Raw genomic sequence first — 144179 nt, forward strand, 5'->3', positions numbered from 1 at the left:
AAACCTCCAGGGAAACTATAAAAAGTAACCCTGATATTAATATCAATTTAAAGTTGGTATCGCTGCCAACATTTATTCCATATGAAGCCCAGCTGGCTGTATCATCTCGAGCGCAACATAGAGTGGCAGCATTGCAGCCTCCAAAAGGCTATGAAAAATGGTCCACACAGATTGGGGGAGGAGAAGCCCTCTTACCTGTGTAAATGCACTGCAACTGTCCCGCTTTTCCTTGTGAGCAGCAGAGGTGGCCTGGGATTTGGATGCAGAGCTTGTTCTCTGGGTAAAGCAGCTTCAGAGTCTCCAAGCTGTGTCATGACCCTTCCTCCTTCCATCAAGAAGTACAAGAATCCCAAGAAGTACATTCAGATGGCTGCCTCTCCTTTGCCACCCAGCTCACAGAGGTCCCTGGAAAGCCACACAGAATTACCATACGGTTACTTCCAGAGCATCTTGGGAAATCTAAAGTCCTCTGTCTTATTTCTCTCCTACTCACCACCATGGGATGGGGTTCAGGGGAACCAGAACAAGTCCAGAGTTCAGCTGAGTACTGGGTGGCTTTCCTTCATGTACCATTTTAAAAGGCACCCATTCCCAGGTGAAATGCCTGCTTCCAGGAAGAACCCTGCCAGGTGCCATGGAGGAAAGGAAGACCGGGATGCGAAAGAGTTGCATAAATTTTGACATGGAACTGAAACATGGACTCTGGGAAGCAAAGTCATAGAGGAAGGAAGATGGTTGGTTTGGGATAGTTGAAACCCCTGCATACCTGGCAAGAAAGTCACTGACATCAGGTGTGCAGGGAGAAGGCTGAACAAGCTTCCCCAGCAGGGAAGTAATGTCTTGTGTCCTCGGAGGACCCGCACTTGTGCATGGACCTGTTCCACGGCTCATCGCAAGGGAGCTCCCTCGGTAGCAGGTGTGGACTCTGACCATCCTCATGGCCTTACACTGAGACTTTTTATTCACATGACATACAGCACCTCACACAGTCTTCTGCTCTTTCTTCAATTTCACAAATGTTAGTTTAGCTTCTTCTATGCAGAGTGACTTATCCCAAACGTCCATTTCTACTGTGATAAACCTCTACACAGATCCTCCTCAACTTACTATGGGGTCACCTCCTGGTAAACCCTGGTAAATTGAAAATGTGGTATGTCAAAAATGCATTTAATATACCTAAGCTACCAACTGTGGCTTATCCCATCCTGCCTTAAATGTGCACAGAACACTTACATTAAAAGACAGCTGGAGGGATTCCCTGGTGGTGCAGTGGTTAAGAATCTGCCTGCCAATGCAGGGGACACGTGTTTGAGTCCTGGTCCTGGAAGATCCCACATGCGACGGAGCAAATAAGCCCATGCACCACAACTACTGAGTTCGCGCTCTAGAGCCTGACAGCCCCAACTACTGAGCCTGCATGCCACAACTATGGAGCCCACTTGCCTAGAGCCCATGCTCTGCAACAAGAGAAGCCACCACAGTGAGAAGCCTGCACACCACAACGAAGAGTAGCCCCCGCTCGCCAAAACTAGAGAAAGCCCGTGCACAGCAATGAAGACCCAACACAACCAAAAATAAATAAATAAATAAATAGACAAATAAAATTTAAAGATTGTTGGGAAAAACCATCTAACACAAAACCTATTTTATAATAAAGTATTGAATGTCTCACATAATTGATTGAATACTGTGCTGAAAGTCGTGTGGGCACAGGATGGTTGTCAAGGTATCAGTTGTCAACCCTCATGATTTTGGGGCTGACTGGGAGCTACAGCTCGCAACCGCTGCCCAGCATCATGAGAGAGTATTGTGATACATTTCACTAGTCCAGAAAGAGATCAAAGTTCAAAATTCAAAGTACGGCTTGTACTGAATGTAGAGACATTTTGTGCCATCATAAAGTCAAACAATCATAAGTCAATACTTCTTTCTCTGTCTGACTTACTTCACTCAGTATGACAAATTCTAGGTCCATCCATGTTGCTGCAAGTGGCATTATTTCATTCTTTTTAATGGCTGAGTAATATTCCATTGTATATATGTACCACATCTTCTTTATCCATTCTTCTGTCGATGGACATTTAGGTTGCTTCCATGTCTTGGCTATTGTAAACAGTGCTGCAATGAACATTGGGGTGCATGTATCCTTTCAGACCATGTTTTTCTCTGGATATATGTCCAGGAGTGGGATTACAGGATCATGCAGTAGCTCTATTTTTAGTTTTTTTAAGGAAACTCCATACTGTTCTCCATAATAGCTGTACCAATTTACATGCCCACCAACAGTGTAGGAGGGTTCCCTTCTCTCCACACCCTCAAAAGAAATGATACAAATGAACTTATTTACAAAACAGAAACAGACTCACAGACTTAGAGAATAAATTTATGGTTACCAGGAGGGAAGAGTGTGGGGAGGGATAGTTAGAGAGTTTGGGATTGACATGTACATGCTGCTATATTTAAAATGGATAATCAACAAGGACCTATTATATAGCAGAGGGAACTCTGCTCAATATTATGTAACAACCTAAATGGGAAAATAATTTGAAAAAGAATAGGTACATATATATGTATACTGAATCACTTTGCTATACACCTGAAGCTATCACAACATTGTTAATCACCTATACTCCAATATAATATAAAAACTTAAAGTGAAAAAAAAAATTGCATGTAGAACCATCGTAAATCAGGGACCATCTGTATATGTCAGTCTCGCCAAAAACAAAGGTGTCACGTTCTTTCTTGTTAAGTGAAATGAATAAGGACGTGGGGAAAGGTTGCAGGGCAAGCAAACATACTCTTGGGGTGTTACATCTCCTCCTAAGGTCTTCAGGTATTTATATTTACTCTCAGGATAGTCGGTAGGGTCAGCCCCACATTTCCACACTCAACTCTACCTGATGGCTCCTGTTCATGCTTGAAAAAGCTCAGAGTCATCAAGGGCAGGGCTTCTGCGCTAAGTCCTCAGCACCTATGCAAACATCTACCAGAACTAATTAGCTGGCATTTACCCACTTGTCCTCCCCCAGTAGACTCTGAATTTCTTTTCTTTTCTTTTTTTTTTTTTGAGGTCCGCGGGGCTCTCACTGTTGTGGCCTCTCCCGTTGCGGAGCACAGGCTCCGGACGCGCAGGCTCAGCGGCCATGGCTCACGGGCCCAACCGCTCCGCGGCATGTGGGATCTTCCTGGACTGGGGCACGAACCCGTGTCCCCTGCATCGGCAGGCGGACTCTCAATCACTGCGCCACCAGGGAAGCCCGACTCTGAATTTCTTGAAGAGGAATTCTCTTTCTCTTCTTACAAGAGCACTGATCCCATCATGGGGGCCCCACCTACGTGACCTCGTCTAAACATAGTCACCTCCTAAAGGGCCCACCTCCAAATACCATCACAGTGGGTGAGGACTTCAACGTATGAATTTGGGGAGACACTAGCCACATGTGACTATGGAGCCCTCAAACTGTGCATAGTGTGACTGAGGAACTGAATATTTAATTGTATTTTATGCTAATTAATTTAAATATATATTTCAATAGCCAGATACTGGGAGTGGCTCTCTCAGCTGTCTGCTGGGAGAAGCGGCCTGGCCAGAAGGAGAGGCAGAAGAGGGGGAGCCAATGGGCCATCCTGTCATTGGATCTGAGGACACGAGAGACCCAAAAACACTTCCAAGGGTGAGTTCTGCAGGGAGGGGGAGCTACCAACTGAGAAGGGAGAGGTTCCAGGGATGCTCAGGTCGGCTCGGGGAAGACATGTGTGCAATGCCTATGGGACCTCTACATGGGCATCTCAAGGATAAAACAAGCAGAGAAGAGCCTGTGATGACTGACTCCAGAGTCATCACACTGTTCTCTGAAATATGAAGTCTGTCAACAGGACAAGACACTGCATTGGAGGCGGTCCAGCAACGTGTCTGTTTTCTCTCTCAGAGAGGACCAGACAAGTCCTACAGGTCCTGGTCAGCCACTCAGCTCAGATACAAACAGCCTGTCATGGGGCTGGAACATTTATGTAGGGGCAAGGGGATGGCTGAAGCCCCTTAAATCACCCCCACGCTCTATTTCCCACATACCAAACTGTTAGATAAAGTTGTTGAGAAATCCTGGAAAGCCCCCCAGATTTCCTTAAACTTTATTTCTCACAGTGAACTCTCAGCAACAAGATAAATTTAGATCCCCCCGTTCAGCAAGCCCCGCACCCTGGTGATTGTACAAGATGATGTTTTCGATTACACGTTTATTATCTCGTGTTTCTCTTCCACCTGAGAATCCCACTTTCTCATCACTCTCCAGTTCCTCCTGATCTGTATTCCTTTCTCCTCCTCACAAGACCATCATGAAACTGCTTCAATCACCAGTATATGGTGGAAAGAATGAATGAGTTTGGCTTTAAACACTCCTAAGTAGACAGTTGGGAAGTGGTTGAAAATTAAAACCAGGCAGCTTAATGACATTAGTGAGGCCTGCTTGAGAAGATGAGCCTGACCTCCAGCCTCTGGGCTCATTGTACCGATGACATCAGAGCTCCGATCGGGTGGCTGAGGCCAGGAGCCCTGGAGCGAGGAAACCATGCAGTAGGGCTTGTATCTTCTGTCCCACAGGAGCCCAGCTTGTCTCACATTGAAGTAGGAAATCACAGCTTCCTCCCATCAAGGAGGGGAGCTGAGGGTTCCTGCAGAGAGGAGCTTGGCATGGAGGCAAAGGGAGGATAATCATTTAGCATCTCCCCAGGGTTCAGCCCTCTCCCCCCAACACTGGCTGAAAACGTGGAGCTGCAACCATCCAATTGCCGACCCCTGGGAGCCTGGTTGGACTAGATGTTTTTACTTGCTAGATTTCACTAAAAACTTTACAAATTGACTTTTACAAACTTGTGATCCAAAACTCAGAAAGGGAGATTAGGTGTAGCTTGGGGAAAACAACGGGTGGGAGCATGTGATGCTTTCCATATTAACAAGTCTCAGTTTGGGGGTTTGGGATGGGGGGTTTCTTTGGATGTATCATTGAGAGAAAACGAAACATGAATTGTCCTGGCACCCCATAAAGAACATCAGTGCCACGATTGTTAATTATCTAATTGTCTCAAATATATTGAGCATTTTATCAACCACAAGCAACAATGAAGCTTAAAATAGACTCTTATTAAAATATTCATTAAAAGGCAACCATGGAACCACCACACAGATTCTTTCAATCCCCAGTACAGCAAGCCAGGCAGCAGTGGGGAAAGTGATGTTGCCACAGACATGGAAAGAACTTTGCCAGGTTGTCAACGTCAACCTCTTGGGAGCCTCTCTGCATTTCCCATGCATTCTACTTCCCCTAACCAAGATCAAATCTCTTCTGACTCATTTTTATTTTCCCAATCACACAAGGAACATCTCAGTAGCGCAGAAAATATCTAAAGCCAGTGCAATCCTGGTGCCCCCAACAAAAAGACAGTGAGTGTGGAGGCAGTTCTAAGACAGCCCCCAGATTCCCACCATGGCCCCTCAACCCCATGGTGTACACACTGGCTCCCAGTCTCTCAATCAAACACTGATCTAGGTACCGCTGTCATGGGATCTTGTTGTTAGGATTAAGGTCCAAAATATTGAATACATTGACTTCAAGTTTGGGAGATTACCCTGGTTGAGCCTGACCTAATCAGGTGAGCCTACACACGGGATAAGACTCTTCCTGAAGAAAGAAATTGGAAGACTGAGAGTGAGTCAACATGAGGGGGTTCCTCTGTTGCTGACTTTGAAAATGGCGGGGGATGACTCACATGGTAAGGAATGTGGACGGCCTCTGGGACCTGGAGTCCTCAGTCTTACAAACATGGGGAAATGAATTCCAACAACAACATGCATGACTTTGGAAGCAGAATCTCTCCCTGAGCCTCTGGAAAGGAAGGAAGCCCAGCCAACCTCCCGTTTTCACCGTGTGGGACCCTGAGCAGAGAACCCAGCCTCACTGTGCCTGGCCTTCTGACCTGCAGAACTATGAGCTAATAAATGGCTGTCTGTTTACACTGTTAAGTTCTGTGACTTTACACAGCAAAGGAAAACTAACAAAATCTGCTGTGCAGTCAACAGATGCAGACTCTTGAGCAGAGTCCCCCATCGCACAGCCGCAGGACGTCAGTGTTCTCAGCAAAGAGGGCTGTCCTCCAGCCCTCATTGGGGAATGGGGAGGGCTGCCCAGAAAATGTACAGAAGAGTAGAAACTGACTCCAAGATAGCATGCATCCTGTTGTCTTATCAGTGCTCATCGTTAATTACACCTGTTTTCTTTTTCACTAAGAGAGATATTTTGTCTTTTTCACAATTTTGCTTGAAAAAGCATAGTATCAGGGAAATAGCATTTCCTGGGCTGCAGAGCTTAGAAAGCTGGTATTCACAGGGATACCACCAGGGAAGTCCTTGTTTTTAACTTTTTAAAAATGATACTTTGGGGCTTCCCTGGTGGTGCAGTGGTTAAGAATCTGCCTGCCGATGCAGCAGACACGGGTTCGATCCCTGGTCCGGGAAGATCCCACATGCCGCGGGACAACTAAGCCCGTGTGCCACAACTACTGAGCCTGCATGCTGCAACTACTGAAGCCCACACACCTAGAGCCCGTGCTCCACAACAAGAGAAGCCACCGCAGTGAGAAGCCTGAGCACCACAACGAAGAGTAGCCCCCGCTCACCGCAACCAGAGAAAAGCCCACGCACAACAACGAAAACCCAACACAGCCAAAAATAAAATAAAATAAAATAAATTTAAAAAAATTATACTTTGACAGAAATTTGGCAAAAGGATATTAAAGTTCTCAAATGGATGTTTCTTCTCTGCAGCAGTAATTTAGCATCAAGGAATTTACCCTCTGGATATAATTGGATAGATGTGGGAAGACAGCTACAAGGAAGTTTGGGCAACTTTGTTTAATGAGAGCCAAAAGAAAAAAAAAACAAAAAAACACAACATACATCACTGGTTCTCATCCCAGGGGGATTCTGCCTCCAAGAGATGCTTGGCCGTGTCTGAAGACAGTTTTAATTGTCATAGCTGAAAGGGGCTGCTACTGGCATCTAGTGGGCAGAGGCCAGAGAGGCTACTCAACATTCTGCCATGCCCAGGACACACCCACCACAGAAGATGACCCAGCCCAAAATGCCAAAAGTGCCAAGGCCAAGAAACCCTGACCAAAATGTACAACTGCAGAGATTAGGTTGAATCAGTTAAAGTGCAATGTTTTGCAAGCATAAGAAAAAACTATGGTATTGTAGGTCTAGATTCATATTTATGTTTAGAACTCATTGCTAAGTGAAAAAAATGATTATAAATTTATACTTGAAATTGTCATATGGCTGTAAAAAACATAATAAAAAACATTTATAGAATATTATACCTCATGTTTCCCATGGAGAGACTAATTATATGTGACTATAGAAAGGAGCATATGAGTGAAATATATATTATATATATACATATTATCATATGTATTCTTCTGTATCTTTTGTCAATTGATTTATATATCAATTTACTTCCTTTGTAGTGTGATGATGCCTGAGGTTCCTTCACTAAGGAGTCCTGTCTATAAGTGAAGACACAGTTAAAGCTGTTATAATGTGGCACATATATACAATGGAATATTACTCAGTCATAAAAAGGAACAAAACTGAGTTATCTGTAGTGAGGTGGATAGACCTAGAGACTGTCATACAGAGTGAAGTAAGTCAGAAAGAGAAAAACAAATACCGTATGCTAACACATATATATGGAATCCAAAAAGAAAAAACAAAAAAGATAAAAGAAAAAACAAATGGTCAGAAGAACCTCGGGGCAAGATGGGAATAAAGATGCAGAACTACTAGAGGGTGGACTTGAGGATACGGGGAGGGGGAAGGGTAAGCTGGGACAAAGTGAGAGACTGGCATGGACATATACACACTACCAAATGTAAAATAGATAGCTAGTGGGAAACAGCCGCATAGCACAGGGAGATCAGCACGGTCTCTAGGAGATCACCTAGAGGGGTGAGATAGGGAGGGTGGGAGGGAGGGAGATGCAAGAGGGAAGAGATATGGGGACATATGTATATGTATAACTGATTCACTTTGTTATAAAGCAGAAACTAACACACCATTGTAAAGCAATTATACTCCAATAAAGATGTTAAAAAAAAAAAAAGCTGTTATAATGCCTGTGCCTGGAGAGATAGCACATAGACCCCTTATGAACATATACCCTGCCTAGGAAGCTATTCATTAAATCGGGTGGCCTGCCTGTCACTCAGCTGAGGAACAGACAGCTTTGGTGCTGAGCTACAGGACTACTCCTAAGAAGGATGGAACTCTGAACAGCCCAGGAAAGGGATGCAGATGGGGTGGACACAGGTCCTGCCGCTTTCCCTTAGGCCAGCCCTATTCCTCCACTCATTGAGTCAGCCTGAGAGCAGCAAACCCAAAGAGATAAGAACACGCAGGACTGTCCATCCCAAACCTGGCCTCCCGCCCTGGCTCTGCCTATGACTCCAGGTTCCTCGTCTGTGAAGTGAGCGCGTTACCCAGCGGTCTCCAGGAGTTCTGCAGTACTCTGCTCCTCTGGATTCTCCATCATGTATCTCTCCCTGCGATTTTGCAATGAATGGTCTCCACAATGACCACTGATGTGCCTGTTGAAATCGTTCTCTTGGCCTGACAACTTTCTTCTGTTACTTTCAAATGATCACAGACTCCAGGGAGGAGTTTAAGTAAACCTCTTTCCAAGTTCTGGGCCCCAAAAGTCCCCCCCAAATTTCTTCCTACAAAACATTCTCAATCAGGGATGTGTAACCGTGGAAATCCAGAGGGTCAGCCAGCCCTGCTGCTCCCCTGGGAAGGAGGCTGGCCGTGTCCTACGTTTTCTAATTTTTGGTTGGTTCCAATCCTTCACTTGATAACATAATTTTCCCCTTTTTCCTTAAAGCCCAATAAATATCCCACTCTCCAGTGCTTTATTCTGGGAGTAATATTTCTGCCTGATCTGTGAGTGCATGTGAATATCTACTCAAGATTGTCATGTGATTTAAGGAGTGTTGAATTCTGTAGATGCTTTGAAACCAGGTGACTCTTGCTCCTTATTTCTATTGGGTTGAGCTGTGCGGTGTGATTGAGAGAGAAAGGAACAGCTTTGTGAATAAACAAAATCCCCACAGTACCCTCAGCTTCAGTATGCTGTGTGAGGATGAGCCCAGGGGTCCTCAGCCTGGGCGCTATTGATGTTTGAGGCTGGACAATCGGTGTGTGAGGGTCTGTCCTGTGTGTCGTAGGATGTGTCACAGCTTCCTAGGTTCCACCTACTGATGCCAGTAGCCCTCCCTCAATCCAGACAGTGTGACAATCAAGAATTCAAGAGTGTCACATCACAGGCCACATGGGGCTCCAGTGACCTCCACTGTTAGGTGGGGAAGGAGCTCCAGAAGCTTCTCTCTCTCCAGTGAGGAAGGAAGGCTGCTCTCTGTGCCCCACAGGAATGTGGTCAGTCCCAGACCACGTTTCTGAAGAGTCATCTGTCATGTGGAGCAGTCAAATACCATCAAAGTAAATCATGACTAAAGAAGCTGGGATGATACAAAACATTGGGTCCAACACATACATTTAAATGTTATAAGTGATCATCTCTTCACGGTAGAACTAATGATAATTAGGACCTATTTTATTTTATTTTTTGTACTTATTTATTTAACCTAGATTTTCCTTTTTTTAAATAATCATTAAATTATTCATTTATTTTTTTTATTATTTTTATATATATTTTGTCGAAGTATAGTTGATTTACAATGTGTTCATCACAGGTGTACAACAAAGTGATTCAGTTACACATATACTTATATTCATTCTTTTTTAGATTCCTTTCTCATACAGGTTATCACAGAATATTGAGTACAGTTCCCTGTGCTACATAGTAGGTCCTTGTTGCTTATCTATCTTATATATAGTAGTGTGTGTATGTTCATCCCAAGCTCCTGATTTATGTGCCCCCCTAATGTCTCCCCTTTGGTAACCACAAGTATGTTTTCAATATCTGTAAGTTTGTTTCTGTTTTGTAAATAGGTTTAATTGTATCATTTCTTAAAAATTAGATTCCACATATGAGAGATACCATGTGATATTTGTCTTTGTCTGACTTACTTCACTTAGTATGATAATCTCTATATGTATTCCTTTTGAATGCTTAGGAAATAGAAGAATGCATACAAATGTTTAATATACACTTAGGTGATGTAGTGGACACACCCTAAGTTGACTCCAACCCAGTGATTTATGTCCTATGTAATCCCATCCTCTTCAGTGTGAGTGGGCTTTGTGACTTACATTTGAATGACAGAATATGGCAAAGGTGATGGGTTGTCATGTCTATGGTTATATATCATGTAAGCCTCTGCCTTGGCAGGCTAGAGGAAGAGAGAATCTCCCTTGCTGACTTTGAAGAAGTGAGCTGCCATCTCTTGGGACCACCTGCAAGAGGGCCATGTGGCAGGGAAGCACAGGGCAGCCTATAGGTGCTGAGAGTGGTCCCCCACTGACAGTTGGCAACAAGGGGGAGACCTCAGCCCTACAACCTCAAGGAACTAGATTACGCCAATAATCTAAAGAACTTGGAAGCAGATCTTTCCCCACTTGAGCCTCTGATGAGCCCAATGCTCTACCTGACACTTGATTGCAGTCTGGTGAGACCCAAGGAAAGGACCCAGCCAGGCTGCGCCTGGACTTCTGACCTGCAGAGAGCATGGGACCACTGATATGTGCTGTTTGAGGTGAGTTGCTGGCCAGCAATAGATGACTAATACAGGCAGCTTCCTCTCCTTTGAGAACACATGAACAAAATAACCTCCATAAGAGGTTTATAATATCCATCAGAGATTTCATAAAATAAAAATAAAATTCAGAGCAACTTGTAGCCAGTTAAGTCATCTACCTGTCAGCGTTTACTGTCATCACTGATGTTAGGAATGAACTAATGGGCTAAAAAAGCGAAGCTAATGAACTTCAAAGTCTTCATATAGCAAAGAATCAGTCAATATACTATATTTATATAGTGTATATATTGTGCCTTTTATGTGGATATAACAATTACTGTATAGTATAACACAGGAAATTGTAGTGTGTATTTTGGCAAGGTTTGGCCATAAAAGGAGGAAGGGAAGAGGATTTTATCATGGCCATCACTTGCCCAAACATTCTGGTAATTTAGGAACATGCTATACTAAACAGAAACAGTGGGTGGGTTCTTAACCTTGGTTCCACCCATCATTTTCCAACTAAATTCTCTGAAATGGTGACAACAAACTGTACCTAAATCTTCAGGCAAGAGGGCCCTCTGTGACTGCTTTGGGCTGTTCACACATTCCAAGGATTCCCTGAGACCAGCCTGCCCCATAGCCTGTGCTTCTGGGCTGCAGTGGACACTCATCCTCCCCGCTGCCAGGTCTGTGCCACCTCTCAGCTGTCCAAACGTTGGTCAACCACCCCGATCCAGCTGCTCAAACTGTCCCCACTCCTTTCCTCCACTGCCGTGTATGCCAGTGACTGGTGACTCATGAGGTTTCCAGTTCTGGCTGCTTGCTGTGCCAAGCCTGGCCCGATCATTGTTCTGTGTCTCTGTTGCATGCAGTGTTTGGAGGAGGCTCAGAACTACTCATTGTCAGAAGAAAAAAAAGTTACACAGGGCAGGAGCCTGCCACACCTGGAAAGATGAGGACTGTATCCCTTCACAGAGGTGCATCTTTCCAGGTGGGTAGCCAACCAGGTCAGGGCTGCCTTTAGTGTTAAGGGAAGATGTTACCAATGATGACTCCAAACCACGTGTTCAGTAAAGATTTTAAAATGCTGGTTGTTCCTACAGTGATGGGAAGCTGCTCTCTTATTGAGGGGAAAGGAGATGGGTCTTTTTACAGCACCATGTGAAAACAGAATTCTGGAAACCTGATTTGGAGAATGTCTTTTTTAAATTAAATATTTTAAGTAATTAGGACAAAGTACTCTAGCCAGGAATAATTTTTTAACACCTTCATTGGAGTATAATTGCTTTACTATGGTGTGTTAGTTTCTGCTGTACAACAAAGTGAATCAGCTATACGTATACATATATCCCCATATCCCCTCCCTCTCGCATCTCCATCCCACCCTCCCTATCCCACCCCTCTAGGTGGAGACAAAGCACCGAGCTGATCTCCCTGTGCTATGCAGCTCCTTCCCACTATCTATTTTACATTTGGTAGTATATATATATATGTCCATGCCACTCTCACTTCATCCCAGCTTACCGTTCCCCTTCCCCATGTCCTCAAGTCCATTCTCTACATCTGTGTCTTTATTCCTGTCCTGCCCTTAGGTTCTTCAGAACCATTTTTTTTTAAGATTCCATGTATATGTGTTAGCATAGGTATTTCTTTTTCTCTTTCTGACTTACTTCACTTTGTATGACAGTCTCTAGGTCCATCCACCTCACTACAAATAACTCAGTTTCATTTATTTTTATGGCTGAGTAATATTCCATTGTATATATGTGCCACATCTTCTTTATCCATTCATCTGTTGATGGACACTTAGGTTGCTTCCATGTCCTTAGCCAGGAATAATTTAGATCTTCAGAAAATTTATCAGAATTTTCCAAAACTAAGGCAAAGGTATATGATCAAAAATCAGATTATATAGAAATGTCTCATTATAAAAGATTTGGTAAATAACTTTATAAAGAAAGAGAACATCTTGACAGAAAAAATATAGCAATAAAAGCCCATGATTCCATGCATCCTCAGCTATTATTTATAACCATTATCACGTTTGAGATACATTTGAGAAAACTGGTGTTACACTGAAGTTATATAAAGCACAGAAAATTTGAGCTGAACCATTGGGATTGACCAGTATAACCTTGCAAATGGCCATTGTCTTCATACTGATGGGCAACCAAGGCTAAGATCCCTATTTAGCGAACATCCTATGATCCTCATTCGTGTGTGGGGCAGAAGAAGTACACTGCCTTCAAAGCTGACTTCAGCAAGCCTAGCTGAATTCATTATGTGTGTATTCCTCTCTCTAACAAACCTCCCTCTGATAAGAATACCTGAGACTACATTTAGAGCCCTCCTGGATAATCAAGAAAAATCTTCTCACCCCAAGATGCTTAACCTAAACACATCTGCAAAGTCCCTTTTGCCATACAAAGTAACAGGGATGGGATGTGGATAAATTCAGCAGCCATTACTCAGCCCACCACACCAAAATGATACCAAGAGCCTGGGTGCTTGGCCAGGATGACAATGCAACCACCCTGCATGTGGTCCCTGATGGTCCTCAGAGACACACATCTTCAACACAGGACACAGAGCAGTGAGGTGACAGGAAGGACCTGGGCATTGAGACATCCATGCTGCTGAATGTCGGTTCCCTGAAAGTCCCACCCGTGCAGGTTGATGACAGACCAAAGCTGAGTTTGTTGCTCACTAAGGTACAGGCAAGCACTACCTTGATTATCTTAGATTTGTCTTGGAGGGGGTGGGGCAACGTTGGGATATTTATGAGATTTCTGGTGTCTGGTTTAAGGCTGGTCTTTCAAAGTGGAGTGGGGTGGGATTAGGATTGCTTAAAGTTCATGATATAATAGTTTAGGAGAGGCAGACTCAGCATGTCTTGAGGGCATATAATCACCCACCATTATCCATTGCAAATCGAGTAGCTTAATGTTCATTTAAATTAATATTGAGGAAGCTCCTGAAATTAGCAATAAAGTTATTTGCAAGTTTTATCCTCCTGGGCAAGAGTTATCTGGAAAGGTGAAGTCAGGTTGATTTAGACGGTGGAACGGTAAACCGATGTTAATGTAGACAGTCAGTTATGTGGGTAGACTTTTAGGTTCTCAACACTCAGCCCACCAAAAATTCCTAAAGGAATCAGATTCAGGCAGAGCGTGCTTCGAGGAGGTCCCCACTTGATAGAAAACCCAGAAGGCACCCATAGGAACTGAGACAGTCAAACCAATGGTGAGGGCAGGATGCCATGCCCTGGGTAATTTGCAAAGAGGCAGCTGTCAGAGAGGAACATTCTCTCCGCATGATTTCCAAAACCCACGCCCCGGATGACTTCCAAGGGTGTGTTCAAATGACAGAAAATGTGGACATGGAGATGGGAAGGAGGAAGAATGACTTAAGTGACAGCCGCATGTGTTGCAAGTGACCAGCACACAGCTGGATGCCCTAACCAACCACATGGGATGTGCTTCTGCTCCGAGGAGTGGGTGGGTCAGTGTCCCACACCGGGGTGAATTCTGGATGCCGGCAAAGTGTGAGCCTTTTCTTTTAAATTCAAATAAAACAACATGGTGTTAACCACATAGACCTGCTTCCAATGAGAGGTCACCTGTGGCAACGGAGAAGAAAGTTAACAAGCACTGAATTTATGAACACGAGTTGTCTCCATATTGTAACATCTGCCTCTTACTAAGCACCTACTGGTCGTTCAGATATTATACATGCAACTAACTCGACAAAGGAAAGTCTCATTGCCCCATCTTACAGATGTGAGAATAAAGACCCTCTCAGAGATCAAGTGTCCAGCCAAGGCTTCGCAGTGAGCGGCTATGTCCTAAGGCTGGATGTCTTTGCATGATCCCACACTGCCCCCTGGCATTTGTAGGAAGCTGCTGCTGCATTTGCTGTTGACTCAGCAGGGTTTGCACAATACATACGACTAATGTGCACACCTATACCTATATGGCTTAACATCAGTCATCCATAGTACTGTGTGTATTTTTATGTCTGTCCTTCAGAAAAGAGAAGAAATCCATCCGAGAAACTTGTCTTCCTTGGAGGTCCAGCTTGTTAGACAAAACCCTTCTCTTCTCTGACTTTCCACAAAATGCAGTGTCCTTGGGGCCCAAACTCCTTTTCTGGAGCTTAAAGACCACCCACAACCCACCTCTTTTTCAGTCTTCCCTCACTTTGCCCTACACAGCCTTCCTTCTGGCCACATGCCATTACTCACCTGCCCTCGGTAAGCCAGTACTTTTATGCCCAGTGACTTTGCCAAAGCTACTTCCTCCCCTGGGAATGTTCTGACCCTAATGGCTCTGTCCTTGGCAAAATCCTTTCTTAATGTGCAGCTCAGAATTCCAAGCTCATCTCCTCTGTGAAGGTCCCTGAATATCTAGTAAAATTCTTGCCACCCCACACACTGTACCTCTCTGCTCCTCTAGCATAGTCCTCGGGGCAGAGCATCACAGCACAGGAGGTGCTCACCTGGCCAGGTAGTGTCCCTCGGCCATCTCCACACCCAGAGCAGGGCCCAGCCTGGAGCAGACGCTCAGTCCACCTGTGATCAATAAACAAAAGTGGAACAAACGTGCTGATTTCTAACACGGACCCTCACTTTTCAGGGGAGACTTTAGATGAAGAAATAATGCATCCTACTCCTTTAACAAATGGGAGTTTCATCAAACCTAGTGCGAAAAAGAATTCCCCTTAAAAAAGAATAAGAGGGACTTTTTGGATAAGGGAATTAAAAACATATACTCTGGCAAGAGCAAGGTTTTTTTTTTTTTTTTTTTTTTTTTTTGCCTTTTTCTTTGCCAAATTAGTACTATTTGGTTCAAAGACAATCGATCATATTTGTCAAGTTTAAAATTTATTGGATTCCTTTTATTTTTCTCAAATTTCAGATCTATGACTTAAACGTACTTCATAAAGGAAATGACACCGTCCTCTTCTTGTTGCTATTTATCAATGAGAAACAAGGTGCTTTACACATTACACTGCACTTCACAGGATTCCTGTTAAGTGAGTCAATATACATACCCCCATTTTGGGGACAGAAAACTTAAAACACACATGAAAAAAATGTTCTAAGCACACAAGAAATGCATGCCCGTGTTGCTATTAGAACGTAAAGTATTTAACACCACCCTCCAAGGTTGATGGTAGGAGTTATACTTCCCCATCCATTATTCTCAAGTGTTCGTTTCAGTTGCATGATTATGGAGTAAAGCTTGCTTTATGAATGGATTTGTGATACACGTTGTGGAAGGTGGCAATAACACAAGTTTCTAAGCAGAGGCTCAGGCTTAAACAACAGCAACACAAAGCAGTGCGGGATTTAGTGCATAGCTAGGTTGTATTCTAAATCCTGTAGGAGTTCATAGGACAAAGCAATTATCCCGAGCTAGATAAATTAGGGGTTTGTTATGGAAAATGTGGGCTTGGGCAGGATATCAAAGGTGGCAACATTTGGGCGTCTGAAGTTATGGGCAGGCAGTTCTCTCCGTGAGGGAGATGCTTGGAATGCGGACACAAGGTGAGGTGACCCAAGGAGTGACTGGGAGACCCAGGGTGGATTAAATGTACTAATTGGTTATAAAGCTTCAGAGGTGCAGGGAACGTGGAGGGAGGGGTGAGGCAGGAGGATATTCACCCCATTCAATGGCATCTGGGCTTTTTCTTGTAGGTTACCTTAGTGACAGAGATTTTAGGGAAAGAGAATAACTTGCTTTTTTAAAAACTGATTTGATTTAAGAGAACAAATGTGTCGATGCTATTAAAGACAAGTGGAAGGAGATGTCTGAGGCTGCATGGGTCAGCAGCAGTCTGGGTGTAAACGGGCAGTGATGCAGCCAGCCTGAGCCAAGTGGGAGGGCGTAAGGATGGGGAGAAGAAGAGGGAGTAGGGTGGAAGCAAGTGAACTGTGAGCCGGTGGGGAGACTGAGGGGTCTTGGAGGGAAACAAGGGAGACGGGCAGAGGAACTAGCTTAGGGATCAAGAGTTCAGGTGTAGTTTGCATTCCTGCCTCCAAAGCCAATACGCGTGCTAACAAGCCAGACGCAGGCATCACTAAGTATTTTAAACAAAAAGAGATTTAGTGCAAGGGATTGTGTGCTTCCAGCAGGGTCAAAAGGAGGAGGGGTCTGTACACCCACTGGGCTCAGGGAATAATTCCGGAAGTGCTTTCTGGCTGTACTTCCTCTATAAACAGGAAGGTGGAGAATCATGGTGGAACCAGTGGCTTCAGGAACACACAGCCTTCGCTGTGTTCCAGGTACCAGAAAACTGTCCCTGGAGGTGCAGGAAGTGAGGGCCTAGACAGTGGAGCACGGTTACAGGAGCCCGACATCTTTGTTCTACGAATCAGCTGAAATGGCCAAGGTGGCAGCAAGGTAAGCACTGCTGCCCTTCTGTCTGGCAACTGTCCTGGGAGGGTATCTGCTTCTCAGGAGTTAATGCCCATCCAGACCAAAACTGGAAAGGAATAAGAGAAACACCGTCTCAACCTTGGCCCTCTGGGAAGACACATCAAGAGTTTGGAATGGACGTTGAGAGCTGCCACTCCAAATGTGCCACAGGAACACCCCACACTGAATCTTCCAAACCGCTAGAAGGGCAACCAAGCTCCTGTCCAACATAATAGGTTTATTCTTCATACAAATAAAAAGTAACTCCACCTTCTCCGCAAAAGGGGAGAGATCCCAAGTCTTGTCCATCAGTGTGTCCATCATTGGACCATTTCCTCTGAAGCCACAATATCACCTTCTGCAACCTAAAGACTAAATTAAGAAGCTAACCATGGCCAACAAACCGTGTGTAAAATAAAAAGAGAAAAGTAAAGAATGGAAAAAGGGACTTGGCTAAGCTATCTTTACAGAATAGGAAAGAAACCTTTGTAGTTACGTCCTCACTCCCACAAGTGGTCACAAAGCCATAGATATTATTTATATTTATGTAATTACTTACATATTACTTCCTTTTCTCCACTCAGAAAATACTTCGGCTATTTACCTGGTAAATTGAACCTTTATTCTTAGCAGACTTGAGCCCTTTAGGGTCCTGTCTCTGTTGGATGATTGAATCTTCCATTAGCCTTTGCCACTGGTTGGGAAGTTCTAAGAGTTATCCCTGAGGATAACCTGGGTTTCAGCATCTCTTACCTGGGAACTAAAGCCTTTAAACAAGTAAACCTCAAAGTTGAGGACATGGAGTAAATTTTGTGTGATGGTCACTAGGGGTAATACCAAAAGGAGCCAAACTTGCTTCCAAGGGTCTGGGGTCCAGGTATTTCAGCCACTGGGAAAATAGCACCAAATATTGGTCACCATTTCAAAGCATCTACTGCATTCTATAGGACATCACCCACCCTCACGTGATGTGTCCTGATGGATGTCTTGCCTGGGTACCCAATAGATCATTCCAATATTTTGAAACTCCAGCTGCCTCTGGAGGTTGCAGAAGAAAGAAAGACTGCAGAATCCAGAGGCGTATGTCTTTGCCATACCACTCTTTCCATAAAATGTGTACTTTGGTCAGAAGCAAGGGTAGATGTGCCACCATGATAGTAAATGGCACTCCTTCAATGGTAGTATAGGCAGAAGCTTTTCATACCCAAAGTATCTATTCCAGAGAGGACAAATCATGGTCCCTGTCAAAATGGAAGTGTCCGACGTAATTACCTTCCTCTGGGTGTTCGTCTGACACCTGTCGACTGTAAAAAGGAATGAACAATCTAAAAGTTGAGAGTTATGTTTTATTCGGTGGACATTCATAGGACTTCAAGCCTGGGAGACAGAATCTCAACTCTGAGAGACTGCTCCAAGGAGGTGAGAGGGGAGCTAGGATCTACAGAAGTTTTGCAACAAAGGGCAGGTAGTTGGAACATCAAAAGATTATTGTTAATTAAATAAAACCAGATATCTCAAGTTAAGGAATTTAGCGCTTTTCTATGTATGAGAAGATGCAAGAGTTTGGGCTCACTGAAATAATTCCTTTGTTATGCACCTCAGCTATCTGGGGCCAGTATCCTGTGCTTTCTCATCCTGAGTTTCCTCAAGCTGCACCGCTGGGGTGGCTGCAGTGTGATGATGGCTAGATGGCCGGCTGGCATTCCTTGTTTCCATCGTGAGTTCCCTCAGCCATATGGGGTGGCTGCAATCACCGATGGCTGTTACATCCTCTGTTTACTGATATGGCAGACAATATTTTCTCACTCCCCATGGAATGACACCATATCTGACACTTGGTACTGTTAGCTCTTGGCAGGCTGAGCCCATGGCAGGCTGACAGATCAGCTTCGTGAGGGAAAGCAGTGCTGTCGTCCCACCTTCATCTTCACCATGGCCATCTTGCTCGTGGAAAACCAAGGTGATGTGGGGAAAGGCTGACTGACTGTCACAGGTAGACCATCTGGTCCACCTGGTTGCTGCAAATGTCTCTGAGGTTGGTGCCCTTCGGAGAGCACCTGTAGGAAATAAATTCCCTTATACTCTGTGTCTGTGCCTCTGCTCCAGACCCCTTGTCACCAACCCTCCAACCTTATTCCTTCCAAGTCCCTAAGCAACCAAACTCCGTCAACTTCCCATGGATCAGTTAAGGTCTGCACCTCCGGCCATAGCTCCTTCCAATAAAGATGAGACATTACATGAACTGCTCGATTTCTGCCTCGGAGAGAAACTTCTTTCACTACTCAGCTACAAGGACAAACCCAAGAAGAGCTGTAATTCTGCAGAAATCTATCCTGGCCTGTTACCAGCATACCATGCAGGACCCTCTGTGAACTAGGCTTAATGTTTCCCTCCTTTGCCAGCTGGGCATAGGACCTTTCCATGAAGCCCGTCAGGAAAGGAGCAGTGAAGCGTTAGTGGGGACGCCAAGAGGGGGAGCCTCTTCTTTAAGCGATTTTAATTGACCTTCAAGACCTGCTGATGCTCAGGCTCACCTATGTCACTTCCCTTTGACCAGGTGTTATTATGGAAGCCACACTTCGTGACCCAGTCAGTTAGCTCATAAGGATACACAATGTCCCTTGGTTAGGCAATCTCTTCCAGGGCTCAGTAGAGGAGAGCCATTTTAGCAAAAAATAATAATAATAAAAGTTATACTTATTTCCATGAAAGGCATTACTTTTTGTGCCAAAAGTGTAAGGGCTTCACCAGTTCCCCTAGCAGGGCCTGCAGTAGGTTCCATGACACATCTGGTCAGTCCCTCTGCATCTGCTGGGAAGCCAGGTGTCAGAGCACCTTGCCTTCTCTTGCTTTGATTTCCTCTAAAGTTGGTTGTCTTTCAGGTTACTCAATAAATGGGTCAGGGCTGCACACACAAATGTGGTGCATTCTGCCTCAAAAAAAAAAAAAAAAGAAGAAGAAGAAGTCTGACGTCTGACGAAGCCTTGAGCTTCTTTCTCAGTGGTAGGGTCTCAAAGACCAATCAACTGTCCTCTCCCATGTTGGAATATATCTGGACCTGCAAAAAATTCACTGGTTGTGGTGGCCTATGAAACTTTTCATAGTTTTATCTTGCCTGCTCTTACACATGATAGGATATTTCTGGCTCACGAAGTTCAATAAGCATGATGCCATCAATAAATTGAACCAGTATGGTGCCCTGTAGAATGGTAAAATCAAATTCTCTATGAGTCCATTGTTATAGAGAATGAAAATACTGATGCAGATCGAAGCTTAAGAGTCTAGAATATCTGATACAGTTTGCCCAAACTAAAGTTATATTCCTTTTACTCTAGTTTATTTAGTGTGTTTCTAATCCATTCCAAAACGTATTACCCAGGCTTCTTCTCATGTAATTAAATACAGTCCTTCCTAGGTAACCAACGGGGATTGGCTCCAGGCCCCCTCTAAGGATACCAAAATCCATGGATGCTTAAGTCTCTTATGTAAAATGGTGTAGTACTTGCCGTATAACCTACAGACATCTTCCAGCAAACTTTAAATCATCTCTAGATTAATACCTAATACAATGCAAATACTATGTAAATGAATGTAAATACAATGTGAATTCTATGTAAATACAATGTAAATGCTATGTACATAGCTGCCAGTGAGTGGCAAATTCAAGTTTTGCTTTTTGGAACTTTCTGGGATTTTGTTTTTTTTCAAATATTTTTGATTCACAGTTGGTTGAATCTGTGCATGTGAAACCCATGGATACAGAGGGCTGACTGTATAAACAAATTATAATTATTTTGATGAGTATGTCTTCTCTTCGTGAGTCAGATTCTATACTTTGCTTCTAAGGCATGTGGGGATCTGATTCTAATTACAGGTCTAGGGGCGATGGGGGAGGTAGGAACCGGCTAGGAGAGAACTAGCATTCCTTTCAAGGAAACTCTGTCAGATGTAGATAAGACTGACCTCATCAGACAAAGAAGGAGGAAGTTCCATTAGCAAGGGAATCTCCCCACTACAATTCTCTTGTTCCAGCTCAACCAAACAGTCCCCTGTATTTCAAAAGAGGCCTGGACAGTCTTTGAATTCAGCTGACACTGCAACTCAGCGATGTGCGTGATCGGGTCCTATGATAATTTTGGCCACTTCGGCAGCTACTAGAGAGGAGCAACACATGTCAGACTTAGGAGCTCCTTGTGTGACTGTGCCTTAAGCAGAGTGTAAACCCTTGGGCTTGACACTTTCTTTGAAATCTTCAGTTTAGCCACAAGCTGCCAGCCCACCATCCCTCCTTACGTTTCTCATTCTCGCCATGAGGTTGTAGCAGCCACTCGCCCACCAGTGTCTTGCTTTAACAGGCTCTTTATTCCTGAAAGCTTCAGGTGACAATTTAGGCAGCTTTGTGAACACGAGTTCGTGCGCCCGATGCACAGTGAGGCCAAACAAACTGAAACGTTGGAGTTTGGAGCAGAGAAAGGTTTATTGCAAGGCTTTGCAAGGAGATGAGGTGTCTTATGCCCTAAAAAGCCTCGAGCTCCCCGAAGGGTTTCGGCAAAGTCTTTTTAAAAGCCAGTTGAAGGTGAGGGGGTCTCAGGGTAGGTGATCCGCTCGTGCACAATTCTCTGATGGGCTGATGGTGAGGGAACAGGGTGGTGTCACAGGGGTTCACATTATCAGTTCTTAGGCTCCAGGAGGCCTGGGGCTATGTGCTCAAGGTCATCAAGTTGCTAACATCTTCCATTTGGTGGGTGTTTTTCACATCTGCAAAACAACTCAGGAAATTTGCATCAATTACTATTATCTGGGTACTTCAGAGAGGAGCTAAAGCAGAGGATATGGGGGAAGGCCCGTCCTGGGAAGGCCCCTTAGGGTCCTGCTCGGTTACAGCTTCTCCTATTCTGTGCCATAAATGCCCAGTTTCTCATTTTCTCATGGTGATTGAATCCTTACTGCCCTCGAATTCCATCAAGACAGATAGATCATCTCACAGTCTCAGTCCTTGAGGGTCTGTTGCCTACAATTACTTTTGTTGCCAAATTCCATATGAGTTAAGAATGAAATTGCAAGAAATAAAAAACACTCCAACTACTTTAAGTATAAAGGGATTTAAAACAAAGTAACCATAGAATCGTTGGACACTGAGTTGGAAAAGTGACCCCAGGCTGTGCCTGCAGGAATGGCCCAGTGCTCTGCAGGCCAAAATGGATCAGGAATGTCTACCTGGGCCAAGTGGGGAAGGCCCATGGTCATGGAGTCAGTGTCAACCTGGTGTCTCCAGGGACCTCTTTTCCTAGCTGTGCAAAGCAGCTCCAGCCATCACTGCTGCAAAGGGCTCTCAACACCGAAGAAACTAGTGACGGCATCCTGGAATACTGCTGCAAAAAAAATCAAAAACAAACCTCACACAGTCACAGCAGCAGAAACATGACCTCCCCCTTGCTTAGTTCTTCCGAAATACTTGTGAGTGCATCTAATTGGCAGAAGCTAGTTCACATCCATCAGTCTAACTGCAAAGACATATGAGCACAGTCATGTTTTCTTTCTAGACCTTAAATCTGAAAAAGACACGCCAGAGAGACGGTAAAGGGATGTGGTTGCCAATCACCTCTCTCCACCACACGAAGTCATGTTTAAACGACGGCATAGTATCTACTTTAATTTTACACAATCCACTTCCTTGCTTTGAATTTGTTTACCGTATGTATACTTTTTCTTCCAAAGATAAAGGTTTGAAAATTCAGTACCACTGGAGAAGTTTGTTGTTTTCTTTTCTACAATCTATATTTTGTCTATAATTTGATTTAATTGCCATGATTTAAGTTTTGGTGTCCTGGTTTATAGCTACTTAATCTCAACAACTAATCATTGTTAAGCAGTTTACTAAAGAAGTGCTGAGCAAGCATTTTTGCTCATCCTTTTAAGATAATTGATTGTATAGGGCCAAGCCCTTGATTTTTATATGATATTGATATAAAGCTCTTTATTTATTTATTTTTGTTTATTATTATTATTTGGTTTGGGTTGTTTTTTTTTTTCTTTTATTTGCTACACGGCTTGTAGGATCTAAGTTTCCAAACCAGGGATTAAACCTGGGCCACGGCAGTGAAAGCCTGGGATGCTAACCATTAGGCCATCAGGGAACTCCCATAAAGCTCTTTTTTTTTTTTTTTTTTTGCGGTACGCGGGCCTCTCACTGTTGTGGCGTCTCCCGTTGCAGAGCACAGGCTCCGGATGCGCAGGCTCAGCGGCCATGGCTCACGGGCCCAGCCGCTCCGCGGCATGTGGGATCTTCCCGGACCGGGGCACGAACCCATGTCCCCTGCATCGGCAGGCGGACTCTCAACCACTGCGCCACCAGGGAAGCCCCCATAAAGCTCTTTAAATAAATATCCAGGTGTAACTCAATTTCCCAATGTTATTTGACCATTAAGTTCTTCCAGGGCTTCCTTCTTTTTCTTGCATGGTTTCAATGACAGGCACTCTTACCTCCTAACTCTCAGTTACTTGATCCAGAAGTGAGCTCCTGGGGGTGAGGTATTATGAGCTCGCATCTCCTCATCCCAGCACAGTGCACAGGCTCTGCCACGGAGGAGGGTGGTGGCCCATAAAATATGTCCAGTGAATGAACAAATGAAAAAAATCTGCTGTCATAATCACCGGCCCAAATCTGGTTTCCTCTTCCTGAGGTCATTGCTACTATTGGTCACCATAGGAATAAAGGGAGCCACTGGAAATGACAGCGGGCAGCGCAGTCACAGAGTCCCCTGGAATCGCCACTTGTGCTAGAGGGATGCCCAGCATCTAGTCTTCTATCTCGAGTAGAAGTGCCTGACTCCGTTTTGGTATCTGGCCCCGCCCGTACGTCATGGGGTGGGAGGCTGCCTGTGCTCTTGGCTGTCCAGCAGGACACGTGATCCAGACCTAAGCTTCTCCCAGCCCAGAGGCTGGTTTGGGTATGAGCAACTGACGTAAGTTAGCCAGGATTTTGTTTGTAGGAGCAGGTACTTCTCTCCTACTGGATGAGAACCCAGAGGACCCATCCTACCATGTGGCTGGGCAGGGAGGGCCTGTCTGATCCCTGAAACAGAGTTAAAAGGTCAGATTTGCTGACCCCTGGATGAGACTAGTTAACATGAATCAAAACACTCTTTTAAAACTCAAATGAGATTAAATTTCCTGTTTCTTACAACTGAATCATTTCTAAGTGATATGGCTACCCAGCTTTAGCAGAGTGTTGAATCACTTTGTCTACTTGAAATTCCCATGATTGTTTATACTTTTGCAAAGAAAAAGGAAGCGTCATTATCCTTTCCCCTTTCCTCTTTCCTTCCACATAAACTGGATGTCCTAGTTCTCGAGAACCAAGATGGACTTGACAGCCTGCAACTCCTACTTCCAGAGTTAAAAATGGGATGTGATCTGTTTTCACAACAGCACTTCTCAGATCCTACTTCTGAATTTTCAAGGAAATTTCAACCTATGCTTAAGCAGATATTTAATTTATTTTCCTCAGAAGCTGTAAGGTTCTTTACTTGATAGAAAAGTTATTTTTTTAACAGGAATTCAAAATATAATAGTGAATTCAATATGATATATCCAAGAGGCATTTGGGGTTCATACTTTCCTATTTTTTTAATGAAGAACATTAAGCTAAGATATATATTTTTCACTTTAGAATATGTTGAATGATTGTCTCCACACCACATATCTGGAATGTATTGTTAAATTTTAGCAGCATTTTTCTTTATGTCAGGGCTGGAGAATGAGGCCAAAAGAAAATTTATGGCCAAAGATGTTTGGTATCATTTTATCTAAAATTCAAACAATCGCTAGACATTTATTCTAAATGAAAGCCGTTTTGTTTTTTTTTCCTCCTTGGCAATCCTTTCCTGCCAGGATAATTTACAGAATGTGCTATATTCTCATGATTTTAGAATAAAACCATCCCAACTGACAGCCTGGACCTCCAATTTCAGAAACAAAGAAGTTTTGAGAATCATGGCTTCTTAAGGCCAGTAAGAAACTCAAAACATTATTTTTCAAAACCTTTTTGTCATTCAGGGGCCCAGATAATTCTATCGTGTGATCTTTCTTTGTGAAATCCATAAACAACTCTTTTTAAGTTATGCGCATCTTTGGAGAAACACATCCTTGATTTCCTGCCCAAAGCTGATGCTTTTACCCAACTCAGGTAAGACATCTGGTCTCCTAGTCTATTTCCATATGACAGCCAGAATGAGAAGTTTTTAATGGAAATCAGATCAGGCCATTCCATTTCTTAAAACATTTAATGACTGCCCATTGCACTTAAAATCGAAAGCATTTCTAGCCTGGCTTACAGGACCCTGTAGGATCTGGTCCGTGTCCCCCTCCTCACCTCAGTTAATTAACACCACTGGTCCCTTGCTCACACACTCCCGAGTCCCTGAGCTGATTTATGATGCTTTAACATGCCAAATTTCCTCCTGACTTGGAGACTTTTTATTGTTATTCCCACTGCCTACAACTTTGTGTTCTTTTTTTAAATTAGAATTTAATTTTTAGAACAGTTTTAGGTTCTCAGCAAAATAGAGTGGTAAGTACATATATAGTCCCTGTCCCCCCCACACACAGCCGGCCCCCGTTATCAATAGCCCCTTCCACATGGTACATTTGTTACAACTGATGAAGCTACACTGACACATCATAATCACCTAAAGTCCATAGTTTACGGTAGTGGTCACTCTTGGTGTTGAACATTCTATGGGTTTGGACATCTATCCATCATTAGCATATCACACAGAGTAATATTTTCTTTTTCTTTTTTTAACTTTTATTTATTTATTTATTTATTTTGCGGTACGCGGGCCTCTCACTATTGTGGCTTCCCCCGTTGCGGAGCACAGGCTCCGGACGCGCAGGCTCAGCGGCCATGGCTCACGGGCCCAGTCACTCCATTGCATGTGGGATCTTCCTGGACCAGGGCACAAAACCGTGTCCCCTGCATCGACAGGCAGACTCTCAACCACTGCAACACCAGGAAAGCCCTCTTTTTTTTTTTTTTAATAATTAATTAATTAATTTGGCTGTGCCAGGTCTTAGTTGCTGCAGGCGGGCTCCTTAGTTGTGGTATGTGAACTCTTAGTTGCAGCATGCATGTGGGATCTAGTTCCCTGACCAGGGATTGAACTCAGGCCCCCTGCATTGGGAGCGTGGAGCCTTAACCACTGCACCACCAGGGAAGTCCCCAGAGTAATGTTTTCACTGCTGTAAAAATCCTCTGTGCTTCACCTACACACCTCTCCCTCCCCCCAATCTCTGGCAACCACAATCTTTTTACTGTCGTCACAGTTTTGCCTTTTCCAGAAAGTCATAGAGTTGGCATCATACAGGATGTAGCTTTTTACATTGGCTTCTTCCACTTAGTGATGTGCAATTAAGGTTCCTCCATGTCTTTCATGGCTTGAGAGCTCATTTCTTTTTAGTGCTAAATAGTGTTCCATTGACTGGATGTACCAGTTTTTTTATCCATTCACCCACTGAAGATCATCTGAATTGCTTTCAGGTTTTGGCAATTATGAACAAAGCTGTTATAAACATCTGTGTGCAGGTTTTTGTGGAGACATGTTTTCAGCTCATTTGGGTGAGTATCAAGGTGCACGACTGTGGAGCTCTTGATTGCTAACCTCACTAAACTATATTTTTTATCCAGATATTCATTTATTAATTCACTCATCGATTCTTTCCACAATGAGATCTGTTGAATAACTGTCACGTGTGAGGTGCGGTCTAGGTACTGGGGACACAGAATGATAAAAAGTGCTTCTCCTCCTTGAAGCACCCATTCTAGCGGAGGGAAGCCATCAACAAACAGACAGATGATGCTGGGTGCTGATGAGAGCTCAGAAGAAGAGGAAGGAGGATGGACAACAAGGCTGCTCTGGACAGACTTGTCAGGCAGGCCCTCTGGTCAGGTGGCCCTGGAGCAGAGACGTGAACGAGGCGGGGGAGGGAGGCCAACAGATGTTGGGGGCGAAGGAAGAGCCTTGCGAAGGCCTTGGGGTCAGAGGTGTCTGCCGCCATGATGCAGCCTGAAGGCCAGGAGCCAGGTCGGGGTGAGTAGGGGAGAGAGAGCGGGCTTGAGAACACAGAGGCAGCGGAACTTCCAAGGACAGCTGTGACTTTGCTCTTTCCTGGTCCAAGAAGAATCTGATAGGACTTCTGTGTGAAAGCATCATTAGGATGAGTGTTCTGGGGACAGACGTGGGGGAGGGTGGTAGGTGTTATGGGAGCCTGGGAGCTTCACATGATTTGACTGCAGTCTGCCCAGCTGCCTGCGAGTTGGACGCGGGCTGACAGAGGAGAGGAGGGAAGGGTCCTCCTCAGCTTTGCGCCTGCAAGCGGGAGCACACATGGCAGTTAACCCAGGTGGAGACAGTCAGGATGTGGGGAGAGAGCACACAGGCGGGTGACATGCTCTTCTAGAGCTCAGGCCAGAGGCCCAGGCTGGACGGAGTCAGACGGTACTTAAAGCCAGGTGGCTGAACGCCGCTGTACAGGTAGTGAACCTGGAGGGAGGAGAGGAGGAGGACAGTAGTGGGGCCATCAGCACTGACACCCTGCGAGGTGAGCCAGTGGGCCCAGTAAGAGAGACTTAGCAGGAGCACACTCAGAGAGAGGGTACCAGGACCCCGCTGAAAACCCAGATGAAGGAGGAAAGGGTGACGGACAGCTGCGACAAATGATGCTGAAAGTTGTGCAAGATGAGGACTCCATGCTGAGATGTGCATCCCCCATCTTCAAAAAATCTCTCCCTCACCTCCCTATTTTCCCTTTCAGCCACCAAGAAAATTAAAGATGCAACTACCATGATGTAGAGCAGTGGTTCTCAAACACCATCCCCCCATCCCCTGGGACACTGAGCAAGGTCTAAAGAGAGTTTTGATTTTCACACTGGGGCTGGGGGGTGAGGGGTTACTAGCATCTGGTGTGCAGCCTGGAGGGGTGCTGTTTAATATCCTGATATGCGCAGGAAGGCTCCACAGTTATCCAAAATTATCCAGTCCCAGAGAGCAGCAGCATGAGGATGGGAAACACTGATGAGGAGTGAGAATTCGCAGTGTGGATGTGATGACCGGCACCCCTCAGAGACCCGCCTTCTGAGCAGCCACTACCTTCAACTCCTTCTAGCAGACTCCAGATGGGACTCTCACCTACAGCCAAGCTCACAGGTGCGTGAAAACATTTCCTGGGAGGGGGCTGAGGACACCGATGGGCAGTTTTGTGTCAAACCGTGAATGGGGTTCACCAGACCTCATATTTAATAACCATGAAAAGATGAGGGCGAAGTGCCGTTCAACACAAATGTCATTTTAGGGGACTTCCCTGGTGGTGCAGTGGTTAAGAATCTGCCTGCCAATGCAGGGGGCACGGGTTCGAGCCCTGGTTCGGGAAGATCCCACAGGCCGCGGAGCAGCTAAGCTCATGCACCACAACTACTGAGCCTGTGCTCTACAGCCCGCAAGCCACACCTACTAAGCCCATGAGCCACAACTACTGAAGCCCGTGCGCCTAGAGCCCATGCTCCCCAACAAGAGAAGCCACCACAATGAGAAGCCTGCACACCGCAACAAAGAGTAGCCTCCCTCACTGCAACTAGAGAAAGCCTGCGCGCAGCAACAAAGGTCCAACGCAGCCAAAAAAAAGAAAAAAGAAAAGTCAGTTTAGGAGATGTTCCTGTTAAATTAGCAAAGATAGTTCCCTTTAAATGATGACAAGAAGGGATGCTAAGAGCATGGGAATTACGGGTATCAGAGGCATCGTAGAAACAGATCATTTCCAGAGGTGGTCTTCTGAGAGCTCAAGGATACAGGATAAACCAGCAGAGACTGTGGGAACCAAACCTCAGCTCAGGGCACAGACTCTGAAGAGGGTGAGTGGGACGGGAGAGAAGGCAATGCCCAAGGGAAGGGACTAAAAGGAAGCAGAACAGTCACTGTCTCCAAAAAATAGTAGAAAAAAGAAGACTTGCATCCCAGAGAATATCATGGCTAGATGTGGGCAGAGGGTTTTAAGTACCTGCTGGATCTACCGAGGTGGCAGCAGGACTCCCTGGGTGAGGACTGAGCTAGCAGTGCAGGTGTGCAAGGGCTGGCGAGGGGTTTGGGTGGGAGGACCCAGGCAGGGTGTCCAACAGGCAGGACAGCTTCCCCCCGCCCTCCTGATGCTCCGTCTCCTCAGCAGCTTTGATTCCCATGAAGTGGAAAAAGTCAGCCTGTCTCAAAAGGAGCACCGCCATCCTTGGACAACGCCTGTTAGAGACCCTTCCTTCCAATCTGCCTGAACGGATCTGGGATCAGAAGACATCCATGGGTGGCCTCTGGTGGCACCTCTCCACCCCCTCTCACCTGCGGAATCCAGCCTTGCTGTCACCCTGGGCTGGGACCCACTCTCGGCCTTGAGGCGGTAGCAGCGAAGATTATTCTGATTTGGAAATGCCCTGGTGGGTTTTCTAAGAGCACAGAGCCCTCGGCAGGCCTTCACCCAGACTCCGGCTGAGCTGTGGCTCTGAGAATGAAAGAGGTCCTCAAGCCTCTCCTGGGAGAGAAATCTTTGCTTTATGTGATAACTGGAGGCGGTCCAGTGGGGCTGGGGGAGCAGAGCCACAGGCCAGCAGCTGCTGCCTGAGCTGCCAGTCCCTCGACAGGACTCCTCTGAACTGTCTTCTCACTGTGGGCCTGACTTCCGGGATTCTGGGTTCATCTATGCTTTGTGCAATTTTAGCTAGGGTCTTGCTAAGTCACTTGAACCAGAATCTTCCACCCTGGATATCGGATCTCCCAAGATTTCTAACACTGTTCCTCATCCTCCACCGACCCCACAGGAGGCCTGATCACCCGGCCTGCCCTCAGCAAGAATCCTGTTAGCATGGTTTAGCCAGAACTCCTGCCCTCCACCCTCTCATGCCTGATGTTTCCTTTTAGAAATGCTCCTTCCACTGCCCCCCCCATCCTGCTCCACGGCTATAAATTCCCACTCTTCCTGGTGGTATTTGGAGTTGAGCCCAAACTGCTACCTCGAAATCCCATTGCAGTGGTCCCTACAGCTATCATGATGGTGTTATGTAAGGCTTCCTAACTGTTCTTTGTCAAGTGTTGTGAATAGTTTTTTTATTCAACAGTTAGAAAATATTTTGTCTTTAGGAATGCCTCAGAATTTTCCTGGGGTCACACTGCAGTTATCCTAGGGCTCCCTGGAGTCTTATGACAACAAACATAGGAGAGAGGAGTGATATACAGCAGCGGTCCCCAACCTTTTTGGCACCTGTGACTGGTTTCGAGGAAGAGAGTTTTTCCATGGATGGGGCTGGGGTGGGCGGGGGATGATTCAGGCGGTGCCACGAAAGATGGGGAGCGATGGGGAGCGAGCGGGAACTATGGGGAGCGAGGGTGATCGATGCGGAGCGAGGGGGAGCAAGAGGGAGCAAGGGGGAGTGAGGGGGAGAGAAGAGCGAGGGGGAGCGATGGGGAAAGATGGGGAGTGATGCGGAGCAATGGGGAACGAGGGGGAGCAATGGGGAGACATGGGGAGTGATGGGGAGTGATGGGGAGAGGCGGGGAGTGACCGGGAGAGATGGGGAGAGATGTGGAGCGATAGGGAGCGTTGGGAAGAGATGGGGACAGATGGGGAGCAAGGGGGAGTGATGGGGAGTGATGGGGAGCGAGGGGTACCTTGGAGGAGCGACGGGGAGCAACGGGGAGAGATGGGGAGAGATGGGGAGCGGTGGGGAGTGGTAGGGATCGAGTGGGTTGAAGGGGAGAGTTGGGGAGTGATGGGGAGCAAGGGGGAGCGATGGTGAGCGGTGGTGAGCGGTGAGGAGCGGGGGGGTCGATGGAGAGCAATGGGGAGCGATGTGGAGCTAGGTGGAGTGATGGGGACCGTTGGGGAGCGAGGGGGAGCAATGGGTAGAGATGGGGAGTGATGGGAAGCAATGGGGAGTGATGGGGATTGATGTGGAGCGAGGAGGAGTGACGGGAAGCGACACGGAGTGATGGAGAGAGATGGGGAGAGATGGGGAGCGATGCAGAGAGATGCGGAGTGATGGGGAGAGATGGGGAGAGATGGGGAGTGACGGGGAGCGGTGAGGAGAGATGGGGAGTGATGCGGAGAGATGCAGAGAGATGGGGAGAGGTGGGGAGAGATAGGGAGAGATGGGGAGCGATGGGGAGTGATGGGGAGAGATGGGGAGAGAGGGAGAGCGATGGGGAGAGATGGGGAGAGTTGCAAAGAGATGGGGAGAGATGGGGAGCGATAGGGAGAGATGGGGAGCGATGGGGAGAGTTGTAAAGAGATGGGGAGAGATGGGGAGCGATAGGGAGAGATGGGGAGCGATGGGGAGTGACGGGGAGAGATGGGGACAGAGGGAGAGCGAGGGAGAGCGAGGGGGAGCGATGGGATGAGATGGGGAGCAATGGGGAGCAATGGAGAGAGATGGGGAGAGAGGGGGAGAGAGGGGGAGAGATGGGGAGCGACAGCGAGCGATTGGGATAGATGGGAGGTGATGGGGAGCGATGGGGACTGAGGGGGAGTGATAGGGAGAGATGGTGAGCATTGGGGAGCGATGGGGAGTGACGGGGAGAGATGCGGAGCAATTGGGAGTGATGGGGAGTGCTTGAGAGCAGTGGGGAGTGAGGAGGACCAATGGGGAGCAATGTGGAGGGATGGGGAGAGATGGGGAGCGAAGGGGAGCTATGGGGGGCGATAGGGAGCGGTGGGGAGCAATGGGGAGAGATGGGGAGTGATGGGGAGAGATGGGGAGCGATGTGGAGAGACAGGGAGAGATGGGGAACGATGGGGAGTGATGGGGAGCGAGGGGAGCGATGGGGAGTGATGGTTAGAGATGAGGAGGTATGGGGAGCGATGGGGAGCAATGGGAAGAGATGGGGAGTGATGGGAGTGATGGGGAGCGATGGGGAGCCAGGGAGAGGGGGAGGGAGAGATGGGGAGAGATGGGGACCAATTGGGAGAGATGGGGAACGAGGGGAAGGGAGGGGTAGTGATGGGAAGCGAGGGGCACTGATTGGGAGAGATGAGGAGTGATGGGAAGCAATGGGGAGAGATGGGGAGTGAGGGGGAGTGAGAGGGAGCGACGGGGAGCGAGGGGGAGCGATGGGGAGACATGGGGAGCTATGTGGAGTGACGGGCAGTGATGGGGAGCGATGGAGAGCCAGGAGGAGAAATGGGGATCGACAGGGAGTGATGGGGAGCGATGGGGAGCGGTGGGGAGCGATGGGGAGTGATGGAGAGCGATGGGGAGCGAGGGGGAGGGATGGGGAGTGATGAGTAGTGATGGGGAGAGATGGGGAGTGGTGCGGAGTGATGGGTAGAGATGGGGATTGATCGGGAGCGATCGGAGCGAGATGGAGAGAGGGGCATAGATGGGGAGTGATGGGGAGTGGTAGGGAGCGAGGGGGAGCGACGGGGACCGAGGGGGAGCAAGGGGGAGAGATGGGGAACGATTGGGAGCAATGGGGCGCGATGGGGAGCGATGGGGAGCGAGGGGGAGCGATGGGGAGCGGTTGGGAACGAGGTGGAACGAGGGGGAGCGATGGGGAGCGATGGGGAGCGAGGTGGAGTGAGGGGGAGGAATGGAGAACGTTGAGGATCGATCGGGATCATTGAGGAGCGATGGGGTGCGACGGGGAGTGATGGAGAGTGATGGGGAGCAGCAGATGAAGCTTCGCTCGCTCGCCCACTGGTTGCCTCCTGCTGTGCGGCCCAGCTGTCCGTGGCCCGGGGGTTGGGGACCCCTGATATACAGCACGGGAGGGTGAGGTCATGTGTAACCAGATTCATCAAGGGCCTAGACAGACAGACAGAGAGAGGAGGGGAGACCCAGGATAAGAGTTTGGTGAAGTGAGAAGTCAATCAGTGATACCTTTGGGTTGGCCAGATGCTGGTGTTTCTGAGGACAGGGAGTGGGGCGTTAGATGCGACCATGTGGCAGGCTGAATCTGAAAGTAGTGATGACACAGCCCTGTACCTCTGGTTTGGGAGGGGGTGGTACCACGCAGGGTGAGCAGGGCTGGGAGCAGGTCTGGTTAGAAGGAAGGTGGCTGGCGGGGCCACTTCCTCAGTGTTCTACTTGTTTTGTCAAAGAGTGATCCACACTCCCAAGGGCTCCGTGCTTGTTTGGTGCTTGGCCGTTGCATGTTAAGATTCTCCAGAAGTTTTGAACAAGGGGTCTGGCATTTTCGTCTTACACTTGGCCTCACAAACTGTATAGATGATCCTGGGGCTGTAATGCGCCAGTTACTGGGGCTGTAGTGTAGAAACTTTTAGGAAGCAAATCCCTGAGACCACAGGAACTGTCTCACGTGACAAGGAGCTACAGCTGCCAGATGTTCACAAAATACCCCACACTCCCCTGGAGAGGGCTCTAGCAACCAGGAAAGCCTTTTAAAATTGTGCTTCAGCGTTAACAATCGAATCAGTTTTGCATTCTATTCCAAATTATGCTTGTTTTCAAACAAAAATGGGTTCTTCTGGTTTCTGAGTGAACTCGATCTTCCAGGAAGAAGTAACATGCTTACCCCACCCCCCACCCCCGAACTTAAGAGTTGGGCTGTAAGCAAAGTCACAGGGCCTGCTCCCGATCCCTGGGGGAGGATCAAAACCCCACCATTGCCTAGGGTAGTAAGAAACACCAAGGCAAAGGCACGCTAGAACCAAACACAGTGGACACGACTGGGCAGACGGCAAGGTGGCTCCTACAAAATACCTCCACACAGGATGCCCCAGGAGACGGCATTTCTACTCCCGTAAGAAGGGTCTATATCATACATAAATACGGCTGGAAATTCCATTTGGGCCTAAACCACAGACAGGGAAAGACAGACATCTTGTGGGCTTATGTTAGCATTACATCACAGATGTGGAAACTAATATAACTCCATCAGATAACATCACTGAGTTGTAGAGTGCTAGAGTTGCAGCTACTCCATAAGACATCTTTCAGGGTTTTAAAAGAAAGAAGAAACATAGTTTATTTTTCTTATGGGTAAACGCAACAGATGAGAGTAGCTCTTCATAAAGCAAAATACAAGAACATTCAAACAACAAACAACTTTCCATTTTGAGTTCCTGTGACGAAAGCCTTGACTTCTAGACAATATCTACTAGACATTTCAGTGGAATCATATGTTAATAAATTAAATAATCAATTTAATTAACCTTTTAATTATGGTATACTCTAAAGCTTTAATTGTGAGAAGTTACCAAGTATCTGGGAGTATCTTGATGATGAGGGTGCAGGGCAAGAACTGAGACTTTTATAGTTATTTCTCCTCTAAATAACTAACTGGACTCTACAGGCAAGGGGTCCACCAAATCAGAGTCAGAATCTAGACATCCCTCCAGGTCTTAGAACAGTCTGACAGAAAAACACAGCTTTCCTTGGAATTTTGACCAAAAAAAAAGCTAAAACACCAAACAAAACCAATTTTTTTTTTTTTAATGAGTAGGCTGCGGATATTATTTCTCTATTTTCCAAAGTGGGTAACACCATCAATGAATTGCTAATACCTACCCTCTGTATAGAAGATCCTATGGACTTGGCCCTGTCCTTGTCATTTTACACTTAAATTATAGCTAATCCTCTGTAAGGAAATACCAGCTCAAATAGGTCCCTTGCTAGACTTTAAGGCTAGGCGTTTGGTTCCAAAGCCACTGCTCACCACTTTCTGCAGTGTAGACGTTTGCTTGCTTGTTTCCATCACAATGACAAAACAGGTGTGGCCCATCATGTGGGAAAGAGGAAAAATGTTTTCAGCATTCCTTAGCTAGTGGCCAACATCAGTTACCATCATGAACTACAATGACACTTGTTTCTGTACAGCCCGCCAGGTACACCTTTAGAAAGTTTTTCAAAAACAAAACAAATGACACAGATATGAAGTAGAGACCTGCATATTTATGGCCCCAAAAGCCTAAAATATTTTACCATGTGGCCCTTTATGGAAAGTTTGCCCACCCTACTTTACACAAACCAGACTTTTCTTTAAATATCTTATGAGAAAGGCAGAAGTTGAAACAAATGCACTTCCACTTAATGCAAGTGCTTATTCTCTTTCACCTTCAGCTAGCTGCAGCAAATTTGACTCACTGACATCCATGGAGCACCTACAGTGTACAGCACTTCGCAGCGTTTGAAAGGAAAAAGCACCTCTAAGACATAAAAAGCACCACAGTACAAGTCAAAATGTGGTGTTATAAAAAAAAAAAAATTGCTCAGTGCTAAGGGATAAAAAGGGACCTAGATATTACTTGCAGTTGTGGAGGTAAAACGTGGGGCCCGGAACAGAAGGACGACAGACTGTCAAGCTGGGGGAAAGACAAGGGCAGGGGCCCAAAGGCAGGAAGGTAGTAGTGAGGGTTCCCAGTTCCAGCAAGGGGAGGTGCGCTGTGTGCGTGGGTGCAGTGCAGAGGGAGATAACGCCGGAGGGTAAGCTGGTGTCTCCTCCACGAAGAGACTCTGGAAGAAACACTCATTTGGGAAACCTTAAATAAAAAGGAAGTTACTCTTAAGACCAGTTGTCTGGGATCGGAAACCAGAAATGGAAAGTCACCAGGACCGCAAGGGCCTCCTTTCCCCTTTCTCTTCCAAGGTACACCTGCTTCCCCGCTGTCCATCTGCTTACTTCTCCTTTCACTTTTAACCCTACTCTTGCTTTCTTCGCATCCCACAGCACCTCTTGAGACAAGTACAGGTGCGTCTTAAGTGCCCACGACAGGTAATCTAGGGATCTGCTGGATACCTTGCCCCTCCACCTCACAGCAAGCGTCAGCCACAGAGCGTGTAAGCAACGGCAGGGGTGCGATATTTGGAGAGGAACCCAGAATGCTTTCTTGGAAGGGGTGTTTCCAGTTGCAATTTCCATCCTGTACATTTAGGAAGGAGCGGGTAAGGTCTGGACGTCTCCTTAACACATACAAAGCTTGTACTGAATGCTAAGAAGTTGGACTTTCTAACCAGGCTTCCGAGCAAGGTACCGATGACAGAAAGCTGTGATTATCAAAGAGATTCTGGTGGTGGTGGGTATTGGCATACAGATGGGAAAAACTTCGGTTCAAACAAGAAGATGGGGACCTGAATGTATCCAGGAACTGCGGTCAGGTGAGGATTTCTTTTCTTTTTTCCCTTTCCAAGAGATTTAAAAAATAAGACTTGGTAGTAGCTAGCAATTGGTGGCAGACGGCCAGGCGCTGTGCTTGGCACCTAGTGGGTGGCGGCGCCCACAGCCGGCTTCAGGGACGCGGCGGGGATGGGTCTGGAATGCGGCCGAGGAGCGCCGGGTCGGACGGCAAGTGGACACAGCAGGCGCTGTCGGGAAGAAAGACGTTCCCGGAGAAAGGACTGGTCAGCGGCGACGACAAACAAGGCGAGGCGCCAAAGCGCACCGGGCGCGGCCGGAGGAACCATTCGGTGTCCGCCCGCCGCGCGGGGCGTTGGGAGCTGTAGTCCTGCCGTCTCCTCCTGGACCCGGCCGGACTCGGACAGCGTCCATTCCTCCACTTAAGAATCGCGCACTGACCCGTCCGGGTGCGGGGTCCTTCAAGACCATGAGGCGCCTGGAATGACGTCATTCTCAGGTCACCTCCCCCTCGTTGAAGGTTTTAGGTGTCTATGTGAAGTGTGCCACACAGCAAGCCGGCAATGAAAGAGTAAACGCTACACTGTGGAAGAAGGGCCCCTCCGATGTCTCTTCTCTCCTCGACGTTTCCTTCGCACCCGTCTTCTCAGTCGCATCGGCGCGGCTCCTCTCCCTATTTTGCTCAGGCAGCGCCTCAGGCAGCCCCGCGCCGCGGCGAGGGGCGGAGCGAGCCAGGGCGGGGCGGGGTCCTGGCCGGACTGCGTCGCGCTCGGGGGCCGCGCCGGGTATCGTTTCTTTCTAGTGCCCGAGGCAGCTCTGGCTCGGAGAGTGGTTTGTCAGCTCCACGGGGACCTCTGTGCACGGATGGACCCGCCCGGACCCGGCGGGAAGCGGCCTGGCAGGCGGCGGCCCCGGCGGCGTCAGCAGAGGCAGGACAGGGCCGAGGTCGCGGGTCCCTGAGGCGCGCGGGCTCACCGGGCCCGGCGGCGGCACCATGATGCCGGGCGAGACCCACTCGGCGGCGCCCGGGACGGCGGCGGACCTCTCACGCTGTCAGGGCTGCGCTTCCCTGCAGCAGGTACGGCGTCTCCCCCGGGCCGAGGGTGCGGAGGGGCTGGGCCGGCCGTTCAGGGCTCCGGCTGGGTTCGGGCCGCGCGCGTTAAGCTTCTGCGCGCTGCTCCCACTCCCGGGCGGAAGCCCCCCTCCCCCCTGCCGCCCTTTCCTTTAGTTGCTTTGGAAACGGCTTCCTTTGTGTTATTTAGGTTTAGGTTCCAGGATTCATTTACTGGGATGCAGTGGTTGGGGAGCGAGTTCTGGAGGGCCCCCTGCTGCCTTTATGCAGTCTCAGGGCTCCCCAGGGCTGACTTGTAGGTAGATGAGGGATGGTCAAAATGACAAGCGAAGCCACCTTTCCCAGGATAAGCTTTTTTTATTGTGTTGGTCCGTCCTTAAAATATTTCTTGCCTGGGGGCAGGTTCTTATGCGGCCTGCGTATTGGCCGAGAGGTCATTCATCGATTAAAGGCATGACGATACTGGAGGTTCCTAACTGTAGCGTGGTCTGTGCGCTACCGTGACAGAAGAGCTGCTAGTGTGTGGCCCCAGGTCTCACGGAGTCGTGGAAATAGTCCCAAGTAGTCGTTTCCAGTAGCCTCTCCCAGCTATCTGATATCAGGAATCTCTCTTCTGGCTATCAGTGTCTTTAATGGTAAAGCGAAACTGTCCACTACGGTATTGACATGTAACTAAATTATCACCTATTTTACTTAGTATTTTAGGCACCACGTACATAGTGGTGAGCAAAGGAGGTAAGATCTGCTGTCATAAATAAGATACATTTGTGCAAATAGGACTTTAGAAGGTTTTAAGTGTTAGGAAAATAAAGGAGGAGTTGGAGTGGTGGTTTTGTCTCTTGGCTAGGGTGGCAGCAGGCAGGGTGATTTTGAAGTGGTGGCATTCGGACACCTGAATGATGAGAAGAAGCAGACTGGCAGAGGTGTGAGAGGAGTTTTCTAGGTAGAGGGCTTAACGGGCGAGCGATTATTGACGTGAAAAGGAGCAAGGTGTCTTTGAGGAGCAGAACGAAGTCTGGTTGGTGTGAGTGTAGCGCAGAGGGGAGAGCACTGATGAAACCAGAAAGGAATGTAGGCTAGATAAGCTTAGGGTTTTGTTTTGTTTTGTTTTTATTTTAAACTGCATCATCTATGAACTGATCCCAAACATTTAAGGGCTGAGAGCAGGGGAGGGAGAAAAGGAAGTCATGTGCTGGCACTCTGAAACAGAGGGGCAGCTACTAGTAAAATAATTGTCTGAGCTGAGCTGCCACACGTAGGCATTTAGAACGTGCTTTTGTTTTTTTCCCTCAAAACCCAGGAACGTGAGTGAAGTTCTCTTGACTCTTTCACGAGTTATATTTATTCTTTGGGCCGGTTTATTTACTCAACAAATATTTATTGATCACCTGTTGTGTTTTAGGCAGTGCAGTTACACAGTGGGGGGAAAAGCGAATATTCTCCATCTCTTGGAGCTTCCATTCTAGGAGATGGGGGGAGGAGACAGATTAAACAAGTTATGTGAGAAGGTAATAAATGTGCTGGAGATAAAGTGAGCAGAGAAGGGGGGAGAACAAAAGGGTGAGGAAGGGGCCAGGGGCTAGTGGAATTTAAATAGGGCGTCCGCACAGAGGTTGTATTTGAGCAGAGGTGGTGAGAATAAGTCTGTTGATGTCTTTGAAGAAAAGCATCCCAGACAATAGAAACGTCAGGTGTGGTGGCCTGACGCAGGAGCTTGACTGGTGTGCCCGGGGAGAGCAGGGAGGCGCTGTGGGCATGGTGGAGTGCATGTTGGTGTCTTGTCTGCTTGGGGCTGCTCTAATGAAGTCCCATAACGTGCGTGGCTTGTCAGCGACAGGAATTTATTTCTTACAGTTATGGTGGCTGGGAAATCCAAGATCAAGGGACTGGCAGCTTTGGTATCTGGTGAGAGCAAGATGCCTGGTTCATGCCTTCTTGCTGTGTCCTCACATGGCAGAAGCGGGGAGAGAGCTCAGAGCTCTCTGGGGTCTCATTTATAAGTACACTAATTCCATCCATGGAGGCTTTGCCCTTACGACCTGTTCACCTAGCAAAGAACCAATCTCCAAATGGCTAGCATATTGGGGATTGTGTTTTAGCATATGAATTTTGTGGGGAACACAAACGACCTGTAGCAATCAGGGAGTTTAATGAAGTCAGAGAGAAGAGAGCTTGACTGTGGGAGCCCTTAGAGACCATTGTAAGGATTTGGGCTCTTACTCTGAAAGGATAGTGAGTCCTGAGAGGCTTTTGTGCAGCAGAACGACTGGTGTAAATTATCTTGTCCAGTTGTGGATCTGATTTTCCTTCAAAAACTTGGTCTACCCGTAGTAGTCCCCATCTTGGTTCAAAGTAGCAACTGTATCCTTCTGGTAGCTTAGGCCAGAAACTAGATGTCATCCTTGGTTCCTCACTTTTCTCTAATAACCTGCATCCAGTCCATCAACTGATTCTGTTGGCTTCTTTGTTAGCCACCCATTTCTCACCGTCCCCACTGTTTCCACTCTTGTGTGAACTGCTTTAATCTCTGGCCCCGGGGGTTTTTGCAGTAGCCTCCTGTCGCTGCCTTCCTTCCTCCCATGCCACATTCCTGCTACTGGTTCTCAAAACAGCAGTACGAGTTGTCCTGTGAAGTCCCTAAGTCCTGGGGTCTGCAGGCCTTTCTGTAAGGGGCAGCATCGTAAATATTTAGGTGTTGTGGTCTCGTTCACAGATACTCAGCTCTGCCTGCATAGTGTAAAGATGACCACAGATAACACTGAAGGAATGGGTGTGATTATGTTCCATGGAACCCTGATTTGCAAAAACAGGCCAAGGACCTTATTTGCAGACCTCTCTCCTAGATTGCAGTACTCCATTGCATTTGGGTTTTCTGTTGCCTGGAATGCATTTTTAGGGGAAGAGAATGGTTAGTTGTGAGTGGAGTCCATGGAACAAGTCTTTAATATTGCAAAGTAAGGCTGGAAAAGTAAGTTCCTGGCAGATTATGGAGGACCTTGAATGGTAACCACCTTAAAGTTTTGTGCTTAATTCCGTTTGCACCATGAAGAGTGAAGGGTTTTGTATGGTTACTACACAAGAGCAGTGTTTGTAGTAAAAATAACCGGTGGCGGTGTGCATGCTGGATTGAGGAGGTAAATGATTTCACTAATGCATGCTAGTGGTAATAAGAGGGTGGCTTAACTGAAGGGTCTTGGGATTGGGAATAGAGAAGAAGAAGGTTCTGAGTGTGAGAAACTGCAAAGAGTGGACAGATCTCGAGTCAGGAAAACAGAAGGTCCAGAGATTTAAATCCTGAGTGACTCTGAGAACTGTGGTAGAGGTAGGAAAAAGCAGACACCAAGATGGGAGAGACGTTGGAAATGTAGGAGCGAAGCTTTGGAATGACGTCAGCATAGTGGATTTTCAGCTGTTTTCACATTTGTTTGTAGTGCGAGGTGCTTCCAAGGTACTGTGATACACTTCCAGGGAAATAGTGAAGCAGCCAGGTCAGATGGGCACTGAGTTCATTGTAAGAATTTTATTTGGAGAGGGAGAGAGAATGGAGAAGTATGTTCTGTCTCTTAAAAGAAAACCAGCGGGCTCATGACTAAGGTGAGCATGGAATGGTGAAGCAAGGAGAAACAGAGTTAAACAGGAAGCATATGGAAATCAGGATGAGAAAGATGGAGGGCTGAGAACAGGCGATGGCATTTGCCAGGTAGAAGGTCCATGATCGGTCACCGGTAGAAAAGAAGTTTCTGCAGGTTTACATAGTGTCACAGCAAGTTCTGTATTTCAACTAAAATTGTACCAGGGAGAAACGGAAGAGGTTCTGTACATAGAGGAGGCATCCTGCTGTATAGCTCTAACACGCTGAGACTTGTGGATCTTGCAGGACATAGATGAGCACGTTACAAGCGTCTTGCCTGCAGGAGCCCTGGCATCAGTGCTGTGGCTTCATTCTGAACCTCCGTGGGAGGCTGGCTGTCTCTGTCCCCAGTGGAACAGTGCTGGGGTGCGCTGCAAGTCTTCCTTCCTGTCTCACTCCTCCCTGCCCTCTTTCTCTTTTTTTTTTGGCCGTGCCCACAGCTTGCGGGATCTTAATTCCGTGACCAGGGATTGAACCCGAGCCCTCAGCAGTGACAGTGCAGAGTCTTAACCACCGGACTGCCAGGGAGTTCCTTGCCCTGTTTTTCTTTAGTGGGTGCGGAGATACCCACTATTTTCTCTTTTTCTAGTCTCTCACATCACCGTATCTGTTTGCTCATCCTTATTGGTTATAATGGTTTATCACTGATCTGTAGCCCAGTGTGCATATGGGTTGCCGAGCTTTGGGAATCCTAAACCAAGGTAGATCCTTACTCTGGTGATATTATGTGCAATTAAACAAGTCTTGAGTGGTTTTAAGTCAAGCTGGCATAAGTCCCTTTAATTCTGGTGAAGGAGAGGCCCTTTTATTTTACCAGTTTCAGTCATTGCAGAGTGAAACAGGTTAACTCTCTTGGGAATCCAGGTGGGAGTTTGAAGCACATAGTTATACTGTTTAGCTCATGTAACTAGAATACAGTCAGAACAAATGGTGTTTGGTTGTCCTTGGAGCAGGTTTGAGCGAATTATTTATATAAACTTTTGTTGAACTCCTATTTGATAATCACCAGTGGTTTGAACTTCATCATTTGGAACTTGAAACATACTTGTCCCTAGACATAATGATTTGTAAGTGGTTATAAAGAATGCTTACAAAATTGTAATTCATTCATTTAGTGAACATTTTTTGAGCGTCACTGTGTCTGTGATGCCGTGGCATGTGTTGGAATACAACCATGAACAGAAGAGGCATGGAGCTTGTGTTGTGGCTAAAGTTACGGATGAGTGAAAAAGCAACCACCATATAACTGTAGTGTAATAAGTACGCATAGTTATTGAAAAGAATTTGAGGAAAAGTGGACCTGCATAGGTCAGATACATGTTGGTCAGGGGTCAACTGTACTATTTTAGGGGATGTTCAGGGTAGGTACCCTGGGAGCATCAAGGACGGATGGGTGAAGGCTTTGCAGCAGAAGGGAGTCTAGGCCTGAAGGTGGTTCCTGACTAAATAAGAGGCAAGAGATGGAGGGAGAGTATGGACAGAGGGCGCATCATGTCAAAGACGAGGAGGGGAGAATGGAGTCTGTGATAGAGTAAGCACAAAGCAGAAGGCGAGGAGAGGAAAACGAGGCCAGCGAGGCTGGAGCCTGCCTTCCCGGGCGCCAGAGCCTCTCAGCTCGTCCTGGTGGGTGCGCGCAGGTGAAAAGGGGTGGGCTGTTACCACTGTGCCAGAGGGCATCACCCGGGGTCCTGTCTAACCGTTCAGAGACACACTCAGCTCTGACGGAGCTCAACCTAGACTCTCAGTTTTAAGTAAGAGCAGTTAATAAGAAGTTAGCAAACAGGAGGAGGAAGTGTGGCTTATCAGAGAGGATTCAAGCTGACCATTTAGCAGATCGCCCACAGCAGAGCAATCAAGGAGATTAGTGTGGTTTTAAAAAATAATTTATTTTGAAATAATTGAGAACTCATAGGAAAGTTGCCAGAATAGTGCGAAGAACTCTGGTATTCTCTTCACCCCACTCACAGGTTGTCAAGATGGTTGCATTCACTCCATCATGGTGTGCACACACGCACACTTTCCCTCCCCTGCGCACTCCACGGAGTGTTTCCTGAGACCTGAGCACTTGTCAGCAGAATGAGCCACAGCTCTCCAGTCAGGATGTAAGCCTCGGTGCAGCACTTCCCTGCAGCCCATAGACCCATCCGATTGCGCTTATGGTTAGGCCCAGGTGTAGCTTTTCCCTTTCTGGTTCAAGGTCCTATAAGGAAGATGTGTTGTATGTCATTGTCACGTCTCTTCAGCCTTTTTCCTTTAGTCTTTCTCTGTCTTTCACGTTCAGGGAAGTTTGAGTACAGCCTTGTATCCTCTGCGGAACATTTGGCCAGATCTGGAGACATTTTTGGTGGTTACACTGTATTAGCGGTCCCAAGACCACACCAGATTCAGCGATTCCCTAGGGGGACTGCTCCAGGGTGTGGTATATTGTAGTGAAAGGATACAAAGGGCAGGCGAGTGGGGTGACGTGCAGAGGAAGCCAAGTGAGTGACTTGACTCATGAATTCCTCTAGCAGTGTGTTGTGACACGTGTGACGTATCGTCTACCAGGGACTCTCATTAGAGACTCAGAGCCCAAAGACTGCTAGGGGCTGGTCACGTGGGCACCCCCTGTCTAGCATGTACCAAAACTCCAGACTCCCAGAAGGAAAGCAGGTTTCAGCATCGGCCACACTGCGCAGTTGAGGTACAGGGGGCCACTCCTGTCAGTTTGGGGAATGGTGGGAACCCTCCAGAAATCCAAGTTCCCAGACGCCAGCGAAGGGCCCACGTCTCGAGCAGGCCTTTCTAAGGACAGCAGTCTCAGGCCGCCCTGTGAACTCTTGTCTGCACCACCCCTTGGGGATGAGGCAGTGCTCTGGACACATCGTGAGTAGAAGCTAGGGAAGCTGGCAGGCCTGTCCGTGCAAAGGGCAGCCCCACAGCTAAGAATCTCCCATCTCCAAATGTTAGTATAATTTGAGGTCGACTCAGGCAATTTAGTTATTCCATTATCATCTGTGTATTTCCTTGTTCGCTCTGTGTCTATGTATTTTACTTAGTGGTTTAGTAAAACCGCTTTCCTAACTATACTGCCGTCTCCTCTGTCCACTTCTCAGCCCCCAGGCCCACTGCGTGCTCCGTGCCAAGGCCCCCTCTCCTCACCCTGCGCGCTTAGCCACCATGTCGATCCCGCTTCCCCGAGAAGGGGAGGGGAGACGGGAAGCACAGAGTGCACTGCCTCTCTTTTCCTCAGTGCTCCGTCTCACGGTGACGTTCAGGAGGCTGTTGTATGGCTGAAATGCAGTGTGCTACGGCGGGGGGCGGGGGTATGGGGAGCGCGTCTGAGTGGCATGGGGGGCGGGGCGAGGGCTGCTCTGGGGGCTGTGTTAGGGAACACGTGAGCGGGTGAGCGTGATAGAGCTTGAGGAGCTTGGCCCGAAGGCAGAGGAAAACAGAAGGTGGGAGTTAGGACAGCAGAAAAGATAAATAAAGCTTTCCAGTAGATGTTATAATAGAAGTTCCAGGAGGAGAGGACAAGACTGCAGGGAGAGAAGCTGTAATCAAAGACGCCAGGCCACCTTCCCCTTGCCTGGAGAGGAAGAACAACACCCTGGACCCTGCGTCCTTCCCTAGAGGCTGGACAGCAGTAGGGAGGGCACACGGTGTGTGTACTCGTAAGTGACCCTGAGTCAGAAGGGCCCTACTGCCTTCCACCTAGACACAGCCCCCTCAGCATTCACAGTTCTGAGATCCATTAGAGACCTTGATTGCAATCAGCCTAAGTGACCTTTGAATCAGATTGGAGAAAAACCAAAGAATGTTTTATTAGGACACTGCAGTAACAGACCAGATTCAAGCTGCCACTCAGCCAGGCCATAGGAAAACAGTTAGGGACTGGAGTGCTGTAGGAAACTAAGACGTTGTCCTCACTCAGTTTGTGTTTTATTTTCCTGTGTAATGCTATGTTTTTTAAGTCTTTAAAATGAGAATTATACATGAGCATAGTTTAGAGAGACAGCTAGATGTACAGAATTTGTTAGCCCCCAGCCAGCCTGTCCCCGTTCCCTAGAGATACCACTTTTGTTTGCACTCTGTGTGTTTCATCTGGTTAAATAATAGATGTATATTGCTGCTGCTTGTTTTTCAGTTTTAGGCATATTGTTTGATTTCTGACTTCGGAAGGTGAGGATTGAGCTGTCATTCTGCCCTGTACCCCAGCACGCCTGAGCATTCCCTCCTGCCCCCCGCCCCCCCCAAAAAAGTCCTCTCAGTGTAGCTGTGAATTTCCCTTAGGTCACTATTTGGAGTTGACATCATTATGACCATTTGTTTTTCAGAGCCAAACTATGGAGTAACTTAGGATGATTTTTCCTTACCTGTGTGTTTTCTTGTTTCCCCGATTAATGCCTATTTCCTTAATTCAGTGTTTTCATCTTGAAAATGCTAATGAGTGTTCACTATGTGTCAGAGACTGTTAAACACTTTATATGGCTCGTTCTGCTTAACCCTGATAGCAAGCCAGTTAGGTAACCCCCTACCCCCGAAACACACACCCAAACCAGTTTCAGTCTCCTTATCTATAACATTGGAAATAGTACTGAGGCAGGGGTAAGTTAAGTCAGTTTGCCCAAGGCACCCTTCCAGGAAGTGGTGGAACAGGAATTTGAATCCAGCTGTGTCTTACCTCTAGAGCCTGAGGTTTCTGGAACGTCTCTGGCACAGTACTTGACATTACAGAATGGCATCTGGAAGCAAGCCTGGGAAGATGAGATTGACTAGCAGAGAACTCGAAAGAGAATGGGAAAAGAAGGAGGTTATTTAAAAAAGAATCCATTTAGGGCTTCCCTGGTGGCGCAGTGGTTGAGAGTCCGCCTGCACGGACCGGGTTCGTGCCCCGGTCCGGGAAGATCCCACAGGCCGCGGAGCGGCTGGGCCCCGTGAGCCGTGGCCTCTGAGCCTGCGCGTCCGGAGCCTGTGCTCCGCAACGGGAGAGGCCACAACAGTGAGAGGCCCGCGTACCGCAAAAAAAAAAAAAAAAAATCCATTTAAATGCGTGATGACGCTACGTGGCGCTTGCAGTTCTCTGCCAGTGAGGTAGAAATATCATCTTAATGCCTTCATTCCACCAGATAATTCTGTCGTTTTGTTCTTAAGGGAAAAAAATCCCCTTCTGGGCCTTTAGAGCTGCTCCAGTCTGGTGTGCAGCGGCCTTTCTGGATTCTCTTTACCTCTGTTCTGCGCCCACCTCGTCCTTTCTCAGTTTACTCCAGGATTTGGGTGGAGTGTGTCCACATCCTTTGGCACCTCCCTGAGCAAGGGTGTCTGGGAAGTGAGTTTGTGGAGACTCCAGGTTTGAGAATGTCTGTTTTGCCATCATGACTGGCTGATAGCTTGTGCAGAATTTTACCTTGGAATTCATTTTCTCTCAAAAGTTTGAAAGCTTGCTTTCTAGGTCTCTAGATGATAGTTGAAGTCTAAAGCCATTCTGATTCCAGGTTCTTTGTACATGACTTGTTTCATTTTGATTTTTTTCTGTCATGATTCTCATAGGATCTTTGTTTTGTCTCTGATGCTCTGAAATTTTGTGCTTATGTTTCATGGTTTGTATCCAGTTTGTATTGATGTGCTGGGCCCTTTCAATTTAGAAACTTCTGGCTTCAGTTCTTGGTTTTTTCTTCTTGAATATCAGTATTTCTTCAATGATCTCTCCATTTTTCCATTCTTCTCTTACTGGAACTCTTGTTGGGCATGTGAGACTTCTTGCACTGACAATCTGATTTTTATTTTTTCTTCATTTTTTCCTACATCTGTGTTTTGTTTGTTTGTGTTTAAATTTTGGAGGACATTTTTTCAGCTTTATCATCAAATCTTCTGAGTCTTTTATTTTGCTTCCCTGTTTTTAATTTAGTTATAACAGTTTTATTGAAGTGTAATTCACATACCATGAAGTTCATCCTTTTAATATGTATAGTTAGGTGGTTTTTAGCATATTCACAGTTACACAACCTGGTCGCCACTTGTAAAACATGTTTACCCTGCCCCGTGCCCCTGCCAAGAAACCTCTTAAGCATCAGCAGACATCCCCCTTCCCCAGCCTGCAAGTCCCTGGCTATCACTAGGCTACTTTCTGTCTCTCTGGATTTGCTTATTATGGACAATTCATATGAATGGAATCATACGGCGTATCGCCTTTTGTGACTGGCTTCTTTCACTGAGCAGGTTTTCAAGGTTCATCCACATTGTAGCATGTGCCATTCATTCCAGTTCATTGTCAGATATTCACATTGCATGGCTGTACCACATTTTATTTATTCATTCATCAGGTGATGGTTCATCCATTTATCAGTCGCATTTCCACTTTTTGGCTAGTGTGAATAAATGCTCCTTTAAATAAGAGTGTACAGATGTGGCATGGGCATGTTTTCAGTTCTCCTGGGCATATACCTAGGAATGGAATTGCTAAATCATCTAATTAACTGTTTAGCATTTTGAGGAGTGTCAAATTATTTCCACAGCAGCTGCACATTTCCTGTTCCACCAGCAATGCTATGAGGGCTCCAGTTGCTCTGAATCCTCACCAGCACTTGTTATTGTCTGTCATTTTGATTTCAGCCATCCTAGTGGGTGTTTGTTTTTAATTTTTAAAAACTTTTTGAAAAACTTCTAAGAACTCTGAGTATTCCTTTTAAAAATAGCTGCTTGTTCTTGTTTTATGAAAATAACATCATTTATCTCAGGTCATGTTAATTAGTACCTTTAAAGGTTTCTCAGTTTTTGTCTACTGCAAGTTGCTGTGGTTCATTTTGTTTTGGTCTCTCTTTCATATTACAGGTTCCTGTCTGATGTTTGGAAATCTTTGATTGTTCATAGTAAGAGCGGTAGCTAATAGAGCAGTGGCTGGCAATGCTGAGTGTTGCGGGGTTTGGACCCTGAGCTTCATTGCAGTAGGTCTGGGTGGGCCACTTCTTGACTGAAGAATATCTCATGTTGCTACTTTAGATCTTGTCTCCAGGCTGGTTAGATTTCCTCAGAGAAACGGCTTCTGGTCTCCTGCCTGGAGGGCAAAAGGATTGGCTGCCACTGTCTGGGAGCTTAATGGGGAGAAGCAGGCGGTCAGTATCAGCGCAGTGTGCTTAGATGTACCTGGTCCCTCTGTTTTTGGTGCATTCCACCTGCCCCAAGTGTTCACAGTGTTCTAGGCAGAGGCTTCTTCAAAAAGCAGACCTCCTCCTGCTGGCTGGGGGTGGGGCAGTTTCCTGGTAGCAGAGCAGAGTGGGGATTTGAGGGTTCATGCTTACCAGGAAGCTTGCAACTAGTTATCTTCTTAGTGACCCCCGTCCAACCTTCCTGAGGACCCTAGCCCCTCCGTGCTTGTTGAAGTTTTGTAGTGTAAACTGAGAATTGAGTGGTTTGCCCCCCACCCTCGCCCTGCCCGCCTCTCCTGGGTCTGCTAAATCTGTATTCTCAAGTCAGCTTTCCTGTGTTCCTTTGTCTTTTATCCTCGTCTCATCCTTGTGGGTTTGGCCTTTTGGGAAAAGAAATCCCTTGACTTCAGTTTTAGCTGGTTTTAGGGAGGGAGTAAAAGCAGATGCATTATTTACCCCCTCTGCCTAGAAATCTGCCATGTAGAATTTACTTTTTACATAATGAAAGATTTTTTTTAAATGTGGAAAGCCAAATACACTAAAGTTATTGAATAGTCCATTCATTGCCCTTTGATTTATAATGTTCAGAGTCTCTACTGTACCCGAGAATCAATTCTAGAATAAAGATAGAAATAGGAAGAAAGGGCATAAAAGTACTAGAAAAACATGTGGAAGACTCCTTATGATTTAGCATCTTAGGTGGGGTAGAGCCTTCTAAATATATTAGGAAACCAAAATTTAAGAAAAATGACAAATTCAACTAAGTGAATATTTGAAACTACTGTATTCATATATAGTTGTATTTTAATGATCAATTGAGAAACATACACATGTATATATTTGTAACTTTTGGACCGGATGTTACTGTTCCTCATATATTGCAGCTCATAAGAAAAGTGCAACCACACCAATGAGCAAATGATATAAGGGTCCGTTTTTCTCACTAAAAGAAAAATGATGAGGAGATAAGGAAGATTTCTCAGTATCACACATAAAGAAATATAAATGAAAAATATGTCTCTGAGATTATCAAAGCTCCTAGCTATCACTAATGCAGGGAACCTATTTGGACTTTATCCTAGGGAAAACTAGAAGTGTCTCCCAGAGAACTGGGCAAGGAAATACATTGCCTGTTGTTAGTAAAGACTGAAAAGGACCTAACTGGCTTTCAGTGGAGAATTGGTGAATTGAGTACATCCAGACGTATTTTAAATATATAGTGATAGTTCTGAAAGAATATATACAAAAAGTAACAGTGATTTTTGACAGGTGTTGTGATTATGAGATAACATATACATTTTACTTTATATATTTTAATGTGTAGATTTTTTTATTTTAGTAAATATGTTACATGTATGACGGCAAAGAAAATGCATATATTAGCATGAAGGAAAATAGTTCTGTAATTCTGAAAATTAGATTACCTAGATAGAAAAAGATGTTTTGGGGATAATTAATGAAAAATAAGTTCTTATTTCTGAAGTTTATCAGTGAAAAAAGGAGACATTAAAGGAAAAAGTCACTTAAAGAAAAGAAAATCTGTTCAGTTTTAAATTTTAGGAACATTTTGAACAGTGTAACTAATGTTTTTTTTCTGTCAAGTTGATAGCAGTAATTTAGAGCCACATTTGCAGTTTGTCCCTAAAGTGTAACATAGATCCTTATAAAAAGAAGTTTCACTTAATCTTGACCCCATTTTAATATTCCTATGTGCTTTTCCCATGTTATTTTTATTTTTTTGCTGTTTTTAATAATTTACGTGTATTTTTGGATTAAGTCCTTTCGGAAATAATGTGAAGTGTAGACTGATGGTCAGTAGTAATCAGTGAACTAAAGTAATGAATATTTATTGAGTTCTCGCAGTGAAAAAGCACACGTAGTCAGAGCATCAGTACAACTGCCTTGCTGTTAGAGTGACGTCATTCAGGTAAAGAAAGAGATTCAGAGAAATGCAGCATGGGCTCAAGGTCACACAGAATCTCTGTGGGTTTATACTCAACATAAATAATAGATTTACATATTTCCATGTTTATCTAATATAGTGAACAGTATGTTTATATTTTATAATGTTACAGAAAAAATAATAAAGTAGTTTATATTATACAAGCAAATAGCTAACTGTAGCTTTTTTTCTTTCAGAATTTAAATGAATATGTTGAAGCATTAATTACCCTGAAGCAAAAAATTATTAATACAGAGTGAGTATGTTTTCCTCTGTTTGGCCGAACTTCGTGAGCCTGACATACAAGCTGGAGCAGATGGTGGTGGTGTTAGACCCCCTCGGGCTGAGAGTGGAACTGGGGTTGCTCACCCGGTGCCTGTGTGGTGTGGGTTACAATGGAACTCCTCAGGGCCTGCCCCAGGCCCTCGGCAGCCAGAGCGCAGAGTCCTAACCACTGGCCCGCTGGGGAGTTACCAGTGCTCAGACCTTTACAGCAAGGCTCAGCGGTTAGAACATGATTTTTGCTAAACTGGAAATTTTTTTTAAAGCTGTTTTCTATCTTTAAAGCCTTCTTAGCTTTAGGACTGGACATCGGATTTCTTTGTAGTAAATTTCCTGGTGTGATTGTTTTTTTAATCCTGTGAAAGTTACAAGAGTTTGTAGGCAAAGGTATTATTTAGATCATAGGAATTTTAACTTAAAAACTCATGTATCATTGCAGTGCTTTTAAGGAATTTAAGGTGATATGTATGTGCATATGTTTAATTAATTAAACATAAATTTGTTGCAGGAAACCTAGGAAGAAAGGTGCCTTGTACATTTGGAGACATGATTTTAACATAGTGTGTTTTCTAGATTGAAAAAGTAACGTAACTCTTTTCTTTGTTACAGTAATTTGTTGACAGAATATCAGAAGAAATGTGATGATATCCTTTTACTGGCTTTTTCGTTGGAATTTTTAAGAATGTAAAGGAATGTGAGAAATTTCATAGTTACTCTTTGGAAAGCGGTGCTTCCAGGCTCCAAGTAGGAAGTGCCCCTGACAAGCGCAGTTGAGCAGCTGTCTTCTACTCATAACACACATTTAATGGTCAAGGCTGCTGGCCTCCTTGTTATAGAATGTGTTTTGTTTTTGTCATTGATTTTCTTAAGGTTTCGTAAGCTTTTTAAAGAGTAGGTCTTTTTCATTTATACTGAGGACGTGACCTGTGCTCTTTAGGTTTAGGAATAATGTGAAGCTGAATGTGATGCTATGAGAATATTGGGGGTTTCTATAAGGACTGCGCTGTAGGAATGTTCAGAATGCAGGAAAGGTAACGTTTGTTGATTAGTTTTGTGACTTGTAGAGAATTAATGAATACATCCCAAATCATAGTGTAAGTTTGTATCCCCAGGACAGCCCTTGGTCTCTGTGTCACCGTTTTGTCCAGTAGCCGTTTAGAGCACCTGCAGGCCTCTGTATTTTCTTGGCAGGGCGGAAGTAGTGTGCACAATCATTCCTCCCACATCTTTTGGTGATACTTACCTGAATTAAGTGTCTCCTGTGACAGTAAACACACATACGTGTGACCCGCAGCCTTAACTTCAGTATTGGAGCAAATAACTGCTATTCAACTCTGGCAGTAACCTGAGGCCTGTTTCAATATTATTTCTGGCATTCCTAAACTTATATGTAATCACCAGTTATTTGTTTGTGTTGGTACCATTGTATCTAATTTGTGTGATTAGAGGAATAAAATCAAGGCACAGCATTTCGATTTATTTTTAGTATCTCAAGTTTTACATTCAAAAAAATAGGTCTTTGAAAATCTCCTCTTGTGCTTTATTGAAATTATCAGTCTGTTTAACTATAAATGTATGTTATTGCAAGAGTAATATCTTTGATTTTGAAAGCTGTACAGAAACAGTTACTATAAACACTTATAATTAGCTAAATAGGGAAATAGGCAGTTAATTCCAGTATTAGGAAAATATGTGTTCATTGTATCCTTTTTGGAGAAAATGGTATGAACTTTTTGAGGTAATTACAAATGTAAGCTAGCAGGGAAATTATTGATTTACTTTTCTAAAATTTATAAAATTTAAAAAATCAAAATTGTTAGGGTAATTTATTAAAAATTGATAAAACTTTTTGATTATTCTTGAATTTCCCTTCTGCAGTGTGCTAATCTGCTTCAGCCTCAACTATAGGTAAATACAGATTTTTTTTTTTTAAACACATCTGACTTTTGCTCACAATATGTATTCATTGTACCTCAAGTATGCAGTTGTTTGCTCTACAACCTGAGGTGCCAACGTTATAGGTTTAATATGGCTTCTTGTGTGACTCGATTCTTTACTCTTTTGTGTAATTCTGACTGTTTTGTTGTTTATTAGTTCCTCTTTGTACAGGGCAGAGAGTATATTTTATTTCATCACATATTTTTTTAATTTTTCTTTCTTGCAAAGACTGCAGTAATTTAGGGTGAAACTCCTTAATCTTCAGAAGTTTACATTCTAATAGAGGAGGGTACAGATGTGTTGTGACCAACAGACATTTCTATATTGTGATATGAGAGTAGGATTTGACAGGTGGTGAAACTTAAAGGAATGACTTTTCGCTGTCTTAGAACATTTTACTGGCAGCATGATGGGAAATGAAGTTACCAAATTGCGCAGACTGAAAAAGTGAAAGGTTTTCCAGATTTTATGTTCTCCCTGTATTTCTTTTCTCATTGCTCGTTAAATACATACACATATATATATTTAATTCATTCAGTATTTATATTCATTAAATATATACATACACACATATATACGTGGTTTTAGTAAGTATGTAACTCTTATTTGCTGGAGTTGAGCTCTGGACTCTGAGAAAAGAAGGACAGGATGTTTGGGTATTCTGATACATACAGGATTCAAGGTAGTTTTCGTTAGTTGCTTATTGCATTGTCTTTATTCTTGGAATTTAATATTAATCGTATAGTTAATCAAGAATCTTTTTTAATTTATAGAAGTACATATTTTGACTTATGGCACACGTTATGATTAATAGGAGTAACTCAGTAAAAAGCTTTATCATATGTTGTAGATGGAACTTTGTTGTTTTTTAAGAATTATGGTTTTGCCTGTATGTATACTGAACACAGATTATTGGAGTTTTAAGGTGAGTTTTATCTTCAGACAAGATGAAATTGTTTTATTGTCAGTAGATAAAATTGTCACAGTTTTCTTTAACAAGTTTTACAGCTGCAGTTTGCAAGAAGGTAAGCTAGCTACCTGTTTTCCTAGTCTATTTGGGGTAGACACTTATCGGACTAGATTTTTACACAGATTCAACAAAGTGCCACATAGAATTGACCCATTATGTAGACTGTTTCTTTGATGCTTATAATAAAAGAAGATTCACATTTTCCTTACTATTAAATTGTCCAAATGAATTTCTTACCGAGGTCTTAAATTACAGCCCAGTGTTTGATTTTTCAGTAAATTTTACAGATCTTGTGGCCACTGAGATGAAGTTTATTGCTATCAGTTATTGTTGTCTCTGTGAATTGGATAATTTAAAGTGGTTGTTTATCCTGTATATTTTGATCAATTTAAAGTAGTCTTACTTAGAATTTAGTAATGTTTTATACTCTGATTACATTTGTCAATTAGAAGAAGGCAAAATATGGTTATAAAATGACCACACAGTTGCCTATCATTGAATTGAAATCAGTGGTGATGAACTCAGGATTGAAGAGCCAGATCACCTGGCAGATCATCCAAGTGTTCTTGTATTCTCCAGCAGAGTGAGAGCCTATTGCGCTTGCTTCTCATATGGTTTTGGATGTACTTTTATTAGAAATAGACTCATGTCAGAAATAAAAAGTGATACATAATCATTTTGGTACAAATAGAATGCATTTAAAAAGAGAGATTCTTTGTTTTTAGGTAGAAATAAAATTGAAACCAGTAGATACATTTAATAATTCACTGTAGATACTTTTGCATAATAACGTTAATGCATTGTCCATTTTTAGAGAGAATATTACTCTGCATCACCAAGTGGAACAGATGCTTCAAAAAATTTCTCCTCTGCAGAAGTGTCAGGAAGAACTGGGATCTTTAAAAGCAGAGTTAGAAGAGAAAAAGGTACCTAAAGTAATTTTCCTACAGAAGGTTGTCGTCAGTAAATTAAGATCTACTTATTTACTATAATTGGGATAAGGGGACATTTTATGCCTTAACAAAGGACATAAATGATAGTCAAGACTCTAAGTGTATTGCTATACTTAGAGAACATGGAATTAGTAGATTGACGGCTTGGTCCTTACAGTAATTATTAGTAATTAATGTAATGCTGTATTAGTTGCTTATGCTTTTTGAGAGGTTCAGTAGAGGAACCTTTTTAGCTATGAATTTTTATGACTTTATGTGCCCTGCATTGCTTGCCTTTTCCATTTTTCTTGCTGTAAGTGTAAAGTAACCTGCAAAAGTGCAAACTTAAATTACAGAAAGTATGTTTTCCATTTCAAAACCCAGTTGCACTAAGTAAAACTATGTTAGATGCTATAAACTTACTTTTAATATAAATTTTGTTTTATTGGAGCCTTAGAAGAGAATTCATGCCTTTTACAAATTAAAATAAACTCTGAAGCCAGTGAAGTTAGGTGGTTAGCATTAGGCAAGTCGTAGCCAAGCCAGAATGATTGCTGGCTCCTCGGTCTGATAGTATTTGTGCCTCCCAGTCTTCAGATTGTTTCATTTTAGGATGCCATGCACCTCTCTGAGGTTTACATACTCAAACAGTGGTCGATTTTCCTATTTCTATAGAAATTATTATATATTTAACTATGCGGTGAAAATTAAACAGAAACAATCAAGATGTTGAATTTTGTCTACCTCTGACTACAAAGTAATGTCATCAGCCATACCTGAGAGGAAACATGAACACTGGAATCACAGCTGAATAATAAACCTAAATAGTCACTCTTTCACTGTGACGTTCAAAGAATTACTCAGTGTCTGGATCCTCAGACCCCTCATCTGTAAAAAGGGTCATAAAGCCCGTCTCTCAGAGCTTTGGCGGCCGAAGAGCTATACACATTATATTGTACTGTGTTATCAGGCTCAGTATGTTTCTTTCCCATTCCATAGTGTCCATAGGGTATACATATTGATTGGTGTTAACATATTTTCCCCAATTATCATTAAGTATAATGTTTTATTTTATATTTTTGCATAGTAGTAATAATAGCTTATATTTATTACCTCTAAAATTTCTTTAGGTTTTGTTGAATTTTAATTGGCTGCAACAAAAATATTAGCTATTCGATATTATGAAGATTTGGGGTTATTTTAAAATTAGTATATTTTAAGTTTTATAGCTCTGTTTGATTAGACTGTTTTATCATATTACCTCTGTTTAGGATCTGGTTATATCTGTTAAAATGTTCAATGAATTGTACTTTGGTTTCCTGCCTAATCATATGTATTCATTTGGTTAATTTCATACTATTAAGTGATAATAATTTAGCTTATCAGGGTCAAAATCCTTGTCACTGGTGGTCAATGACTTTCAAATTGTTGAGATATACATATATGTGTGTGTATATATATATATATATATATATACACACACAGACACACACACACACATTTATTTCCTTTTTAGAGTTCTCTGAAGTTGTATCAGGATACTCATCAGGAATATGCTCGTGTGAAAGAAGAATGCTTGAAAACTGATGCTCAGTAAGTATTTCTGAAATTAACTGTGGAAATAGTGTTTTCAACTTTGAAAATGTTTAATGCTTAAATCAGTAGTGTTTCTCTTTTCTCTGTCTTTGGGTATGTTGACCATAATTAACTGGGTGATCTTGAACTAGTCTCACAACCTTGGTTTCCATATCTGTAAAATGGAAATTATACCTATGTTGAAGGATTAATAGGAGTAAATAAGCCATCTTATGTTAAAGGCCTGCACAAAGAACTCCATAAAAGTTTTTATGTCTATATGCATACATGCTTTTATGTCTGTATTTTGTTTTCATAGAGAAAACATGATTATCGTCTCACTTCTTTGTACCATTCCTTTAATAGATATCATCTGGAATGGGTGTCTGTGTTCCATTAATGAAAGGGGCTCTTCCAGAGAAGTCAGTTGATTGTTTTGAAGTTTAATACTATATTCACATTGTTTACAAAACTCGTGAGCTACACATACAGTAGTTTAATGTAGATGTGATGTCACAGTAATTCAGAGACTTTCTCAGAGGGTTTCCTACCTTCTCTGCCTCAGAAGTCTATCCTAAAACAAGTGCAGTTTTCTGGCCACTGCCTCCTGTAAGATGGTGGTACGGCCCTTGCCTGCCTGTGCTCCTGAAAGCAACCGCACCTAGTCAGGTGCTGGACTGAGGCCAGGATGCCACCTGGACGCGTCAGCTTGGCTCAGAGATGAGCCACACAGGCACGATATGCCGCAAAAATGCAGAGTTTTAAAAATCCATCTTACATATATTACACACTAAATAGCATACTGTTCTTTCTGAAGTTTACCTTCAAAACAGTTGCTGGTATTTTTAATGATTGATGTGTTATATTTGTTGTGACTAACATTTTCTTTATTATGTAAATCTCAATAATTTAAAAAATCATGTATATCACAAATTGTGAAGTTACTTTTTTTAACCATTTTAATTTATACAATTATCAGGAAGAAGAAACTAGAAGCCAAGGTGAAGAAGCTGGAAGGTAATTAGCACTCTTGTCGTCCAGCTAATGGAAGTCATTGTCTTTGTGTGAATGATTGGTAACTGTACAAGGCTGTAGTACTTGGTCAAGTAGTTGAGTCCTGTTTTTGATGGTGCATCCCTGGATGAGTGTATTAAGGGTACCGTTAGGAAGAAGGTTGAATACTGTACTTCTCTCAGTTACTGGATAGACATGGAAATGGAATGTGGCATATCCTTGAAGTGTTCACTCAAAATAATAACAGCCCATACTTTTACTGTAAAAAGCAGCGATCAAGAAACGGACTTAAATTTTGAAAGTTGAATCTCATGGGGCCCTCTCATTTTTTACTAACGAAATAAATGGTTAGTAGAAAAGGATACTACTTTTAGTACTGAGAAACTCGATGTATTTGGATGGTTGTGACACACTCATGATGGAGAGATTTCTGTGAGATTCCCTACACTGGGAATTTCCACTGTGTCCCTGCCCACCACCCCCCTGCCCCCGGCACCCCACGTTTGCTCAGGGCCTTCTGTCTACACTGAGCAGGCAGAGGGCCACACGAGAGTCTGCTCAGCCCTCCTGTGGCAGCTAAGAGCCCTTTTAGGAATTGAATCCGAGATTTTTTCTTCTGTTTTCTCCTCCTTATTGGGTGGTTGTGACGTGGAAATAACATCAAGTAGAGACAAGTGTGACCTGCCAGCCCATCCCTGATCCCCTCCTCCTTTCTCTCCAGTGTGGGCTGGGGCTGCCCTCGTAGCTGTGGGGCTCACGGACCTGCTCTTTGCCCTGTCATCACTCCCGTAGTCCTCTGCTTCAGAGAATGGGTTTTTTTTTTTTTTTAATTGAAGTATAGTTGATTTACAATGTTGAGTTAATTTCTGCTGTACAGAGTGATTCAGTTATACATATATAAACATTCTTTTTTTTAATATTCTTTTCCATTATGGTTTACTACAGGATATTGAATGGTTTCCCTGTGCTAGACAGTAGCACTTTGTTGGTATCCAGTCTGTATATGATAGTTTGCATCTGTTAACCCCAAACTCCCACTCCATCCCTCCCCCAGCCCCCATTGGCAACTGCAAGTCTGTCGAAGAACAGTTTATTTTCATTTCGAGTGTGAAGTGAGAATTTGAATAGAAGTTGCTGAATATATTTCCAGTCATTAACTTGCCTTAATTGAGCCCAATTTTTCAGACTTAGGTTCTAAATGTTTTGCTAACAAGTTTTCCTCTGATTTGGTTGTTGCACAAACATTGAGTGTGGCAGTAAGTACAACATCACTGTGTTCTTTCTCAGTATTACCTTCTATTGCTACTGTGGTGGAGATAATGTCTATTTAAGGAAAAATTTTAAAGAGATCTAAAATGCCTGTGAGACTATATGAAGCTTTTACAGCAAACTTCCTTTGAAGCAAAAGTGTATTTCCCATGTGACAAAAATATTTTTCTAGTAAGTGACAGGGCTAATAATCAGGTAAAGAAATACTCAAGTTTGTTAGAGGAATCAGGAGAGGATTGTTACTGTGGTGTTTATAGGATTTTACTTTTCATAGCAATTGTATATGAACGTATTCAGATAAAGTCAATACTGCTCAGGTTCTTAATAGTATATTTGAACCATTCAGAACCGAAAACTTGAGTTAAGAATTTGCTCTAGATCCACAGGAGAGCTATAAAAATACCTTAAAAGTAGATCTATGTAAAGATATAGGGACTTAGAATGAGTTGGCTTGATGCAAGGGAACTCCAGGCAGGAAGGAGTAAAAATATAGTAAACATTGAGAAGATTGTCCCTTCCCCCAAATGAAGAAAATGGTCTTAACTATTGCTTGATAAAATCACAGTTCTAAATCTCTAAAACTTGAATGTTCCTGATTGTTGAAGAACAAGGGGACCACAGCCTCTCCCTCTAAAGATCTTGTACGTTGGCTTGTTGCCTGACTAAAGGGTCGGGGTTGGCTTGTTTCAGGATTGGAAAGGAGTCTTAGGGCCTATATGCCAATTCTTCAGTTTTGTAGATAATAGTTTAAACAAAAGTGTTCCTGCATTTATCCCTGATTCTGATAGAATACTGAAAGAACAGTAACTTTTTACAGAATTTGTTTCAAATTTTAAGAAATGAGGAAAGCTCTCAGTAGTTTATTTTGAGAACTTCATTAATGGTAATTATAAATGTGGTAAATTACTTTTCTCTCTTACTTCACTGCACTCTTTAAATAAAGAGGCTGCTGTCAAGCAAACTCAGGACTTCAAGCAACTAAGGAATGAAAAGAAAATACTTGAAAAGGAATTTAGGAAGACACAGGTAATAGATAACAGCAGTGCCCACACATGTTCAGATCTTCCCTCCGGGACTCCTTGGGTCCTCTGTAAGCCCCGTGGGTCCTCGTCATGAGGAGTCACACGTGAGGCCCCCAGCTGAGGGCAGTCAGCAGTGCCCCTGGGTCGCCCCCTCTTACATCCCGTCTAGAACTAGCACTCCTTTATCCACTGCAAACACTGCTCGTGTTTTGTTTTCACAGGAAAAGCTTGATGAATTTTCTAAACAGAAAAATGAAAAGGGTGAGTATTCAGTTAATGCTTACTTAAGAATTCTATTTTGACATACAGTATTCTTTTCTAACTGTTTTTTCCCCACATTTTAGAGTTGAGACATATTGGAACACAAATTTCAAGTGATTCTTATGGAAGCATCGATAAAAGTAAGTATACTGCAAATTTAGTTTCAATCTCTTTGCATTTCTTTTAGTGGTTTGGGAGGTTGCTTGTTACTCTTACCTATAATTGTGGGAATTCCTGGGCTTGTACATGTTTTTTGTTAGAAGAAGCCATCTCCTATTTCCTGTCTTCATTAGATCTATGTATGTTACCACCTTGCTGTCTGATAAAATAATATAGTGAATGAAAGAGTCGAAAAGCAGTATTCCTTGGGAAAGAAAACTGGGAGAGCTATACTTTCCACACTTTTCAATAAATGAGCATGTTTTCCTCATTAGATTATAATTTATCAAGTTAATGTATTAGATTTCATAGGTGCCAAATATATAAAAATGGTTAAAGTCAGGCAGGGAAACTGTGGAGTCAAAGCCCTGCAGTGTATTGTTGGAAGACAGAAGGGTTTACGGAAGGCCGGAAGTTACACAGAGGAGTGCAGTGGTGCTCACAGGACAGGGACGTCCCCAGCGTCCCCGGTACGTTGCAGCACTGAGCCTGCTACCTCATGGATGAGGAGGTGTAACATGAGAAGTGGGGATGCTGGAGTTTCATGTCAGTTTTTCTACTTACTGTTTGACCCTTGACCATTGACTTCCCTTCTTTGTGTTTTCATTCCTAGTTGTAAAAAAGAGATTATGAATTGCTTCTCTGCCTATCTTCTACTGTTTTGGTAGAGATACATTTAAAAAGGCAAATAAGTAAATAATGGTATTTTCATGTCACTCATGTTTTCTCCAAATGGAAATTATTAAAACCACTTACACTGTTTTGTGCAAGTATGTAGTGTCTCTTCAGAAGTCTCCTTTACCTTTTTTTCCTTCCTTTAATTTTTTTTTTTTAAATCCATAGATCAAGGCTTAAGACTAACAGTTGATACTTTGCAGTTGCCCGGGCCCTGAGTCTGTTTATCACTATCACTGATGCATAATTCCATGTGCTTTTGACCTTTCTTCCTACTCTTCTGAGGTGTGGAAAGTGGGACTTTGAGTAATAGGTGCTGCTGAGAGAAGCCGGACTCGGCAGCACTGGGCTTTCCCAGCTAACAGTCAGCTGTGGACTTTAACCTTCTTTCTTTTAGGATTCTGCTGTTCTCAGGCCTCACTATTTAAAACACATCCCTCACCCCCTTCCATAGTTGCTCTCTAGCCATACATTCTCTAACTTCAAAGAACTAGTTACTTTCTCAAATAATTTTTTTTTTAATCTAACCTCACTGTAAGGGAAGGGATACTGTTTATTTTTTCCAAACAAGTAAATAAATGAAGTCTTTAGGAATCTGCTGATTATTTAGCTGTGGACCTTAATGGGTTTAATACCTAATTCTTAAGTAAATCTTTAACACTTTTCTTTGTTCATACCTGACTTCTGAAAAACCTTACAAATTAGGCAGAAAGAGCACTGGGTCGGCTTCACTTTTGAGAAGACTGCCTGGGGGTTTTGTTGGTCTGCCTTCCTTTCAAATTCCAATGAAAATGGCAGAAGATTAAGAAAAAAAGAAAAGGATAGTTAAAACGTGCTAGAAATTAATGAGGGAGGTGTAAAGCAGATGGTGTCAGTTGGTGATGAAACCCCAAATTACAGAGAAAAGCAGCAGCCCTCAAAAAGCAGGTTTTCACCACAGAAGTGTGTGCTTCCCTACATCAGAGGAGCGGGCACGGGAGAAGGGGCAGTGCATTGGCAGTCGCCAGGTGGCCAGCGAAGGGGCGAGAAGCCTGTGGCCTTCTGGCTTTGAGACTGTTCCTGGCAATGGTCCACAGGCTGTGGCCCAAAGTTCAGTTCTCTGAAGTGTTTGTTAGGACATGGGAAGACCCAGAGTGGGTGTGGATGTCAGAAAATTGGGTTATGGCTGCTTTGAAGGACAGCCCCTCCTGTTCCCAGAAAATGAGATATTTGTATATATGCCATGTAAGTCCTCACAACTGTATTCACTCTGCTTCCTCCTTCTGAAGACAGGGTCCTGTGGGTTCATGAGATGAGGACCTGCATTGATTGCCAGAGGAATAGGACTAAAAATGGAGGCCGTAGAAATGTACTCTGGCTGTGAGAGACGTCACTGAGAAAAAGCAGTGACAGGGAAGAAAGGCACCGAGCTCAAGAGAAACTAGTCCCTGAGGAAACGGTGTTAAATCATGAACAAGAAGAAAATGATAACAATTGAAATAGAGTCCTTAGAGAACATCTAAGAACCTGTCCGTAGGCTGCTGATGTGAAATCTGAGTTGGGGTTCTCAAATATTAAAAATACGTTGTAGAAATAAACCCACTCGAAAGACTGGATTGTTGAGTGGACAAATAGAAGATTGCTATAATGAACCAAGAGATTTAATTGTGGACATCTGTGAGAATGTGGTGTAAAAAGATAAGGAAATAAAAGGTATTAGGGAAAACCTAAGACTCTGGAGCATAGAGCCAGGTGTTGTAGTAGTCATCTAGGACTTCTCAGAGGGGAGAACAGAGCTGTAAGGAGAAAATGTGATCAAGAAATTCTATAGAAAGAAACTTCCCAGAGCAGGACACTGATACAATATTTATATTAGAAAAGCCTCCCAGCTGTAGAGCATGATTTTCATGTATGATCTCCATCTCTGATTTGTTCAAAGGAAATACATTTAAAATCAAATGAAGCAGAAAGATTGAATATAGGAGGATGGATAAAGAAAGGCTAAGCAGATGCTAACTTGAAAGCAGTAATACAAGACAAAGAAATAATTCGCACCTAGAAATGAATTTACATGGATTAAAAGGAAATATTTAGATTGATTAAAGGTACAATTCGTCAAGAAGATACTGCTCTTATGACCTTCGAGCATAAAACTATGTCAAGTAAAATGCTTGGATATTCTAGGGGGAATAACCAAATCTGTTTTCATGGGAGGCTTCAGTGTGTTTCTCAGAAATACAGAGTAAAAGCAAGAATTTAAATAGGAGATAAATTGGAATCATAATTGCAGGATGGATGATTTACATATAACTCTTAAACCACAAACGTTGAATTCTTTAAAATACTTTTTCAAACATATATAAAAGCTGACTATTTACTAGACAACGAAAAGCTACGATCTAATAGGAGATATGAAGATACTGATATTTCATAGGATATTAATAAAAATCTCTCCTACCTCCACCCTGAAAAACTGATAACACACATAATAAATACAAACCCCTCTTGGATAACAGAAAAAATAAAAACTGAAATACTAATCTGTTTTGGAAATAAACAAAAGCAGGGCAGTATTTATTAAAATCTTTGAGATATAGTCAATATAGCATTCAGTGAGTGGTTTGTGGTCTTAAGCGATTGTTAGAAAGCAAGAATTACAGAAAATGAAGCAAGGATTACAGAAAATGAATGACTAAGAAGGTAGGAAAATACAGCAGAAACCTAAGGAAAATAGAAGGAAGGAATTGTTGAAGAGGGAAACATAAATTAATGAAATAGGAAACAAGGCATTTGATTTGGGACCATTAAAACTAATAACTGGATCTTTGCAATGCTCATGAAAGTGACAGCTCTTTGGCATATCTGATCAAGAAAGGAAGAAACAAAACCCGACTCGCACCAGGACTGAGAAAGCTTTAAAAATACATTTGGAGAATTATTTTTAATTTACAAATTTATATTCAGATTTTATCATGTTCATAAAATGGACCATTTTGTAGGAAAACATACTCAAATTGACATGGACTAGTTGTTGCAATCCTGAACAGAAAAATAACCCAGAAGAAAATTTTAAAAATAGTTAAATATCCAACACCATGGAAGATCTAGGTGGCTTGCAGGTGAGCAAGCCTGAAGTGAAAAACTGATGTCTTTATTATTGTTTGGTTTTAGAACTTAAAAAATGTAGAATGCTTCCCGTTTCATTCTCTTAGACTAGCATAACCCTGTACCAAGATCAGTTAAGAATAACATGCATACATATCTTCAAGACTCAGAAATCTGTTACTTAGGAATAAAGCTACAAAAGTACTAAATAAAATCTTAAGAACTCAAATCTATTAGTAATTTAGAATATGGACAAGTTACGACTTAAGGATTTATCTCAGGAATACCACAACAACTGGTTAAGAGGAAAATGATAGGATCATCTCAATTCAGTACCCATTCCTCATTTAAAAAAGAAAATTGGTGAGGTAATAATAGAAAAAAACATTTTGAACTTGAGAAAGGTGAAACCCTAAGAGCATAATCATTACTGTCAGAAACAAGGCAAGCCTGCTTTTCGTTCCATCCCTTCTGTGTGTGCTGGAGACCCTAAGCCGTGCAGCCAGGCAGACACAAAGAGTAGGAGCTGTGAGTGCTAATAAGGAAGAGTCAGATTGTCCGCATTTTAAATGATGTGACTATCTATGTGGAAAAAGGAAAACAGAAGTGTAGGAGCTGGGGAAGGTGCAGGTATATACAGTGGACACGCACAATGGGCCATCATTAGCCTATCAAAACGGGTGGAATAAGAACGACCAGATCTCAGGTGGCAGCCGACCTGAGATGTCCAGGGAAAGACCTGAAAGCAGCATGCCTGCCTCGGTGAAGGAAAACTAAACGATCTGAACACATGTGTAAATGCTATGTTCCTGGATTGAAAGACTTAAGGCATAAAGATGTGCATTTTCCCCATGTGTATTTATAAATATACACTCTAAAACCAGATGGTGAAGGCTTATCGGAAAGAATAGCTGTTCGGAATAATAATTTAATTTTTGAAAAGGAAAATTCTGAGCCACATTCATGCCTGTACAGATATTAAAACATACTTATAAAACGGTCGTGTTTAAAGAAGCGTGCTATTCACGTGGAAACTGACAAATCAGTGGAGTAGGAAAGTCCAGAAATACTGTACTCAGAGTTGCCTGGATTTTAATAAAGGAGGCATTTGAAAGGATAAGGGGAAGGTGTGCAGTTCAGCTGAAAGAGGTTTTCACAACTAATGATGCCACAATGAAAATTATTTTCTGCTTTACTGGGAATGGATAGCTCTTTTATGTCAGACTGGAAGTAATGAATGAGTGCTCAGTTGAAATAGGCCTAACTCTGGTTAATAGCCTCCATAAGCATAGAAAAGTAACTTTTTTTCTTTTTTTTAAGGTTCCTTGTTTGCTGCTTTGGGTATACGTAATAAGCAGGGATCCTGGTCAGGTCATTTAAGCAAAGGGGATTACAGTATTTGGAAGCAGGCTTTTGGGTAGGTTAAATCATAATGTAGATAAACTACTTGATCATAGAATTTTGAAACTCAAAAATGGATGTACCTCATACAGTGACAGTGGCTGATTTGTCTCAGGAGAGGTTGGAAATGTCCAACTTTTCAGACTTCTCTGTTGTTGTGCCCCATTTGTCCTGGTCCTCTTACTATGGACTTCATTTTTTAGAGCGATGTAGTTTGCCAACTTAAATAGGGCTGACCTCTTCCAAAATTTGTGACTCCTTGTAGAAATTTTGGTTTAAAAGGTTGGTCTTTTTAGCCTCTCTAGAACTGCATTAGAGATTTCAGTGTTTTCAATAAATGATTCAGTTTAAGAACTTCCAATGAACTATAACAGAACTTAGGGGTGGACTGAAATTACCTAATACTTAATGCTATTTTCAGTTAAATTTTAACTAGTGTGGGTTGTCTTTTTATGCATATATGACACGAACTGTTCATGTTTATATTTTTATGAATATGTTTTGCTTTGGAACATTTTTGGGAATTTGTGTTCTTAACGTTAAGTTGACTTTAAAACCATAGTATAATATTCTTAATGTTATATGACTTTCATTAGGCCTGTCTTTGTTGTAGTTGCCCTTTGCCTTTCAACTTGGACCAGTGATTCTTAACCATTTTAGGAAATCAAACCCGTTTGAAAAATATTTATGAAAATTCCAAAGTTTTCACTTTCCTTATAGAAGCATATGCTTCTTTCTGTGTGTCTGCTCATGTGTGATTCTCTCTCCCTATTCATGTTTATACACACCCATTTTTGTCTCCTCCCATTTCCCCTTAAGGCCATTAAAATTTTTTCCAAGATCCATGAAGCCCCTAAGTTAATGACAGCATGGTCAACTCGGATGGCTTTTCTGATAGCCTCATGGAACTGAAGGGATACTGTCCTTTGTTCTTTGTAGACTACCTGGAGCCCTAATCTCTTCCATCCGTCATTGTATCTATGCTTCCCCCCCGACCCCAGTCTCTTATCACTCTCTGTAGAAAATACATAGACCAAAGATTTATTTATACTGTGCATTCATAACGGTGATAAAGGCCTTTAACAAGTAGATTTGGTTTTTTGAGTCCTACCCCTGTTTGCACCCCACCTTCCAAAAAAAACCTGAGTTTGTATTCAGCCCATCAGTAGACCTTTTTATCAGTAGCTAACTGAATTGTGTGCAATGATTGAATTTGGGGAAGATGTTTTAAGTTGCCTGGTTTTCTAATTCCCTAGTAAATCCCGGTTTTACAGGACTGTGTTTTGGCCTCGTGTAGAATGAGCCAAATGACATGACTTTAATACTTTACTCTCTTTCACAGGAAAAGTAAAACTACTTCTGAAGGAACTCTGGCTCTGTATAAATACAACACACAGACTACCTGGTGAAGGCAGCAGATGTGTCCCAGGTGAGAGAGAAGCTTCCAGAAGTACATTTCATACATGCAGTAGAAATGCTTACTTTGGGCATTATATGCCTTCACTTTTTAATATCTCCTGAATCTCACATTGAAAGAGTGAAATAAAGTAGGATGCGTACTTGAATTCATACAGAACTCCATTCCCTCCAGGGTGACTCCTAGTCTCAGTGAATACATCTGGCTTTTTATTTTGTAATAGCACCTTTCGTCAGGGAGTATTCATGGAAACTGGAAGACACATGGTGGGAGGTGTATATGGCAGGTGTACGCAGAAGACCGAGTTTCCCACTTTTGTCGCCTCCCATCCCAGGACCCCATGTTGCGTTTAGCAGTCATTCTTCCTTTAATTGCCCCCAGTCTGACAGTTACTGCTCTTTCTTTGTCTCACATCTCTGACCCTTCTGGAGAATACGAATCTTTTGGTTTGTGGGATGTTTTCTTGTATGAGAGCGAGGCTGTGTATTTTTGGCAAGAGTTCCCCAGTAGTGTGCCAGGGGAGAGTGTGTGTGGGTCTGCGTTGTCACTGGGGATGTTAACCTTGATTGCTTGTTTAAGGTGGTGTCGGCCAGGTTCCTGCATGTAAAGTTTCTGTTGCTTCCTTATTCATTGATTATCTTGAGGGAGATGCTTTGACACTGCAGATATTCTGTTTCTCTCCAATGTAGCCCACTGATTTTAGCATCTATTGATGGATCTTGTCTGCTACGATTACCACTCTAATAGTGTTTTTTGTATTTCCCTCATTCCTCCTACGTGTATTAATTGGAATTCTTCAGTAAGGAAGAGCTGTTGCTTTTCACCACTTACTTGTTTATTCCCTATTTCTGTCAGTGTAGTCTCACAGATATTTTTTTTTTTTATTCTGTATGTTATAATACAGTACTTTCATTATCTTATTCAAATTGCTCCAGATTTGGTTATTGGGACCATCTTTAGTTTGGCTCCTGGGTCTTTTAGGCATTTCCCGTCCTGTTTTGAGTACTTCTTTACTTCTGGTACTGCAAGCTGTTTAAGGCTCCGCTTGTATTTTCCCCTCCCCAGCCCTGTTATCAAACACTGCTCCAAGGAGCCCTGAGGCCTTCTGCAAAATATATTTTTACAGCTTTCAAATATGACAAATGGTTATTTCTAGTTATTTCCTAGGACACAATGTTTTTACTAACAATTACCATTACTGCAGTATACCAAAATCCAAATCCAAAGAGAACTAACGTTTTATAGTAGTTTTCTTGTTGCGTTATAATGCAAAGTATTTATGTGACCTAGTCAGGTTCCTTAGTTAGAGAATTATACAAATATGGTCATGGAGTAGTCTAATATAGGTTGATTTTAGACAGGGAAAATAGTGTTTCCTATCACATTGTATGCAGAAGCTGTTTCTCCCCAGTCCTGCTGATTTCCCAAGAGAATGAGGGCATCGTCAAGCCCCGTTACCATGGCGGTGGATGGACGCCTTGGCACGGACACCCTGCTGCTAATGGGACGCGGGCATCTCACCATCCACCTGCCTGTCTTCTCGTTCGCTTGTTGTGAGGGAAGCATACTTCTGTGGAATATGTTCAAGTCTTATAGGTTATTCTTTAGGAAGGGATTGGTTGCCTTTTAAAAATGTTTCTACTTGGATTTAATGCAAGCATTTTGAACTGTTAAAATAAGGATTTTCTTTTTAAGTTTTCTTTATATATATTTTTTCCCCACAGAAAAACCTGCCAAAGAAAACCCCAGATACTTAGAGTCCAGGGAGGATGGTGTGCCCCCTCCAGCAGGGGGTAGCCCTCTCAGGACCTCAGCTGTGCAGACGTGCCTGGCAGAGCTGTCCATGGAGATAGAGGGCGACTTCTCTGCGTGTGAAGACGCGGGGAGAGAGAGGCTGGGTGGAGCAGCTTGCCGTGACAATGGTGTCTTTAAAGAGGACCGGAATCCTGAGGCTGTAACGCAGAGGAATGAGGATGACCGTGCTGACTTTTCTGATCATGATCATTCTTTTGATGAAGATCTTCAGGCTGCCGTCGACTTCTTCAAGCTGCCCCCTCCTCTTCTGTCCCCGGTGCCCTCACCCCCTCTGCTGTCGTCCCCACACCTGGGTGCATTTCCGTCCTCACTCTCACCTGTAAGTTGACACTTTGTATTTGCATTACTTGGTGGCCATGTTGTCCATCCTGCTACGGGATCTCAGACCAGCTGTCAGGGAGGAAAGTGAGGATTTAACAAGGCAGGCCAGTGCCCTCGGGTCCACGTGAATATACGGCTTTTTTCATTTTGTACTAGGGGTGCATTTTTATTGTTTTAATCTACAGTGTACTGTAAGTCTCCTGTGTCTTAATTGCTTACTCTTATCTTTAGTGCCTGACACAACAGATACGGAATGAGTGAATTAAACAAGTGTTTACAGACATGGAGTCTTTCAGAGATGGGAAGTCCATGTATAGAGCATGCAGGTCAATTAGGTTGCTGAATTCCCCACCTTCATGCAATGAATTCATCATCTTTTTGTGTGTTTGCAGAATGGTTTATTGTAATTTTTTAGGAAGTTAGTCTTGACAAAGCAGATTTGTATGCTTTTTGGCTTAAGGAACAGATAAATGACTCCTTGAGTCACATCCTTCATTCGAGAAACCATAATGCATGTCTGTTACGTTCTGGACCTGGTGCTAGACACTGGAAAGCTGAGGTGACATGGGCCGTGGTCACCCCTGGTGGGGTCTTGTGTGGCGGTTGCCCCCATAACGGCCGTGGTGGAGTCCGCGCTGCTGGGAAGCATGCTGCTGGAGGGAGCTGGACACGGAGCTCATGCTGGAAGGAGGCCGGGCGGAGGCCGGGCGGGAGCGTCTCCAGCGAGCAGGTGTCCCGGCCGAGCGCGTGGAGGGGTGCTTTGTGTCAGCTGGAGGAACTGTTTACACAGAGGTGTTGGACTCAGGGCGAACCTGACGCTGGGGGCATTCACCCAGACCGGGTCTCCAGGTCCATGTGTGTCCTAAGGACTTTCCATTGTATCCTGAAGGCAAAGGGAAATCCTCGATGGATCCAAAGAAGTGGAGCTAATGGTTGAGTTCCACTTGAAGGTTTTCGTTTAGTCACAGTATGAATGGGGAGGGAGAGGGGAGAGTCGGGAAGGAGGCAGGACTGTAGTCGGGAAGTCATTTAATCAGCAGTTTCCTCAGTTCTTGACACCTGAACAGTAGTAGCATTTGAGTCAACTCGTTTGGAAAAGGTCTCGAGGTTGAGCGAGCAGCACGTCTCGTGAGATCTGCGGTATGGTTGTTAGGTGAGTGGGGGGTTGAGGATGTTGGAAACAACAGAGAAGAAGAACCTCTTTGGGCGGGGAGGTAACGTAGGAATGTTAGGTGCTAGGTGTGCGCGGGATTTCCAGGTGCGGCGTGTGCGAGTTGTACCCCCTTCCGTGGGCTTGGTGCTCAGAGCCAGGCTGGGTGGACGCAGGTGCCGGGGTGCCTCAGCCTGGGGGCCAGCAGAGGCCCGGGGCTGCGTGCTGTCATCCCCCCGGAATGCACGTGTAGGAGAGGGTCGGGTCCCGACAGTCCTGGAGAGCTGTCAGTGCCGACGCGGCCAAACAGAAGAGAAGAGGTCAGGACAGCAGAGGAAGACCAGGGGGTGATGGTGCCCTAGCATCCATCCAAGGGAGGAAAGGGTTTCTCCAGTGGGAGCAAGTTCATGTCAGCGGTGGTGACTCTTCGTCAGTCCCTGGGCCTCGCAGACCAGGGGGCACGGGTGGCTGAACCGGCTCTCCTGGGGGCCGTGTGGTCTCTACCACTCAAGACGGGGAGGGAGGCTTCCAGAGCAGACCGGGAGTCAGGGGCTGTGGAGGAGGCAGAGGTGTCGGGGTGCAGCACAGGCATGAGGTGTGGCAAGAGGGGTCTGCAGGGTGACACCCAGAGCGATGGCCGGGCTGGCGCTAGGGCGAGCTGCCCTGGGCCAGAGCCTGCGGCTCGCCGGGGAAGGCAGGCGGGGCTGGGCAGCTAGAGGCGGAAGCCTTTTGGGCCAGAAAATGGGGACGTCAGAGTTGAGAGGAGGCCTGCTTCGAAGTTAGGGGAACAGACCTAACCCTAGGCTGCATGTGGATTAGAACTGGGAAGCTTCTCCGTTTGGGGAGAAGCAGTGTGAGTGCAGGAAACGCTGGGGAGAGGCGGCTTCTTTAAGGAAAGAAGAAGCAGTGCTGTGCTCATTGAGACCTACCCATCCGTTGATAGAGTCCAGAGAGTGGACTACCCTTTCCTCAGATTCTTCAGGAAGCACACACTTTTTTTTTAATGCATTTAGTTGGTAGTTGCGTTTAGTTGACTGAAGTAGTGTTTTACTAACTAATTAACGTAATTCATTTATCTTTAAGGAAATCTACTTTGGAGAGTGTACAGATTCCAGTGACCATGATTCAGCCCAACATAGGAATTCTGAGCCTGTTTCAGAAGATGATACACCAGAATTGCTGGATTGTTTTAGCTCATCTGGAAAAAGTAAAGGAACTGGAACATGGGAGGAAAAGCTCCAGCCACACGAAGCCACCCAAGCTCTAAATACATTGGAAGTCAGTGAGGTGACAGCGGTTGGGTTTGGGACATTTACAGCAAACCTGAGAGAACCTGCAGCCACGTTCCCCTCCGCTCATGAGAAACACTGGACGGTGTCATCTGAGTTCGTGAGCAAGGGAGAAAGAGGCATTTTGGATGAGGCAGGAAGACAGAGAGAGGCTTGGGAGATGGATGGGTCAGTGCAGACAGAGAAGACACGTCCTCAACCCACGGGCAGCAGGCGTGTTGAGCAGCTCTCGAGCGGCCTGGCTGTAGAGGAGGGCACGGCTCTTGGGACGTCAGACTCATGTCATCCTACCCTGGGCCCGTGGCCATCGAATGAGCCCAGCGCACCTGAAGGAAAAACCCTAGTGTCCAGAGTGATAGGATCACCTAAATTAGAGGTGACCAAGTGGACACTGACTGATGGAGTCACTTCAGCATCAGGTCGTCTGTCCACTTCTGGTCATTTTCAGGGACTGTCTGGAGAATTGGAGAAGGAAAGAGAAGCAATGCGAGGGTTCATTTCGGGAGACCCTTCTGCCCCAGGAGCAGCAGGGGCCGCGCTGGTTGCCGCGGTGCTCGGTCTGGGAGAGGAGTTGTCTTCCCCCGTGGCCTCATCTCTCTGCGGTCACCCCCGGACTCCCTCTGGGTTGGAGGATGACGCTGAAACATCTGTTCCTACTGAAGTAGGCCCTCCCGAGCTGCATCGTTTGGAGCAGAAATCACAAGCTGCCATGTTCACCACGCTAGATGTACATTCTGAGCCCCCGGAGTGTCCCATAGGAGAAGGCCATCTGGAGAACAGCTTACATGCTCTGAGCCCAGTGTCGGGGGCATCTGATTCTAATGGTCAGAGGGGCAGCGAGGTGGGGTGTACGACCCTTGTGAAGGGCATGAACGATATCTGCTCACTCCTGCAGTCAGGATTCTCGGGAGCCGCCAGAGGCGGGCCAGGTGAAAGGCAAGGTCCGAGGGTCGAGCTCACGCCGAGTCGGTCAGGTTTCACATCGTCGGCAGGGCCTCAGTCTGGCTTGATCAGGAGTGGCTTTGGCTTTGGTGAAAGCACTTTGTGGCACCACAGTGATCTGTTACAGCGAAGTGGTGAAGAAAGGCTGGGACCTCAACCTGAACGTGAACAAGAGGCGGCGGCGTCCTCAGAAAGCAGAGGATCAGCACCCAAGCCTGAACGTGCTGGAGAGGATAACAGTTCTGCAGGATTCAGGGCACCTGCATCCTTGTTGCCTAACCAGGTGTCAGTTATCACCAAGCAGGCACGGCCTGAAACCATGCAGGGCGCACGATGGGAACCCTCGAGACTGTCTAGGAGGGAGCCCCCCTTAGTGACAGACGTTGATAATGGGGCTGGTCGGACACCATCTGGAGCAAGATGTGGGGAGAGAGCGCCCACAGCACCGAGAAGCAGGGAGGCAGCTGCTATAGAGAACGCTGCCCTGGGAGTTTCCTCCTCCTGGAGAAAATCAGACTTTGATTCTCCAGGGGGTTCTTTACCAGTAGAAAGTTCCCATTATCCCACAGATAGTACATTATCTTTCTCTTCTGACAACATCCTGGTCCCAAACCAAGACGACGTGACGGAAGCCACAGTGCAGGAAGAGGTGCAGAAGCAGAGCCCGTGTCTTCCTGCCACAAATGTGGACACGTCCAGGCTGGATGTGGATAAACTTCCAGCCACGGAGGTGACGCTGTCAAGAGGCTTTCCTGTTGGAGACACAGTCAGAGCCTCTGGGGAGGCTCTGGCCGTTACAATGGACCCGTCTGTTGTACAGCACGACCCAAAGGAGCATCCGCAGCTGCCGTCTCACATTCCCGGGGGTGCTTCTCCTGAAGCTCTAGACACCACAGAGACTGCTTTTTCACCAGCGTTTGGCAGCAAAGATGAGGAGAAACGTGTTGTCCCGCAGAGCAGCCTCACTGGTGCCCTGTACTGTTACACGGGCATCCGCGAGGCAGGCGGAGGTGACACTGAGGTAGAAGAGGGTGACGCGCCAAGCTGCAGTGAGGGAGAGAACGATCCCGAAGCCGGGCTGGAGGGCGGCCAGCAGAGTGCTGGTGGGGCCTCCGGACGAGGCGTGGGGGCTGCCAGCGCCGGTGCGGCCGAGACCAGACCTTCCGTCGAGGTGGGGTGCCTGACCTCGGCTCTGCGGGACTGTAGCCTCAGTGCGCTCTCCGAGACAGACGGACTTTCCACGTCCGAGGTCGTGATGTTTCTTGAAAGTTGTCAGTTAAGAGATTATAGTTCAGGGGACTCTGTTTCAGAATGTTCTAACAAGGGAGCCCTAAATAAAGGGATGAACAAGGAATTAAAGCAAAGTGAACCGTCAGGAGAAAAGTACAGAAAGCAACTGTGTGAAGAGGAAACACTAGAAACCTCTGAGGAGTGCGTCGGCTCCTCGGAGGAAGACGACTGTCCTTTAAGGGACATGAGGCGGCGGCTTGCTCAGCACTCCCTGGAGACGCTGCCTGAGGTGCTCACCAGGATCCACCAGGAGCTGCAGCCCGACCGGGAGGACGCTGGTGGGAAGGATGCTGGTGAGTTACAGCTCTTAAATGCACCTGACAGCGTCACAGCGGAGCGTGAGAAAGAGCAAGTTCTGCCTCTGGAAACAGCCGGCTCCTCTTCACCCCTGCCGACGGCCGGCTCGGACACTCGGGGCAGTTCTCCCACTAGTGGTGGACTTGGACATGAAAACACGCAGAGCAGATCTGCGGGTAACTTGGATGCGATCAGGCCAGTGGATGGTAAGGAAGAGCCCTCGTCAGAACCCCCGGAGCCCTTGCCCCTGTGCGCTGCCCCGGGAGTGGGGCCGGGGGAAGTGGCGTTTCAGTGTCAGATCTCTACAGTGACTTCCGAGGTTATAAACGTGCTGATAAATAAGGATCAGAATCTAGTCATTGAGAAAGGGGACAACTGGACCATCATCAATGGGGTAGCTCTCATGCCAGAAGTGGACCAGGTTATCCTGTGTGACGCCGCTGAAGATGCCCCTGTTTCCCCGGATCCAGAAGGGCTGGCAGCTGGTTTCATTCCACTTCCTTCCGTGGAGAAGTCCCCAGAGACCGGTCGCCCCGTCCCTCCTTCTCAGGAGCCCCAGTGTGGCAGTAATGTGGCCGGAACCCAGGGCGATATTTCAAGCAGCGGTCAGAGTACTAACTTTGATAAAAGTCGTTTGCGGAATAGACCCGTTAAGCCCAGCGTGAGGATTAGCTCTGAGATTTATGATCAGAACTTTGAGACTCAGACGGTTCCTTCTGATCACACGTACTATAATTCGAAACTAGAGCCGCTGAGCAAAAATAAGAATCGATCAAAGATTTCAAACAGAGATCAAACAAACAAACCAGTGAAGATGTTAGCGTCGAGCAGAATGGAGACTACTCAGAATGAAGTTTCTCCATCATTTTCTGGAGAAAGAGGGAACGGAAAAACTCAGAGAAGTCAGACGCAGACCATCCTAGCCAGCGCCGACACGTCCACTCCTGCGGACTGCTGTGCGGACACGCTAAGTAAGATCCGGCAGGAGGTGGGCCCCCCCCTGCCCCCGTTGCTGGCTCCTCTGATAGCCACGCCTCCGAGGACTTCACAGCCAGCCTCTCCACTGACGTCAAGTTCCAGCCCCTGCTCACCCGTCTCTCCCCACGGCCCGATCTCTCCGCCGTGTGAGATCCCGGTGTCGCCTATGGTGTCCCCCTTGCTGGAGGAGCCGGGGCACTCCTCTCCTCCACATGCATCCCCGTCCACCGCCCCGGCCAATGACAGGGTCTTGTCATCTCCTTTGCAGTTTTGTGCTGCGACCCCAAAGCACGCCGTCCCCGTGCCCGGCCGCCTGCCCCCGTTCGCCTCTGCCCATCCGGCAGTGGCAGCGCCCCAGGAGAATTCCGTGAAGATCCTGGACACCATGTACCCAGAGCTGTCTGCCAGGGCCCGCACCCTCAGCATCCTCAAAGGGAACATTCAGCTTACGCGAGGCCCGCCGGCCGACTCCAAGAACCTACAGGGGCCCGCCAGCGCCATCAGGGGCTTCAAAGCCATCACTTCAAGCTCAACCGCCTTTGTGAAAGCAGGGGGCAGCTCTGGTGGTGACTGTACGCAGGATAAGTCGAGAGATCCAGAGCCTCCGCAGTGTTCAGGTGGGAAAAGGGCCCTGTCAGCGGGCACACCGAGGAGTGCTAAGAGATTGCGCCTGGACAGCGGGTCCCCGGAGCCAGAGCCCCCCTCAGAGGGTGTCAGCAGGAGCCCCCAAAGGAACCCCTCCCAGGCTGCAGCTGTGAGGACAGAGGAGGAGGGGCGTCGTCTTTTGGCCGTCAGTACAGTCTCACAGTCACCCCTGAGCCCCAAGGAAGCCGTGGAGTCCTATGACAGAGCTGTAGCGGAGGCTCTGAAGAAGATCGCAGAGTCGTCCTTTGACCTGTTACCTGTCATTCGCAGTCATGTGTATGTGGGAAACATCTCCAAAAAGCCTGTGATGAGAGATCAAGAGAAAGAAGTTGTTTATGAATTTAGCACAACAAAAAAGGTATGTGGCTCCTTTGCTCTGGGAGCGTTAGGAATCGCATGTCCTCAGACAGAGGCCGTCTCCTGTCAGCGAAAGGGGAGGTGGCCCTGAACAGAAGTTTATTCTCAGAGATGGGCAGTCACCTGTGTAAACATTAGGACCTGTACTTTATTTCTAGCCAGCATTTTATACTTTGAGAAGTGATAAGATGTCGGAGATTTGATAATTTGTATTCACCAAATACTTTAAAATTTTAAAGGGAAAAAAAAAAAAGCCTGTCAGGACTTAAATTGCACATTTCCTATTGATTCTGGCACGCTTAAAAGCTCAGAATGATTTGCTTCAAAGCATCAAATTGCTATGTAATAGAGACTTTCTTTTCTGTGAATGATATTATATACACGCTTGAGGATTTTGAGAGTCAGAAAGGTAGTGTGGGTTCCTCCCACTTCCCTTGGTGTAGGTCAGAAATCACACAGGAACAGATGCTTAGTTTCAGGAAGGGGGCTGGGGGAGGATTATGCAGATTTACCTGCATGGTTTATTAGGACTTTCCTTGGTTTTTGTTTTCTACATATTTATGTTGATACTGGGTGGATGATTTCCAGTGTCCCATGGATTATGCCTTATCGGTTATCTGTACATCCTTGGAATCACAATGGTATAAATATTTATTTTTCTTAGGTTGCATTTCAGAAAGCACAAAGAGCAGTACAGGTAACTTTGGAAAGATGTTTATTTTCAAATGACTGAATGTATCAAATTACTTAATGCGCCTTTTCCTGGGTGAGGAAAACATTGCCCAGTATTTTAAGATCTAAACAGGATAAATGTGTCGAGTACATGGGAGCTCAGAAGACAAGAATGGGAGTAGAGTACGAGTGGATTGAATACACACACAGGTCATTTCAGTAAAAAACAAAAAGTGGTCATTTGTAGGAGTGGTGGTAGTGACAGTAGGCATCCAGGTGTCCTGGGACTCGCCCCGTGGCCCCTGCAGCCCCGCTGACCCCCGGACACCGACAGGCATGGGCTCTCTCCTCCCCGAGCCTCACGGCTTTCCCTGCTAAAGCAAGTTACCACGGTGGGTGTTGTCCTCTACTTTCTGAGACAGGGCACGTTTTATCTTTCCAACTTTCCAAAAGGTACTTAATTTTGTAACTTTTAGCTGGTCTTTAGTAGGCTGAAGATAAGTATCAGTGTACATTGCCTTTTCGTTTTTTTTTTTTTTTTTTTCCAATCCAGCCTTTAGCAGAGTGCTTGCTTCACTCTATTCTCTCAGAACTGAAAATTCAGAAGATGTCTGTGGAGCACAATTACATCCACGCCCTCTGCAGAGTGTATGTGGGTATTTGTCGGCAGCTGGGAGACTTGGAAAGAGCTCGCTTGTTTTGCTACAGTCTACTTAAGGAAGGTATGTTTAGATGGCAACATTCTTGTATTGAAAACGGGTTGTTGCTTTTTTATCTGCTTATATATGCATCTGTATTTTCAGCTAAGGTATTGCTGTGTATCTTTTAAAATCATGTTGTCTTGTGCATTTACCAGAAGGCATGAAGAGCCTTAGCTGTAGACCCAGCCATACCTGGTTTTCAGTGGGAGAATTTGTGTGACTTAAGCTTCCTTAGGTCAGCATATACATTTCCACTTGTGTAGAAAAGTGTATCTCTCATTAGCGCGTGTCGGTTTTATTCCTTGTGCATCTACTTTAGAGTCAGATATAGTTGACACAAGATAATGGAATCATTTTAGAGTGACAAACCGCTCTGCTCTGTTACTACCTGGAAAGGGCAGAAACACTAAGATGGATTCATAAGCTCATGGAAAGAAGAGTTTCAGGGAGAAATGGAAAGGAGGGCTGTCCTTTGATTCTCTTTTCCTTTTACTACTATTTCTTAAGTCTATTAATGGAGCAAATAGGACTCCTTCATATCAGATCATCAGTGGAAACATTTTAATATAGCAAAGTGACACACAAATGGAATTTAATGCTACATCAGAGAGTCTTATCTAGATTGCAAAGATTGATAATCTTTTATTACCATAATGTTTATGGGGCTTATAAATCAGGGTAATTGGATCTGTCACTTGTAGAGTTGTGAGTGAGGCTGCTGTGTTTGTTGCCCACTTCATTTATTTTTTCAGTCACTGACTTACTTAACAAATAGTTACGGGGTGCACATAAGTGTTAAGGCTTTGACGGTGACCAAACCCAGGTATAGATGCAGCCTTCCAGTGGGGTGCACACGTCAGGTTTTGTCAGTGAAGGGCAGCAGGAAGCAGGGCAACAGGGACTCTGCAGAGCCCACGTGGGATTTCTGGTTCTTCCTCAAACACACCCAGCCCGCTCTCACCTCTGGGTCTTTGTAACAGGTTCTCTGCGGGGAAGCTTTTCCCTCTGTTTTGCTATGGTTACACTGTTACCTTTTTGTTTGCTGTCTCTTTCCTCTGCTAGGTCGTGTACTCTAAGGACAGGGATTTTGTTTGTCTTGTTCCTACCACATCCTCACCCCAGGAGAATGTCTTGTATGCTCTCGTTAAGTATCTGCTGATTGAATGACTTGTGCTGTGGAAGGTGGGTTTGAGAGAGTCTCAGGGGTCGAGGAAGCTTTCCTCATCGGAGTGCCTTTTGAACTTAGATGTGAAGATAAAAGTGAGGGAGAGAATTCCAGGCAGAGGGAACAGCACGTGGAGTCCTGGGACAGGAGGAAGCATAATCAGATAAGCACAAGGTTTCCAAAGTAACAGATCAAAATAGCGCAGTGAGTTTATGCTTTGAGTTACCCTCTCTCTATACACCCTGCAGTGCAGTGTTAGATAAAATAGAACAGAGACAATGAAAAAGATGTGGCGTCATGCCAAACAAGATCCGAATCTTCGTGTTGACTGATAAAACCAGTTGCGGAACACTTCGACAGTTTCTTATAAAATTAAACAGTTTGTCATATGACACAGATATGTCACTCTCGGGTACTTACTCAACAGAAATAGAGACATATCCACATATCCATATACACTTCACAGGTATTCAGAGCATCTTAATTCATAATAGCCCATGGTTGGAAACAGAGGTCCATCAGGAGTTGAATGAAAAACCAGTGTGGTATATCAAGCAATTGGAATACTACTCAGACAAACGAGGAAAGGGCTAGTGATGCGTGCAGCAACGTGGATTTTGCTGAGAGGGGGATGCCAGACAGAAAAGGGTGCATGCTTTACAAATCTCTTCATAAATATTTGAGAAAAGGCACATGTGCAAAGTGACCGTAAGCAGATCACGCTTGTCTGTATTTGGGACAAAGTGATTCACTGAAAGGGTCAGACCATGGGAATTTGGGATGATGGAAATGTTCTATCTGTGGGTTGTAGTGGGGGTTACATGGGTGTGTTCATTTGTCAAAATCCTTCAAACTGTCTGCTTACAGAGTGTATTTTATTGTATGTAAGCTGTGCCTCGATTAACTTGATTAGACAAACAGAAAAGACAAGCCATGGCGTTGGAGAAGGTATTCATAAGAAAAGGATTATCAGTCATAATTTATAAAAAAAATCCCTTCATATCAAAAGCCTTAGGTGTTCTTCAAGTGAATTCTGTCTTGTAAATGCATAAAACATGGCCTGAAAGGACACGCACCAGATGGGAGGGTTCTGGGCGCAGGGTCTGGAACCTGCGAGAGGAGGTTTGCCTTCTCTTCTTGTTTTGGAGTTTATTGCTCTTTTCTACAGTGGTGTATACTCATGCACTGTGTTTCAAATTCGATTAAAGAAAGTTTGCCAAAGAGAAAGAAAGGTTGGCTGGCGGGGGGGGACGGGGAGGGATGGGCGGGAGAGATGGAGAAGCAGAGTTGAAATAACTGAGGCTGGGGCCTCGTCAGGCTTCCTCCCTTTAGCTTTAGGTGGCCCTGCTGTGCACAAGGGGAAATTACTCAAATATCTTCTTAGTTTGTCATTTATTCACTTAATCAGACGTAAAGGTTTATTATCTTGTTTCCTTTCTCATAGATTTTCCAGAGTCTGAAAAATTGACTTTGTTCATTGCAAACATGTGGCATGATATATTTATCTCTCAATCGGTGATTAATAAGGCAATGCAGTTGGTAGCCAGGCAACGCGCTAAAGGAGAAGTTTTGAACTGCTTGCGAGCTTTCCTCAATTGGGAGAAGGTGAGGTTTCTTTTTATGTAATACTGTACTTGTAGGTCTTACATAAATGTTATTATTTGGTTTTGTATTAGTTCGTGAGCATTTCAGAGATATTCTTCATATTAGATCCTTTAAAATACCATTTTAGTCTAAGCTTATGCATTTGTTCATTAAGTATGCATGAGACACTTTGGGAGAAGTTGTAGACCTGTGTGCTGTGTTAATTGAACAAAGTTTCTTTTGTGTGCTAGTTTATGGCGATGAAATCTGTACATGCACATATATATGTGAGGGCTCAGAAGAGTTGCACATCATTTGCTTCTACAGTAGGTACTTAAGTGAAAAAATTGGTATCTCAATTCCTTCCTGTTACGATTTTTTCTGAACCTAATATTCTGTTTTTCTTTCCAGTTGATGGAATTTGTGTTTGTTCTAAGTATTGTGTTCCATGTTTTCTTTCATTATCTTATTTCCCTTCGTGACTGATATGTTAATATAGTATCTAGATTGGTGTTCTTTTCTTCATAGATTTTCTCTAATGAGAATCGCTGGATGCTGAATTGATAGTGGTAATCTTTAAGAAGAGGTATTGAAGTCAGTGAGGGGTTAACATTCACTTTGTTCTGCCCTTTTTAATGACTGTATTACTGTCCTCTTTTAAAAAAATTCTGGCTTATGCATGTAGTCGACTTTTATATGTCATTTTGCTTTCCTTTTTAGTACTTTTTGATGTGACTCTTCATTAGACTTTTATTTTCTTATAAAAAGAAAAGGAAAGGGCTATTGGTAGATAAAAAGTTAGGGAATTTAAAAACTCAAGTCTCTAATCATCTCTTCATCAATCCACCTAGACAAACCAGAGTGTATTGGTGTGAGGTACCATCAGATTCCAGTCCCTTAGCAGTGAGAAGAGCATCCATACACGCATTTCCACCCTCCGCGGTTACCTGCAGGTCCACTTCTGTCCCTGCTTGGTCCTCCTGCTTGTGCACTGGAGCCTTCTCCTTTAGCCTGTTCAGGATGAAGCCAGATATGTTTGGATGATAAAACATGATTAATGAAGAAGGTAGAATTTTAATAAGTGTGTTTAGCCTGTATCATATCAAATAAAAATATAAAGTCAAAGCTATTAAAAAAAAAAAAAGAGGAGCACTTGGGGGGGATACCATTATAGTCCAAGACTTCCAAATTCTGTCCTACAGAATTCAATAGATGTGAAGCACAAAAATAAGTAAAGAGTTAGTAGAATTCAACAATATAAAAAGTAAACTTGAATGAAGACTGTAGTTTTTCATATGTCTGTGATTTGCAAAAAACAGTCATGCATTTGACCTTAATTTTTAAAAAGTAAAGAGTCTACACTCAATTCTCTGTCAATGACTCAGTAAAATTAGACAAAGAATTAAAAGATTCTATAAAAGTTCCCTGGAGATTGAGATACACAGTCCTGGACAATCTGTGAACAAATAGAAACTCAGAAGTAAAATCAAAGTATTTGGTGTGAAAGGAAAACCCTTCATACCGAAGACCTCTCATTTTTGGAAAACTTACACTCATTGAAATAGTTTAAATGTCTTCATTATTAAACAAGTAATAAGTAAAGTTCCCTGATAATCATCTTAAAAATTAAAAATTTGAGAAGGAATCCAGAAGAAAAATATAGTTTAAGAGGTGTAATAGTAATGAAGTAGAGAAAAAAAAATGCCTTTAAAAAATACTAATAAAACAGGTAACTCAGTTCAGATTAATGTAAAAAGAGAAAAGCAAAAATGTTCAAGATTTCAGAATGAGAGAGGCAGTGTGAGTGGAGATGGAGGATGAAGAATGAGAAGACTGCCGCCTACAGCTTCATAACAGGTTCAGAAACCGAGAATGGTTCCTTAGCAACATAAAAATGGTCAGAATTGGCTTTAGGGGTAAAACACTGGAATAAACCAGTTGTTTTCCATTTTAAAAGGTTGAAAAGGTGATTAAAAATTTCGTATACAAGAAGCGTGGATAGATTTCATCTGAATTTTATCTAATCTTTAAAGAACCAACTAATTCCAATCTTTTTCAGGTGCAAGTGAAGATTGAAAGCCCCTTGTTCATTTTTAATAACAAAACCCAATAAAAAAAGAAAAAAATGATAAATCCACTGCTGGGTATGTACCCAAGGAAAGTCAAATTTATGTCCACAAAAAGGCTTGTACATGAATGTCCAAAGCAGCATTATTAATTACAGCCTAAAGGTGGAAGTAACCCAGATTTCTGTCAATAGGTGAATGGGCAAACTGTGGTATATCCATACAATGGATTCCTACTCGGCAGTAAAAAGGGGTGTTCAAGCTACGTATACGTGCAAGAACGTGGAAAAAAATATCAAAAAAAGCATGCATAGGTGTAAAGGAAGCCAGACAGAAGAGTCTAGTACAATCTGATTCAATTTTATGAATCTCTGGAAAAAGCAGACTGATATCTAGGGTCAGAAAGATGACAGAATGAATTTATTGAAGAATTTTTTAAAGATTAAAAATTGTTTTGTAATAAAATTTTAATTCTCTGATTTCAGTTAATGAAAATTTGCATTCCTATCTGGATTGCAGTGTCTTTCCTACCTGACTGGATTCTGCATTCTGCCTGGAGCTTTTTTATCTGGCCTGTTGACCACCATTGTATAATCATTTTAGGACAGTTGTTATGACAAGATAAACATAGTTCTTTATTCAAAATAACTTTCAAAAGGTGTCCTTTAAAATTAAATGATTATTCAACTGATGCTTGTTAGTACTCTTTGAGATCACCCACATGAGATATGTTATATTTGAAACTCTGAATTTTCTTTTTTTTACCTTATTTGCTAGAATGCTCCTGCAGATGTTGGCTTCATGGTTTCTAAGCTGCTTTTGACCATACAGTTATGTCCAAAAACAGAATTTCAGTCCAGTGAAAGATTTGGCGAAGACCTAAGTGATAACACCTGGGAGTACATATGTGCCATTGATCTGCTCTGCTGCCATCAGAAGTGGGTTTGGACACATGACAACATTATAAGGTACAGGGCTATTCTGCTAACTTACGTTGGGTTATTTGAATTGTCAGGTAGTCTGTTCAGTGATTGCTGAATTGTGGTTTGAATCATTTTTGCTGTTTAAGGCAGCTGAAACATTTACAAAGCACATTTTGATTTGGGTAAGAGTTAATAAAACTACTCTTAAATGTCAGTGTCACTGCCACATCCCCTCGCTTTATTTTTTTATGGTACCTTTCACTACTTTTCACTGTGTCCTCTTATTACTAAAGGAAAATGAATCTCATGCAGGGGGGACTTTGGTTTCCCTGGCCTCCCCCGTTATGTATGTAGAGAGAGCCGTGCCCACACAAGAGAGGTACTCAGTGAATATGTGTAGATTGAAATGTAATGGTCATTATCTTAATGTACAGATACTATGGAAAAACCCACAGGAACAGAAATATTCAAAATTCTGGGTCAGCAGCTCTTCTCACTGGGATTTCAGGAGAGAACTGAGCCTGTTAACGCTCATGCGTCCATTTTATGTAATGAATTAACTTTTCTCTGTTCATCTATCTATGCAGCATGTTTGGAGAATGGAGAAAGTAGTCAAATAACTGCTCTGCAGTTAATTACAACCCTTAATTTTCTTACAACCCTGACTGAGAAAGGCTGGTTTAAAGGGGTTTATCACATTGAAAAGGATTCACCAAAGGATTAATAGTCTGTATCTTTGAGACATTTGAGGAATATATTCTGTGGAAATCTGTTCTCTTGTTTTTCCTTCTTAACACTCGGGAAAGATTATACATCTGAATGTCAAATAATAGGTAATAGAATTATGGAATGTCTATATAATGAGATACAGCCATGTTAGAATAAACAGCTATACATGGATTTTTATATACTGACACGAAAGTGTTTTTCAGTCTGTTACTAAGAAAGTGCCAGGACAGTCTGTTAAGTGCTGTCTGGGTAATGATGTGTGAGTGGCTACCCTGGGCCTCATCTTCCTGGAAGCCCAGAGGGCAGGGGCCCTTCTATCCCTAGTGACAGATGAAACAACCAGGGATGGTGCCAGTCACAGGTGCTTTGTCCACGGTCCCCCGCTGGCGGTATGGACAGTGTTGGATATCAGGATCTCTGCCTGGCCGATTCCAGACCCTGATTCCTAAGCACTGCAGTCACTTTGACTGTGTTTGTCACATACATGCAAGCATAGAGGTCTGTGGGAGGAAAAGCCCCAAATTAAAAGAGTGATAGTTATCTGAGAATGTGTTTTTTAACGTACATTTTCCTTTCATTTGTCTGTATTTAACTTTGCTGATATTATAAATACTATGTAAGAAGTTAATACATTTTTGAAAAGAGAGAGCAAAGAGGAATTGCCACTGTTTTCAGTCAGTAGATCTAGTTTCTTTAATCCATGTAAAGTGTGGTTCATTTCCTCTGGTTTAGTTCTTTTTACAAAATATAGGCTGTTTGTCCTTGCTCCACCCCGGGAAACTAGGCTTCTAGAACGCAGGTGCCACCTTCCATCTGGATGGTCCACGTGAGAATCCAGACTCTGCTGCTTCCAGTTCTGTGACTTGGGGACATTGTTCAGCATCTCTACACTAAAGCCTTGTGAAAAGGGTTAAATAGAATAAAGATGCAAGCATGGGTGTTTGCAGCCTTTTTAAAGCCACTGTAAGCACAGAGATCCTGAATAGTTGGAAAGTATGTGAGCTTTCAGTGTCTGTTCTCATGTTAGCCAAAAATGCTACATCTTTTCAAGTTCCTCCTCTTCACTAACTGTCTCCTATGGACGATTTTTAAGATAATTTCTTCTTAATATTTGAACAATGGTGGGTGAGCATACTTTCATATGCATACATACATGTATATATTTGTTGTTGTTATTTTGTAGTAAGGAGCTGTGGCCTGTAATGGATAAGTGGATAAAATACAGAAAAGGACATGCAAACATTGCATATACTCCTGATATTATCATAGCATCAATACTGAGGCTCATTGGTGAGTTGTCTGTTGTATTAAATTTGTTCTTGTTATTGATGGTATCTTGGTGAGAGAATAAGTGTGTAATAATATATTTTGACTGAAACTTCGCTATAATAACTGACTTTACGGCCACGAGAGTAGGTACTTTTGCACTAAATTAATTTTCATTACTCATACTCTTCCTTTATAAATTAACATTTTATTCACCTTTTTCAGATTTAAGATTTTTCATGTTAGTACATTTTATTTATAATTGAACTCTTGATTCTCAGATATTAATTTTAATATACACACATGCACACACTTGCATATACACACTCCAGGATACATTGCTGGATACATTGCTATAAATTACAGTTAATTTGATTTATAAAATAAGTAGATACCTAATCCCTGCTTGCACCCCAGTTTTTTTTTTTCATACTCAATAAGGATAACTATGTACTTCTATAATTGGAAACTAGTTTTATTTTGTTTCTGTAAATTGTAAGATGAATAAACAGAAATTAAAATCATTGTTTAAAAATCTTTTAAGTGAAATATAGATTCTTTTTAATCTCACATCTAAAGAGGACCTCAGTGGCCATTTAGTTCTGTCCCTCCCTCCCTTTCACCCATAAATCTTTATTTTTTATTTTTACTTAGTTTTTCTTCTTTTGCCCCATCTCTGACAAACTGCTCTCTAGTCCAGGCATCATTATCAGTGATGAGGTCTGTTCATTATCAGAAGGCTCTCTTTACTTTGAAGTGACTCCTCTATCTGCCATGTATTGATTGCTTGGGGGCTGACAAAACAAGTTTCAGCCTATTTCTGTGTCAGGGCCCTTTAGATCCTTGGAGATAGTTATCATGACTTTTAAGTATCTTTGGTGTTTAATTAATTAAAACTCCAAGATAAAACCATTTGAAATAGGTTTGAGAATTTTTAAATCACGTAAGTCAGTCTTATAAATAGACCACAGTAAGAAATATAATATCCCTGACTGACTTTGTTAGCTGTATCTGCATTCCTGCACTGTGCACATTTTACATGCAAACATAGGAACATTGTAGTAAATAAATATATAAACTGGGTCTTGACAAAAACCTGGTTTCAAGGTGGACATCTAACAGTTTTCACTGGAAATAACCTAACATACACTTGGAGTTAAGATACAGAACATGAAAGCATGAAAATGTGGAAGTGGAGATGACTAAACTGCTCAGTGGGGGACTTCCCTGAATGCCTCAGGTCCAGTGCTCTGAGGACCATTGCTGTCCCAAGTGGGAGCAGCAAGGACACAGAAGGGCCAGTGACCTCATTTTCAGCCGTCAGCTGGTGGCATGTGTGTGTCTGGAAATTCTGGTTTGGGTAGCAGCTTATCTTATGAATTCAAGAAAGAATGTGTTCATACTTTGAACTAATTCATTCCGAATTGAGAATGCTTTTTGAGAATTTAAGAAATTAGGAAAGGTGTTAGGTCTGTAAATGCTTCCATGTTGACCGAGATGAAGAATCTGTGAAATTTGCTGAAGAATATACTTTTGAAGTCACACTTACAAAATATGATGTGATTTTTGCTGTTATCATTGCAGTGGTTGTTTCTTTGTGTATTTATTGATTGTAACAGGATGGAAAGTGAGAGTGGGAGGATGTGTTTCTGGTGGTTGACCCCATCCTGCTCTGAGAAGCATCTGTGATGGAGGGTCGGCCTCACATGTCATTCTCCTCCTCAGTTAGCTCTTATCAGCTTTGGTTGATTGTCCAGACTGCCTGAAAAGCTTTTTTAAAATTACAAATGCTCAGGCTCCAGACAAACCCGTACAAGTTTATAGAAGTACTTTTGAATATGTACCTTAAAAAGTAACTCACTTGTGAATTAAGAAGAATATGGTCATAGTTTGTCTAAAAACAAGGATGTATAATTGTAGGGAGAAAACCTGACTGGTAGTTTTAGTCAAACTCAGACTAATTTATTCTTTAAGTCTTTAAAATATAGCTTTTGGGAAAATAATTTATAACATTTGATAATATATATTATTTAGAGTAATATATGTATATTTACATAATTAGGAGTGGTATAATACAATGATGTGTGTCATAGCAATAATGTATAATTAACATATAGTTAACAATACTGCATAATAAAATTATAATATATAAGTAAATAAATTTAGTTGAGAGGATGGCTAATTAGAAAGGAAGTGTAATGTCAAAAATGAGAGCAGACTCAGGACTGGCAAACCCTGCTGAGGTCCGCGGGTGGACCAGGGCAGGACGAGCTCGTGTGAGTGAAAAGCCTGGTGTGGGGAGGGCGAGAGGGGCCACTGGGCTGTTCCTGGAGAACCGGGGCTGAGCTTTGCTGGGAGTCTGTTGGTGCTGAAGGCTCCCCCCCCACCACCCCCGCCCCCCCGAGCAAAGCAGGGGCTGGGGTCCCGGCGAGCAGGGGTGGGCCGAGGGGGAGGGTGGAAGCAGGGCGGAATCCTGAGAGGCAGCTTTAGGGGTGGGTGTGTGCTTTCCTTCCCGCACACCCATCTGAGTTGGAGTTTGAACCGTTTCTAAGAAGAAACTGCTGGAGAAGCTTCTTGCAGTTTCTGAAGCTGACATTTGCTAAAGATTTTAGCAAATAATTAACTTGGTTGACTGTGATTTCTTAATAATAAATGAAGTCACACAGTAGGCATTCATAAAATAAAGGAATTGTCTGTATTCTTAACTCCAGATTTGTAAATCCTAATTGGATTTTTACCCCATGGGAAATAAAAACAGGCTGTCTGGCAAAATGGTTCAGTGTTATCTAATGTTGGATTGGGGTATGAACACCGCCGTTAGCAAATGAAATGGTTACATGTGATTATTAAATGGGGTTTCTCTAACCTACCTTAACAATAATGGATTAAAGAGCGTTTTGTGGAACATTTGGATCGCTCTGGACCCCTGGGGACGTGGAGGACGGGGAGAGCCTACTCCAGGCGGCTCGTGTCCTGGTGGGGTCGGGACCTCTTCGGGGGGGCAGGAGGTAGGGGGGCGGTGAGCCCCTGTCTGAGGTCCCTGGGTGGGAAAGGAGCAGAGTGGGGACGGAAGTCTGCATGCCACTAGACGCAGCGGAGTATAAAGGTATAGAATACCCCATTTTGCCCCCAAAGAGCTTTAAATTCTGAAGTGGCCCATCTGGTGTTAGGAGAGCCTAGAAGCTAGGATGACACTGTTTCTCATGTCAGGTTTTTGCACGTCAGGCTGCAATAGCCAGTACTTGGTTGATTTCTGTCCAGTGTCTCACCTTGTCTTTCAGGTTTTCTTTGCAATTGTCTTAACTCATCCTTTCCTTAATATACCTGCATCTGAAATCTTGACTGAAAACCCTGGGTAACTATCTTTCTCTGATCCCTGCCCTGTAGACTGGGTCTCACCTACCCTAAGGCCGGCAAGCTCTCCTCTTCAGGCTTCCGTGAGTGGGGAGTGTGTTGTCTTTGACACTGAGATTGACTCCACATTTCTTACTTGAATTTTAATATGTTGGCTGAACTGCCCTGGACTCGCTCACCTTCCTTCTGTAGAGGGACTTTTCTTCCCGTCTATTTAGCAAATTTGTCCATCATCTTTGTCAAGTCATCATATATGTAAACCTTTTCCCCCAAACCATATACCTCAGACTCATGATTTCCTCTTACTTTATCTCTGATTTGCTCCATTAACTTAAATAAAGCTTTATAAAACACACTTCATTAAGCATTTTTAATTAAAAGAAAGGGAGTCATTATAATGCAGTCGTGTATTATCTGGAAACACATGCATATCCCATGGCCAAATGATCCCATAGCTGTGCTAGGCACGCACACTGTCCCTTTCTCTGCTAATAGTCATGCATTGAATGCTCTCGATAGATTGTCTCAGAGGACAGGTCTGGTGACATGCAGTTATTAGAACTTTGATCTAATTGCAAGGAGATATCTAAGAGTGCTCAGTACCTTGAAATTTCTGATCTCTGAAGTACATTACTTTTCAACCTGTGAAAGACTTCCTAAGGGATTATCCATATGTTTACAGTTTCCTCCTGGATTAGGAATTAACCGGGGAGTCATTGATCAGTAGGAATTTACTGAATGTCTGCTGTCTATCACAGCATTTAGGGTGCGTGTAACTAGCGCTAAGCTAGTTCCTATAGGGGATACAAAGTAATAAATTCCCTTTAGTGTCCCGTGCCTCAGTTTCTCCATATTCAACACAGAGATGAGGCTGATGGACTGGGTCACATCTAAGCCTGTGGGCTGTTTGTACTATTGAGAGAACATGGACACAGAACAGTGAGCATGCAGGATAATGTTGTCATAAGAGCACAGGAAGAGGACTTGGGTAAGACGGCATCCAAGGTATGTCTCAGAATCCTCCTCCTCTGTAACAGCCGGGGCAAAAGGACATGAGGCCTGGCCATGAGGGAGGTGCAGAGGCTTCCGCTTTGAAGCAAGCTGGTTTCCATAGGACCATTGGAATAAAGGAGGGTCCAGATGGGTGGGGACTAGGCGAGGAGTGTTGTCCTGTTTAGTCCCCTAGTGAGACCCCCAAAGAGGTTTTGTCACTCCAGGTTTTATGTGTCAATTATTGTACTAGAAATTAAAACTAGGAGTTTAAAAAAATGTTACTATTCACTTAAGATTAATAGTAATAAACTAATGTTAATATAAGTGATATTTTTAATGAAAAATAACTCTTTCCAAAACAAAGAAAAATAAGAGTGAGCAGAATGGAACATTATCTTACTGCAAACCTCTTGACTGTCTAGATTCATAGAAGGGCTGGTTTCCCATAGCTGCTCTGCATTCAGTCTCTGGCTGTATGTTGTTTTGGTTGAAGTATTTGGAGAAAGTCCAGTCTCATACAGATGTGTAGTTGATTAAAGGAGTGTTTTAATAGCCCGTTCAAGTAATTGTGGATATTCTTCTTTGACACTGCAGTGCAACTCAACAAGTGATGATTTCTTAAAGGTTAGTTGCAGTGTGAAATCTGAAACCTCATCAGTGAACTTCGCTTCTCTGTTGCACCAGAGTCCCTTGGTCCACCTGACTTGTTGAAGGGATCTTTTGCCCATTCATGATTTTGTAGCATGTACTGCTCACTTGGAAAATACTGATCTGTACAGATCTTCCAAATGTCAACAATATCAAGAAAGCAGACATTAATATCATCACTGATCTCATCAGAGAGATCTGAAGGATTTGAAGCTGTCAGGCTTAGGGTAGGTGATGGAAGTTTTTCCAAAATTCTAATTTTGCTTAAGAGCTCAAATCTTATCATTGACAACAATGATTTCCTTGCAGTGACAGGTTCACTTTTCTCATTTTTGAGAAAATGTCTGTCTCGGTCTAAATAGCCATAGTTTGTCAGTGGTTCTTTGAGTGAAAAGTGGGTGGAGAAAGCACCCAGTTCCCCTCCCAGCTGAAGCAGCTGCACAGGTGCTTTTCCTGGAGAGAGTCGGGGTGCCGAGGTGCCAGGGGTGTGCTTCACGTGCCCTTCCTGTCCCATCCGTGGAAGATCGCAGAGCCGTGTGCTTAGGGGTCTGGATTTCATAAGAATCATTGTTACCGTTTCATGAAGGACATTCTGAATGAGTTAGCTTTTCCGACTGTGAGCTCCTGGCCATGGAGAGTGACCCCCATGTCACTGCCCTGACTGGTGCTGAGGGTCCACTAGTTTGATGGCCACTGCCTTTGCACTGTCAGGCCACATCTCAGCACTGGAAGGAAAGCGCATCACTTCTTAGTGTCATTGGGAAAGCAAAGTTTTGACCTTGAGGACCCCGGGGGTTTAGTAGAGCACACTTGGGAGCGGCTGCTCTACGTGAGGACGGAGGTTGTGTTAGCCAACTACATTGTAACAGCAAACTGTGTCTTATATTTAGTCCGTTAACCCACAGAAGTTAGTCATTTCACACTGAGCCTGCTAAAACCATTCATTCTGCTAAATTCCATTTATTATATGATAACTGGGGAAGCAACACATTGTGTATCTGTGTATCACCTGTATGTGTGAGTGACAGAAGAGATGACGAATCATTCAGTCAGAACAGCCCCCCACCCCGGGACGGATGGTGCTGTATTGAGTCCTGATGCTTTACTGTTTAATTTGTTTTCATTTAAGAATAGGTACCCACCTAGCTTCAGTTCAGGATCCTGAAGCTTAATGTACATGCTAAACGAAAGAAAACGTAAGTTTTAAATTCTTATGAAAAGTTAACATTTAACCACAGATTGTTTACATTTTGTTTTGTTTTTTTTTCCCCCCCTAGGTCGTTTAGGCCAGTTGGGTTTGAAGGAAGGGTTTCCATCAGCTGTGAAAAACATTAGTGCAGTTATTGGTATGTTTATACAGCATGCCCAGGATGAAGGTAAAACTTCTGTTTATTATAATTATTTTTAAATCATTTGCATTCCTCTTATTAAATCTGTTTTGAGTTCTTACTACATGCATTGCTCTGTGCATCTCTCAGTGCTTGGGGGTGAGGAGTTTGATCACGAAGCCACACTCTGCCTGCGTTCTCAGCACTGGCATTTGAATGTTTGTGGGTTTCCTGTTGTTTCAGTGGTAGCGGCTCGCCCTGTTGGGCAGCGCATCCCTAAGGAAGAGGAAACTCTCTTATTGTCCTGGTGCTGACGTTCTGTCTCAGAAACTGTCGGTACTATCTTCATGCTGTCCTGTGACCTCCGACCAGTGACTCAGCCTCAGCTGCCTGCAGAGGCCTGGCTGGAGTTGTGTCGTGAAGACCAAGTGCGGTCACACATGTGAAGCAGCGACCCCAGTGTGGCCTGGGTATCACTGAGTACTTAGCATCCCCAGAGAACTTGGAAACTGGAGGCTTTTTGTGAGCCAGTCTTCATAGCAGTGGTTTCCTTTTCGTTTGTATACCTCAGAGCATGTAATTTTATATTCTTATTCCTTTGTGGGAAGAGATTAAAACTCAAAAGTAACCCTTTGAAGTGATGAGTCTCATTTTTATTTGAATGTTATGCAATCAAGGAGTAATGCATCCTTTTTCAGAAATTAGGTGACCATATGTGTGTGGATTTATCTCTGGGCTTTCTGTCCTGTTCCATTGATCTGTATTTCTGTTTTTGTGCCAGTACCATATTGTCTTGATTACTGTAGCTTTGGTTGCAGAGTCTGAAGTCGGGGAGCCTGATTCCTCCAGCTCCATTTTTTTCTCAAGATTGCTTTAGCTTTCACGGTCTTTTGTGTTCCCATGCAAATTGTAAATTTTTTGTTCTAAATGTAAGACCAGACACTATAAAACTGTTAGAGGAAAATATAGGAAAAACACTCTTTGACATAAACATAAACCACAGCAAGATCTTTTTTGACCCACCTCCTGGAGTAATGAAAATAAAAACAAAACCAAATAAATGGGACCTAATGAAACTTAAAAACTTTTTCACAGCAAAGGAAACCATAAACAAGACAAAAAGACAGCCCTCAGAATGGGAGAAAATATTTGCAAATGAAGCAACAGACAAAAGATTAATCTCCAAAATATACAAACAGCTCATGCAGCTCAATATCAAAAACACAAACAACCCAATCAAAAAATGGGCAGAAGACCTAAATAGACATCTCTCCAAGGAGGACATACAGATGACCAAGGGGCACATGAAAGGATGCTCAACATCACTAATTATTTGAGAAATGCAAATCAAAACTACAATGAGGTTATCACCTCACACTGATCAGAGTGGCCATCATCAAAACATCTACAAACAGTAAATGCTGGAGAGGATGTGGAGAAAAGGGAGCCCTTTTGCACTCTTTGGTGGGAATGTAAATTGATACAGCCACTATGGAGAACAGTATGGAGGTTCCTTAAAAAACTCAAAATAGAACTACCATACAACCCAGCAATCCCACTATTGGGCATATACCCTGAGAAAACCATAATTCAAAAAGACACATGCAAAAAAAAAAAAAAAAAAAGACACATGCACTCCAGTGTTCACTGCAGCACTATTTACAATAGCCAGGACATGGAACATCGTAAATGTCCAACGACAGACGAATGGATAAAGAAGATGTGGTACATGTATATGTATACAATGGAATATTAGCCATAAAAACGAATGAAAATGGGTCGTTTGTAGAGATGTAGATGGACCTAGAGTCTGTCATACAGAGTGAAGTAAGTCAGAAGGAGAAAAACAAATGTCATATATTAATGCATATATGCGGAATCCAGAAGAATGGTACAGATGAACCTATTTGCAGGGCAGGAATAGAGACGCAGACGTAGAGAACAGACATGTGGACATGGGGGGAAGGAGAGGGTGGGACAAATTGGGAGATTAGGAAAGACATATATACACTACCATGTATAAAATAGCTAGTGGGAACATGCTGTAAAGCACAGGAAGCTCAGCTTGGTGCTCTGTGATGACCTAGATGGGTGTAATGAGGGGGTGGGAGGGAGGTCCAGGAGGGAGGGGATACATGTATACATATAGCTGACTCACTTCATTGTACAGCAGAAACTAACACAACATTGTAAAGCGATTTTACTCCAATTAAAAAAAAATTAAAACAAAAAAAAGGAGTAATGCAGTTACACAATTTCCATCGGAAACACACGGTGACATCTGAAATTTACATCCGAGAGGATCTTAACGTGTAGGTTGTCTTCTGCTTTCAGGGTGAGGCATGGCAGGTTGAGCTAATGAGAACTTTTGTCTTCTTTGATTTTAGAATAGCTGCTGAGGTAACGGCCCTGAAAATGTACTCTTACCGTCTAGACTGTGTGTTGTCATCAGGGAGTAGCCAGGGAGTGGCCGACGGGTTGTCTCGCCACAGATGCCGGGTGGACATTTCCTGGCAACAGTGTGGCCCTCCTGCTGGGAGGAGCGAGAGGGCCTTGCACTGGGCTTGCTCTGGGTTAGGCCCTGTCCCACAGAGCAGCACGGGGTCCCCAAGGTGACCTTCTGGGGCTGGCCCTCCAGGGCTTGAACGTTGACTTTGTTCTATGCACAGGAAGTTAACGCCCTGCAAGAAGCATACTTTGCTGGAGGCCTGGCACTGGTTAGCTCCACCAGGTCACAGCCAGGCTGCCCGAGTCCAGAGCCTACACAGTGCACATGGTCTTATAATTATTTTTAAATCCCTGTGTAAAACTCTAACTGTTTGACTTTAAGTCTTTACTATGTGCCCTTGTCTATGCTTCTCTAATTACCATGTAGATAAGGGGAACATATTTTTTAAATTTAAAATTTTTTTTTTTTTTTTTGGCTGCGTTGGGGCTTCATTGCTGTGCGCGGGCTTTCTCTAGTTGTGGCGAGCGGGGGCTACTCTTCCTTGTGGTGCGTGGGCTACTCTTCTTTGTGGTGCGTGGGCTTCTCATTGTGGTGGCTTCTCTTGTTGCGGCGCACGGGCTCTAGGTGCGCGGGCTTCAGTAGCTGTGTCTCGGGGGCTCAGTAGTTGTGACTCGTGAGCTCTAGAGCACAGGCTCAGTAGTTGTGGCTCACGGGCTTAGTAGCTCTGCAGCATGTGGGATCTTCCCAGATCAGGGATTGAACCCTTGTCCCCTGCATCAGCAGGTGTATTGTTAACCACTGCACCACCGGGGAAGCCCAGGGAATGTAATTTTAAAGCTGCTGTAGTACTATCTACATCTACAGCATTAACATTTGAATGTGTGGGTTTTGTGATATTTATTTTTAAATAGTAGTAGTTTTCCCTATTGGGCATTGCATCACTAACAGTGTATAGTTAATAAGCTTTAATGAAATAACTCCTAAATTTTTTAACTAAATGATTGAAGTGAATTTAACTAAAATTGAACTAAATTAAATTTGAATTAAATAACTCCTAAATAAACTTATACTGAATGAGAACTCTAATACACCATAATCTCTAACCTAGCTATAGTCTACAATTAAATGCCATGATCAATAGTCATATACTATAATCTAGTGTGTAAGAGTATTGTATATGCTATACTACATACTAAAAATTAGTTTTTCACTTGCTCTCATTTCATCATGTTTTTCATTTCCAAAGTCCACTTATAAACACTTCCGGGGGTATAATGGAGTCATTTATTTGACAAATGCTTTGGGGTCCACATTTTACTAAAACTTAAACATGAGGGTGTGATCCTTCCAGGACCACTTTGGAAAGCTTAGCACTGATCATGAGAGGGCAGGCGCCTCAGGTCCTGTGCCCCTACTCCGGCTCGTCGTCCTCTGGGTACAGGCAGCGCCAGGAACCTGTAGAGAGCTGTGCAGTGTTTTGCTTTGTTTTTGTTTTCCATTTGCAGAAGGGATTTAAATGAATTTTTTCATTGTGTTTTTTTTTTTTTTAATATTTACTTTTCATTGCTGGAAGAAAGTATTTGTTGAATAGTATTTTATTAGATCATTAACATTTTGCATAACGAAGATTTTCTTGTGTGATGACTGATGTGGAAATTCTTTTCAGACATACCATGGGGTATCCAGCTGGCAGCCGTGTACGCTCTGTGTGACTTAAGTCCCAGCAACCCAGCGGAGATCTCCAAGATCCTGGAAGCCTGGCGCACAGAGACCTCTCACCGCGTCCCCTCCGCAGTGCTTAGCTCCCTAGAGGAGGTCAGCGCTCTGTGTACGGAGGATTGTGGCTGACTGCCCCGTGCTGTGCCCGGAGAAGTGCCTTCCCGTTGCTCGAGTGGAGATAGATCAGTCAGCTTCCAGGGTGCAAACCGAGGTTCCAGAGAGAGACGTCAGGGAGATACAAGTGCTGGGGGCGGAGAAGGAAGCAGTGGCTGCTTTCCCTAAACCGCACACATTTCACTTATGGCTGCTGTGATCACATGACATGGATTGTAATTTGTTGTGTCTTGGTCAAACAACAAAAACTTGAACTTAGCCCTTTTTTGCTGCAGAAAGTGTCCTTTTAGTCGCTTTTAAAAATTGAGTGGCATTTTGTAATGAATTTAATGTAAAAACATTGATTTGGTTCCTGAGCCAATTTTGGACTTTGCGCCCAAATGACTGACTAGGAAAAGATGAGGAGGCTAAAACAGTGCTCCTCGAAGACTCTTCCACTGTCTTAGCTGGAGTTGGGCTACAGAGCTCCCCTCAAGTTATAGAGTGTAGCTGACCAGAGTAAATAAACAGGGAGAGCCTTTATAACTTCCTTTAATGCATTTCTTCAGATCTCTAAAGTTCCTTGCAAATATTTAACTATGTATCAGGAAAAGGAGAGCTGAGGATAGAGGTCACCGCGGGTGTTTGTACCTCGTTGTGTACATACAGACGCAGCCAAGTGCGGGCAGGTCTCTGCATGTGCCGTGTATATATGGACAGCCTATAATGTGTCTCACATTTGATGATATTCCACTTTCGGAATTTTAGTATTTGTACATAGAAAATGGGTTTAATAACTCACCGTGGTCCTGATTTGTCTTATATTCATCATTTCTTAAAACTCTTGTATGTGTTTTTTATAATAAAAAATAAAAGTAAGCCATGCACACGATTGTCCTGATCAGTAAAAAGTGACACTTGGCCTTACTTCTGCTCCAACCAACGATGAACCAAATAGTCAGTGCCAACCAAAGACAGAGGAGAGTGGCCTGCCAGAGGGACCTCCCTCCTGGACGGAGGCGTGGTGGATTGCCCGGATGTAATCGGGTTTGGGTGCTCTCCCAGGTGCTCTTAGTGAGAGCAGATACCAGATAAGTGCTGGTTGGATGTCTTTGTTTAGCTACAGTTGCTACCCTTTAAAAATCACATTTGACAAGTATTTTGTTACTTCTTCCTCCTGTTTTTTAAGTAATTATAACAAACTGAGATTTGTAAACAACTCTGCCTTGCCCTCTGGATGCTTTTTGTTGGTGTGTTCCCTCTTTCTACCTCTGTCTCTTGGGCCTGTGCTCTGTGCCAGGGCCTTGCTGGGAGGAGCTGGTGAAGAAAGTCACGGCCAGGTTCTCAAAGGCCTGTGAACTGTTGGTAGAACCCTACACAGTCACCCCAATAAATCAGCAGTCCAAATTTGGGGTTTAAGTGTGGTGAGGGAGATGTAGCGATCTGCAGAAGAATAGCAGGGAGACTCCTCTGTTAGTCAAGGAGGGTCCCTCCAAGGAAGTAACGACACGTGAGCTCGGACCCGAGAGAAGGGAGCCCACTTGAAAGGAGGGGACCGTGGAATGCGTCCCTCCCAGACAGGTGCGCCGGCTCTGAGAGGGGAAGAGCCTGCCGTGTGTGGGCAGGAGGCCGGTATGGCCAGAACATACTGTGTAAGTGGGCGAGCGTCCTTTGTTCAGTGACACAGGTAACTGCCAGTCACTGGGACCTGGGCGGCCCTGGGCTCGGTCACGTTCCTGGGGAGATTGGAGCAGGTGTCATGGTTCACGGTGCTGTGCTGTGACGCAGGGCAGGAGAAGGGTGGGGCGGGAAGCAGACGTGTCAGGAGGCTGGGGGTTGACGCTGGTGGCCGTGCAGACCATCGGGGTGGATGGATGCCACACGGGTCATGGAGATGGGATCAATGCTGAGTTCGTGAACTGGGGGTGATGGGGAGATAGGAATCAGGGTTCCGACGGCAACTGGGCTTGGGGACAGGAGCTCCGGGATTGGTGGTAGGAGTTACACGTCCTAGGCGTGTGTCTGGGACGTGAGACATCCAAGTGGAGGTGGCAGGGATCCTTTACAGGCGGAAGTCGAGTTTGGGCAAGGTGGGGACACAAGCTAGGAAGCTGATTGAGTTTGCAGGTTATTTAAAGCGCATGGTCACCTGGGGAGGAAGATAGCCTCCCTCACTTGGCAGGTCGGGTAATTTGAAGATGCGTGGGGGAGGGGGGAGGGAGAAACGCCAGGCAGGGCAGGAGGTGGTGGCCAAGCACCTCGGCTCGTGCTACCTTGCCCGAGTCAGGGAGGCAGGAAGGCAGGCAGCTGGCCCCTGAGCTGCTTGAGGCTGCGAGGTCGGTGAGCAAGGGGGTGGCCAGTGGTTGGATTCTGCTTCCTGTGGGTGGCAGTGAGACTGGTGAGCGTTTCCCACAAACGATGGGCTCGGGGAGGGTTGCGGAGTGAAAGGGGGTAGGGGAGAGAGAGCATGTCTGCAGATGCAGTTTGGGGGGTATATTTGCCTAGTGAATAGATTTGTCACAGGATTCAAAACGTTTTTTAACCTCAACAGTTTGAGGTGTTCTTAATTGGTGGAGGGTAGGTGGCACCTGACATTGGCTGCCGGCTGCCGTTCCTTGCCCACGAGGATGCATGGAGCTTACATGTCAGCATCCGGTCCTGAATTTAATACACAGGCCTGAGCTTGCCTGTTGTGCTGCGTCACTCTCAGAGGGTGAAACAATTTTAAGCTGTGGTTAAATTTAGTTTTTGGTCCCCGGGCAGAACATGGTTGTAGAGTTTTATCAAAAACACACACACACGGGCTTCCCTGGTGGCGCAGTGGTTGAGAGTCTGCCTGCCGATGCAGGGGACACGGGTTTGTGCCCTGGTCCGGGATGATCCCACATGCCGCGGAGCAGCTGGGCCCGTGAGCCATGGCCGCTGAGCCTGCGCGTCCGGAGCCCGTGCTCTGCAACGGGAGAGGCCACAACAGTGAGAGGCCTGCGTACCACACACACAAAAAAACAAAACACACACACACACACACACACACACACACACACACACGCACAAAGGTAGGTAAACATTTGAACCTGTAGTTGGGTGGGGCTTTAGGCTGGCGTCAGTCTGTGCACCCAGGAGGCACAGGGGTCCTGGCAACCTGGCTGGGTCCCGCACGCGGCAGGCAGCCTGGCCCGGGCCTGGCCCTCTGTTCCTGCAGCCGCTCACGTGACTCGGGGGCCCGAGGAGCGGGCGGTGCGGAGGGCGTAGAGAAGCGTGGCTAGTGACCTTAACGGTCATCTTGTCCCCATGCACCTCCTAGGGAGGCCCCAGCTTTTCCTTCCGAGCACAAATCAGCCTGGAGGTGACACTTCAGGCTGTAATCCCCCACCCCACCCCCCTGAGAATACTTGGTCACATTGCTTACTTTGTTTTTATAAGAGAGGATGTGACGGCGTAACTCACAAATTTACGGTATTGATGGAGACCTGAAGGGGTTTGTACCTGGAGTGGAATGAGCAGCGTGGCGCCGTGAGAGGGCGCTGTGGTCCCACCGTGAGCAACAAGATCCAGGACGCAAAGGCCCTCCTGTCTGCAGTCGGCACTCAGGAGGACAGCTCTCCATTCATGCCGTGGGCTTTGAACAGAGTTAGTTTTACTGCCCAGGCCCCTTATCTCCAGAAGTAAGTGGGAGAAGATGTGTGGAAAGGGTGACTTGTAAAGCTGATGGAATTCAAGAGCACAATAATACCCCACCCCCCCAAAATAGAAGCAAATACTTTTCCAGTTTGGTCAGATTCTTTCCTGGATATTTTCTGACGATCCTAAAACAAAACGCCTTGACCAAAAATAAAAAAATGAATAAACAAGTGGCAGGTGGGTGATAGTGATAGTGGGTGAGAGGTTCTGTGACACGGGCCTGATTAAGTCACCTGCCCACCTGGAACCTGCTCAGTTCTTTACAAATAGCATTCCTAGAACCATAGTACAGAGAATCATGAATGGGAGTCTAATCAACCTGCCTGACCAGGGCCAACGATGCCACAGAGGTCTCCCTGAAGAGTGTTCTAGGAATTTAGGGGACTTTGGGAAGTAAGACAGAGCCATTAACCTAAACACTTCCCTCTCTTTTTTCCTTAATTTGCCTGACACTTTCTCAGAGAAATTCAGTGTGCTTGTTGTGATTGTGAAACAAACATGAGGTTCCTTTTCTTGCTTCTACAGAGAATTTTAAGGAAGACCTACTTTTATAGTGTGACATTTCTGTCTTCGTATGCTCGGATGATTTTTATGAATTAAAGAGCCGTCACTGTATTGCAATCAGTTTGCTCAGCACAGCTGAACAGTTCTAACGATGTAGACAAAGAATTGTGAGTGAAGAGTGGTGGTGAGAGATGGTTGATTCAGTTTTATAAAAATGGAAGCAGCTGCTTGCTTTTACGAGGGACTTTGGGCGTTTGTGAAGGGCTTTAGGATCAGGGCTTCCTGCCTCAGGGGCCTCTGCTGTCCTGCTGGGAAAGGTGATGCTGCCTTGCACCTGTCTGGGGCTGTGCCCTGGGTGACAGGGAGAGGGGATGCCTGGCGGGCTGATCCCCAGACCAGTGGTTCTCAAAGGGCACGGCCTCACCCTGGACCCACTGGGTGCCAACCTGGGTTGTCGGGTGTGTACCAGCCTCTAGGGAGGGGCGTGCTCCCTGCAGCCAGGGAGCCTGCCCTGCCCTGGGTGCCTGCCACCTCTGCTCTCCCAGCTGCACTGCCTTCAGGTCAGATGTCCGCTCTGCAGGCAGCCTCCCCCATTGTCCCCCTCCTAGTCGATTTCAGTGGAGATTTAGGAAGAAGAGAAGGTGAGCATGTTAACTTCCTTCCACCATCTGGAACTGAATCTAGTCCCCACCATTTTTTCTTTTTCATTTTTTATGTCATCTTTAAGAATATTATTTTTTCCTAACAAATAGCCATTGATTGCTGCTCTGAGATAATCTCACCCTAAACTGTGAGTGTTCAACTGACAAAACTCAAAAGAGGAGGAGAATGGGGGCAAAAGAAGTGAACCTCAACCCCACCCCGCCCTTTGCATTCACAGAAGGCCCGCTCTTGATTGCCATGTTTTTATATGTAAATTTGTACTATTAAGTATCCACTTTAATAGCTTAAATTGTAATCCAGTATGTTTATTTTATTTAATGTTTTCATGCTAGTTTTGTATGCATGTAGTAAATTAAACATTAAAACAGTCCACACACTGGAATGTCCGTCCCCCTCTGCGCCATCCCGCAGGCCCTGCTTCCCCAGACAGCTCTGTGACCAGGCTCTGGGCTTCCTTCCAGAGACCCCGGGCCCAGCTCTGGCTGGAGGAGCAGGAACGTCATGGGCCACACCTGCTCTGCCCCCTTTTTTTTTTTTTTTAATTAATATATTTTTGACTGTGTTGGGTCTTCGTTGCTGCGTGCGGGCTTTCTCTAGTTGTGGGGAGCAGGGGCTACTCTTCGTTGTGTTGCGCGGGCTTCTCATTGCAGTGACTTCTCTTGTTGCGGAGCATGGGCTCTAGGTGCGCGGGCTTCAGTAGTTGTGGCTCGCAGGCTCAGTAGCTGTGGCTCACGGGCTCTAGAGCTCAGACTCAGTAGTTGTGGCTCGCAGGCTCTAGAGCTCAGGCTCAGTAGCTGTGGCTCATGGGCTTAGTTGCTCCGCGGCATGTGGCATCTCCCTGGGCCAGGGCTCAAACCCGTGTCCCCTGCACTGGCAGGTGGATTCTCAACCACTGCGCCACCAGGGAAGCCCCTGCTCTGCTCCTTCTGATGGCCCCCGAGGTTAACAACAAACTCAGGCGCTTGCCTTGTCTTCTGAGTGCATTTCCACTCGGGAAGTTGTCCCCAAGTGTGGAAGGCATGGGGAAGGGAGAGCTTCGGGGCTGCTGTCCTCTTGTCACCCAGCAGGAGGAGAACCCCGCGTGCCCTCCGCTCGGCTCTGCTCTCCATTGCCTTTCCTGAGCCTGCAGCTCCGGGGGAAGGGTTGTCAGGCAGTGCTGTCGGGTCTCCACCCAGCTGTCACCCCAGGCAGCCTGAACACCTCAGCTCCTAACTCCGTGGGTGTTTGTTTCATGAACAAAGTCCAAGCCAGCAGCATCAGTTAGATTCTTAAAACTGTCCTTAATAAAAATGCAGCAAAACCTGAAAGGAGGTAACCATACAGATTTTTAAGTAACGGTCACATTTAAAGTTTTGTGACAGTTCTTGAAGAAAAAAACACCTTGTGATGTTTCAGGGATTGGGGTTTAGGGCAATCAATGCGTTCATGGTAAGGTACCCTCGTGTCACCAGGGACCCTGAGATGCTGTCTGTCCTTTACTGCTCTGCTCCTGCTGTATTGAAGGCACCTTGGTCACATGGACTCAGGAGGGCCCTGGGGGTGGGAGGCAACTGACAAGATAAGGCCCTAAACCCGAGTGCCAGGTCCTCTGCCCTGCCCAGGGCACCTTGCCCAACAAGTCTCTCAGCAGCCGGGAACGTGCCCCACGTGCGCTGGGCAAAGCCCCACATAGGCTGCCTGTCAGCCACCAGCGGGTAATCAGGACTTTTTCATAGAAGACAACAGTCACATTTGCAAGTGCTTGGGCAACCCACGCGTGACTCCAGAAACATGCTTCATAGGAAGACTGGGGGTTAGTGTCGGTGTCCTTCTGCAGGAGAAAGGTCTCCTGGCCTGTATCCCTATATGTTTTCCAACCATTGCTTCACCTTTGGGGAAAAAAATAAGTTCCCAGAGAAAGAGGATAGAGTTTTCACAAAGAGGCATTTAGCTTGCAGGGTTATTTTTTGCTTAAGTGGAGCCCCCTGCCAGCCCACATCCCTGCAGGCAGAGGAAGGTCAAGGGGCCTCTGATCCTGAGCTGCCATCATTTTGGGACGCTCCCATCAATGATCCAAAGGCTGGCAGGACTTGTCTCAAGTTTCTGCTTTCCCATCACCCTGGGGATATTGAGGAGAACCTGCCAGGGTAGGGTGCTTGCTTCCTCCGGAGACTTGTTAGTGTGGAAGCATCTAGAAAAGCAGACTTGGGTTCTGTTGTGGTGACAACCATTCTCCAGACTCATGATATCTGCTCTGAAGCCGTGTCATCGGCCAAGGAAGAGCCCAAGAAAACCAAACACAACCCCTATCCCGCCTTAAAGTGCTGAAGAATTGCTTTATGAAATGTGAGTAGCGCCTCCTGCAGGTCAGTTTATAGCTGCTCTTCCTGCCTGAGACTCAAGGAACCTGAGTTGAACTGGAGAGCCGCCTTCAGGGAAGGAGGAAAAGGGCAACTCAGGGTCTAACCTCTCGGAATGTCTGTAACTGAGGACCAGCCCTTATTTGCATATTGAAAATCTGTCTGTTAAATCAGCAGTGGAGCAGAAAATACAATTTTAAAAGCATTCACTCTTGACCTTTCCTATTTGTATTTTTAAAGGGACTGAAATTTATCTCCTATCACCTTGGCAATCATCCGGAATAATATTTTTGATGTGTCTTTCTGTTTATAAACCTATTTGTTTAGTCATGGGGAAGTGAGTTTTCTGGATTTTGATGCAGTTTTGCAATGCATAACTTTAATTTCTAAATAGAAATACTGGCATTGGAAAAACTAAAGTAAGGTAAATACAATTTCAGAAAGTGTAAGTTCACGTTCTTTTTTTCTGGCTTTCTTTAGCTGTGCATCCCATTTTTAATGCACCTTAGAAAAAGGAAACGTTACCATGAACAATTTGTTTTAATTCACAGGTTGAGCTTTGCATTTTGTCCTTCCCTGGCATTCCTTTCCACTCAAATTCCACAATTTGACCAAGTGGAGAGAAAGGAGAGGGAGAAAGAAATCTTAAAAGAAGAAAACCCTTGTGCTGGCTCCTCAAGTTGATTTTTATTTTTATTTTTTTCTCTTTAATCTCATGCAAGTGTTTTCAATGGAAAACTCATTGATCTTATCAGTTCCCTTGCTCCCCTCCAAGCTGGGGACGGACAGCTGCCTGACCTTCCCGGCAGGGGGCTTTTGGTCGTGAGCACAGGACCCTCTCCACCCATCCCAAGGACCTCCTCCTCCCAGACACAGAAACACGGGTTTAGGAGATAAAAGAAACAGAAGGACATCAAGGTAGATTTCACAGGAACCCAAATGTGCTCTTGGTGTCTTGTAAGGAGGAAACTTCCACGGAGGCAAAGGCTGCATCCGCTGGTGGTGGCAATGCTTCTGAGGGACCTGGGAAGGGGCCTCCAGCACAGAAGTTTTGAGAAAGCAATGAGAAATTGCACCCTTCCCTTTTAACCTGACCACAGTGCAACTCACCCGGGATTACTGGCGTGGATTCTCAGATGGAGGCTGAGTCTGGAATGTCTGTATTCTTTTGTGACTTCAGTTGGCTTTTGCACCCCTGGGACTTGTCTTTTGTCTCAGTGTAGCAGAAACAAGCCAGGTATACCGTAAATGATATTTTTATGAGTCACCCAAGAAATTTTGCGGGGCTCAAAACTTTTTTCTATAGAAAATACAGACAATGCCCCTAAAACTGCCCACGCAGATAATGAGAATCTGAGCTCAGGAGACATTCAGCCTTGGAGACATCTGTTTCAGTCAGTAATTCCAGTAGGATCCTGATGGTTTTTTAGTTGATGCCATTGGAATGATATTATTTTGACAGCTTGCATTTGCCTTTATTGTTTTCTTGTTGTTGTTGTATCTGGGTGATTTTTTGGGGGGGTGGGGAGTGAGAATTTGCTTTAAATGTTCAAGTTCACACACGGATATCACAATATTCTTTGTTAACGATTGAAGCAATTATGTGCCACTAATTTTATTTGATTAACTTTTTAAAAGTTTTACTTGGTAGTTTGTCAAGACAAACTACTGTTTTTTAAAACAGAGGAATACTGTATCTCTGACTTCCTGGGGGCCTGCTTGAAAGTCAGGCACTGCCATCTCCATAGGCTCAGGCAGGCATGGTGACCTCAGCATCTGTGGATGTGGGCTTGCAAAGAGCACTAAGTAGAACTGTAGGAACCTGAGGCTGCTTCTAGCATCCTGTGAGGTCTCCAGTGTCCGAGGATGAAGCATGTTTCCTGCATCCCAGATCATGTGTTTCACCATGTTAGACTGAGCAGACGTGACAAAGGTGACAGAAAGGTCAGACTTGGTTTAAGGCCACTTCGTTGTCTCTTTGATCTTGGGTGGCCTTGGCCTGCAGCAGCTTGAAGCAGGATTTCAGTTCCCCAGCCAGAGATTGAAGTTAGGCCGCAGCAGTGAGAGCACTGAATCCTAGCCACTAGGCCACTAGGGACAGTGGCCAGTGACAAGCCCCTGGCCCGTCAGCTGTGTAGAAATGAATTTCCACAAAGAGATGGAAAGTAGTGAAACAAGTGAAGTGTTTATTAGGAGGAAAAGAGTACCTGTGAATAGACTCACACGGGTGGGCTCAGAGAGTCGTGCCCTCGTGGTAGTTTGAATCACATTTATGGGACATTTCTTCTGGGTTTACTGTGGCCAATCATCTTGCTTTGCCTGGTTCTGAGTCCGTATGTGGTTTATCTCAGGGTCCTCCCCTGTGTGCGTGTGCTCCCTTAGCCAAGATGGATTCCAGCACAGAGACCTATGGGAAGGCTGACATCACCTACTATGGGGTGGTGCCCCTTCCCTTTTGACCTTCAAGGAGTCTTTCTGCACATGTGTGGTCAGAAAGGTCCCCTTGACTTCGAGAATGAGGAATATGTGGTCTTTATCTTTTATCTGGGCAGGGCTCAGCTCCTCCTATTATCCTCCTGCTGTTATGTTCATCTTGGAGTATCTGTCCCCAGGGGAAAAACTCTAGCGGCTCAGCCTGGGGCCCATGTATCTCCTGTCTCATCTTGGCATCTCCTGGAAGAAGAAAGATGCTGGTGTACCCTGGCTGGTAGAGCAGGACAGTTAGCTGACCGGCAGCAAGATCACTATCAGCCTCCCCTGCTCCCCAGCCCAGGACACAGGCATCGTCCCCACAGAGGTCTCTGCAGTGACTTCACCACGACCCATCTCACCCGATCCATGCTTCCAGGGCCCTGGCGGGACAGAGCTGGCAGCAGCAGAGGTAGGATGCAAACCAGGTCTCTGGCTTTAGCCTAGAACCCACCTGGTTTTCAACATCCATGCCACTGGCTCACTGCCCCATTGTGTGTATCCACATGTGAGGTTTCTTCTCTGCAGAAAGAGAAAACAGCACATTTTAAGACTTCACAGTTACTTCTACTTTATCAGATAGATTTTACCCCAGACTATCTCACAACATTTCTGTGTAATTACAGCTTTGATTATGCACTTCCCTTCTAAATTATTAAGCTTGCACAGACTTATTCAACCTTTTACTCACAGAAGTCTGTGAGAGCAATTAACACCAGACAATGTCTAGTCATTATTTAAAAGTATATATTTCTGCCAAACAATTAACTTAAAATTAGAAATAAGTGTTAAGCACTGTTCTTTAAATCATAAGGGCTTGTATGAGATTTAAAACAGTAAAAGTAAGGTTGTAGTAACGATACATTTACTTTTCAACTTAGCAATATCTACATTCATGTCAACATTTACAGTTACCAAAATAAAGACTAATATGAGAATCACTTTCACATGATATTTTTAAAGTCAGAATGGGCCAGTGGCTTGAGGAAGGAGCAGGCTTTCCCTTTTGGAAGGTCTGCATGGTGGATATCCAGATGAGCATGTAACTACCTTATCCGAGAAGGACACACATCTCCCCACACTTATCCAAATCCTGAAGTGTGCTTTCAAAATATGGCTCCTGAGGGCCCCTGGAAACTGCAGACAGATCCATTCATTGTCAGGAGAGCAGGGCCGAAGTAGCAGATAAAGAGGGAATCCTGCAGAGTTGCAGACAAATAGTACAACTAAAAATGTTGAATCAAATATTTAAAATATAATGCCCATATGAGCCAGCAGAAAATAAGGGAATCTCCTGAAGTTCATAAAGGACAGGGAAGAAATCCATGGGGGTTGGGATCACTGGGGCACCAGCCTGGATGGCACCTGGTGGGAGGAAACCAGTCTCGGATGGTAAATGAGATTGAGGTTTATGGGCCATGAGGAAGGTCAAAGGAGACAACCTGGGGCCAGAAGAATGTGGTCACATCACTGACAATCCCACCCCATAAACGCAGGAAGCTTCGGGTCAAGCCAAGGAAAAATCCACAGGAGAAGGTAGGAATTGAAACCCACCCCCCCCCCCACCATCCTAGCTATGGGAGGAACAGGAAGAACCCCCCCCACACACACACACACACATACACAATCTTGCATGAGAATTTCTATCCAAAGGCCTGTACTCATGGGAACTTGGGCAGGAATGTGGCCTCAATCCCTCCAAATTAGTTGACAGTGCTTCCAATTCAGTAGTACTAAAGCACCTGGAAAAGGCAAATGTGTATCCTTATTAGAGAAAAGTTCTTTTTAAACCCCATTTTTGAAGACTCCCCACAGATAAAGTTCCAAGGAGCATGAATTCATACTCATGCCGACAAAATTATTAAACAGATGAGAAAAAAAAAAAAAAAAAACACTCCACGAGTGAGAATTTCCAGAAACCACAAACTCTGTTTGAAGTCAGATTTATGGAGTTTGTATATATTTTATTTATCAGGTTTAGAATACATAAAATTATTGTCTTTAATATGTTTAAAGAAATAAGAGGGCAATATAAAAGTATAGCAAAAGAAAAAGAGATTATGAAAATTTATGAGGCAGCAGATTTGATGAAGAATAAAATAGAACTTCTAAAAACAAAAAGATACAAATACGTACACACATGCATTCCAAGTACAAAGCCAAAGGACAGGATAAAAGCAGATTAGTTACAAATGATGAGATATTGGTATAAGATTGCTCTGAATAAAATTACCCAGAAAACAACTCAGAGAGATGAAATGAGAGAAAACAGAAGGTAAGACATGTGGAAGATGTCTCTTTGGTTAGAAGGTAGAAAATGACAAGAGACTGTTGTTCTCATTAACCCAGACAAGATGTATAAGCCACAGAGTCACCGTCTTTCTAAACCAGTCAGAGAGCTGAGGATGCAGCTACAAAAGGAGAGGAGAACTGAGATAAGTCAGCCAAAGGCATCCTGGATTTTCAGCTGCCAAGGTCTGGGCATAAGCAAGAGACCTGAGAGAATCCTCCACTCTCCAAAACACTTCAGGTTTTCCACTGATAATAGCTACAAGTGGGACAGGAAAGCTGAAAGGAATCCCTCCAAGGCATTCCAGGCAGAACAGAGTCTTCACAAGTTCCAAAAGCCTGTGGCTGGACCAGAAAGTAAAGGGAACTCTCCAACAATGTACAAAGCTGTCAGTAGGGTCGTAAATCAGAGAGAGATCCATCATGGTGTGGAAAGCTGGTGGAAAACATGAATAAATTTGGGGAGTCTTGGTAGCGTTCACACCTAGAGCATTGCAGAAGGGAAAATTCTGAGCTGACTCTCAAAATATCTGTAGCTAGTAGTGAAATGAAACAAACTAAACTTGCCCAAAAGCTCAGACCCAGTTTAACTATAGAACAAATTTACTCCGTCACTCCAAACCAGTGACCTGACACAAGAAAAAACTCTTTTCTAAAGGGAAATATTATTTACTTTAGACTTTATTGTTCTAACATCTCATGATGAAGAAAGAAAACAGATAATAGAAGTAGAACTGTAGGTGGCCGAGATGTTGGAATTATTTGACAGGATCTTTAAAATAACTAGAAATATGCTAAATGATCTATTAGAAAAAGTGTGCAGTATGGATAAGGAGATGGTGAATTTCAGCAGACACAAAGAAACTACAAAAATAAATCAAGTAGAAATTCTAGAAATGAGAGAGTATCAGAAATAAATATTTGATTGGTTTTAATAACAGAATGACTCAGCAGAGGAAATAATGAGTGAACTTGAGGACAGGTGAATTGAGGTTTAAAAAGTAAACCAAAAATAAGAAAGCAAACAAACAAACAAACAAAAAACAGAAAACAGAATAGATAAGAGTGTCTTAATTTATGGGACAATATCAAATGGTCCAACATGTCTGTAATTGGAGCCCAAGAAGGAAAAAAGAGAACAGAAGCAATATTTAATTAGATATTTGCTGAGAATGGTCTAAAATTGATGGAAGACATCAACACACAAATCCAAAAAGCTCAGGAAACACTGATCTGGAAAAATACAAAGGACACACACACACTAACACACACACACACACACACATATCCCACTCATACACAAACAAATGTTAACCTAGAATTCCATATCTTACCAAAATAGCCTTAAAAATAAAGATAAAGCAATCTCAAACTGTTCCATCCAATAATTTCATTCTTGAAATGGCAAAATTATAAACTGGGGAGACAGAATAGTGGTTACCAAGGGTCACTGATGGAGGCAGAGAGGAGAGAGAAGTTACTAAAAAGAGCAACATGAGAGATCCTAATAGTGACAGAATAGTTTGTATTTGATTGCATTAGTGCTGATATCTTGGTTATAATATTTTACTGTAGTTTTGTAAGATATTATCATTAGAGGAAACTGAGTAAATGATGTATGAAATCTCTCTCTATTTCTTACCATTGCATGTGAATCTACTATTTTCCCAAAAAGAAAAGATTAATTTAAAAAATTGGAGGCAAAATAAATAGATTTTTAGAGATGAAAGTTAAGAGAATTTCTCCCCATCGGAACTTCTCTACAAGAAATACCAAAATATTTTTTTCAGACTAAATAAAAATTATATCAGATTCAACCCCAAATCTGTAGGAAGCAATGAAGAGCACCAAAAATGTACAAATTTGTATAAATTTAAAAGACCTTATCAATGTGAATGTGTATTCTTGGAATTGTACATATGTACAATTGAATAGTGAATATTGTACATAGTGAATATTGTACATAGTGAATATGTACAATATGAATAGTAAATTTCATAATTTAAAAAAGTAGAGAGAGAAAAAAATCAAGGGAGGTAATACCATCTGGAGACTGTCACACATGCTATGCTACACACAGGAGGAGTGAAAAGAAGTGCTCTTTTGACAGCAGGAGTCTGACAGTGATAAATAAATATGGTTGGTAAGTCAGAGGGGTCCCATGCAGAGAAGCTTAAAAATGCAAGAAGAGGAGTTGGCTCTTGTGAGGTCACCTAATGCTCCCAGGTGTATTAAAGCCACTTGTCAAAACTTGTGTTAATAGCCAAATTGGGGAAAGATTTTATTGTTGCTAATATTAACACCTTGTAAATCAGTGTCTGAAATGTACTTGTGTGAGGTCCAACAGAACAAACACAAAACCAAAAAAACAACATCAGTCACTAATTCACTCCAAACAAAAACCTATTTGAGACAAATTACAGACCTAAATGTAAAGCCTAAAACAAAACAAAACAAAAAACATAGAAGAATATATTTGTGACCTTGAGGTAAGAAAACATTTCTTGTGAGACAAAAGGTGTGATCATAAAATCAAAAATGATAAATTAGACTTCATCAAATACACAAAAATTCTTCATCATAAAACATTATCAATAAAATAAGAAAGCAAGTCACAGACTGTGAGAATATGTTCATAAAACAAAGTAGTTGTATCCAGAATATATAAAGAACTCCTGAAATTCAATAACAAGGAGACAGCCCAATTTTAAGAGGCGAAGGCACACAGGCACTTCACAAAAGAAGGTATATAAGTGGTCAATAAGCACATGAAAAACTATTCAACTTCATTAATCACCAAGAAAATGTACATTAAAAACCCAATGAGGTGTTACCACATGCTCCATTAGAATGTGTAAAATGCACAAGGTTGACCACAGCAAATCTGGAACAGCTCTAGGGCAGCCAGACCCTGCACATGTTGGCGGGACTGTGAAACATACAGCCATTTTGGCGAAGTTTCAGTTTCTCGAAGTGTTAAATCTACTTCTATGACCTAGTAATTCCACTCCTGGTGTGTGTGCAAAATAAATGTGTATGTATGTCCATGCAAAACCTCTTATAAGACTTCTATAACCGTCAAACCTGGACGGTTGATCAACAGAATGGATAAGCTCTGCTTGTTCATACAGTTAATTAGTACTCAGTGAAAATTTTTTAAAAAGGAATAGATGACTGATAAGCATGTAACAGGTGTAATTCTCAGAATAATAGGATGACTGGAATAAGCCAAACAGAAAAGCACATACTGTATAATTCAATAGGTATAAATGTCTAGAATAAGCAAGAGACCCATGGTTTCTGGGTGGGAGGGAGGGACTGGGAAGGTGAGGCAGCAGATGTGTGCTGGTGAAAGTGCTCTGTGCCTTCGTAGTATTCATAGAACCTCATGGAATACTCTACTTGATATCTGAGCATGTCAATGTGTGTAAATTATATTCAAAAATTATCTTCCTTGTGTGAATTTGGATCATTTTGCCACCCTCTGTCTGAGAGAGCAGACCTGAAACCTGAAGTTGCCTTCACAAGGAAATTTCTAGAGGGAAAGAAAGAAACCATGCTCCTCCCTCTGTGATCTCCTACCACCACGGATCTCTCTGGTCCATGGACAGCGAGGTAGCTGACCCAGCAGCATGGTTGCTCTCTGGGAAAAGATGACTATTCATCCTGATGGAGTTCCAGAAAGAAGGGAATAGACACCAGCTGGGGTTGTTACTTTAGGTGTCAGCTTGGCTAGGCTGTGCTGTTTCTTTGGTCAAACACCGGTATACCTCTTGCTGTGAAGGTACTTTCTAGATGTGATTAACATCTACAGTTAATTGACTTTAAATAAAGGAGATTACCCTTAATAGTGTGGGTGGGCCTCATCCAATCAGTTGAAGCCCCAAGAGCAAAGACTGAAGTTTCCCAAAGAAAAAGCTAGACTGAAGTTTCCCAAAGAAGCAGCTATTCTGCCTCAAGATGGCAACACAGAAACCCTGCCTTACATTCCAGCCTGCAGCCCTGGGGAATTCAGACTTGAGACTGCCATGGCAAATCTTACCTGAACTCCCAGCCTGATCCATGGTCTTCAGACTTTCTGGCCCCCAGAATCATGTGAGACAATTCCTTAAAATAAATTCCTCTCTCTGTCTCTACATACCTATAGCTAGAAGTATAGATTATATATAGATATATGTAAATATATAGATAATTTATATAGATATCTCTACATATATCTATATATCCAGAGATATGTATAGAGAGACTATAATCACACTTATCTGTCTATCTGTCCATCCATTCATCATATCACGGTCCTCCAGAAACACTGAGCCACATTCCCTGACATATATGTCCTATTCTCTGTGTCTCCGGAGAACCCAGACTAACACACCAGCTGTATTTCCCTCCGCCCCAGCCCAGCATCCTGAGTCAGAGGAAGCAGGTGGCCCAATGTGAAAGGTCATTTATTTGGAAGGAAGCATTCGTGAAGTGATTGATGAGGGTGTCTTCCAGCTGGCATGTTTGTGGACAGGGGCATTCATATTTATGAATCCAGAATCCCTGGAATGGGGTGTTGTACTGCTCACCACATAATTCATCCTGATGTACCTGTTCATTATTTCCCCCATGAAAAATAGTGGTCAGATGCAAAATTGTTAAACCACAATCTTTTCTCCTGGTGTTTTTGGGCTTTTTAATCACAATGTACCTCTTTCTGCTGAGGGCCATTGCATTGTTGAGTACTATAGCATGAACTCAGCAGGTGGGTGAAGGTCAATATCTCATAGTTATCGTAGGAGTAGCTGCTTGAGTGTGACGGGAAACCCAGAATGAAGGGGGTAAGGGGACAGGGGGCTTTGTCCATCCCACCTGGACCACACCCACACAACCACACAGTGCAGGCAGGGGGCAGCCCCGCCCCATCCTGCCCCTCAGGATATATTAAGCCCTTTGCTTCTGTGTCCCCAGAAGGTCCTTTCTGTGGTCACGTGTTTGCCTCTGAAAGCCATGGCATCCTCCATCTAGTACGTGGTGCGCAATACAGACCCTAAGATCCCACGATGAATCCCAGCTGCAGCCTGAGATCCTCAGGGTATGAGAGGGTGTGGGGTTGTAATGCGCACACAGTTCAAAAGACAGTTGCATCCAAACTGGGATAGGCCACAGGCTCCAGAGCAGGAGTGTAAGGCGGTGGCTTGCGGAGGAAGCCAGGAGGAGCTGCCCTCACCAGGACCTTCCGTTATTCCACCGTAGACCCTGATGCTTCCCCACACCGACCGCCGACCACCAGACAGAGGTACCCGTGCTCCTGCCCCTCTACCCGCTCCGCCTCTTCTCCTTTCTTCCTTCCTCATCAAAGGCACAGACAGACGGGACCCGGGTGGGGCCTGACACCCCCACCTTAGAGTTGAGGCACAGGGAGCCTTGGGTCCTTTCTCGTTCATCATTAGTGTGTTTACTTCACTGCCTCTACAATCACCTGCTCAGTTTTACTTGTCGCTGTGGTTGACTGTCTGGGGGGTCCAGGGGAAGACTACCGTCACTTACCCATTGTTTCTCCAGTCTCGTCCCCTCCCGCTCCTACCCCGACTCATCTGCACTGAACACGCTGCTGGGTGTGCTCCGTCCGCCTGGCTTTGTTCCCCATATTCCACATCCAGGGATTTCCTTCCCGTCAGTATCTTGGACAAGGACCAATCTTCCCAACACAGCCAAAGCTCGCCCTCTTTGCAGCTTTCCTCTTGCCCTGCCCTGAAGAGGCTGCCTCCTGCCCACCCCCCTCCACTGCCCCCCACCCCCCGGCCCTGCACTTGGCCCCTCAGCTCTGGCCTGAAGGCCCATCACCTGCTTCTCTCCTGTAGCATCAGTTGGATTGTGTGCACCAGCCGTGTGCCTAAGAACTGCCCAGGAACCACGTAGAGTATCAATTTCTCCAATAATGGTTCCAAATTATCTGCAAGTGGCCCACCATGGCTGGCTTCCTATGAGCAATAATAATGTCCTCTAAGGTCGAAAGGGAAGCAGTTGGTGGACAGGACACCGTGCATAGCCCTCCTGCTGTGAGTGAACCTTATGGAGAACCAAGGTGAGGGGCTCCAAACTCAAGTACGACTCAATCCCCACAGCCAACTTTTAATTTATCTGTTTTTATGGGATCAGAAAGTTGCTTGTAAAGTCAAAAAGAACCCAATATAATAAAATTGAATAACTTTTTGGTAATATAATACAAATCAAAATGCTGCAAGTAGTTTCAGAAACAACCACCAGCTTCCAAGAATAAATAGCAGGATGGGTGCTTACTCATTTTAAGGATCGTGCAGAATAATTTAATGGTGTATGTTCTACAGTCCATTCATTTTGTTGTTTCTGAACCTCAATTCCCAATGCGGTCCGAGTGATTATAGGGATGTTGCAGGAATGATTCTCCCCACAGCTAGAAACACACATTTGGGGATTACCACATGTCACAAAACTATCTTGAAATAAAGACAGCCAATGTTCCATAATAATTGTAGAGACAGATGGAGGGAAAGGGAAACTCTTGTCTGTGAACCCCTTCCACATGTTGGCCTGTCCTCCTGGACAGATTACAGATCATGCAGGTGGTGGGTAAGGAGATGCCATCCCTGTGCCAGACCTCTGGGTACAAAGTTCTGTGCAGCCCCTGACCTCACCACAATTTGACCTTGGCCATACCTCTTCGAATCCTTCACTCTCCACATCTGGGAAACAGGTGACAATAGGATGACCCCTATAGGTTGTCTGAGAGATTGTGATTGTGAAAGTCTTAGCAGAGCCTGGGGAAAGGATTACATGCTGGTGCTGTACTGGGGCATGAGACACCAGGGCTGCCATTTTCATTTGCTCCATAACAAATGCAGACTGGCCGGCTTAAAAAACAGACCTTTATTTCTCACAGTTCTGGAGATCAAGGTGTCTGCAGATTTGGCAAGGGCCACGTCCTTCCTGGTTTGCAGATGGTCGTCTTCTCGCTGTGTCCTAATGTGACAGAGACACACAGAGAGAGAGAGAGAGAGAGAGAGAGAGGAAGTAAGTTCTGGTGTCTCCTCTTTTAAGGACACTAATCCCATCACAGGACCCCACCCACATGACCTCATGAAAACCTAATTACCTCCAAAAGACTCCATCTCCAAATACCATCTCACATATGAATTTGGGGGGCTGGGGTCACATTCAGTCCACAGCAGCAGGGAAGCAGTGCCAGGGAGAGCCACAGCCAGGTAGGTGCTCAGCAGGTGAACCTGCTCTGCTGTGCAGGATGGCTCCAGGCAAAGCAGCCCCCAGGCAGAAGGAAAAAGGGGGAGTGTGTGCTCCTGTGTCCTGGGTCATGTTGACCAAATTTTTCCCCAAGTTAACGGGACTGCACTTTACTGGGACAGTTGCTCAGGAGCCAGGTCCCAAGCCTTTGACATTTTAACAGGTTCAAGAAGTGGTACCAGTACCAGAGACAAGGGCAGGGAGCCGCTCAGCCTCAGGCCAGCGCTGATGGTGCTGGAGCAGGGCTTCCTCTGGGCAGGCAGCTGGGGTCCCCAGAGGCTCAGGAGATGCCTCGTGGCTCAGGCAAAGCCAGGGCTGAGGGTCCTGGGCAGAGAGAGGCTCTGAGGAAGGCATCCTACGGATGCGATGGGTGCACAGGAGCTTGGTCCACAGTGAACGCCTCACCTGAACCAACTTCAGGAGGCTGGGCTGTACCCTCTGTGGGACCAGACCTTCATGCTCAGCCTCATGGCAATATGAGGAACGTGCACTCTGCATGAGCCTTGCCCAGTGTAGACGCCACAGGATCTGAGCAAGGGGAGCCCAGCCCTTCCACCACGGGGCCCTGCAGGCACCCTTCTGATAAGAGCCACTGGTGTCCTCCCCTTCTCCGGTCTGTCCAGGTCCAGAAGGACTGACTCCAGCCACTCTTGACCCAGGCCTGACCTGCCTCTGTTCCCAGGGAGATACTTTTCACTATTTTGCAACATATGGGAGAAATGGATCCAGAATAGTCTTCAAATAAGTACAAAGGGTGCTTCTCTGGTGGTGCAGTGGTTAAGAATCCACCTACCAACGCAGGGAACATGGGCTCGAGCCCTGGCCCGGGAAGATCCCACATGCCGCGCGGAGCAACTAAGCCCATGCGCCACAACTACTGAGCCAGCATGCTGCAACTACTGAAGCCTGCGCACCCTTGTTCTGCAACAAGAGGAGCCACGACAATGAGAAACCTGCACACTGCAACGAAGAGTAGTCCCCGCTCACCGCAACTAGAGAAAGCCTGAGCGCAGCAACAAAGACCCAACGCAGCCAAAAATAAAAAACAAACAAATAAATAAATTTATTAAAAATAAATAAGTACAAAGTATTCACCCAACAAGCAGATTGCCCTGTATATATACAAAGGTCTCTACGAGGAGTACAAATATGTTAATCAAAGTTCTATTTCCACACGTTTGGGAAAGGTCACAGCGTTACCACCTGATGCACAGAAAGCCACAAAGGCCCAGCCGGCGGGGTTTAGAACTGGCCGGCTCATCCTGCTGCCTGTCACTGAGCTGTTGGCCCCTTGCACTTGGTGGGGACTTTCTGAAAGGTCCTCAAGAAAACACTGAACGTCTCATTTTGACAAACGTCAAGCTTCTCAGCAACTGTCTTGGAGCCTGGCACGTGGACTTTGCCTGTTTGGGAGAGAATTTCACCCCAAATCATGCGGCACGGTTGTATGCCATTTTGTTTTGGGGTCAAATTCCACTGTAAGAAACAGCTCTTCTAATCTGTTTTCTGACTTTGCTGTAGTTTATACCTCACACAACCATTACATCTCCTTGTCCAGCAGAACCAGCTAGAATTCTGAAGCTTGAAACCACGCGAGATAGAATAGAGCCTCTACTCTAATCTGTGCTTTGGACAGTTGAGATAAAGTACCTTTAAGCACTTTGTTGAGGTATGATTGACATAGAAACAGCTGTACATAGTTAACAGACATGACTTGATAAATTTGGAGATAAACACCCATGGAACCATCATCACCACCTAAGTGTAATAGGTGACATCCATCACCTCCCAAGGTTTCCTCTTTTCTTCCCCTTCTCTTTCTCCTCCTCTTCCTCTTCCTCCTCCTACTTCCTAATATTTTTGTGTGTGTGATAAGAACACTTAACGTAAGATCTACCCTCCTGGCAGATTTCTATGTATGCAATACAGTACCACTAACTGTAGCCGTTATGCTGTACAGTGGATCTCTAGGACTTATTCATCTTATAACTGGAACTTTGTACCATTTGATCAATGTCTCCCCATTCCCCCCTCCCCTCCAGCCCTCAGCAACCACCTTTCTCCTCTCTGCTTCTATGGCTTTGACTTTATGAGGTTCTCAATATCGATGATGTCATATAGTTTGTTTTCCTGTGTCTGGCTTATTTCACTTAATATCTTCCGGGTCCATCTGTATCGTCGCAAACGGCATCTCTTTAGTTTGTCTTCTACTATGTGGGATCCATCACTGGACACGATGTTCCAGGTTTGGTTTCTGCGTGTGAAATGGAATAAGATAGAGAGATCCATAAGCGCAGACGTAGCTCATCTTATTGGGATTTTACAGGATGAGAAGAGACGACAACTCTGGTTCTCCCAAAGCTCCCGTGAGGTGGCTACTCTTAGGTCAGGAAACCGAGGCACAGGAAGGCTAAGTAGCCTGCCCAAGGCCACATCACACTAGAACCGTGGGTCATTGTCCAGGACACCAGGGCTTGGGGGCCCAAGCTTGGTCACTTGTCTGGTTGACATGTATGAAGTTCCCCTGACCCCCACCTCGGGCCCTGTGCTAGCACCAGGCTTCACAGGCATCGTGTGGGACATGGGTCACTGCTCCAGCCTGGGCAGGGCTTTTAGTATCCCAGTTCTGTGGATAATGTGGCTACTTACATGCTATTCCTCTGAGCACCGTGTCATAATACTCTGACCTGCAGAACTGTAGATTCCCACCAGTGATGCTGACAGATGCTGTGGGCGGGGCCTGGCCAGGGTCCGTTCTCATTGGTGATGTCAGCATCCTACGGTCACCAGGCATGTCACATCTCTCATTGTGAAGGTAACCTGGTTACCAACATCATGCACAGCTGGTCCTTAGTATTTGCGGATTCCATATTTGTGCATTCACCTACTTGCTAACATTTATCTGTAACCCCAAATCAATACTCTTGGTGTTTTTATGGTCATTGGCAGATGTGCCCAGAGCAGTGGGAAATTTGAGTTCCTGACACACACGGTCCCAGCTGAGGGGGAACCAAGGAACTCTGCCTCCTGGTCTCGGCTCTCACCCTGTAAACTAGCGTCCTTTTCACAGTCTATTTAGTGACACAGTTTTCTCATTCTTGTGCTTCTCGTTGATGACTTTACTGTTTAAAATTGCCCTCGAGCATCATGCTGAAATGCTGCCCAGGGTCCTAAGGACAAGAAGGCTGTGATGTGCCTTTTGGGGAAAATACATGTGTTAGATGAGCTTTACTCAATCATGAGCTACAGAGATGCTGGCATGAGTTCAATGTTAATAACTCAACTATACATTAAACAAGTGTCTTCAAACAGAAACACACATAAAACCAGGTTCTGTATTGATCGGTTCACAAAAATGTGTGGCCAGAGACGTGCAGGAGCCTGGCTCCATGTTTCCACAGGAGCCATGACTCAGCACTAACTCAGGGTTCAAGGAGGTTTCATAAAACAAACTATCAATGATATCGTTGCCTAGACCAGGGCTCAGTGAACTAGGCCCTTGGGTCAAACTGGGTCCACCTGCTGCTTTTGTTTTGCTGGAACTCAGCCACCAGGCTGTTTGTTTACTATTCTCTGTGGCTGTCAGCAGACTTGAGTCCTGTGATAGAGACCAAACAGCCGTAAAGCCTAAATATCTGGTCCCTTACAGAAAATTTCTCCACCTGTGTACAAACATGATGTGGCTTCCTGGTGAAAGAGAACCAGGCTCTGCTTCCAACATGCCCCTGACCCCTGACCCCCAATTTCAACTCCCAGCTCTGCTGCTCAGCAGCTTAGCGCAGGCTGCTCAACCTTCTTGACCCGCAGTTTCCCAATTCCACGCTAAAAATCTGATACTTCAGGGTTGTCTCTTAAATTCCTTGATATTATAATCTTGTTGAAAGTGGGAAAAAGCGTGTGTGCTTGTTTTTTTAAAATTTTTATTGGGGTACAGCTGATATACAATGTTGTGTTAGTTTCAGGTGTACAGCAAAGTGGTTCAGTTATACATATACATATGTCCACTCTTTTTTAGGTTCTTTTCCCATATAGGTCATTACAGAGTATTGCATAGAGTTCCCTGTGCTGCACAGTAGGTCCTTATTAGTTATCTATTTTATATATAGTAGTGTGTATATATCAGTCCGAATCTCCCAATTTATCCCTCCCCTCCCTCCTTTCTCCCCGGTAACTGTAAGTTTATTTTCTACATCTGTGACTCTATTTCTGTTTTGTAGATAAGTTCATTTGTACCCTTTTTTTAGATTCCACATATAAGCGATATCATATATTTGTCTGACTTATCTTTGAAACCCTATTCACAATAGCCAAGACATGGAAGCAACCTAAATGTCCCTCAACAGATGAATGGATAGGAAGAGGTGGTACACATATACAATGGAGTATTACTCAGCCATGAAAAGAACAAAATATTGCCAGTTGCAGCAACATGGATAGACCTAGAGATTGTCATACTGAGTAAAAAGGAATTATTTACTTGAACTTTTTACTTCAGCATTGCGTATAGTCACCAAAATGGTAGATGCTGCTGGTGGCCCCTCACCTGATATATATATATATATATATATTTTCTTCCCTTCCAACTGTGGTAGGCAGAAAAATTACTCCCCCCAAAAAAGGATGTCCATATCTTAATTCCCTGAACTTGTGGGTACATTACCTTAAATGGCAGAGGGAAATTAATGTTTTTGATTCCTTCCTGATCTTGAGATGGGAGATGATACTAAATGATCAAGATGGAACCAAAGTAATCTCAGGGTCCTTAACAGTGGAAAAGGGAGGCAGAAGAAGGAGAACCAGACAGATAAAAACTCAGAAGAGACTTGACTGGGTTTTGCTGGCTTTCAAGATAGAAGGAAGCCACAGACCCAGGAATGCAAGCAGCCTCTGTGAGCTGGGAAAGGCAAGGAAACCTTCTCCCCTAGACTTCCAGGAGGATTGCAGCCCTGCCCGCACCTTGTCTGTAGCCCATTAAGACATGGCAGATTTCTGACCTCTAGAACAGAAAGAGAATGAATGGATATTGTTTTGAGCCAACAAGTTTGTGTTAACTTTTTCTACAGTAGCAATAGGAAACTGATACACCCATAGGATTCTCATTTTGGAGCAGCAATGAACCCAATTAAGGAAGTATATTTTCTAGCCTCCTTTGAACATGGGGTGGCCATGTTACTGAACCTGGACTTGGGTCCACTTGCCCACACAGTAAAGCCAGTCTACTGACACTGGCTTGTGGTGAAGGAAAGTGCAGCTTTTACTGTAGGGCATCAGGCAAGGAGAATGGGCAGCTCACGTTCAAAAGACCCAAACTCCCTGATGGCTTTCAGGGAGAGGTTTTTAAAGGCAGTGTGAGGGAGGGGGCTGCCAGGTGTGTGGTCAGCTTGTGCACAGTTCTCTGATTTGTTGGTATCAAGGTTGAGTTTTGAGCATCACCAATCTTCTGATTTCAGCCGGTCTGGGGTCTCTGTGCTTGCAGCAGCAGTTTCCATCGGGTGGGTCTGCTCCCTGTAAAAACAACTTAGGAAGATGTGTCAGGCCCTTATCTCTATCTTTCAGGGAACTGGGAGTTCAGTGACTCTGTGATGTGGCTGGTCTATAGTCTAAATTGTTACCTGTCTCCTGGCCCAAAAGCTAGTCTGTGTTTCTACACCTTCACATTTCCTGATCATTAACTCTTGAGCCAGCCTTTTGAGACTCAGGGGAGACCTGAGAGACTAAAGCCTTTTACTACAAAGGACAGGTACACAGGGGCTTCTGTGTGATTTTAATTCCCCCTTCACTTTGATACTCCTCAATCTTGAGGGGAACAAGTTTGGGACAAGAAAGGGAACAAAATTTTTGCTAGAGAGGTTAATCTTAAACTCGGCAGAGGAACTCGGTTTTAGGGGAACTTGGTTTCAGCCGTGTGATTTTATTCTGACAAATGAGATGCCTTTGGGTGGGCTTTCTGGGAAAGCTTTAAAAGGCAGAAGGCTCAGCTGGCACTTACCACTTTCCCTTTCCCTTTCTGCTCATTCTTCTTGCTGCCTAGAATTTAGATGTGATGGCTGGAACTGCAACAGCCATCTTGTAACCACAAGGAAAGCCAAGAAAATAGCAGACACTGTGTTCCTGATATCACTGAGCCACTGAACCAAGGCCAGCAACAACCTGCCTCTGGAATTCTCATTAGGTGAGAAAACAAAACTGCCAGTTTTTAAAAATGACTAAATTCAACATAGGAGCTAGTTGGTTACGACCCATGAAAGAGGATGGGGTAGGTCCCCTTGTACTGAGGTCCTATGAGACTGGAGTTAAACGTGTGTGGTCATTCCCTCCAGTATCAAAGTGATCATGGGCGCCAGAGGCTCACTGTACTTGGAACTGACCAGGACTGTGGCTGTCTGGGTCAGCTGGTTCCCTTTCTGGTTCTCCCTGCTCCTGGTCAGGGTAATTCACCATCGTGTCATAATCAAGAAGGATCTTCTCATAACCCTTTCATCTTACAGAGGAGGAAATGGGCTCTTACACAAGGGCAGTGCAGACACTGGCCTATAATATGGCCCCCGGGGCAGGGCTCTGCCACCTGTAGGAATATGACCATCAAGAAATCGGGCCTCGGGCCACTGAATCAACCTATGTGCACAAATTGCCCATCGGCAAAACCAGGACAATGAGGATTGTTAGATCCTTCTAAGTGAATCCACATACATACAGGGCTGAACAACAGTGGCTGGAGCACAGTGGTAAGCATTAAACAGTAAGATAGTTATTACCTGTGGAGGACGATGCCAGTATTTTACCAAATCCCCTCAGATCCCTCCCTGCCTTTGCGTCCACCTTCCCACTGGAGCTGTAGCTCTTCCTTGAGGCACTGACCTTGACCCATCCTCCACGTGCACAGACAGGAAATGCCCAGAGTTTAGGTCCTGCCACCCCACCCGAGTGGCTGGTGACCCAGTCCCGGGTGTGGGAGTGTGACCGCAGCATCCTTGTTCCAGGCTGGAACTGCACTGAGGCATAACTCACACCCCGCGGCCCCTCCAGGGTCAGGCTGGGGCTGTATCCCGCTTGACTTTTCCTCCTGGTCCAGCCTCGACTTCACGCCATTTCCCGCCTGCACCTCCTCCTCATCACACACACTCTATTCCTTGTCTCAGGTCTGCTTCTCGGGAACCTGACCATGAACATCACCAAAGGCTGCCAGCTCCCAGACGAGGACCCTCTGATTGGACCTGCTCTGCCGCGCTGTCCTGTGTCCTGCCGGCCCTTCCCTGCCCAATCGCATTTCTGGTCCTCACCTGTGAAGATCTGTGGAGCTGCAGAGAATGGGACCCACTGCTGGTCCCTCGTGGGGCTGGCCTGGGGTCCCTGCTCCACAAGCACCCCTGCAGGTTCTGTCCCAACTGTGTGAAGAGCCACTGTATTGCTTTCTTTTCTCTTCAAAGGCCCAGAAAATAAATCCTTGTTTCCCAAATGGCGTGGAAGACCACATGGAAAGTAAGCAGGTTAGAAGTCACCAGTAATCTCTTCAAAGAGCATCTGGACATGAGAAAGAGTCCTTTCTGTTCAGTTTGTAATGTCAATGTAAACAAGAGGGGAGTTGAAGTTTGTCCTCGGGCCCCCATGAGACCCTACAGAACCTTTTTTTCTTCACTGGCCTGTGTTAGGTTCACTTCAAGAAATGCAGGTGGTGGAATTCATGGGGTGGCCCTGATAATTGTACTGGAGCCGTACGTGAGGGCGGTGGGCACCTGGTGAGCCCTTGGGCACAGCACAGAATCCCTCGCCGAGGTGGGAGGTGAGGTAGGCACGGGTTGGAGGTCTGAAGGTCCAGGTGTGGTGGGGTCTGAGGGCCCAGGTGGGGTGGGGTCTGAGGGCCCAGGTGTGGTGAGTTCTGAGGGCCCAGGTGGGGTGGGGTCTGAGGGCCCAGGTGCAGTAGGAGAACATTGGTTTGAAATTGCACCAAATGGCAGTTGTATAATTTCTCTCCTCAGCATTGAGCTCCCCACATGTGGGCAAGCAGTTGGATTTATTTAGGACCAGTTTTTGAAAAAAATGGAGATACTAACAGCTTTTTGTCAGAATTGTTGTGCTAATGACATGGGATAATACAAGGAAATCACCTTTGCATATCATAGGCCAGTGTACCAATATAAGTGGTCACACCTGACATGTAAATATCGCTGATACTATAAGCTAGTGTTTAGTTTGCCTATTTCCCAGCTAAGCAGAAAATAAAATATGAATTTGCTTGTATATGTGAAACGTATATGCCAAGCACTTGAGTGTGGTCTGGGGAAAGAGGTGTTTCTTTCTGCAAGTCCAGTAGCCTGCAGTGTCCTGAATTACAAAGGTCCTTGATGCCAGCCCAGAACAGAGCTTAAACAAAAATGATTATTTTATCTGTCATTCTCTTCTTGTTTAGAAGACTTAATTGTGGTTTATCTCATATTGCTGTTGGAAAACTGGGGAGCTGACAATATCAGTTGCAATTGTGGGAAGCATTTTTAAGCAGATATTTATTTACATAATGTGCTGCTTCCAAAAACAAGCTCACCCAGACCAGATGTTTTTATCGTAAGCCCTTGGTATCTGTGGAAAAAAAAATGAAACAGCACAGTGAGCTGACCATTAAACAGTGGGATTTCAAGGAGCACACTCTTTGGTCCGCGGCATGTGGGATCTTCCCGGACTGGGGCACGAACCTGTGTCCCCTACATCAGCAGGCAGACTCTCAACCACTGCGCCACCAGGGAAGCCCAAGGAGCACAGTCTTGAAAAGGATGTTTTGAATATTCTTATACATTTCTTAGTTCAAGGAACTACATTTACCTGAGAGAAGACGAATTGTTAGTTGTTTCGGAAAATAACAGTAAGGGTATTTGAATCTGTTTGACCAAATTCACTCCCATTCCAAATATTTTTTTGTAATTTTTTTTTCCCTAATGCTATTTATCTAAAGCTTGTGCTCTATCCTCCTGCTACTCTCTGAGGAAACTCTGGGAATGATAAACAAGGTATTCATTCTATCATAGTGACACCACTGATCAAGATTATTTTTTTTCTCATTCTCTTAATGACTCTGGGTCTGGGTCTCTCCAATACCTTGGTCTGATTCTCGGACACAGCTGTCCGGAAAACCCCATGGAGAACAACCCCTCATGAGCTTTTTTTTTTTTTTTTTAATAAAATTATTTATTTTATTTCTTTATTTTTGGCTGCTTGGGTTCTTTGTTGCTGTGTGCAGCTTTCTCTAGTTGCAGCGAGTGGGGGCTACTCACTGCGGTGGCTTCTTTTGTTGCAGAGCACAGGCTCTAGGTGCACAGGCTTCAGTAGTTGCAGCACACGGGCTCAGTAGTTGTGGTTCACGGGCTCTAGAGCACAGGCTCAGTGGTTGTGGCGCACAGGTTTCATTGCTCCGCGGCATGTGGGATCTTCCCGGACCAGGGCTCGACCCCGTGTTCCCTGCATTGGCAGGCGGATTCGTAACCACTGCACCACTGGGGAAGTCCCCCCCCGCCACGCCGCCACCCCCGCCATGAGCTTTGATGGAGCCACAGAGCCCTACTCAATACAGTGACCCATGCAGCTGCCTGGAATTAATCTCTCTTTTTGGTTCTCTCTCTCTTTATGTATCTGGCCTTGCCATGATCTGAGGGTCTCTTCTGCTACCTTCTTCCATCTCTTTTTTGTTCTGTCTTTCTCTCTCTCTCCCACTTAGACTTGACAATCATTCCTTTTGCTTTCTCTCTCTTCTTCTAAATCATATTCCGTCTGTTTTTGTATCTCATGCTTTAATGTGCTTATGATTCTAGCTGCCCGTGTCATTCCACCTCTACATGCATTTGTGAGATAAACAAAACTGAATTTTATGCTTCAAATTAGTACTTTTCTGAATTATAAAACTTAATTTAGCCGGAGAGGGCACAGAGGCACAGGTACGCTCATAGATTATTGGTGTCACTCTAAATTGTTATAACTCTGAAAATAAATTTGCCAATATGCCTCCAGAGCCTAAAGTCATTAACCCTCTTTAACCTGGTAATTGAACTTCTGAAAATGTACCCTTTAAAACTAATCTGAAACTCAAGCATAAAATCACATACAAAGATATTTATGATGGCATCATCCTTAATTACCCCAAGTGGAAAAGAATGGAAACATCCCGTGATAGTAAAATAGTTTTAAAAATGGAAGTAAATACAACAAAATATTATTGTACAATGAGAAGAATGTTAGTGTAAAGCTGGGTGAGTGTTAAGATGGAAAATTTGCATAAGGCCTGGCAGAGAATTTGAGGTCAGGATAGAAATAGATTGAGAGGTGGGACTCAGGACAAGTTTGAGTGACATGGGCATACATAATTGTGGGCGTTCTGGTTGAGTTCTGCGTAAAAAATGACCCCAAGCTTCGTGGGGTAAGACAGCAATCATTTTATTATGTTCACAAATCCTGTCGGTCAGGAAATTCTATAGAGCACAGGAGGGAGGTCCGAGGTCTCATTTGGAAAGACTTGAATGACTGGGCAGACCAGAGGCTGGGGACTGGAACCATCTGGATGCTTCCTCACTCAGACATCTGTTGCCTGGGCTGGGATGGCTTGAAGGCCAGGCTCACCTGGGACTGTTGAGTGGGGCACCCACACGTGGCCTCTCCCCACCAGCTTGGGCTTCTCACTGCATGGGGCTGGGTTCAGGAGACCACGTGGAGGCAGCACAGCTTTTATGACCTTGCTTCAGAAGACACAGGGTCACTTCCACCATTCTGCTTGACTGAAGCAATCACAAGCCTGCTCTCACTTAAGGGAAGGGGACACAGACTCAGCCCCTTAACTGGAGGAGTGTCAAAGAAGTTGTGATCTTTCTTCTTTTGCCTACAAGGACCTAAGCACCAAGGCATAAGTGGATGGAGGAGATGTCACTGCTAAGAGTGTCCATGGTCAGAGACTTTAGAAATTGATAATGCAACTAAAGACCTTCCCTCTGCCTACAGCAGACCTGTTCAGCCTCCAGAGAAGCCAAAACACTTGATGCAGAGGGGCTTTCGGATCTTGTTTCCAGGAGAGCTAAGTAATAAGAGGGGTAGTAGTCCATGCTGGATAGTATAAAAACATTTCTATTTAAAGGTGGCAGGAATTACAACAAATTCTTGATTTCTGTGTTCACTTGTAGAAACTCTATTTTCTCTTTTATTAACCTTTGAAAATTTGTAAGCAGAAATTAAAATCCATGCCACGAGTCCTGAGATAAATTGGTTTATTATCAGATGCTCATTATACACAATTCTAGAAAGTTTCCAGGAAATAGATGTGAGTACATTATAGACTGGGTTTGTTCATACCCACCTGAGGAGTCCAGGAAAAAGAACACATAGGATCAGGGTCAATCTATAAGGTTGAAAGAAATACTCCTCTCTTTCTCTGCCTCTCTCTTTTTTGCTTTCTTAAATTTGACAGTAAATTTTATATAGTTATAAAAATGTAATTCATTCAATAATCATGCTGAATGGTTATATCCAAATCTCCTGACTCAATGATCTCCCATTGTGTTTTCTTGTGTCTCTCCAATGGCAAGTACTCTCATATCCTGTCTTGGATTATAGTTACTTATACATTAATCTAACCCATATTATATTCTAGTATGTTTTATGCATTTAGCACGTGGCCCAAATATATATTTTTAATTTAGTTAAATGGCTGTTTTCCTGCCTTATTTTTAGGTATGCACAAAAATTAGCAGTGAAAGTTTTCAACCTCTTTTGTATTTCCTTATACGTTTGGGGCATCAACTACAGTTGACCTTTGAAAAATGAAGGGGTTAGGGGCATTGATCCCCAGTGCAATAGAAAATTCATGTGTAACTGTGCAGTTGGCCCTTTGCATATGCAGTTCTGCACCTGAAGGTTCAACCAACCACGGATTGTTTAGTACTATAGAATGTGTTTACTGAAAAAAAATCCGTGTATAAATTCACATACGTGTTGTTCTATACTTATTTATTCCATTTGCAATATAAAAAGTCTAAATTCATGATCATTCATAACTTTTATCTTTTAATTATGTTTTTAAAAATTTTTAACATGAATGGACAGAATAGTTTACTGTTCTTTAGGGAGTATTTATTGTGTTCTCTGAGAGCAACGCTATGAATGTTACTGCATCGTCCACGTTTTTACCTGATGCCCTGGTCACCGGGTGCTGACTGTCTTCCTAGCAGCTATGGGAAAATTGAATAGGAACAGAAGCTCAGTAGGAAGCTGTGGATTATGTGGTCAAATCTTGTTACATTCTAAAATGCTGTTTTCTTACCTGAAAAATGGGATTTATGATACCTGTCTTACCTACATCATGAGGTTGTTTAAGAACAAGTGAATAAATAATGAACGTATAGGATAATTGTCATTGTACACATACGTCAATGAGACAAGTGGCAAATACACAACACCGGCACTGCTGCTCTCCCCACCCCAAGCCTCAGGTTGGTACCACTCATTGTAGTAGGACCCTTTGTCATTGACCTGGATTCAGCATCAGGATCTTTCTCAACACAGTGCTGACAGATTAAATTTGGCACCTGAGATAAATTTGTGTTAGGGAGTGTGGTTTCTGAGTGAGCAGAAATACTCACTGGGCACAGGGCTTGCAGCTTTTCCATGTCTGTGAGCACACCTCTGCTCATTCCTACAGAGGTGGCTCCCCACCCCACTTCTTCACCTCTTTGCCCTCCCTCGCAGGCTGCTTGATGGGGTCCTAAGAGTGACCAGGCGTGGGGCTGTGTACTGGTCAACCCTGAGCACCTCCTCCATTCAAACGCATCACTGACCCTCACTCTCCAGGCTGGATCTCAAGAGGAAATATATAATAAATCTCCCATTTCTTTCCACTGAAGACTGAGTCGCTTGATTACATTTCCCTGCTCTGTCATCTGGCTTTCTTAAAGTTTTTTTTTGTTTGTTTGTTTGTTTGTTTTCTGAGAACACATTATTAAGTTTAAGGTTAGGTTGTACATGTTCCAAATACCTTATTCTGCCCCAACCACTACTTGAAACTTATAAGTAAATAACCTGGGATGCTTTAATGAGAGGTGGACAATATCTAAGGACACAATATGATGAATCCTGAGAGAGATTTCCCAGTTTCATAAAAATTAACTCTTTAGGCCCTTCCTGAAACCAAAGGAGGCAGGAAAAGAAAAAAAGAAAAAAGAAAACTTTGTTGAGGAGATGACTTTAAAGAATGTAATGCATGCCCTGCACCATTTGACTTCATATCTGTGGGTACTGCCCAGTGAAAGGTGTCTTTCTAGGCATCTGCCTTGCTGATGGGCTACGGAGGATATCAAAGAACCCATGTGAAATGCTTTAAACAGTTAAGAAGAGACTTGCATTTCTAGTATTGGAAGATGAGATAATGCAGACCAAATTTTCCACCAAGAGTAACAGGAAAAACTGAACACACTGTATGAGAAAATGCCCATCTGTGTATAGACATTGCAGAGCTCCTGAGATAGCAAGAATTTGAGGTCCAGGATGCCGGATGGAAGGAGAGGCACTGAAGAAACCCTGAGGGAGGTGTCACTTTCCCCTCAAGGCCTGTGTACCGGCTAAAAGTCTGAGTATCTGCAGAGCTTTCAGCAAAAATTGGATCTCAGAGCCCAACACAAAGGAGAAGGCCTTCAGCTGGGAATCCTGCAGGGTCACACTTAAGAATAAGGGTGAAACAGAAATAGATGAAGTCTCACAAAGAATGAAGCCTAGAGCCCCCTCGCCCCCCGACTGCCTGTCTCAAGGGAGAATAAGCCTTCCCTGAAGAATGATAGCACAAACCAGTGCCTCACAGGAGCTCTAATTTCTCATGCCTAAAGTTCTAAATGCAGATTAAAACAACAGGGGTGAAAACAAATAAGGACAGACCAAAGACAAATAGAAAAAACTAGGAACCAAACCACAGAAGATGCAGATATTGGAATGATCAGACACAGACTTTAAAATAACTGTGATTAATATGTTCAATAATTAAAAGCCAAGTTAGGAATTTCACCAAAGAACTAAGGAACAGTTGAAAGAAAACATCTAGATTGAATCATAGAAAGAATAAATGATGAAAAACATGGCAAAGAAAGAAGAGACTGAGTGACATTTCTAGAATTGGTGAGAAAACAAGAATGAACCAGGGGCAATCCTAAAAGAGATAATCGCTGAGAATTTTCCAAACACAATGGAAGATGTCAATTCACAGATATAAGAAACTCATTGGTAATTATCACTTTGTGATATTCATCAAACCATACATGTCTGAATTCTGATTTTCCTGTGTTTAGGACATACCTTAATTAAATTTAAAACACTTGGAAAAACAAAGAACTAATGCTGAATAATAAAAACAGTGCAGTTCAAAGTGGCATTAATGGCATAATGGCACAGAAAACTCAGAGAAGACATAGGTATGTATAATGTTAAATTCTGTATTAAGTACTGAGTGAATACGGTGGTGGAAAGATCAATGTTTTTCAAGTTAGCTAGACCTGGATTTCAATCCCAAATCATCGCCTCACTAGCTCAGTGATCTTGGGCAAGTTACTCAATTCCTTTTCTTAAAGAAGGAGTTACACTTCACAGGGTGGTGTCACTAACACAGTAGCTGCCTTGCTCCTTTATTTCTGCATCTTATGCGCTTGGTGACACCGTAGTCCCCCTTCACCTGGGCAGAAGATTGAGTTTGGACAAAAACACAATTGCCCAAACGCTTCTACCCTTAAACCCATGAGCACTGACCTCTAGTGGCTCTGAAAGCTGCCTGGCCTTCATACTATGCTCCCTGATCACCATTTATACCTTCTCCTGTCTCTTGAATACACACCACCTCTTCCTCCATCCTCGACATTAACTGATGTCTTTGTTTCTTTAGTTTCATGGAGAAAACAGGGATGATCAGAAAAGAACTGCTCCAAGCTCCAGCTGTCTCTTCAACTGCCTTCTGCCAGCTGTGCCCATGTCTCTGTCTCCCTCCTGTGTTCGGCATGAACGTATGCCCTAAATCCAATCTCGTCTCAGCCCCTTTCTCCTTCATGATCAATGTCTCCCCAGCTGGGTCCTTCCACCAGCAAGTGAATGTGCTATTCTTTCCAACAGTTAAGAAACGACCTTCCTTTTAGTCCACTGGTCCCTCCAGGAGCTGCCCCAGTGTTTTCTCTTCAAATGACTCAATCAGGCTTTTGTCCCCACCTCTCCAGTGGTCTCTGGTCAAGGTCACAGGTGACGACCCCAGGGCTACATGCAGGGGTTAATTCTGGGCATCCCTCTTACCTGGCCCTCATGCTGCAGGTGCTCCCAGCTGACCACAGCCTCCTTCCGCAAGGCTGCCTTCACTTAGCTTCTGGAACACACAGCTGGCTCTCCTCCTGAATCCAGGAAGTGGACTTTGCAGAACTTACTTTTTCTTCTGATCTCTAAGACTTGGTATGCCTCAGGTTCTATCCTCGACTTCTTCCCTCTCTAGCTAAACTTGTGTCTATTGGTGGTAAATATACATTCACTCTTGGTTCCCAATTTATATCTCCAGCCACGACCAATATCCTGAACTGCAGACTTTCATATCTAACTAACTATGCAGTGTCTTGTGAGTCTTTTGCCCTCCCAGGAAAGACAAGGAGCCCACAGATGAGGGGAGGAGACAGACAGAAGGGCAAATATTTAGAGCTGACTGTGCAGGGTGTGCTGGGTTCTGGAGGCCCAGAGGCAGCTGCCCTGCCAGCCTGGTTTGGGGTGGGGTGGAGGGGAGAGAGGCCTTCCTGCAGATTGGCCTTGAACTTGGTCTTGACTGGTGACAATAACAAGGAAAGAAAGCAGAAAAGAATGCTAGTGTCCTACCCCCAGCGCAAAGGGAAGAAAAAAAGAAAAGCAAATGTCCCAAATGAAACATGCCACTCTGGGCCATGGTCTCCAAGCTGTCCTGCTTTGCTGACATAAATTTTGGGTGTCGAGCAAGACAGGGGAGAGGGCCAGCAGGAAGGGCCCAGGTTTGGGAGAACTGTACAAACCAGGTTCAGAGGCTCGGGCTTTCTGCCGTGTCTGTTGAGTCAGTGGAGGCCGAGTAGGAAGGCAGTGAGTAGATCTCTGTCTGGAGAGATCCCTCTGGTGGAGACGCAGAGATAAATGATGGACCAGAAAGAGAGGAGGCCAGGGACCCAGAACCTGTGAAAGAGAGAGCGAGGTCCAGAACTAGGTACAGGATCGGCCCTAATGCATTGCCTGATGAGGAGAGAGAGGCAGGGACAGAGAGGCACACTGGAGGACTCCATGTGGTGACAGGAAGAGGTCACCAGGATGCAGCTGCATGCCAAGGAATGCCAGGCACGGGTCGGCAACCCCAGAAGCTAGGGGGAGGAATCGCATTCTTCCCTGGAGCCTCTGGGGACCTGCTGACTCTTTGGTTTCAGACTTCTGGCCTCCAGAGCTGTGAGAGAAGAGAATTCTGTTCATTAAGCCACCGAGTTTGTGACACTGTTACTGCAGCCCTAGGGAACTGGCACACCACGCTCTGAAGAGGCAAAGGAGACACGTACAAGATAGAAGGGGCGGGGCGCAGAACAGGGAAGACTTACGTACAGTGGGAGGAGCCTTGGTGCAGCTCAGGCAGAGCAGGAAGGGCCAGGAGAGGGAGGGGATGCAGCGAAGGGGAGGGATGGCCGGGGCAGCCTGAAACGCCAGGCAGAAATTCCACATTCTCAGCTAAAAACCTTTGACTATCTATTGAAAGACATCCCAGGCCTTTGAAATGCAGGTTAGATGATAAAAGAGAGTTTTCTCTAAGCCTGATCAAGACTAAAATGAATACATCCCACTCAAAGGATGAACAGAACTCACGGAAGGAAACGGTGTCTGTCAGTTAGTGGGGTAAACTGAGGCCAGCACTGTTTAATCTACTTCAGGAATTTCTGCCCTTCACAATTTCAGAGGACACTTGAGTGTGATGCCAATTCCGACCCCTGAACTCCAGCACACAGCCTTGGGACCCCAAGTCTGTACTGTTGTTTCTTTTGATTGTTCCTCCCTTGTCCCAGAATCCCCTCCCTTCTCTAATTAGCAATTGTTTGGACCTGCCCTTTGGAACTCAAGGAAGGTCATGGAGGCTGGATGAAGCTTATTTCCTGTAATCAAGAAATGGGAGGACACAGAAAGACTTTTGTGCCCAGGAGCCCCACAGGGTCCTGCTTGGTTTAAAATACTCAGCATTTATGGATTCCTGGCAAGGTTCTGGGTCTGTGGGCTCCATTCTCCAGACTAAGGGACCTGGTCTTCGATTCCCAGGACTGCTGCAACAAAGCACCACAAACTGGATGGTTTAGAACAACAGAAATTTATTCGCTCACAGCTGTGGGAGCCGGAAGTCTGAGATCAAGGTGTCAGCAGGGCCTCCCTCCCTCCCTCTGAAGACTCCAGGGAAGGACACTTCTTTGCCTCTTCCTCTTGTGGCGGTTGTCATGGGTCCATGGCAGTCCTTGGCTTGCAGACACATCACTCCAGTCTCTGGCCCTGTCGTCACATGGCCTTCGTCCGGGTGTGTCTCTATTTTCTTTTTATTGGGACAACAGTCATTGGGTTAGAACCCAGCCTAATCCACAGTGACTTCATTAACTAATTACATCTGCAGAGGCCCTTTTTTTCATATAAAGTCACATTAAGAGATTCAAGGTAGACTCGAGTCTTGGGGAGACACTTTCCTAGCCAGTCCAGACCTTGTCAATACTTTTCTTCTCAATCTCAGGTCCCAAGCTCTAATGCCCCTCAGCTGTGTTCATCTCACTTGACTGACTCATTATTTTTATAATGAAGACTTCCTTACGCTATTAATGGGTTTTATGGTACGAGTCATTTGAGAATAGTAGAACAACTAAAGAGAGGGCAAAGTTATGTCTGCCCTCATACAAACCAGTTTTTTAAAAAATAAAGAGTAACTTGGAAAGATGATTTTTTTCCCTCATCTAGTTGGCTGAAAAAATCATATTAGAAATCCAGAGGTAATGTATGTTTTCTACACATTGTCTTCTATAGTCATGAGACCCAAATAATTTAAGAAGTCAAATGTTTTTCCTTAGCAACATCACCATATAAGTCATCTCTCTCCACTGCTTGGTATGAAAAATCATGCTGCTCCTGTCTGCTCTAGCCTGGGAAGGAGTTATTCCCTGGATATTTGCCTTCTCAGCTTTCTCCCTGGGCAAGCATAGAGGTTGCTGTGTTTCTGATTGTTTTTTAAGCATCATTATCCAGTTGTTTCAACTCTCCATTGTTGCTGTGTGGAAGATAGTGCCAGGTGGCATGCAACTTCTCCTTTAATCGTGGGTGTGAAGTCTTTTCAGACATTAAGTAAATCTACACTTACAGCCTCCTCAGACACATTGGGCTCTGCTATTCTATGCAACATTTTGTGTCCTTACATTTTATTCATTGTCTTGACTTCTCATGTTTATGTTATAAAATCAAATTTGCCTCTTAGCAGCCTAAGACTCGGTGGTCTTGAACTCAGTACTACTCCAGCATCGCCACCTTCCAGGGGCTTATGTTGTGTGATAGTTTCTGAGTCACAGTGGACTTACGCTTTTTATTTTTTTTTCCTGATTCAGAAAGACCGACCTATTGAAGTGTTTTATTGTGAAATTAAGAACATATAGATTGCTTTTCAAGAGAGTTATTTTTTCAAAGGAATGTAAGTTTAAGGTACACACATCTGCCATCTGTAAAAGGCCTTGAGGTTACATCTTTTCAATAAAGAGATTGTCTTTTTTTTGCTTTGATTAAAAACAGCAGCATTCCCTGCTGCCAAATAAGTCACCTGGGTTTCATCTCACTATAAATAAGTGGAACAGGCAAGCATCACAATGAGCTTCACTCAAAACAGCAAGGCAAAAGCGTCTCAAAAATGCTCCCTGAGGCCACGAGTCATTGCACTTTCAAGATCACAGGCAGCCAGTTTCTTAATATCTTTATTTTCAGCCATCTGGTCACACCATCTCCTGGGACTGGAGTCCTCCTGCTCTGTGTCCACTGAACTCACAGACATGCATCCTGGCTTGTCTGTGGTGTATCTGGCTCACGCAGTGCTCAGTTGGATGTTGACATGTATCCCTGCCATTTTCATATGGTCAGGGGGAGAGAACACACCATTTTACCAGTGCCTTTGTGATGGGCACAGTTAGGTACATTTAGATCCACAGGTCTGGAGTGGAGCATTCAGGAGCGTGGGAGGTGGGATAAAAAGAAGACAGAAGCAGTCTACTAGCTCCAGAATGATGTTGATGATGGTGATGGTGTTGATGGTGATGACAGCAGTGACAATGATAGTGATGATGATGGTGGGATTGATGATGATGGTGTTGGTGGTGGTGATGACAATAATGGGGATGATGATGGTGATGATGATGATGACAATAATGATGATGGTGGTGATGATGGTGTTGATGGTGATGAGGACAATGATAATAGTGGTGATACCTATCATTTATAGAGGACACTCTATTTCAATCACCTACCTCTAATTTAATCTAACTTAAGCCTAAAGCCCTGGGATGTAGTTCCTATTATTAGTCTGATTTGGTCAACTTGGAAACTCTCCTTAATGGAGTCTTACTTCTCTTGTTTGGGGTAATTCTTTTGGAAAAGCTATGCTATGGATTCTCAGAAGGGTCTTCCCATGAACCTATCCTCACATGTGTGATATTGAAGTCAGGGTGTCATCCATCACATGACCCTGTGAGGTGTAGAGGTTGAGATTGAAGACAAAAATGTTTAGAGGAGGGTGCGAGCAGATGAAAAGGGCTTAATATACCAGCCTTTGCCAGGAATATCATAGTATTTTATGCCATCCAAGATTAGATGGGCTCTCTCAGAGTTAATGGTGAGGATGTGGACTGTTGTAGGAGTCATTGCTGATGATGATTTTAATGTTACCTGAACTGGACAGAGCTTCTCCTGACAGACCACAGAGAGACCATAAGCTCAAGGTACTGACTCTCCAGAAGATACCAGCAGAACCAGCTTTACATACTTGTTCTGAGAAACCTGGAGCTACAAGATGTACTGGGATTCCTTATGCTTTCTCTCTGAAGACCCCTCAATCACTCAAGATCTCAGAAATGCCTAGTCTGAGGCAACTTCCCAGGGAGAGTTTGACCCACCTGATTCTTTACCAGATCTTTGTTTTCTGTGGTTCATTCGCTCCCAACCCCAGTGGAAGTTATGACTGTACAATCATCTACATTTTATTTAAAATCTATATGAAAAAGGCCATGGAATTGTAATGTTTCATGCTTACTTTACAGAATAATAAGATAATCTATATTTTATCTTCTAGATCTTCTTTGCTAAAATGCCACAAAAATGACCTAGTTTAATGGCTGCATTGAGTCTAAACTGTAGGTGTTTTGATTTCAAATTCCATGTACTTTTGTCTCACATATATCCATATCATAGTTCAAGATGACCTTTCTGTGGCAGAGGTCAAGAGAAAGAGTTCAACTTTATGAGGGACCTGGGATCCTCTTACCAGGCTCTGGTCTCTGGGCCAAAAGACACACCTGCTCTGCAATCTACAAGGTTCTGAAGCCGAATCTGACCTCTGTACCTCGACACTGAATTAAATCTCAGAGACAGAGTTTTGGGTTAAGCAGAAAAGAATAGCTTTGTTGATTTGCCAGGCAAAGGGGGCCACAGTGGACTAATGCTCCCAAGACTGTGTGTCCTGACCTGGAGGGGGTAGTGAGGAGTTTTATAGTCATGGTTCAAACAGAGCGTGATCAGCTCATGGACATTCTTCTGATTGGTTGGTGGTGAGGTAATTGGGAGTCAGTATCATCAACCTTCTGGTTCCAACCCGTTTGTGGTCTCCATGCTTGTGGGCAGCAGACAGTTAACTTCTCCCACCTGGTAAGGTTTCAGTACTTGTAGAACAGCTCAAAGATATTGTTGTGTGTATCCCTTGAGGGGGAACCAGGACCCTGCCCCAAGGCTACACTATTGTTTCTTTTGACTGTTCCTCCCTTGTCTCTGCATCCCCTCCTTTCTCTGATTAGCAACTGTTTGTTTGTTTTTTTATAACATCTTTATTGGGGTATAATTGCTTTACAATGGTGTGTTAGTTTCTGCCTTATATCAAAGTGAATCAGTTATACATATACATATGTTCCCATATCTCTTCCCTCTTGTGTCTCCCTCCCTCCCACCCTCCCTATCCCACCCCTCCAGGTGGTCACAAAGCACTGAGCTGATATCCCTGTGCTATGCGCTGCTTCCCACTAGCTATCTATCTTAGTTTGGTAGTGTGTATATGTCCATGCCTCAGGGAAGGTCAAGGAGGCTAAAGGAAGCCCATTTCCTATAATCAAGAAATGGCGGGACACAGAAAGACTTTTGTGACCAAGAGCCCCATAAGGTCCTGCTCCGTATCAGTCCTTAGGGGATGACTTAATAAAGGACTTGTTTTTTCAGAGTGGATCTGCCCTCTACTCCCAAAGAATAGCTATATTCTTTTTTTGTTGTTAAATGTTCAAAGTTCCATTTGTTTATTTATTCCATAAACTTTTGTGTCTTTTAGAGTACCAAATACTGGTACTGTAAACAGAAACTATTTTGAATTACATATCAAAATCTGGTCAAAAGGGTAAGTTAGAGGCTCCCAAGGAACTTATTTCCAACGTCAGCTAACAAATTTTAAAGTTCTTGTGCTTTCAAGCTTGACATTTGAAAGCACACATTTTCTCTTTTTAAATAAAATATAGCATATGTCCATAAAATGTACAAATCATAAATGTACAACCAACAAATTGTTACCAGTTGAATACCCCTGTGTACTAATGTCTAGGTCAAGACATAGGATAGGACATCACCAGGCACACAAAAGTGCCATTCATGCTGCCTCCCAGTCACAACTAACCACCATGTGACTTTAACATCTTAGATCAGTTTTGCCTGGCTTTGAGTTTATCTGCGTGGGATCATACACAATAGTATAATTATTTTGTTATTGTTTGTTTTTCATTCAACTTATATTTGTGAGATTCAGCCATGTTGTCATATGTGGCTGTAGTTTGTTCATTTTTGTTGCTTTGTGTTGTTTCATCAGTATGAATATTCTAACATTTATTTATACATTCGCTATTGATGGATATTAGAGTTGCTTCCAGTTTGGGACTATTATGAACAAGGCTGCCACAAGTATTCTCATACATGTCTTTGGGTACAAACCAAAGAGTACCATGGTTGAGACGTAGGGCAGGCATTTGTTCAAAAGATGCCAAACATTTCCAGGCAACATGGTTGTTTGTTACTGTCAATCCATGACACATCTAGTTTGGAGGGTGTGTCATGGTGTTCCATTGTAGTCTTAATATGTATTTCTGTAAATGACTAATAATATTAGATGCATTTTCATGTGTTTATGAACCATTTAGATATGTTCTTTTGTGAAATTGCCTGTTTAAATCTCTTGCCTGTTTTTTTTTTTTTTTTCCCCATAGGATTATCTGTCTTTTTCTTGTTATTCTCTAGGGGTGTTGGATGCAAGGTCTTCAGCAGTTAGATAGGATGTAAATAACATAACTAATATAATACACTAATAAGCTCATACAATAATATTACTTCCTTAGTCATGTCTCTTTGATGAATACACTTAAGTTTAACATATGTCATTTTATCACTCTTTTCATTTTTATCTTCTCCTACTTCTCAGTCAGGAAGATATTCTTTGATGTTATTTTCCAGAATCTTTATTGTTTTGTATTTCACAGGTGTATCTATAACAACCTGGAATTAATTTTATTGTATTGTGAGAAGTAGGGGTTAAAATTCACCTTTTCCATATGGCTGATCCAATGGGCTCATTTATTGAAAAGCCCATCGTGTCTCCCTTGCTCTCAGTGCCACTTTGTTATGCAACAAGTGACTCTATTATCTGCCAATGCAAAACGGTTTTCCAAAGATGTTATTCTCTGGAAGAGAAGATTTTCTTTCTTGTTTTTCTTAAGATTGCCTTTCTTATTTTCCTTTTTACAAATATTTATTTATTTATTTGGCTGTGTTTGGTTTTAGCTGTGGCATGCGGGAATCTTTCATTGTAGCACTCATTAGTTGCCCCTCGGCATGTGGGATTTTAGTTCCCCGACCAGGGATCCAACCCTCATTCCCTGCATTGGAAGCTGGATTCTTAACCACTGGACCACCAGGAAAGTACCAAGATTGCCCTTTTTATTGGACTAGTTAAGTTTTTATTAATCAATTACATTCCCCACCCATATTAGCTTCATAGGAGAGTACTCTTTTTAAACCGGTGATTACCCTTGGGAATGCCACAGGCAGCCTTGATTTACAAAGTCTAATAGAAATCAATCTTTTTACTTATTTCCATCCAATCCAGGAAATTTAGGATGCCTTCACTCTACTAGCGTCCTCCTACCACATGTGTTACTGTTGCCCTTGATTTGAATTCTACATTATTATTATTTTGTACAGATGATTCTGCCTAGATTTATTCACATGTTTAAGTTTGCACTCTTGTTTCTTCTTTCAGTTTTCATCTGGAGTCTTTTGTCTTCTACTTGAAGTACTGCCCTTAGCATTTCTATTAGTGTGGTTCTCATGTTGAAAATTCTCTCCTTTTTGGTCTCAAGATGTTTTCATTTCACTTTCATTTTTGAGACACATTTTTCTAGGATTAACGTGAATTTAAATTCTTGTTTTTGTTATTTGAAGATATAATTTTATTTTCTCCAGGATTCCATCACTTCTAGCAAACAGTCAGCTTTAAATCTTATGATAACACTTTGAAAGTAATGTGTCTTTTTTCTCTGCCTGCCTTCTCTTTTGTTTTTAATATTTTTTCTATGTTGGGTCTAGGTGTAGTGTTTCTGCATTTATCCTGTTTGGGATTTGTAAAGCTTACTGAATATATTGCTCTGTGTATTTCATTAGTTTTGGAAAATTACCATTATTACCATGGTAAAGTTACCATATTGACATTATTTCTTCTGCCTCTTTATATTTTTCTTGTGTTTCTGGGACTTCAATTGTAGGTAGTTTAGACTATTTCACCACATCCCTGTATCTCTTATGTTCTTTCTATTTTTTATATTACATTGTCTGGACAATTCTTTCTGACTTACCTTTCAGTTTACTAATTTCATCTTCAGCTTTTTATAATTTGTGTTAAATACATTAACATGGTGTCATTGTAGCTTTTCAGCTCTAGAATGCCCAGTTGGGTTTTAAAAACAGTTTCTGGTTCTCTATAAAATTCTGTACCAAAATATTTTCCAGCTCTTTACAAAAATTCTCTGTCTACCCTTTATTTCCTTAAACATATTAAGACATTTTAAAGCCTGTGTCTGAATCCTTTATGAGTCGACTGTTTCTCTTTGTTTTAAATAATGTTTTCTTGACTCCCTATAAATGGTAATTTTTCACTGGATGCAGGTGTTGTATTTGAAAAGTCATAGTGATAATTTGAGGTGCTGAATGACCTCTCTTCCTACACTGGGAGTTTGTCTACTTCTGGAAGGTAACTAGACCAGGGGAGTTAGAAAACTGAGATTACCTTGTCTCTCTCAGGGATGAGCATAGTTCAGAGCTTGACTGCAGTTTGTTTCCAAGGTTCCATCTACTTCTGGTTCACCCTTATTCCTAGGTTTACCTCCTTTGACATCCCAACTCAATGCTGAGGTATTTAGCAGAGCTGTCCTCCATGCTGGGGATGTCCTGAATTCTAGATCCTGTCCCTACCCTGGGCATCTGTCAAAGGCTCTGCCTATCTCTACAAGTTCTGCAGCTCATTTCAGCTTGAAGAAAAGCATCTAGGGTAATATGGTCCCAAATGCCATGCTCACTTTTTGATTTTTCTCTCAAACCTTGGTTCTGTAAAATTTTTATTGCTGTATTAGTTTTCTGGCATCTTTAAATACATTTCAACAATATTTCCTCAGATCTTCTGGTTGTTTTCTTTGGGAAGGATTCATCTGGTATCAGTGGAGCTGGAACTCATCTGTATAGCAATATCTTCACCATATATTAGAGAAATCTGTTTCACAGGAATTTTGCACATAACATGTGAGAAAGTAATTAAATCTACCCACCAAGCTGAGGTCCTTTCTCACCAATCTCTTCTACACCACTGTGGTCATGTTCAGAATGACAGCTTTTACTCAGTGCTGCAATCCCTTTGCTCTAAAATGTTCATGGCACTTGGATGTCCTGCCAACTTAATTGTGTTTTCTGTTCATGGTCTGTGAAGTTAGCATGGAGATGGTCACCCCCTTAAACATTGTGTGGGACCACCTGGCTGCTCCTCCTATGTCCCTAGCTGCCCTAGAAACTCTGCAGAGTCTTGGGCCCCATTGCACACCCCCTTCTTGCTTGAAGCTCAGATATGACTGTTACAACCACTTGATACCACTGCTGTAGTGGGTAAGCAGCATAGACAATATATAAACACAGGTGAGTAGCTGTGTTCCAATAAAACTTTATTTACAAAAACAGGAGGTGGGGACTTCAAGTTGGTCCAGTGGTTAGGGTTCTCTGCCTCCACTGTGGGGATGCAGGCTCAGTCCCTGGTCGGGAAACTAGGATCCTGCATGCCACGTGGTGAGGCCATAAGTAAGTAAGTAAGTAAGTAAATAAATAGGTTAATAACACAAGCCCCCCCCAAAAAATATTTAAAAATAAAATCAGGGCTTCCCTGGTGGCACAGTGGTTGAGAGTCCGCCTGCCAATGTAGGGGACACGGGTTCGTGCCCCGGTCCGAGAAGATCCCACGTGCCATGGAGCGGCTGGACCCGTGAGCCATGGCTGCTGAGCCTGCGCATCTGGAGCCTGTGCTCCGCAACGGGAGAGGCCACAACAGTGAGAGGCCCATGTACCACAAAACAAAACAAAACAAAACAAACAAACAAAAAAATCAAATCAAATCAAATCAAAAACAAGAGGTGGGATGGATTTGGTTCATGGGCCATGGTTTGCTGAGCCCTGATCTATCACCTTATCCTTGAAGATGGTCAACATTAGCTGGTATGCTTTCATCTCCTGACTGTATGAACACACATCATATACACCTGAATGCAGGGTAAACTCCAGCACATGGATAGATAGATAGTATCCAGCCAGCAGGGTGCTTAGACTTGAGAACATGAGGCTTTTATTCACTTAAGCCTTCCTTTGAACAAACAGTTTTTTCCTTTAGTAGATGCATCGTTCAGCCTTGCATATTTGACTCCTGGAACATGAAGTAACCTCAGTACAGTTCTACGTGTTTTTATTTGCAAGGTGATTTGTCTTTCCGATGCTCAGCATAAATTGTCCAGGCTCAGTTCTCACTCAGTATTGCAGGAGGCTGGGGGCTGAGCGCTGTCTCGTTCGGCAACCACTGCAGCTGTCACCAGGAGAAGGAGATGCCTGACTTTGAGTTACAGAAAGTACAGCAAAACAAGACAGGCCACCCAGGGAACATGAGTGACGGGGACAGAAGGGACGTTGGGATGACCACACAGACAAGAAAATATACTGGATCCTGGTCAGCTCCTCTTCAGAATGTATACTTCAAGGTTCAGCGCCAGGCCATCAGACTATGAAATACAGGCTTCAGGCACCCCCATTAGGTGGCTTTTAAACAACTACAGTCAAAGTATTTACTCTGGTTCTACTGCTGTTGGTCTCTGGAATCAATAAAAAAAGAGATTAATAGAAGAAAGATGTTATTTTACTTTTTGGGTGTGAGAAAACCAGCAAGCATCTAAATTCACATTTTCCCCAATTCTGATATGCCTAACCTGAGTCTCCTGTTGGGCCCTTTCAGCAAGAAAAGATTGGTCACTCCTGGTAGTGAGCTCAGGTGCTTGCATTGTTCTCAGTGACAAAAAGAGGCTCAGAATGGAAGTGTGGGCACCGCTGTGTGGAACAGAGGAGCCGTCTTTGAAGGCAATCAACATGCATCAGAGGAAGAATGCACACAACCTTCGCTCTGGCTGGGAACCACATTTCCAGCTGTCTTCATGGTCTGATTTTGTCTGACTTTGTTCTCTACAACTGGGGTTCTCTGATGTGAGGGGCAGACTTGTGTCTATAGCAGAACTGACAGTGATACATCCTTCCGATTCACAAGCCACTCATTTGAGAGGTTTGCAAGCACATTGTAGATCAGGGGGAATGTCTGTCTACCCTTCACAGGCTCCAATTTGAAGGAGGAATCTGTCTGTTGTTAGGAGATCTTTGGGAGCTTTCTGTTGAAGGGTAACATCAGAAACAAAACTGTAAATTGTGTTGGGTACTGCAAGGACTTGGTGATGCACACAGCTCTGGACTGGACTCAAGGCTTGTGTCTGTCAGGGTCTCAGCAGAAGATAGAATCGGTCTCAGATGGTTCAAGAGCACTTAAGGAAAGGCCTGGTCTCAGAAGTGCAGCCTTGTTTGAAGGAAACAGCAAAGGAATGTTACTGTTCCTCTCCCAGATCCAGAGGGCCAAGGTGGCAGAGTGTCTCTCTTTGACTAATTCTACTTAGGGTTCTCGGAGCCCTCTTCCCAACTGCATCCTGTCCTTTGGACTTTTGTGTCCACCTTCACATCACCCAATTTTAGTAACAATCCTGCTAGGTTGGTTTATCCAGAATCCCTTACCCTCTGTGTCTGAACATGGTGTCTATCTGATTAGGGTCCTCACCCTCTCCATCCCCAAGGTGATGGGGGATCCCCCAGCCTGCCTTCCTCAGGAATACTGTTAGCTCAGTTTAGCCAGAATCCCTCCTTGGCTGTAACTTCCTACTTTTCCTCACCATATTCAGAGTTGAGCCCAAGCTCTCTCCCTGCTACTGCAAAACCCTGCTGCGTAGTTTCTACAGCTATTGCCATAGTCCCTCTGAGTGAATCTGCCTCGCCATCTCTAACAAGTGTCATGAAGATTTTTTTTCTTTAATAAAAGGGAGGAAAGGGTTTTATCCGAGCTGAGCGGGAGCTGTGAGGAAGGGACCGCAGTCACCGCTGGAAAATGGGGCCTAGGACAGGAAGTGGAGGAGAGAGAGCCTGTCCTCCCTCCTTCCCTCCAATCCCCTGCTGGTGCCTCCTGCTGGCCACACCCAGAAGGAAGCCAGCACACAAGTGAGCCCTGTCCAAACAGCCCATAGGGCCTTGTGATGGGGGAGCAAAGGGAGAACAACCAGCATAGGCGTGGCCGTTAGATTCCAACCGGCTGGAGGTTTTTGTGTGCTTCCTCTCTGCAACCCACGAATCTGTTCTCTTTGCAAGGTCCCTGGAAGGGGGTGGGCTGTATGTGTCAATTCCTGCATAGAAAGAAATATCTGCAGCCTTGAAAGCAGCAAAGCTTGCAGGATGCCTGTGGCCGTGCTCACTGCAGGACAAGATTGTTGGAAATTCGTTGCTCCCGCTCTGCCAGCTCAGGACTACTGGACCTGGGAGACGGAGGAGAGTGGAGGATTGGGGCCCTCAGGCTGCCTCTCCTTCCTCTCTGCTGTCCAGGGTTTTGCACAGTAACTGACACATGGTGAGTGTATTAGAGCTTTCTGAATGTGTAATGGAATGAATGAATTCCATTCAATGCATAAATTGCATTAGATGAAGAAATCAAGGCACAAAGTTGGAAAGTGCTTCTGTTTACATTAATTAATGGTCGAGTTGGGGTGTGTGTCCGGGACCTCTGATGCCAGAGATTGTCTCTCCTAACCCCTGTCTCCATGGAGTCAAAGAATTAGTGGGGTTTCAGAAACCCCTTGATGGGTGGTTGGATCGGTGGGCAGTTTTACTCACAGACAGAGGACAATGAAGAAGAAAGCCAGGAGTTAGCTGTGTATCCTGGATTAATCCAGGTTTGTCATTCCCTGTGACATTTGTACTTGTCACCACATGGCACAGGGACCCGCACAGGGCCCAGAAGGTGTGTGTGCCCGTAGTGGAAATTGATATTTGCTTTTTAGAAAGAAATCAGACAGGATGTGGGCTGACTATGTCTGAGTACGTGTTGCACTCACATATGTGTTTATAGTCAGGAGCTGAATTACATTCCTTCCAAATTCATATGTTGTGGTTCTAACCTCCAGAACTCAGAATGTGCCCTTATGTGCAAATAGGGACCTTGCAGATGTATTTAGTTAAGAGAAGGTCACCCTGGAGCAGGTGTGCCCCTAATCCATTAGGATTGGTGTCCTTATTTGAACACAGACATGCACACAAGGAGAAGGCCATGTGAAGATGAAGGCGGAGATCAGGGTGATGCTTCTAGAAACCAGGGAAGAGCAACGATTGCCAGCAAACACCCAGAAGCCAGGGGAGAGGTCGGGGGCAGATCCTTCTTCACAGCCTCAGCCCCGCTGACACCTTGGTCTTGGACTTCTAGCCTCCAGACTGTGGGAGAACATGTTTCTGTTGTTTAAGCCGCCCAGTGTGTGGTGCTCTGTATGACAGACCTCGCTGACTGCTACGGGCATGCTGTGTATTTTATATATTCAACTTTGTGTTTACATGTATATAGATATGTGCACGCACGCGTACCACACACACAGGCACACATATCGAGTGAGTCTTCCCATGTGTAAATGTCCCACAATGTCCCCCCGCACCCCAAGTCCTTGCAGGCCTCCTGTCTCCCTCTCTGAAGACCGAGGAGCAGCCTGGGATCCGTAAGCAACCTTGGCCTCCACATCACCCCCTCCCTCTCTCTTCCCGTGTGTGCCCGGCATGCGTCCTCCCATCAGATCCGAGTGAGATGAGAGCCCTGGTGGGGCGTGACTGTGCCCCCACAGCCCCGCTAGGGCCTGCTTGTGGGCACTGACATGGTCCCATCCTCAACCTGGGAGAACTCCTTTGACCCCAGCTCTACCAGGAAAGAATTGAATGTTCGCACTCTTCACAATACCAGGATATGGAAGCAACTTAAATGTCCAGAGGAATGGATAAAGAAGATGTGGTGTATATATACAATGGAATACTACTCAGCCATGAAAAAGAATGAAATAATGCCACTTGCAGCAACATGGATAGACCTAGAGATTATCATACTAAGTGAAGTAAGCCAGACGGAGAAAGACAAGTATTATATGATATCATTTATATGTGGAACCTAAAAAAAAATGCTACAAACGGACTTACATACAAAACAGAAATAG

At 44.4% G+C, this 144179-nt stretch overlaps 1 protein-coding gene across 3 annotated transcripts; it reads left to right on the top strand.

The window, feature by feature from the left end:
• Window positions 1–37292: 37292 nt before the first annotated feature.
• Window positions 37293–95716, top strand: ICE1 (interactor of little elongation complex ELL subunit 1; the record flags this gene model as incomplete). Of its 3 annotated transcripts, XM_082650827.1 has the most annotated exons (18): window positions 37293–37376; window positions 50265–50323; window positions 50959–51033; window positions 54072–54183; window positions 55706–55782; window positions 56744–56781; window positions 58991–59073; window positions 59291–59330; window positions 59414–59470; window positions 65992–66078; window positions 67791–68200; window positions 70436–75151; window positions 76376–76544; window positions 79133–79293; window positions 82116–82306; window positions 84174–84280; window positions 90529–90627; window positions 94695–95716. In XM_082650827.1, 18 exons carry the CDS (start codon window positions 37293–37295, stop codon window positions 94874–94876), a joined length of 6747 nt encoding a protein of 2248 aa, XP_082506953.1. In that variant the 3' UTR covers window positions 94877–95716. The 3 variants fall into 3 exon arrangements, 2 of the variants coding, with proteins under 2 accessions (XP_082506953.1, XP_082506954.1); XM_082650828.1 differs by lacking the exons at window positions 37293–37376; window positions 50265–50323; window positions 50959–51033; window positions 90529–90627; window positions 94695–95716 and adding an exon at window positions 88474–88624 and having other exon boundaries at window positions 54078–54183; XR_014296493.1 differs by lacking the exons at window positions 37293–37376; window positions 50265–50323; window positions 50959–51033; window positions 90529–90627; window positions 94695–95716 and having other exon boundaries at window positions 54078–54183; window positions 82186–82306; window positions 84174–84263.
• Window positions 95717–144179: the final 48463 nt, after the last annotated feature.

The sequence above is a fragment of the Grampus griseus genome (genome assembly GCF_964374135.1).
Source record: "Grampus griseus genome assembly, chromosome: 3".
Lineage (NCBI taxonomy): Eukaryota > Metazoa > Chordata > Mammalia > Artiodactyla > Delphinidae > Grampus > Grampus griseus.